Here is a 144,179-nt window from a genome sequence, read left to right on the forward strand (position 1 = left end):
CTTAATCTTTGGTCTTTGGGGTTTGTTGTTGTTGTTTGAGACAGAGTTTCACTCTGTCGCCCAGGCTGGAGTGCAGTGGCATGATCTCAACTCACTGCAACCTCTGCCTCCTGGGTTCCAAGTGATCCTCACACCTTAGCTTCCCAAGTAGCTGGGACCAGAGGCACTGAGCACCACACCTGGCTAGTTTTTTATTTTTTGTAGAGATAGTGTCTCACCATGTTGCCCAGGCTGGTCTTGAATTCCTGGACTCAAGCAATCCTTCCACCTCAGCCTCCCAAAGTGCTGGGATTACAGGCATGAGCCACTGTGCCTAGCCTCTCTTTGTTTTGTTTGTTTGTTTGGTTGGTTGGTTTTTTTGTTTTTTAGAGGGAGCCTCACTCTGTCACCCAGGCTGCAGTGCTATGGTACGATCTCAGCTCCACCACCTGGGTTCAAGCAATTCTCCTGCCTCAGCCTCCCAAGTAGTTGAGATTACAGGTGCCCGTCACCATGCCTGGCAATTTTTTGTATTTTAGTAGAGACAGGGTTTCACCATGTTGGTCAGGCTAGTCTTGAACTCCTGACCTCAGATGATCTGTCTGCCTCTGCCTCCCGAAGTGCTGGGATTACAGGCGTGAGCCATCACGCCTGGCCCTCTTTGGTCTTTTGATTGATCACTGTTGGCTTCCACTTTGGGGATGATCATGCTGACTTTTCCTCCATGAATGATCCTGGTAAATTTTTCTTTGAGGTCTTTAAAAACCCAGTTTCCCTATCCCACAGCATCTGTTTCAGGGAAGACTGCTGCCAGCCTATGGAGTGTGTAAATTCAAAAGGATACTTCTGTGTGGACACAGCTTCACCGGCACGTGACTTGGTGGGAGCTGTTGCCTTTGTGCAAAGAAAAGGCATTCCTTCCTGCAGGACGGGAGTTCAGCCCCACTTGCCATCTTGGCTGGGCACCTTTGCACAGCGTATAAACTCATGTCCTTACAGAGTGGCCTTCTATTCAAGTTCTTTCTTGTCACCATCTGTAAACATGAAATACCTACAGAGTAAAACCCTAAAACCAGCTGGGGCCAAAGGTGGATGTTGAATTGGGTTGTGCCAGAAGTTATAGGATGTATTTCTAGATTTCCAAAGCGAGAAGATGAGATTCACTCCTGAAGTAATTCTTGCTACAAAAAGGAGCCAGTTCCCAGCCCAGCCCACCAGCAGAGGCAACTGAGCAGAGGTAAGCAGATGCTGATGATGGAGCAGATTAGCACATTCCAAGTAGAGAAAGGAGCCATTTTTGGGTTATAAGTAACGGACAGCAGGCATTTTGCAGAGCACCTTGGACGAGGCAACCTTCCTAGATAGCAACTGATGTGGCCTTTGCTATTTAAAAAATTTGAACTTTGAGAAATTATAGATGTAGAGATTGAGAATTCTCTGCAATTAGTAACAAGATCCTTGATACAAAAAAAATCCATATGAACCCAGACCAATATGAGTCAATAATTAGGAAGAATGGAAAATACAGGTCAGCTAGACTTGGGTAACATAAAATCAACAGACCCATCAATTCCTTAGTTTGGAAGGCGTGGAGGTCAATATCAGAATTCAGCAGCAATTTTCCGAGTTAACAGTACAGTGGAGTTTAGCCAGTCGTCATTACATAATGTGAGACTCAGTCATTCTCAATTAACCTTTGCCTTATCTTTATTAAAGTCTAAATTAAAGAACAATTCTCAGTATTTTCATAAATGGAATCTGACTGGGAAAAGAGCCCCACCTAACTACTGCTGACAGGATCCCGGTGTCCAGAGTGGGCAGGGCAAATCTCACAGCCTCCCTTAGGGAATGCCGCCTCTGGCAGCCTTCTCCCAGGCCAGAAGGGCTGCACATGAACGTGATACTATGCATGGCTGCTGGCCAGGCTGGCTTTCTTGGGGCAATCTGTGTGACAGAGTTTCCACCAAGTTGTCTTTGTGTGTACCTCATGGCATCGATAATCCAGCACATCCCTCCTTGTATCTTGCAGCTTGCCTTGGGCAATCCCTGGGAGCCCCATTGCTGCTACTGAACCAGCTCCCCATGCAGGTTCATCTTTGCTTTGTCTCACCCCTCTACTGCCCATGGCAGTTGGGGTGGGAGGAAGGCAAGGACTAATAACATTTAAGTAAAAGCTATTTTAATTCTAAGAAGGGAGAAGGCAGAACAAATTGCAGCATGTTTTTTTTTCTAGTGGTAAAATTTGTCTTTGACTGTTTTCTCACCTCTTTTCACTGCCTTGCCCATACTTCCTCTAGTCCACCAGTAACAGTATCTTTTACTTCCATCTCCATGAACTTCCCTTTGACTACCCAAGATCCCTGGCTTTAGCCCATTTATCTTCATAAGATTCCATGCCTCCAAATTATATCTCATCTTCCTTCCATTTTCTTATGGTAGGTGTGGGGAAAGCAATCTGATTAAATCCAAAACCCTCACCATTGAGACTGGGGAGATCTTGTTTGAATAAGCCATAAGTTCTCTCTCTGTCTCTACCAGCAACATGAAGAGCTTTTGTGACTACTGTGGCACCATTTTTATACTCAGTACAATGTTGGCTATGGAATCTCTGCATTATTTTCTTTTTTGTGTATTATTGAAAATAATCATTTTTTAAGACTGTAATTTCAGCTTGCTGCTCACTCCCTCGCCTCTTCCTCTCCCCTCTTCCTACTTCTGCTGTTCCTTTTTTGAAAGAAATTACTCCAAGGAGACTTTTCTTTTGCCATTTATTCTATGAGAGAGGGGTTTTGAGTCGGGGAGAGAGACAGGTGAAAGAAAGCAGCCGTTTGTCATTACAGTGGGTATAACCATGGGAGATTTTTTTTCTTGCGTGTCCAACCTGGAAAAAGGCTTGATCATTACTGATTTAAAGGAGGACTTCTGCCCACAAATACCTCCTCAATACCACTTGCAATTTCACCAAGTAACTTTTGACTTCCAGACATTCCTAGAATTAGTTTCTGGGACTAGTTACTACCTCTCTGTTCTCTCCTTTTTTTTTTTTTTTTCTTTCATCTTAAATGACAATAATTCAGCTCTAGTTTTCTGGCCCTTTCTTTTTTTTTCTTTCCTTTTTTTTTTTTTTTTTTTTTTTTACATTTAAAAAATTTGTGGTAAAAAATGCATAACATAAAATTTCCAATCTTAACCATTTTAAGTGTACTGTTGTGCAGTGAATCGCTAGAGATTTTTCATCTTGCAAAACTGAAACTCTACAATCATGGAATGATGCTAATAATTCCTCTTTCCTCGCCACCCTCGGTCCCACCCTCTAGCAACCACCATTCTACTTGCTGTTCCTAAGAGTTTAATGACTTGAGATACCTCATATAAGTTGAATCATATCATATTTTTCTTTCTATAGCTGCATTATTTCACTTGATATAATGTCCTGAAGGTTCATTCACATTGGAGCACGTGTCAGAATTTCCTTCCTTTTCCAGGCTGAGTAGTATTTCATTGTATACATGCACCACATTTCTTTATTCTCCCATCGATGGACATGTGGGTTGCTTCTACCTCTTGGCTATTGTAAATATGCTGCAATGAATTTGGGTGTCCAATTAAAATATCCAGAAGGTAAAAAGAACTGAGGATAAAGCTCCACTTTGCCACAATGGAAGTAAAAAATCAGCTGCCTGCTCTGTCACTCACTTAGGAAGCTACTTGCTAGTATGAAAGTTATTTTGCATAAAATTATCTATTAACTCAAAAAGCTTTCAGCTCTATTTAAAGCTTCACTTTAAAGTTTGACTTTGTTTTTAGTCCTTCAGAAGTTTTTATTGTCTGAAAGTATTTTGAAATGTCTCCATTCATCTGAGGTTTCTAGAATACCTTATTCTTGAACAAGGGTATCCTATAATTCACACTAATATGTGAGTGACTGTTGAACACGCTGCCTACCCTGCATTAGCTTTTAAAAACCAATTTATTTTTTACTTGATGGAATTGGAAGTAGGTACTGAGGAGGTATTTGTGAGCAGAAGTCCTCCCTTAAATCAATAATACCCAGCCCTTTTTCCAGGTGGGAACTCAAAAAAGAAAATCTTCCATGGCTATGCCCAGGGTAATGACAAGTGCCTGCTTGCTTTAATTTTACCTCCCTCTCCCACTCCAAAAAGTATACAAAAGAATATAAGTGAACACAGTGTGTGTTGTTATAGGGATAACCTTGAATTTTCTCTTGCTTATTTTTATAACAAGATAAATCATTTGCAAACTCCAGTATTTTAACTATTAACAAAACAAATTACTTGCAACACACCTCACAGATGATTCACCACGCCACTGTGAGCACGCTGTGGCTGAGAACCTTTGTTTTAAATGGTGCCATTCAGCCTATTCCACATACCATTGTATCTAGACTTGGAAGAGGCAATGAGAGGCGTGATTATGGTTCTCCAACTCCTTCCTTCCAACTGGGGAAAGGCAGAAGAAGAGGAACAGAGCAGATCGGCAAGCTCCTTTGAGGATCCTAGGGTCTCGAATGCATTGTCAGGCTCCCTGCAACTTCAGTTATTTTGAGAACCCTAAATGACAAGCCCAAGTATTCAGAGTTGGAGTCATGGGGCTCTCGGGGATGCTGAGACAGTGGAGCTAGCAGAGTGCTATGGTCAAAACATGCACTTTTGTGTTGGACAAATGTGGCTTCAAGCCCAAGCTCTGTGACTTCCTAGTTTTGGAAGCCTTGGTGAGTTATTTAACCCATTTGATCCTCCATTTTCTCATCTGTATCATAGGCTTAAAGACATTCTATTTGAGGAAATCTGATGCTTCATCTTGTGGCATCCCTTCTCTACAACTTTTCCTGTAGGTAACCCATTCCTTGGGGTTCAAATGGAGCTGACCCCCACTTCATTCTCCCAGTAACAGGGGAAGCATGTGACCCAGGTACATCCAATCAGAGTATTTCATCCCCCGACCACCAAGGCTGATTCAGGAAGGAGCATATGACCCAAATGGGTCAGTCAGTTCTTGCTGGTGGGGTTATTGAGAAAGACAGATTCTTTTCTGACAGAGCTGCTAAAATAGGAGCATAGGAGTCAGGGGGTGCCATTAGCTATCTACTACATGAAACAGGCTGTCCAAAGAAGGGAGCCAAGCAGAAATAAGCAGAGGTTAATACAGAAAGAGAGAGCCCTAATAAAGTCATTTGATGTCCTGGTTCTTGCCATGTCTGAAAGCAGATACATTTCTGGATTTCCCAGCTTTCTGAGCCAATAAATCCCCCCTCCCTTTTTAAAAAGAGTTTCAGTTCCTGACATTTGTCACCTAAAGTCTTGACTAGCATACTCCCTCAAGGTTGTTGGGAGAATAATGCCAGTAAAGGGATTTAAGGTTGAGTCATAGTGTTACATCTCCCTTCCCTAAGACAAGGTTGGGGCAGGCTGGGCGTCAGGCATCCACGCTAAAGTCGGTAGAAGCCAGAAAGCTTCTCCTTCTGGGTGCTGGGCTGGGAGAGATGGAAAGGCAGAGCCACAGACTCTTTCCCCATCTCCCCTTGCTCCATCAATGTGCATTTCATCCCAGAAACACTTGTTCTGGAGGGCAAAGTACCACTAAGTACAGCTGTTTGAATATACAGGGTTAATTTACTTGCAAGTGTTACTTGATTTTTACATTAAACTCTGCTTATGGAACTATAGAATATTAGAGCTGGAGGTACCCTACAAGAGGAAATGTCTAGATTGAACCTTTCAGTTTCACCCCTTTATGGACAAAAGGAGCATTGGGTGAATAACCTACTCCAGGTCCTACAGCCAACTCGCCAAGGTAGGTCTGTATCTAGTCTCCTGATTTCCAGTTCACTTCACCATTCAGCTTCATGGTCAGACTTTGTATTTTTAGCTTAGTAATCTGTCTTACCCTAAGAAAAACCAGAGAAAATCTGGCCAAAATACTTAATCCCCTCCCTTCCTTCCTTCCTTCCTTCTTTCCTTCCTTCCTTCCTTCCTTCCTTCCTTCCTTCCTTCCTTCCTTCCTTCCTTCCTTCCTTCCCTCCCTCCCTCCCTCCCTCCCTCCCTCCCTCCTTCCTTCCTTCCTTCCTTCCTTCCTTCCTTCCTTCCTTCCTTCCTTCCTTCCTTCCTTCCTAAGCATCTCTCCCATTGTCTAGGCACAGCCTATGAAAATCTCACAATTAGAGATTGTTTCCTTGCTCTTTTCCCACCTTCTTATACTTTGGGGGAAGGGATAAAATATTAAGACACTTAGTAAGAATAGGTTTATTAGACATCTTCCCTGAAGATGCCTGAAAGGGAGGTGAGAGGAATGATTCCAAAGAAGGAGAAGGGCAGAGGCGGAGAGGGCTCACAGAAGGCACCCGTTGTCAACTTTGCCCCTTGGACAGGCAGAAATCCAGGCACCACCTGTCTGACATGCTCTGGGACTCAAGCACTGGTTGAACCTCTAGCTGTGGCTACTCTACTCTAGCTGGGGAGCTCCTCTGTTCCGCAGTGGAATGCCAGTCATCACACCGGAGTGCCTCTCTGAAAGGACTGCACCCTCAAAACAAGCTGGGACTCTTCTAAGCCTTGCATCCAGCCTTCTCCTCCCTCTCACAGAACACCTATATGGCACTGCAACCCCTAGATGTGCTTTACTCACAGGCCAGGCAGAGTGCTGCCCTGTCCATCTCCTGGGTGTTCTGAGCACATGGCCAAGTCCCCACCTGCTGCACGGTGGAGTCTCCCTCCCCTCCCTCTCCTCCAATCTCTCCCTCTCCTCTCTTCTCTGTCCCTTCCTCCCATGGTTCTCTGGCTCAATCTCTTTCTGCTCCTCTTACCTCCCTGGCTTTTTCCCTCTTCTTCTTGGTTTTTCCTTCACTCCTTTTCTTTCCCCTTTTCATTCTTTCTCCCTCTCCTACTCTCCCCTCCTGCTCTCTACCCCTCTTGCCTCTTGTCCTGCTTACCTGGCTAGTTGGCCCCATTATTCCTGAGAGGTTAAGTCACAGACATGGAGGCCAATGTTCTAAAGTTAGAATTCCCAAAAGGTGATCTAATGACCAAAATTCTAGTAATTGCTAATATAGGTTTCATGTGTTTAAAAGTTAACAAATGATGAATTATCAAATGTAATGGGTAAGAATTGAAACTCAAACTTGGATGTACAAAAACTGTCATATTGCCTTATTTTCTTAAAGTCAAATTGACTGAACCTGAACCTCCAACCCACTGGACTAATGGAAGATCCACCCTCAGCTGTCACTGAGAGTTCCTCTGATCCTGCCCTCCCCCTCCAGGGATATGACAATGTACTGAGGTATGATACAGAGTGGGACCCTCTGAGCTCAGGATAGAGTGGCGTCAACAATGGTCTCTTGGTCTAGGCCTGTGTGGCTGTGTGAAGGGGAATGGTTCTGCCGAGCTTGTGCCAGGCTTGGGTTTGGGGAACTTTGCTGAGGCCAGAGTCTCAGTACTTGGAGCCCAGCTTCTTCACATGCCCCATCAGGTCCTGACAGCTCCACAGGGGCCCTTTCTTGTGCCAACTTCTCCCAGAACCCCCCAACCTCTTCTCCCTTTTCATCTTGGAGAATTTCTAACTCCTCTGTCTGCTTTTGCCTTCCAACCCCACTCTCTACCAGGCAAAAGGACTTGCCTATTTACTACTCTGGGAGGTAGTAAATACAGGAACCAATTAAAGACAGGAAGAGTGTGTCAAAAAGTGACTACATAGATCTACAAAACAAATCTCTCAATCAAGAGGGTACCAAAAAAAGACTGGAAACTTTCTCAGAGATAAAATATTGGGGAACAAAACCTACAGTGGGAACAAAATGCAAAATATAATCTCAATAAATTTCCCAGTCATTATCAGAGCTGCTGTGCATTGTAAACCTCCAGGAGGGAGACAGAAAATAAAGTCTCTTTTGTGTGTATATGACCTGGGAACCACCTCTCTGACCAGCATCTCAAGGATTTGTTCTATAGAACATACCTTGGGAAATTCTGCATTAGAAGATGGCTGTTAATGGTTCCTAGCTCTGGCCTTTGCCTCTCAGTGTGGACCAGTGTGTGGCATTATCTAGACGACACTTGGAAGGAGAGAGAGATGCTGGAGTGTAGTGATGAGGACATGGGCTGAGGGTTCAAATCTGGCTGTGCCACTTCTACACTGTGATCTCAGGCAACTTAGCTTGTCTGAAGTTGAGTTTTCCCATCTACAAAATGGGGTTAGTAATAATACCTACTTAATAGGATTGTGTGAAAGTTATACAAGGTTATGTATAGGAAGCATCCAGAACAGTTTTGGAATGTAGTAGATAGTCAAAAGTTGTAGTTACAGGTGCCTTTGCAATCACTGCTATCAGTCAGCCTGAATCTGAGGGGTCTGTGAACATTGGTGTGGCCCATCAAAGTGGGCTTCAGAGACATTTATTTGGCAGGGTCAAGGAGTGTGAATGGGACACAGAACCTGGAAGCTGGGAGACAAGTTATTTGGAGGAAGGATGAGAGAGTAGGGGAGTGACATCTTTTCCCTGCAGAGCTCCTCAGTGTGGTGCTTTTTCACAATTTAAAGTACTCTGTTAAAATAAATCAAAAAAGTAATCCCATTTACAATAGCCACAAATAAAATTAAATAACTAGGAATTAACCAAAGAAGTGAAAGATCTCTATAATAAAAGCTATAAAACACTCATGAAAGAAATTGAAGAGAACACACAAAAAAACGAAAATATAGTGCATGTTCATGGATTGGAAGAATCAATATTGTTAAAATGTCCACAACACTCAGAGCAATCTACAAATTCAATGCAATCTCTATTAAAATCCCAATGACATTCTTCACAGAAATAGAAAAAACAATCCTAAAATTCATATTGGACCACAAAAGACCCGAATAGCTGAAGCTAGCCTGAGCAAAAAGAACAAAACTGGAGGAATCACATTACCTGAGTTCAAATTATGCTATAGAGCTATAGTAACCAAAACAGCATGGTACTGGCATAAAAACAGACACATAGACCAATAGAACAGAAAAGAGAACCCAGAAACAAATCCATACACCTACAGTAAACTTGTTTTCAACAAAGTTACCAAGAACATACATTGGGAGAAAAGACAGTCTCTTCAATAAATAGTGCTGGGAAAACTGGATATCCACATGCAGAAGAATGAAATTAGTTTACTATCTCTCACCATATACAAAAATAAAATCAAAATGGGCTAAAGACTTAAATCTAACACCTCAAACTATGAAACTACTACAAGAAAACACTGGTGAAACTCTTAAGGATATTGATATGGGCAAAAATTTCTTGAGTACTACCCGACAAGGACAGGCAACCAAAGCAAAAATGGACAACTGGGATCACATCAAGTTAAAAAGCTTCTGCACAGCAAAAGAAGCACTCAACAAAGTGAAGAGACAAAAACCCACAGAATGAGAGAAAATATGTGCAAACTACCCATCTGATACGGTTTAGCTCTGTGTCCCCACACAAATCTCATCTTGAATTGTAATTCCCATGTGGTGAGGGAGGGAGGTGATTTGATCATGGGACAGGTGTTCCCCCATGCTGTTCTCGTGATAGTGAGTGAGTTCTCACGAGATCTGATGGTTTTATAAGGTGGTTTTCCCTGCTCTTGCTTGCTGTCTCTCACCTGCCACCATGTAAGAGGTGCCTGCTTCCCCTTCTGCCATAATTGTAAGTTTCCTGCAGCCTCCTCAGCCATCCAGAACTGAGTCAATTAAACCTCTTTCCTTTACAAAATTACCCAGTCTCAGGGAAGTCCTTTACAGCAGTGTGAAAATGGGCTAATACACCATCTAATAAGGGATTAATAACCAGAATATATATGGAGCTCAAACAACTCTATAGGGAAAACTTCTAATTATCCAATTAAAAATGGGCAAAAGACTAGAATAGACATTTCTCAAAAGAAGACATACACATGGCAAACAGGCATATGAAAAGGTGCTCAACATCACTGATCATCAGAGAAATGCAAATCAAAACTACAATGGATATCATCTCATTCCGTTTACATGACTTTTATCCAAAAATCAGGCAATTACAAATGTTGGCAAGGATGTAGAGAAAAGGAAACCTTCGTTCACGGTTAGTGGAAATGTAAATTAGTACAACCACCATGGGGAACAGTTTGGAGGTTACTCAGAAAAATGAAAATTGAGCTATTAGATGATCCAGCAATCCCATTCCTGAAAGCAAATCAGTATATCGAGGAGATATCTGCACCCCTATGTTTGTTGCAGCATTGTTCACAATAGCCAAGACTTGGAAGGAACCTAAGTGTCCATCGACAGATGAATGAAGAAAATGTGATACTTATACACAATGGAGTACTAGTCAGCCATAAAAAAAAATAGAGCCTGTCATTTGCAACAACATGGATGGAACTGGAGGTCATTATGTTAAGTGAAATAATCCAGGCACAGAAAAAAACATCACATTTTCTCACTTAGTTGTGGGATCTAAAAATCAAAACAATTGAACTCATGGAGTAGGTGGATGGTTCTCAGAGGGTGGGAAGGGTAGTGGGGGCTGGCAAGGAGGTGAGGATGGTTAATGGGTATAAAAAATGTTAAAAATAATGAATAAGACCTAGTATTTGATAGCACAACAGGGTGACTATAGTTGATAATAATTTAATTGAAAATAACTAAAAGGATGCAATTGGATTGTTTGTAACACCAAGAATAAATGCTTGGGGGGATGGATACCCAATTTTCCATGATGTGATGATTATACATTGCATGCCTGTACCAAAATGTCTCATGTATCCCATAAATATATATACCTACTATGTATCCACACAAATTAAAAAAATAATAATAGTGTGTTAACAAGGCTGCTCATAAGACTGATTAAACAGAATAAAAATAGGTCTTGGAGTGAATGCAAGACCCTGAGACACCGACTCATGAACTTTTACCTTGTGTTAAAACATGGTTTCACTGCTGTGGAAGGCCACTGAGAGGTTTAGGTGACGGTTTTTAAGGATCTGAACCAGAAAAATTGGGGGAGCAGAGAGAGGTATCTCCAACATCATGGAATTAGAGCCTTGCCATCACCTTGCCCTGCCCACTGGCCTGCACTGCTCCTCTTCATCCAAGGAGGATTCAACCCAGCTTGGTTTCCTCCAGCTGGGCCATGCCGGCTGCTCCTGGTGGCAGGAATTGGACTGAGACATGGTTCAAGGCCGGCAACAGGTAGGAATGGAGATCTTATTTATTTCAGTATCCCTTACACTTATCATGGACCTTTTTCCTCCCTATGAGGACTTGGTAGGTCCATGCTGAATGGACAGGCACGAACCCCTGCTTCGTCATGTCTCTCGCTCCCCCGGCTGCAAGGCTGACAGACAAGGCTGGGGCAGATGTGGGCAGCTCTCACAGCACAGCTCCCACTGTCTCCTCCAACCCCTCCACAGTTGGCTAGGGAGCCTGAGAAAGGCAAGAACGCCGAACCAAAGTGAAATGGCTGCTCTTGTCCTCTTCCCACTCTCTCTCCACCCACACTGTCTCTGTCCCCTTGGTTTTTTTGCAGCTCAGATGAGTGGCAGTAGAAAGAGGATCTGGCTTCCTACATGAAACCATTTTCACAGACACAGCTGGTGCTGTGCTTTGCCCCCTCCTAATGTTGCTCCAGGAGCAAAGTGATTTCAGCTGTGGTATTAGAAACAGGCTGTTGAGTAGTAACAGCACATTATTCTTGAGCATGTGCAGAGGTACAAGTGGCAGTTGTGAGCTGAGACGTCTTATTTGTATAGAATTGAGGTTTGTGACAGCTTCCTCCCTCCATCACTCTTCGTTCACCTTTGACGTGTAGAGCAATGTGGGGCTGTCTTCAACAGCTTGGCCACTGTGACAGGCTCTATAAGATATAGGGTACTGCAGGGTGGGAGTGGTGTCTTAGAATCATCAAATCATAGACCCACAAGTCTATGATTTGATGAGGCTTTGGGTATGGGTCTATCCTGGAGATGCCTTTTATGGCGTGGCCCTGAAACCCAAAAGCAGAGAAACTCAGGAAAGGCATGGCACACACAGCCCCAGGGCAAGGAGAATCCAGGGTTTCTGACTCCCACCTGAGTGCTTCCCTCCACCACCACCACTAGAATTTCTTCCCAGCACCTGTTGTAGTCTAGAATCTTTTCACCTGAAATCTGTCTGCGGGAGGGATAGAGCCCAGTGAGTCAGCTCTTCCTGGGGCTGGGCTGCAATGAGTTTCCAGGAATCCAGGTCCAGAGGACTGGCCTGCTCTGAAGCATCTTGTGTGCAGCTTGTCCATGGGGCCTCACTTACTGGCTGGCAGGTCCCCTTCTGTCTATTAACCCTGCTCCCTCCTCACCTTTCCTCCAGCTCCCTCCCCTCCTCTCTGCCTTCAAGAAAGCACAGGGCTCCACTCCTAATGGGCAGGACCGGGGCCCTGCCTCAAAAAGCAACCACTCTTAGAGCTGGGGGAGGGAGCCCCAGAGATGATCCAGTCCAGTGATCTGGGAGGACACTGAGGCCCAGGGAGACCAGTCTAAAAGCCACACAGCTAGGGAGCATCCAGGCTGAAATCAGAACCCAGGACTACTGACTCAAGTCTTAGAGGCCTTCCCTCGCTACCCCACAACTTCATGGAGAAGACACAACCTACTCTAGGCAGGGTTCCTCAGAGCAGGGCTGATGGACCAGTTAGCTTCAGAATCCTCTGGGAAACTGTTTAGAATTCAGGTTTCTAAGGTCAATTTCAGACCAACTCAATAGGAATCAGTGAGGTGGGGGGCCCAGGAAACCGCTTCTTATCCACCACTTTCTTGGAGAACCATTGGGGCATATGTCACAAGTAGTGGTGTGTGGTGTTGCAAATAATTGGTTACTAATAATACTTAAAGCATCCAATTTGGGGAGCGATTTACTTTTTGAATAGAACAGATATAATAGCCTGGCTGTCCCGCACTTGAATAATGATTAGCTTGTTTGACCAGCAAAGAAAGTGAAGGAGCTACAGCTAACTCTCAGGGAACAGCACATGCCCTAAAGTCTGACTTTTCAGTGCACCTGCAAATGTGTCTTACAAGTGCCCTGATGCTTTATTTGTGTTTAGGCCTCCCTTAAGCGAATATTTAGTGGGAGAGACTTGAGTACACCAGCTTTGGAGACGGGCAAATCTGGGTTTGGATCCAAGCTCTACCATTCACAAGCTGTTGATCAAATCTCTTAACTTCTGTCAGTTTCAGTTTCCTTATGTAAACTGGAAAGAATAGATCTTACACCTTAGGTTTCTATGAAGGTTAAATTACAACATCCTATTGTATGTGTTTTGGAAAAAATTAATGTGTAGACGTCCACAGCTCTCCTGTGGCCTGCAACAGGGCATTTGGGCCTTGTTTTCCCCCTTTCCTTTCTGAGGAGAAAGATCCCACATGGCTGGATTCTGGAAAGGAAGAACTGCATTCCCAGGGGTCTGTGTTAACACAGTGCTTACTCCTCAGCAAGAGCTCAATAAACAGAAGTGACAACATTATTCCCAGCCACTGCAATCTTGACCACCTCTTATCTTTCCGCAGCAGCCTTCAGTGACATGGCTGAAGCTGGGGTCCTCTCTGCCCACCCCCAACCTTCCATCACAGAAGATTCCCCCCAGTCCTGAATCCACTTTAGTGAGAACACAGGTAGGGCAGGGTGTCAGGTGGAGGCTGGCCTCGGAATAGATGAGACACACCCCTGGCCCTCGAGAAGCTTATTTGCCAGGGGAGAAGGGCTGCTAGGCCCAAACACTCATGCATCATTACTTTAATGCAGTTCCACTTCACTCACTGGCACATTGCCCGCTCTTCTCTGGTATGGATGGCAAAGAGATAGCAATTCCAGCAGCATGTTTGTGGATTCCAGTGGGTTGACAAATTTGATTCCCACAAATACTTCTCTTCACATTCCCACCCCTCCAACCTCGTCTTACTCCAGAAGTGTGGCTACCTCCCGATCTAAGCCACTTAATGGGCAGCTCTTTGGCAGTTCCAATGTATCGATATAGGTGAGTGTTCACTGATAATGACTCACAGGGAGAAACAAATTTTCCTAATCACTGCACATGGGCCTGGTTAAGGCCTGTAGCGTCTGTGATATATCTAGAGAACACAAGCCGGGCTGGGGGCCTTTCTCAGTGTGTCAGCTCCTCATAAATAATGGGTGGAGGCCTAGTGGGGGCCACTGCCCTTATTAACCTACTCCCTGATGTCACTCATGGCACAATAAAGAAACATATTCCAAACTAAGAAATTGAAATAATGAGAGATCTAAATATGAGATCGATATTCCTCAAAGCACTTGGGAAGAGAGAGGCAACAGTGGCCCTATGATTGGACCAAGAGATTGGGGAGTGCCTTAGTCATATGTGAGCCCCCAGGTTTGGTTTCTGATTGCAGACTTCAGAGAGAAGCATTTTAAATAGCAGATGCCCCTTCTGCTCCCCGTATCTTGCAGACAGTGCCTTTGACTCCTATCTGCAGCCCTCCCTCCACCTGTCAGCAAAGGATCTCATTAGCACTTGCTTTCAAGACCCACATCAAAGATGACTCTAGCTGCAATTTGTAGGAATCAGGTTGCCTTTAATTATCCATGCCCTCAGGGTGGGTCCTTGGGACGTGGACAATTTTTTAAACTGCAGTTTATCTAGAAATTGCTGGATGACTACAGAAGACCCGTGAAAATATTAAAAACAGTTTTGGTGATGGAAGTAGTGTTGGGATGAGGTTAAAGAAGGGTTGGATTTCTAATCAGTCTTAGCTTATTTTTTTTAATCCCTTGGATGTACAGAGACTCATAAGTAGGGGCAACTCAGATATGCATCTGGTAATGGCAGGTAGTTGGATTTGGATTCACATCTTGCAGAACTGACTTGTGCATTTAACAGGAGAGAAGGCCACCCTACTTCCAAGCAGTAAAAAACCTTCACGCGGGGCTTAGATTAAGTTGTACTCCTTTTTTTTTTTTTGAGATGGAGTCTCACTCTGTCACCCAGGCTGGAGTGCAGTGGCGTGATCTCGGCTCACTGCAACCTCCACCTCCCAGGTTCAAGCAATGTGGTGGCTCAAGCCTGTAGGTTGTACATTTTTGTTGACATTTCCTCCTCCAAGAACTGACTACATGGCTAACCCGGCCCAGCCTGCCCCTGCTGTGTCTGGAGGAAGAGTTGGGGACACATTCCAGAGGAGCCAAAGCCCCCATCGCCTTACCCCCGCACCTTTTCTAATAACATGTCACAAATGCCCCCTGGAGAACTCGCCCTTCTGTCCTCAGCAGCCTCCACCAGATTAAAACTTCACAGACTCCAGGAAGCTTCCCTTCTGGTCCCCTAAGCCTTTGAAGTCTGGGTTAGGTACCTTTCCTTGGTGTTTCCTTAGCACACTGAGTTCACTTTTAATGGTTTTATTTAACAAACACTTGCACTGCATAACACTTGCTAAGCACTTTTAGAAATGTTTACTCATTGAATCTTCATAACAAACAATGAGGTAATTGCTATTATTATGACTTTTATAGATGAGAAAACAAAGTCACAGAGAAGCTAGGCAACTTGTCCAAGGTCACACAGCTTGTAAGTAGCAGGGCCAGAATTCCAACCCACCAATCTTGTCATAGATTCTGAGCTCTTAACCACTATGCCATACCATATCTACCATAGCACCTAATGTTTTATGAAATACTGCATTTATAAATTTTTCTCCCTCACAACCCTATGAGTTCTGTGAGGGCTGGATTCAGTACCAAGTGCACAGTAGATGCTCCAAAGCTTCTGGGAATAACATGCCCCATGTGAAGTCCTACCCCGAGTCAGGAAGGAGCACACACCAGCCAGTCATTTTCCCTTGGCACCAAGAAGGGAGCTGTTGTGGGTTGAACTGTACCTCCCCAAAATTCATGTGTTGAAATTCCAAGCCCTAGTACCTTAGAATGTGTCCTTACTTGCAGACAAGGCTTTTATAAAACTAATAAAGTTAACTGAGATCATGATTGTGAGCCCTAATCAAATATGATCTGTCTTTATAAAAAGGGAAAATTTGGACACAGACAGACACACATAGAGGAAAGTTGGTGTGAAGGCATACAGGGAGAAGATGGCCATCTACAAGCCAAAGAGAGAGGTCTAAAACAGATCATTCCTCACAGGCCCCAGAAGGAATCTCCCAACACCTCAGTGTTGGACATCTAGCCTTCAGAACTATGAAACAATACACCTCAGTTGTTTAAGCCACCAAATTAATGTGGTATTTTGTTACTGCAGCCTTATCAAACTAATACAAGGACTTAAAATGAGTAGAGGGGCGGTAGCCCCAGGTCAGGATCAGCAAGGTTGCCTGGTGGTGAGGACTGTCCTCCCTGTCTTGTGCTGACTTGCCTGACTCCTGCCTGCTGCCCCCTCCCCGCCCCCATCTGTAGACTCAGCTCCATTCCTGTCCTGGGAAGACGGAGCACAGGGACTCCTGAGCTGGCCTCTCAACGGTGCTGCTGCTGGGCTTTCTCTATCCATGTGCCTCCGTCACAGGCACTGGACTCTTACCAGATGATGTGTTGTCCTTCAAAGAGTACCAGCTTCTGACCACCCTGGGTTCAAACCCCAGGGCCAGCACTTACTATCTATGCAAACACGGGGCAAGTTTTCAGGTCAATCCGAGCCTCAGTTTCTTTTCTGATAAATGAGCGTAGCCCTACCTGCTCATAATGGTCAGGTGCTGTTTCTCAACTGCCCATTCCCATCAGCACTTTGAATTCCTCTGGGGACACCACCTCTTTCCTATTGGAAACATTTTTGACAGGGTTATAAATGAAGGTGACCTGTCCTCCCCCAGTCAAGGGGGCCATGAACCCTAAGTCAACTGGACTCCTTTTTCTTGGACTTTGAATCTGGACTAGAGTCGCACATGGATGGAGATGACCAATGGATGGTGGCCAGTGGGTGCGTGCCTGCCCCTTTTGCCTGGTCTGAGCCCTGCCTGGATGTGCAGACTCTGTGAACGCCTTTTTCTCCCTGCCCAGTCGTCACCTCTGGACTTTGACCCAAACCTACTTGGCACTGGGCCTCTTTGGTCTGGTTAGGTCTGACACCTTGACTCCCGTGAACTTGTACCACTTTTCATCCATACAACCAACCCCAAGGAGTAACCCTTACTGTGGGCCCCTCTGCTCCCTGACCTGCTCTTGCTCCAGACCTCCAACAGCTGGCATCCTGTTTTCTAGGCCTTCTCTATCCTCTCTTCCAGGAAGAGTGTCCTACTGTGTTCTCTGAGTCCGAGGATATATGCATCAAGGGGCCCAGGGATCAGGCGAGAGGCTGAACAGGGGAAAACTATTGGTGCCACTATTATCTGTCTTATACATTCAAAGAAAATATAACTTAAAAGGAAAAAAGCTCCCCTACATTAAAAAAAGTTTGAAACTGTCATCTTGGACCTTTTTGAAGCCATCATATTGTTCCTGTAGCCCTCTAGCATTCAAGAGTTCTGGTTTGTTCAGAAATCAGTTTAATTAATATTTCCTTAGTGCCTACTCTGGAAACTCTAAGCCCTAGTACCTTGCAATGTGGCGTTACTTGAAGATAAGTCTTCTGTGCCAGGATGTGTGGGGTGCTGGGGATTCCAGATAAGGAAACCGAGCCTCTGTCCTCAAAGTGCTCAGGAGCTAGCATATTGCTCCCCAAATTTAGTGTGCATACAAATCACCAGGGACCTTTTTAAAATGCAGATTTGTGTTTTGCAGATCTGAGTTATGGTCTGAAATTCTGCATTTCTAACAAGCTCTTAGATGACGCTATTGCAAGGTTTTATAGCATTGTTCTCAAATGGAATCAGGAGCCCCAGGCTATTTCTGCCCATGCTTTAAACAATCTCAGTGCCTAGGTCATGATGAAATCAGAGTCTCTCCTGGAAGGATCCAAGAATCTGTAATTTTAAAATCATCCTAATGATTCCAATTAAGAACAGATTCTCAATCTGTAGCCAAGATTAAGAACCACTGACCTATAGGAAGAGACAGACTATATTAGTTTTCCAGGGATGAAGTGGCAAATTGCCACATAGTGACTTAAAACACCACAAATGTATTATGTTATAGTTCTGGAGCTCAGCAGTTCAGAACGGGTCTCGATAATTCACCCTCATTAAAATCAAGGTGTGAGCAGGCCTGCATTCCCTTCTGAAGTCTCTATGGGAGAATCCATTTCCTTGCCTTTTTCAGCTTCTAGAGGCTACTGCATTCTTGGTTCACGGCCCCTTCCATCTACTCTGATGGAGCCTTTATCACATTGCATCACTGACTCTCCCACGTTTCTTTTTGATTTATAAGGACCCTGGTGATCACATTCGAGCCACCCAGATAATACAGGATAATCTGCGATCTGAAGTTCAGCTGGCCGGTAATGTAGCATAGCATGTTTACACATTCTGGGGATCAGGACTGGGACATCTTTGATGGGGGTGGGGGCTATTCTGCCTACCACACAGATATTGATTAAGTAGCACAATATGGTTCTGCCTTGAAGAAGATATACACAGGTGCTGTGGCTCTTCCCCAACAGTGGAAAAGGGAGAGGAAGAGCGATGAGGAAAGTCTTTCTGGAGGGCACATAGTGATAGACATACCGGCTCTAGAGAACTGGTTGTCAAATTTCCAGGAAAGCTACCTAAAATAACCATTTGTGGTTTGAAATCAGCCATAGGAGGAAGATTCATGGCATGGAAATTGACAAATGTGACAAATCAGGGTTTTTGGGTTTTTTTCTTTTCCCAGAGAGCCAGTTGTTAAAAATGTATCAGCACACCACTGATGAGGTGGCCCCGGAGCTGAGTCCTAAAAGAGTAGACATTAGCCAGGTGGATTCACCTCTGAAATATGTCTGCCAGCACCAAATATAATGTAAGCGGCCACTGGACAAATTCCAAATTTCGATATCTCTAACGCAGGGCTTTTCAGACCGTAATGGGCACATGGATTACCTGAAGATCTTGTTAAAATGCAGATCTGATTCAGGAGGTCTGGGGCAGGGCCTGGTAATCACAGACTCCAAGGTGATGCCCATGATGCTGGTCCAAATACCACACTTGCTTGGCTGTAGAGCACTGGTCTCTAAAAGTGATCATAAAACAATCCATTTGGATCAAGAGGAGAAGATTCTAAAATTTTTATTTACTATATTTTATCTACCAAAAATGCCACTAATTACGATTTTTTAATGTGCATTAGGAAAAATGTTTAAAAGCTCCCAATTAAACGATGGCATGCTGTGGTTGTAAAATGCATTCTAATTTCAGAGGTACGAAAACATGGAAAAAAGAATGTCTTTGAATCAATAAAATTCAACGTTTATATTTTTATAATTACAAAAAATAAGAAAGAAATTACATTTACCAATATTTAATATGTGGCCTGACACCTGAGCCCCTGCTTGTTCTATGTGTCAGATGGTTCCAAACCATGTATGATCTAGAGAGATACGGAGGCAAAAGTGGGAGGCCCACACCCAGAAGGGTTAACACGGTGCTCTTGTCTGTCAATGCATTTTTTCGTATTCCCATAATTTTTAATTTTTATTGAGTTAGAGATTATGTAATTTAACTCTAAACTATTCTTCATAAAATGGAAAAATAACTTAAAAGGATCCCTGTGGTTTGAGCTTAACACCAATAATAATAAGCCTGAGTGAACAATAGGAAAGAGATAGAACTGACATTTCTACCCTGATACGAGCTCAGCATTTGTCACATCATGCAGTAAAAAAACGACGATCCAATCAAATCTGACAAGACATTGGCCAAAAAAAGTTAGAAATTATCTGAAACACCTTTTGAAATGTGAGTTTGTTTATTTTTTTAGAGATGAATGTCACCCAAAGGACCTTGAAGAACGAGTGAATGATGGCAGTGCGGGTATGTAGTTGATAAATAAATAAACACACTTGGGGGAGCGAGTCTGCTCATCGTAGTCACCCTGGGACCCATGGTAAGATGCTCATGGAGCTGCCACCTGCTTAGTGCTCTGGAGGTTCCCACACCAGCAACTAAATGCTCCAGTCTGAAAGTGTCCCATGTTTTGTTTGTTTGTTTGTTTACAAGTTATTGGTCTAAACTAAATATATGGTCCCAAACACAAGAAGAACAGGAGTTGCCATCTCGGCAAACAGTATTAATAACCATGACTCCTGATTCTCACCAGGTCCCCTTTCTCCACCAATCGTGCTGTCTTCTGCCCCTTTGGGGTCATGATTGTTGCAAAGCACAGACAGCCCTTGATTCTCCATGCCAGAGGAAGCTGCCTGGGTAAGCCTGTTTGGCCCAGAAAAATCTTGTCCAGGCTTTGAAATGCATTAAAATATGAAGATGTCAAATATTCAGAGAAATTGCTGAGCTCTAACCAGATAATAAAGCCAAACTATGGAGAAATAATCTACAAGGGTTTAAAAAATTGCCTAACTCTCCCAGGTCAGCCCTATTCTGTGCTAGGAAATGTCAACATCCTCGCTAACCTTATGCCAAGAACCAAACTAAAGAGGTCTTTTCTCATCCTTGCCATTCTAGCTGTAGTGAGCGGGAAGAGTAAATAAAGCTGGTCATTATCGCATTGAAGGATTATGCCAAGGAGAACCTGGAAAACAAGAACCTGAAAGCAAGGCTCATTCAGAAAAACTTCCCAGTGCTGATCATGCATCTGAAGAGAATCCAGAGTTAGAGAACATTTTCCACCTACCAAGGTTATATATACATTTTGATTTTTTAAAGGAACACCAAGTGGTATAATAAGCACAATGAGAGACATGATTTCTCCGTGACTCCATACGAATGTGTCAGAGCTGACTTTTGCCTGATGCAAACCTCATTCACATCTAATACTGAATAAATGAGCGGAAAACAAAAGGCAGTGTTTAATTAGGGTGTAATTATTCATCCTTAGTGGGCTCCCAGCACCATGTCCTGTTTTCATTAGAGGAACATCATCTCTTCATTAGCAGCAGGAGCTGTGTCCCAATTTTACCTGCCTGGGGGCCAGTACAGTTTGGAAGGATCAGCAGCTGTGGGAAATCACTGCCATGTGTCCCAGGGAGGAGACAGCAGGATAGGCAAGGAGAGGTGAGTTCTTGGAGTATTTACAGCGAGGCTACAGGGTAGCAGCCTCTGCAGCAGACAAACAAGGAAGTCTTTGCTGTGAGGAGATGTGCTGTGCTGAGAATGCACCCAATTTGGCCTACTGAATTAGTACAACATCTGGTATTTTTAAATATTTTTAAAATCTAATATGAAACTTTTTCAGGGCTTAGCAACCTCCTCTGAAAAGTCCTCCCAGAAACCCCCAAGGCTGAGTTAGGTGTCTCATTCCCGCACATACTGTGTCCTTAACCCTATTATAACACTGTCATGGTAAGAGTGTTTGGGTAAGCATAGTTGCTCCTGCTGTCTGCCCTAGGCCCTGAGCTCCCTGAGAATGGAGGCTGTGTCTTGTTCAGTGCCATACCCTTGGTGTGTGAGCTGTATAACACATACCTTGTATATTTGATTGAAAGGATGGGTGAATTGAGTGAGTCATTTTAAGCCCTCAATCGAAAAACCCTTTGAAATACCATGGAGGACATAGTGCTGGGCTATGTAGGCTTTGTTTATAGCAGGGATTCTTAATGTGGATCCCTTGCACTCTGTGGAAGGGGAGTGCAGCTCATGAATGGGATTCAGAGTGGGATGTCTAAATTTAATGAAATCGAATACAATATTTTATGTGCATGTTCATATTTCTGACGAGGGCACCCATAGCTTTTATCAGCTTTTCAAAATGATTCATGATCCCCAAAGCATAAGAAATTCATATGCATGTGTAATGTTTGGCCTTGGCCCTGGTGGAAGAAAAGGGATGGGAGTAAATTCTCGTTTTGCAGGGCAGCATCAACCATCTGCTAGAGAGACTGGGTGGTAGACAGTCACTCCCAATCCCTTAGCCTCTGCAGATTATGTGTCACTCTGCTCAATGTTTCCTAAACACAATGAGATAAAAGTATGTCTGAATTTGAGTAACAGCCTTGAAGTACGAACATTTTGGATTTTAGAAGGCGATTTGGCTGGAAAAGAGAAATTTGAATGCAACAATTCCAAAGAAGCAATCAGGGATGTTGAACCCAAGGCAGACAGGAACATTGTCTTGTGATACATTAAGAATTGTGTGCAGGAGTCTCTGGAGGGTAGAACTGGGATCAATAGATGAATGTTTCCAGGAGTTAATTTCTACTCTTACAGAGAAGGAAATTTCTTCCAGCTAGACTGCTTTAAAATGGAATTGTGTATCTTAGGAAGTAGTGAGTTCCTTGTCACTAGGGAAATTCAAGCAAAGGCTAAATGAATAGATATCAGGGATACAGTGTGGGTAACAATTCTAAGGTTTTGAGTTTTCATTTCGGTTTCTGCTTTTCAAGTAATTCAGTTCATTTTGAAAGGCAGTTCGCATTTATTAATTTGGTCCTATAAGAGATCCCCTTTCACCAACCTCACCCATAGTTTCTACCCTTTTGTCTCCAAGCTGAAATCAAGGGCTTCTGTGGCAAGCGGACTCGAAACACACTGATGAGATTCTGAGCAAAATCCCTCTGGATAATGTAGTGAAATATATTCTTCTAAAATATAAAACAGATACGCAAAATAGCTTTTACTCTTTGTTTTCTTGAACATCCCAGAAGCAACTGGTCTTGAAGATTGAGCCGTCGGAGTCAAAGGCTCTGAAATTAATGGAATGCAATTTTCTGCCATTTGTGATCAATTTCTGGCCCTTTTATGCATATGAAAGTCAGGCATGAACAGAAGCAAAACTACTAAACAGGAGGTTATTTTGACAAGCTTCCTCCAGCCATCCCTCTATTGTCTTTTTCCGATCACAGCTTTTTGTTTTGCACTGAATAACAATAAAACAAAAAACGAGAACAAGTGAGAGAGGAAACCAATGATGCAATTTTAATGTTCAGCCAACATTGCAAACAGAATAAAAATGTTCTTCGATTTGAGACAAAGGAAGAATAATTTGGTTAAGGGCAAAAAGTATTGTAGCACTTTATAGAAAGCAGGCATTGGGAATACTGTAACTTTTCTAAGCCACACAAAGGGGTTCATCTAGAATGTTATTTTCATTTCCCATGCCTTCTTAGGCATTGTTGACTAACAAGTCTAGTTCAGATCCTAGTTTCTTGGAGGCTTTGTTGAGCGAATTTCTCTTTCAGACTCGGAGCGCTGTCCCTTAAGCCTAGAGGAATCCTGTTCTCGCTTTTGAACTTCCTTTGTACTTCATTTTCCCTCTGCCTGGGACTTCTGACTCCCACGGCCATCTTGTTCAGACCACCTGAACGAAAGCAGCCCACCCCCACTCTCATGGCCAGATACCATCAAGAACATCACTTTTTCATTTTCTTCATAATACTTTTCATTATCTGATACTATCTTGTGTACTTATTTATTTACTTCCTTAATTGAAATGTAATCTCCATAAAATCAGGGTCCTTGTCTGTCCAGTTCATAACTCAATCCCAGCACTAGGAATCACACACTACTTACCTCTCCCTGGACCTGGAGCTAGGGTCAGTGCCTTCATGCCTCTTTGCCACTCTCAGCCTATTTTTCTCCTCCTGCCCTGTAAGAATTGTTCAACTGCTTTGAAGCACAGGCTATCAAATTAGACACCTGGTGTCCTCCCTTTTTGCGATTATCTACAATCCTCCCAGACACTCCCCCACTCGCCGATTATTTCATCACCTGGTTTACCTGTCATGGATCTTGGTGACTTCGTTGGTCATCTAAACATCCCTGGCCTTTCAGTCCCTTGGCCTGCTCATTGTCCAGTCCTGTCCTCTCCTCCTTAGCTGTTGGCTCCTATTCAGCATTGCCTATGGTGTCATTATGCCTATAATCAGCACCTCCAAGCCACTCACTGTTACCCATTCACTCTCCATTCCTCTGCTCATGCCCACCTCCCTCTTTACCCAGCATAGGCTCCCACATCCATTAATATAATCGCTGCCCTGTATCATTATCATCAACTCTGTTGCCCCTGTCTCATTCTTGGCAAAATTCCAATCCTGTAACTCTATAACTTTCTCTGCCTGCTCTTCACCTACAATCATGGCTGGAAAAAATACACACCCACATTGATTTGTCTCATTTTAAATTCATGACCACAAACCTCAAGTGAGCCCTTGGTGCTGTCGGGCAGTGCTCCTACATTCACCCAGTTAATTCACTCTCCTGCTCTCCAAGAGGACTATCGCTTACTTTCTCCTCTCTCCTTAAACCCCCTGTACCTGTGATGCTCTCCTCACTCTCAGCTGATGGTCTAGCATATTATTTCACTGAGAAAATAGAAACTCCCACTGCCATATCCATCAACCTGCTGATACACTGAATCCACACAGGCTGCCTTCCTCTCGTTGCAAGGAACAAAGTGCCCATGTCTCCATCAAAGGCCAAATCCTTCACCTGGGCAACGGATCTCTCCCCTCTCCTATTCAAGGCCAGCAATCCTGAACTAACTCCTCTTTCTTTCGCCTCATTACTTTGCCCTTCCTGTTGGATCATCCTTATCAGCATGCAAACATGCTGTATCATCTGCCATATTAAAAACAAAGTTATCCCTAGACCCCATAGTTCTCTCCAGTAACTGCCTGGCAGCACTGAGAGCTGCCCCTTTATAGCAAAACTCCTTGAAAAACTTGACCTTATACTTGCTATCTCTACAACCTCGCCTACCGTTCCCTCTTGCATGCTCTCTAGTCACATTTTTCTCCCCATCTCTCTGTGGATAGAGTCACCGTCAAGGTTCCCCATGATCTCTATGTTGCCATATTCAGTTGTTAGCTCTCAGGTCCCCTGTTACTAAACCTCTTAGCTGCTTTGGGTGTGGCTGGTCCTTCTTGCAACAATCATTCCACTTGGCTACCAGACACCACACTCTCCTGCTCTCCCACCTAATGGGCTGCTCCTTCATAGTTATTTTGTAGATCCTCTTCTCCAGCATCTAAATGGTGCCGCTGCCAGGCTCAGTTTATAGACTTTTTCTTCTCTCTTCTCTTTCTCTTTCTGTGTCTGTGTGTGTGTGTGTGTGTGTCTTAGTCTTTTTGAGCTACTATAACAGAACATCATTAACTAGATAGCTTATAATCAATAATAATTTTTTTCTCATAGTTCTAAAGGCTGGGAAGTCCAAGATCATGGGCTGGCAGATTCCGTGCTGGATGAGGGCTGATTTCTCTTAGCTGGCACCTTCTTGCTACATCCTAATATGATAAAAAGGGGGACCTTTTCTATAAGGGACATTTTCTATAAGGGCACTAATTCCATTCATGAAACTGAAGCCCTTATGACCTCATCACCTCTCAAAGGCCCCACCTCCTCACCTTGGGGTTAGGATTTCAACACATGAATTTGGTGCGTGGTGGGAGGAGACATAAACATTCAGACCATAGCGTCCTGGATGACCTCATTCAGTCTTACAGATTTAAAGATCACCTCCCAGATTTTTAGCTTCAGCCCTGATCTCTCCCCTGAATTCCAAACTTGAATATAACTTGTATCTCTGTATGGATGTCGAACAGACATCTCACACTTGACACACACAAACTGAATGCATGATTTCCATGCCATCCTCACTCCCACCAAAACCTCTCTTCCCCAGCAATCTCTAGCTCAGTGATTGGTGCCACACAATTCATCCAGTTTCTCAGATCAAAAACCTGTGAGTCATTGTTGATTCCTCTGTCTCACATAAACCCCACATCTGACCTATTGGCAAATTCTTTTCAGTTCTGTCTTTAAAATATACCCTCAAATCCACTAAATCTCACCACCTCTACCACCACCATCTGATCCTGGCCACTATCATCTGTCTTGGATTATTGTGGCAGTCTCCTAGTTGGTTTCTTCGCTTCCACCCTTGACCCCCTAAAAAGTATTCTCCACGCAGCCAGAATGATCCTTTAAAATGTAAATCAGACCCCTCCCAGAGTTTTCCATCATGCTTAGAATAAAATCCTAAGTCCTCACTGAGGTCTACAAGGCTCTATACCAACTCTGTCCGGTAGAGCTTTCTGCAGTGGCATCCAATATCTGTGCTGTCCAATATGGTAGCCACTGGCCATGTGTGGCTATGAGCACTTGAAAGGAGGCTACACCAACTGAGAAATTAAATTTCAAATTGTATCCCATTCTAATTAATTTAAACTTAAATAGTCACATGTGGCAACTCCCACACTGGACAACACAGCCTACATAACCTCTCTGACTTTGCCTTCTACCCCTTTCCTTTCTGTCACTTGGCTCAAGCCACATTGGTCGTTCAGAATCTCCTTGCACATTTTAAGCACATTCTCATCTCATAGCCTTTGCATTTGTTCTTCTCTCTATCTAGAATTCACTTCCTCTAGATATTCAAATGTCTCACTCCTTCACTTTATTCTGGTCAAGGGCCAAAAATTTTGCCCTGTCTCGATCTCAGGGAGTGTTACCAATGACACCAATAAGGGCATCACCTGTTACTTTCTCTTTTCTTTCCTCTGCTTATGTTTTTGTTGTTGTTGACAGTTATTGCTACCTGACTGATATGGTTTGGCTCCGTGTCCCCACCCAAATCTCATCTTGAATTGTAATCCCTACGTGTCAAGGGAGGAACCTGTAATCCCCATGTGTTGAGGGAGAGTGGTGATTGGATCATGGGGGGGCAATTTCTCCCATGCTGTTCTTGTGATAGTGAGTGGTTCTCACGAGATCTGATGGTTTTACAAGGGATTGACAGTTCCTCCTTCACACATTCACCCTCTCTCGCCACGTTGTGGAGAAGGTGCCTGCTTCCCCTTCCGCTGTGATTGTAAGTTTGCTGAGGCCTCTAAAGCCATGTGGAACTGTGAGTCAATTAAACCTCCTTTGTTTATCAATTACCCATTCTTGGGTAATATCTTTATAGCAGTGTGAAAATGAACTAATACACTGACATCATATTATACACTTGTGTATTTGTTCATTATCCACCTCTCTCATTGGTTTATAAGCTTCATGAGGACAGGGAGTCTGTTTTTGCTCAGTGCTATATCTCCTGTGCTTAGTTGGTGATTTAGTTATTAGATGAATGAATGAATTAATGAGACAGGCTCTGGCCAAGGGTAAACACCTTTGCAAAGCACTGTGGGGATACAAAAGAAATCCCAGGGCAGGGACAGCCATCCAGAAGTTCACGAGAGATGACTTAACATTAGCAACAAGAATTTATGTCTTGTGAAAGGGTCTGTATGAAAGGCTAGGGGCTCAATGCCAGGAGATCAAGTGTGTGGTCAGGGGGTAGACTTTGAGAGTGGTGTGGATAGCAGGTCTGCAAAGGTTGACATTGGAGAACAAGAGGTAATGAAAGAGAAGACTTCCTGAAGAAGAGCATGCGAAGGACATGATTTGGCTGAAGAGATTTGAGCAGGGTACCCAGGCCAGGAAAACACCTTGAGCAAGGACATGGGAGGCCACAGACTGAACAGGAAGCCTTCTTCTCTACATCCATGAGGCCTCCCTGAACAGACCCACAGATTCTCCTGGTCTACTTCGCATCAATCTCCAGCGTCCACACTAGTGAAGATTTGACCTGTTCACATCACATTTTACAAATGGTGTGGTATTTATTTAACGTTTCTTGTGGACCAGGCGCATTGGCTCATACACGTAATCTCAGCACTTTGGGAGACAGAGGCAGGCAGATCACCTGAGGTCAGGAGTTTGAGACCAGCCTGGCCAACATGGCGAAACCCCATCTCTACTAAAAATATAAAAATTAGCTGGGCGTGGTGGCATGCATCTGTAATCCCAACTACTCGGGAGGCTGAAGCAGGAGAATTCATTGAACCTGCGAGGCAGAGGTTGCAGTGAACTGAGATCGCACCACTGCACTCCACTGTGGGTGACAGAGCGAGAATCTGTCTCAAAATAAATAAATAAATGAATAAATAAATAAAGTTCCATCGTTTTGGCTGCATCCACATCCCTTCTCCCATGGCTTGTAATTTAAAATCACCCCTGACTGATGAGAAGCAGGGAGCTCTTTTGGGCCTCGGATCCAAGTTGTTTTCCCCAATTTAGCAGATGTTTTATCTCATTTTTATTTCTGTGTCTGTTTCTGCTTTAGATTCGGGAGATGTGACTCATTGGCCCCCTCGGCAACCTCAACACCCCCAGAATCAGTTCAAAATGTCACCTTTCCTGAAGCCTTCCTTGATTCTCAGCATATTCGTGGGTTCTTCCTCCAGCTCTTGCAGCTCTTTGCACACACTTGACATGGGTTTCAGACACTGTCTCTGGACTATCACGGTACCAGACAGGAAACTTGTAGCATCTGACCTGTCTGTTCATTGCTGGCTCCCTCAACTCTCAGCACAGAACAGGTGCCTAATAAGCATTTAGTCAATCCGTAAGGAACAGATAGCCACAGCTACTGAGACAGGGGCAACAGAAAGGCGTTGGCAGAGACCCAAGCCAGTTTGGTAGTGATCATGAGAGGTCTATCCCATAGGATGGCTGTTATAATATCCCAAAGGGATATCTCTGTACCCAAGACTCCAGGCCACATCTCCAAGAAGCCCGAGCTTAAAACAGAATTTTCTGGGGCCCAGGCCCTATCTTGGGAAAATGTTGGTTTTTCCCTCATATCCGCAACCCCACTCTAATGACTGCCCATGCCTGGCTGCTGTCTGGGTTATCCCTTTCTGTTATCAACTTTGGAGAGCGGAAGTCAGAAACCGCTATTAAAAACTAACCACTTTGGATCCTAATAAAAAATGCACCAACTATAAAAAGACATTCTCAAATAACTGCACAGTTTCAGTGTGGACAGGGTAATATCAGAGAATTATTGTTTTGTTGGTTTTGTCAGGGGTGATGAGTACTTGTATATAGGTAAGGCCATGTGTATTTAGAGTCATACAGATTTACAGTTTTTATCAGAAGTATGTGCAGCAGAATAGACAAGTGAAATGATATAATGTCTGGAATTTGTTTTAAAATACTTTAGGAAAATAAAGAGGTGAGAAAGACTTGAAACAAGATTGGGATAATGTTGACAGTTTTTGAATCTAAGTGACAGGTATGTGGGATTTCATTTTATTATTCTCTCTGTGCATATTTGAAAATATTTTATTTAAAAAAAAGTCAACGTCTTGGTCTCTCCCATCTTGAGGCTGTAAACAAACAGCAGCCTCTCAGGCCTCAGAGGCTCACCCCCTCATGGAGCGCCCTGTGTTCTTTTAGTCTGAAGTGATTGTTTCTGTGTATCAGTTCAATTAGAACCCACAGATCTACTAGTGTGACAGCTTTATTAATACAGGTGGCTTCAGCTTTAAAAACAAAAAACAGGAAAAAAAGCTGGATGATGTCAATAAGCTTAGAAGAATAATAAGGTGGTTCTACAAAGGTCAAAGGGATTAGGGGAGCCCAAAGTGGGCCTGCCCCTAGACTAGAGCATGACCTTCATCACAGTGAGAAAATTTTCCTGCCACAGAAATAGCCACACGAACCAGGGGCGATGAAAGCAAAAGCACCAGGCCCTGGGCTTTGCTGGCTGTGAGCAGAATTTGCCCCCCACTGGTGCTAGTGCCAGAGCACAGACCACCCAGCAGTGGGAGTAATTAAACTAAGGAAAGGTCACTGATTCATAATTTATGTCCCAAGGGCTCAGTTTAACCATCACTAGATGGTTAAACCGCCCACTAGAGCCCACCTCATCTTCAAAGAGAAGGGGACCATCTGAAGGTTTCTAGGTCACAACAACACCTGTTTACCTTACCTGGCGGCAGACTGCTCTCTGGAGCTGAGGGCAATTTCTGTTCTCTTGTGGTTAAGGCATTCAATTGGTGACCCTTAACAGGGGATTTTATCAAGGTCATACTTTTAGATTAGAGGCCACTCAGTAAGGACTTATCAAGTTCAAATAATAATCACAGAGCTATCAGTTATTGAGCATTTACTGTATGTTAGGCCCTTTACAAGTACCATCACATTCAATTCTCCTGGCAATCCTAATAGGTGCTTGTATTATCCCCATTTTACTGTTGACGAAATGGAGGTTTGGAAATATTATATACAGAGGGAGAATAAATCACACAGCCACGATTTACGTCCACCTTTTTTTAACTCCAAGACCCATGCTTTTAACCTCCTCTGTGTCTCGCCAATTGGAATTGTGTCAGGCTAAAAATGAGGGTCATCCAACTCTCTGAGTGACAGTTGACTGTGGTCTTCTCTTAAGTTTAAAGACTAGCTGTGCCTAGAAAGAAGGGAAGCTCTCTCTGCGTTGCCCCCAAATCCTTTACTCTTGCTCAAGCCACTCAGCCACAGAGTACACCAGAAACATCCCCCTAAAGGTAAGCTCTGAATATCCGCAAGTGTCTGTGGTGTTTGCCCTGGGACCTGACCAGCTTTGTGTTGACCCCACCCCTAGCTGTCCCTGACATTCTGGGTCGGCAGGTGGAACCTCAGCTCCTGTCTCTGGTGCGGGTGGCCTTTAGCTTTTGTTTCTCTGGTATTGCACAAGTGACCTCTTGGCGGCTGCTGCAGAGCTTGTGGTAAATGTCAGGATGCCTCGTTCCTGCTGCTCAGTTGGGGACCTCTGAGAACCAGCCCCAGCCCCCGCCCGACCGGGCCAGCACCCAGGCAAGATGCCTGCGATGCGGCACCTGCTCTTTCTGTCTAGAGTGTGATGACTCTTGGATATCCAAAAACTATTTATACGAATGGTAATTCCTTCCTCAGTCATTCTTAAGGTTCTTTTTCAATTGCCAACCTGCCGTGGCATGCTGAGGAGAAACGAGGAAGGGGACTTTGTCTTCACTTGGGTGGGAGCAGCAAGAGAGGGAGCAATGCCCTGGAAGAACATGAAGGAGGCAGCAGGAGTAGTCAGCTGCTCCCCGGTGAAGGGGAGGGAGTGAGGCCCCTGGTTCAAGGAAGAAGGTTTCCAGAGCATGGAGTCAATGAGGCAGCACGTGCCGGGAGGTTCTCTGGAGGTGCCGAGTACCAGCACCGCGGAGGTCAGAGAAAGGAGAGCAAGAGGTCAGAGAAAGGAAAGCAAGGCCTCCCAGAAGGGTGACCCCTGGTCCAGGAGATTGAGCTCTATGGGAAGATCTTGAAGCTTTACCTGGTAGATCTTTTCAGCAGTTGTTCTAGCCCTGCGGTTCAGGTTTTAGGAATTCCAGGTGAGAAGGGAGACATGCCCCTCTCCTCCTCTGTGGTCAGCAAACCTTCTCTTTGCTTTTAGACACTTTGTGGTTTTCCCTCCTCTCCCTGGCAAGCAGGAATTGATCTACCTAAAAATGACTCCCCGACTCCTAAACTTTGAAACTCCTATCTCAGCTAATTCACCGAGTTAAACGTTCTTGAGCACCTACTAGGTAACAGACAACATAGCAAGGGCTGGGAACACCAAAGTGAACAAAACAGAGACAGAACTTGTGGTCTAGTCCCTGATATATCTGTCTAGGAGATGGATAAGTAAATTAGCAATTACCATAAAGTCTGAGGGCAGTGACAACAGCAGAAATGGAGGGCTCAGGGGGCATCTAACCCGGATTAGGAAGATGGGACCCTCCTCCCAAAGGAGATGCTAAAAACAAGGCAAGGCTTAGTGTTGGTGTCTCTGGGCCTAGCCTGTGGGGGAATGAGAGGCTCTTCAGAATTGAGGGAGGCTCACCAAGGTACTTTCTTGTCTGCCTGAGGGTGACAGAGGAAAGCATTACCAAAGTTCTGCTCACAAACTCGAAGGCAGAGTGAAGCCACCGTGAGCCTCCCAGGACATCTCACTCACCAGCTCAGTTAACAATTAGAATGGCTTTCAGAGACAACAGTGGACTTCCATTTGTTGTGCTGTTTGTCTCTAACAGTTTAATCCAATGAATAGTAAAAAGCCTTTGCCGTCCTCCCTACCGTCCCCACCCTAGGTTAGCACAGCTGTGAGGAAAGTGATTGGTTTTTGTCAATTTTCATGTGCAAGAATCATAAAGAACTGGATGACAGGCAAGCCAGGCCATCCAATCCACTCCCTACTGGGGCCGAGGCATTCGTGCTCTGTGCTGTCCATGGCTTCCCTGAACCGTGGAGCTGGGACCCTACGGTCATCCCCACGCCTGTTCTCCTTGCAAGCATCCTCTGCATCCAAGCCTGGCTTCAGCAACTTCCTACCCCTGAACCCTCCTCCTGAAGCCACAGACTTCACTATTGCCCCTCCTTCCTTGTCCTGCTTCCCTCATGGGCCTCTTCTGCCCACCCTCTTCCCCAGGCAGGGAAGGCTGGGCTCCATCGGCCACAGCTGACTTCTGCTCACCAGGTCTGTGGGCGACTCTACAGCCTACCATGGAAATGCCTACTCAGGAACAGAGGCCTCAGTGAGTTCCCGGCCTCCCCTACAAAATCTTCTTGGCAGTTTTAAACTCTCCATCTTACAAAGGCTACTGAGGTTTCCCAAAAGCTCAACAGCCACCTGGGAGGAGAGCCTGTCAGAGAACCTGTCAGGTGCTTCCAGGAGCAAGGCTGAAAAATCCCCCTGGGCGTGTGTGTCTGAATATGGTCTATGTATGTGTGTCTAAGAGTGTGTGTGTAGGGAAAATAATTACTCAGAATGAAACAAAATATGTTCCCATCAAGCTTAGCTGCTGTTCCCACCAGCAACCTAAACAAACACAGTATCACCCACCCACAGCTCTGTTACCTAGCCCTGGCACTGGGCTGTCTCCCCACTGCTGGAGAAAATTCCACTATTACCAGGGCATTAGACAAAGTCTGTAGGGTGACAGATCACTGCCGCATACCCTGAAGGGTCAGTTGCCGTCCCCCACCTCCCCAGGCTACTGCTGCCACCCTTATTTAACTTTTTTCTTCTTATTTTTTAGAGACAGGTCTTGCTCTGTCACTCAGGCTAGAGTACAGTGGTGTGATCATAGCTGATTGCAACCTTGAACTCCTGACCTCGGGTGATCCTCCTGTCTTAGCCTCTGAAAGCGCTGGGATTACAGGCAGGAGCAACTGCTCCCAGCCCCTTGTTAACTTTCTGGTGCCCAGGTCAAGGCCAGCCTCTCCGTCCTCTTCATGGGCACCCCTTGGTTCTCTGCCCTCTCCCAGCTACCTGGACACTTTGCTAATTTGGGAGGCTTGAGAGTCAAAATCCAATGTCTGACAGCTTCAGCTGGGGCCCTCCCGTCTCCCACTACCAGCTCTGTGGTTGAGAGGGAGGGGTGTGAGAAGAATGTGTGTGAATCGGGGAGAAAAGAGCAGAGAGGTAGAAAGGGCGGGGGAAGGAGTGGGAAGCAAACTTTGCATTCCTCATTAGCAGCACTAATTGTGCAGTAATGACTTGGTGTTATTATCAGAAATTTATCCTGGAAAACAGTCAGCTGCCCCAGCAGACACATGCGTGCTTCACAGCGAAGGCTTGACATGAGAAAAATGAGCAATTTCTTTTAAAAAATTATTTTTGAATTTATTTTTCTCCTCAATCAACCCTTTGGTAAGCAATTTCTTCGAAAAAAGAAAATTTTCATGACCCTAACTCTGGAGTGTTTGCAGAGGAGTATTGACTGGGTGCCTCCCAGCTTCCTGTGGCTTCACTGGAATCTCCTTGAAGGCTAGGGTTGGGCCTCCCTCTGCCTTGGCCTCTGATGCCGGAACAAGCCCAGCTCTTGATAACAACCCAGCTGAGTAAGATGAGCATCAGAGCAGTGAACTGGGATTCCTGAGGGTCCAGGGTCCTCTCTCGCCCCTTGTCCTTGACTCACTCCTTCCTGTGAAATGCTTATTTTTGCCTGAGCTCCCTGTGTCACAGGTGTCCTGCAGCCTGGAATGAATGTGCTCCCCCATTCCTTCCAGTTCCAGACAAACTACTCTAATCACAACTCTACTCTTCCAAGAAGCCTTCCCTGACTTGGCCTGTGGAACTGTCCTCTGGGATTCCTCCTGCACTCACACACTCACTTTGTGTTGCATTACACTCACACATTCAGCCTTCTTCAAAGTGACAGATATTTGCTGTGTGTGGATCAGGTGTGAGGCCCTGTGGGTATAAAGATCAATGAGAGACATACGCAGCTCAGCAGCTCATGGCCTAGTAATAGTCAACAGGATAGTTTGTTAAACTCTGTGACAAAGAAAAGCATTGGGTGCCATGGGCTGTCAAGAAAGGGAATATCTGAGTGAGCTCTGGAAGTCAGAGAATGGGATATTCTGAGTGCTTCGTTCATATCAACTCATTTAAACCTCCTAGTAAACTAATGAGAGAGGTACTACTATTATCATCTCCATTTTATGGACAAGAAAACAGAGGCACAGAGAGGTTTAGTAACTTGCCCAAGGTCACACAGCTACTATGTCATTCATTCAATTGGATGGCAGATCCAATATTTGTACCAAGCAATCTAGCTGCAAAGCCTATACATTTTTTTTTCCTCCAACTTTTGTTTTAGGTTCAAGGTGAACATGTGCAGGTTTGTTGCATGGGTAAATTGAGTGTCTCAAGAGTTTGGTGTACAGATGATTTTATCACCCAGTTAATCGGCATAATACCCGATGGGTTGTTTTTCAATTGTCACCCTCCTCCCACTCTTTACCCTCAAATAGACCCCAGTGTCTATTGCTCCCTTCTTTGTGTCCATGTGTACTCAATGTTCAGCTTCCACTTATAAGTGAGAACACATGGTATTTGGTTTTCTGTTCCTGTGTTAATTCCCTTAGGATTATGGCCTCCAGTTCCATCCAAGTTGCTGCAAAGGCCATGATCTCATTTTGTACAGCTGTGTAGTATTCCATGGTATGCATGTTCCATATTTTCTTTATCCAGTCCACTATTGATGGGTATCTAGGTCGATTCCATGTCTTTGCTATTGTGGATAGTGCATACATATGCATGTGTCTTTATGGTACAACAATTTATATTTCTTTGGGTATATACTCAGTAATGGAATTGCTGGGTCAAATGGCAGTTCTATTTTAAGTTCTTTGAGAAATCTCCTGACTGCTTTCCACAGTGGCTAAAGTAATTTAAAGTCCAACCAGCAGTGTATAAATGTTCCCTTTTTTCTGCAACCTCACCAGAACCTGTTATTTTTTGACTTTTTAATGATAGCTAGCCATTCTGACTCTCATGAGATGGTATCTCATTGTGGTTTTTATTTGCATTTCCCTAATGATTAGTAATACTGAGTACTTTTTTTTCATATGTTTGTTGGCCACCTGTATGTCTTTTGAGAAGTGTCTGTTCATATTCTTTGCCCATTTTTTAATGAGGTTGTTTTTTGCTTGTTGATTCATTTGAGTTCCTTATAAATTCTGGATACTAGACCTTTGTCAGTATAGTCAGATGCATAATTTGTGAATATTTTCTCCCGTTCTCTAGGTTGTCTGTTTATTCTATTGATAGTTTCTTTTACTGTGCAGAAGCTCTTTAGTTTAATTAGGGTCCCAGTTGCCAAGTTTTTTGTTGGGATTGCTTTTGGAGTATTTGTCATGAAATGTTTGCCAGGGCCAATGTCTAGAATGGGTATTGCCTAGACTGTCTTTTGGGTCTTTACAGTTTTAGGTTTTATATTTAACTCTTTAATCTACCTTGAGTTAATTTTTGTATATGGTGAAAGAGAAGGGTCCAGTTTCAATCTTCTGCATACAGCTAGCCAGTTATCCCAGTACCATTTATTGAATAGGGAGTCCTTTCCCCGTTGCTTGTTTATCTTGGCTTTGTCAAAGATCAGATGGTTGTAGGTGTACAGCTTTATTTCTGGGTTCTCTAACCTGATCCATTGGTCTTTGTGTCTGTTTCCATACCAGTACCATGCTGTTTTAGTTACTGTGGCCTTGTAGTATAGTTTCAAGTTGGGCAGTGTGATGCCTCCAGCTTTGTACTTTTTGCTTATGATTGCTCTGGCTACTCAGGCTCTTTTTTTGGTTCCAAATGAATTATATATATATTTTTAATTCTGTGAGAAATGTCATTAGTAGTTTGATAGGAATAGCATTGAATCTGTAAATGGCTTTAGGCAGTGTGACCATTTTAACAATATTAAGTCTTCCTATCCAAGAGAATGAAATGTTTTTCCATTTGTTTGTATCAACTCTGATTTCTTTGTGCAGTATTTTGTAATTCTCCTTGTAAAGATCTTTCACCTCCCTGGTTAGCTGTATTCCTAGGTATTTTACTATTTTTCTGGCTCTTGTGAATGTGATTGTATTCCTGATTTGACTCTCTGGTTAGATGTTATTGGTGTATAGACATGCTACTAATTTTTGTACATTGATTTTGTATCTTGAAACTTTGCTAAAATTGTTTATCAGATCTAGGTGCCTTTGGGCAGAGACTATGAGGTTTTCTAGGTATCGTATCATATTGTCTGTGAAGAGAGATAGTTTGACTTCCCGTCTTTTTATTTTGATGCCTTTTATTTCACTCTCTTGCCTGATTGTTCTGGCTAGGACTTCCAGTACTATGTAGAATAAGAATGATGTGCATGGGCATCCTTGTCTTGTTCTGGTTCTCAACAGGAATGCTTCCATCTTTTGCCCATTCAGTATAATGTTCAAAGTCTACAGTCTTATCCTGCATGTGCCACTGCATCCAGTAGGAACAAGCTGGGTGATGAGGAAAAGAGGGAAGGTGTTTGGGGCAGAAGGACAAGCAGTCACAAAGTTCTAGACTCTAAAATGGAAGATAAGAGGAACTGCAGGAACAAAGTGAGCAAAAGTGCAGAAGGCGGGGTGGACAGTGAGGACAAGGGACAGGAATTACCACTCTGTGACCACAGCATAGATGGCCCACAGGGGATACCCAGGAGTGTCTAGAGAGAAGGCTACCTAGGTGGACAAAGGCCAGATCTGGAAGGGCTTTGTTTGCTGTACTGGAGGGTTTCAACTTCATCTCAAAGGTCCCAAGAGTGCTATGAAAGATTTAATGGAGAGGGTGACGTAATCATATTATCCCATAACATAACTGCCATGATCTGGAAGAAGGATGTTGGGTGCTGGAGCTAGGGCAAGGACAGTGAATCCAAGGATGAGGGGGCAAGGGTTCAAAACACTTGAGAAATAGAAACAACAGAATTCAGTCATGGACAAATGCAGGTGAATAAGGGAGAGGGAAGCATCAAAGAAGGCTCTGAGATTTTTAGTTTGAGCCACTAATTTGGTTTGGTTATAGCCTTCTTTAAGAAGGTAGAGCAGGTTTGCAAAGGAAAATATGATTTCTGTCTTTTATGTATTGGATTCAGAAGGTCTAGGGTCAAGTTGTTCAGAACATGAATTTATAAATGCACATGGAGAAGCAAGGAAAGATAGATGAGTCAGAGATACAGAATTGGAAATCCTTAGGGTGGGCGCTGGAGTGAGACTGCATGGCTTGAAATTCTGGCTCTATCATTTGGTACCTGCAAATTGCAGGCAATAGTAAGATTGTTGTGAGGATTAAATTATGCAATCCATATTAAGCAAGCAACATGGAGCCTGGAAAAGAGTAAGTGCTCAGTAAATGTTTACCATTACTATTAATGTTGGCATTGTTTAGTATTTGAAGCCCTATAAGTGGATAAGACCATTCAGAGAGAAGGTGCTGAGATAGAAGAAAGAAAAGCTGAGAGCTGAACCCTGGAGAAAGCAGAGGGTTGACAGGAGGCAAAGGAGAGAGTGAAAGAGAGAATCATGTCAGAAGAGAATTTCACAGTTCATGTGGGTTGTGCAACTGTGTATCAAGGAGGTAGAAGAACTCATTTTCAATCAATTTCACACACAGCCTCTTTACACAACTGGTGATGTGCACTCCCTCAGGACAGAACCCATATGCTCAGGGCTCTGTATGCGGTGTGGCTGAAGGCCAGTGTATACAGGAAACAGCACAGGACTGCATCCCATGTGCCTGGCACAGACTGGGTCTTAGTAGGACCCTAATAAATGTTGAATGAGTGAACGAGTGACATGAAAAGACAAACTCGAGCTCTGGCTCGGCCACTTGCTAGCTGTGAATCCTGAGCCAGTTATTTCTAGCCTCTCTGAGACCTCACCGGTGAAATGAGAATAATAATGTCCACTCTCGGGGTTGTGTGAAAGGAGATAACATATGTAAGACTGTTGTGTAAACTGTGCCACACTTTACTAAGGTACAGAAGTATTAATAAAGGTTGGGGGCTGACTCATTAAAACCATTTACTGTAGTTCTAGCAAACAGCAGAAATATATATAAGGGTGGGGGCTGGGGTAGAAAAGGGTTTTTATTCTACCAATTGGATGGAAGCTGGAATTTGGTAAACAGATTTGTTCTCTCCAGGGACTCCAGCATCTCAGTTCCACAGGGGGCTTCAGTCCACTGACCCAAAGCATGCTCTGTTGATTCTTCCTACCTGAATTCTGTTGAAATCAAGAATTAAGACTTCCTAGTTTTGACAGGGCCTTTTCGGGTTTGTCATTTTAATTAGTTTTGGCATTTTATCTGGTTTCCTTTCATTAGTGGAATAGCCAGAGACCTAAGATTGCAAACTTTCTCCAGGCTCCTTGGGGAGACCTCCAGTCTTTGAGGTCCCGGTCTTACAAGAATCTTGACTTGGCCCTTTCCTGGAAGCAGGACTCTGACCACAGGACACAGTCCAGGCACAGAGACACCTCCAGCTGCTCTCTGAAGAGTCCTACCTCTGTCAAGAATGAAGCAACCAAGCACGTCTGGAGCCATGAAGCTGGCTGGCCCCAGCCCCATATTTTATCAATGACACCATCTTTCCTCTAGACCAGTAACTGGGTCCAAGAGGCAACTGAAATGGCTAGGGTCAAAGAGCCAAGAGCATTGCAAAGAGGCACAGGAAAAAAAATCTTTCACTGCATTGCAATTTATTTCTAAATTTTTATTTATTATAAAGGCAATTTTAAAATATTGTAACCTTTTGTAAGAAAATAAGAAAAAGTATTCACATCCCCACCATCTTTCTGCAGCATGGTAAAGAAGGAAGGAGGGCTGATCTGCTGTCTGAAGGCCTGAATTCCAGTTATCTGCCGTCTCCTTGCTTGTGGACTAGGAACTAGGCACTTAATCTCCTCTACTAGATGGACCATTAGGATCCACCCATTCTGCCTTTCAGTGTTTTTGTAAGAATTAAATGAGATAAATTCCTTCTGGAAAATTTGCAGAGACTTGCCCCATGGAAGAATACAGGTTAACCTCCGAATAGTACACCTGCTAAATTTTCCTCTACATTCTGAAAAAAGGAAGGAAGGGGACAGGAACCGTCTTTTGTTTAACACTTGCCACAGATCAGTCACAGTACCTTCGCCATTTAACCCAACTCATGTAATCCTTTCCTTGTACACTGTGAAGCAGGCCCTATATGTCCCATTTTACAAATGAGGAAGCTGAAGTTCAGAGAGCTAAAGTACAGGACCTAAAGCAAGCCAGTTGGTAAATAACAGACCCAGGATTTGAACGCAGATCTGTCCAACTCCAAAGCCCGTGCTGTTTCTTCTGTACAAGGTCAGTGAGAAGAGGACTATTTGGCTCCCTTCCTAGCCCTTCCCCTCTGACATCATCTTCACTTCTCAATAATGAAGACAGACCCCAACCCACCATGGTTAGGCCTAGCTCTAAAGTTGTTTGAAGGATGATACTGCCTTCTGACCTTCAACCTGTCTCTGTTTCCCCAAACTCCAGCCTGCTTTTGTCCACAAAGCCAGGCTGGATGCAGAAAACATTGTCCAGTCTTCCCAAGTCTGATGTGGAACATTGTGTGCTTGAACAGAGAGCACAGGACAGAGATGAGACCACTGAAATGGGGGAGGAATGGGAGAGAGGCAAATATACCCTGGTTCAGGATGTTTGAACTGCCAAGCAGATTTCTTGGAATAAAAGCAAGAATGGACTCTTTCAAAAAGCACCTAGGCATTGACCCTGAGCTCTGCAATGTCTTCTGCATCTTCTCAGGTAAGGAGGAATCCCTGAAAACTCTGATGATGGCTTGGAACAGCATGATTTGCAGAAGTCACCCAGCTTTGGCTAGATTTGCTATCTTGGTATGGGGTCTTGGGGAGAGAGTGGAATCTGTAGGAAATACTGATAAAGCTGTTCTAGCTGAAACCCCATAGGGAATCCATAGTACAGTTTATTCCAAATAATGATATAAAGTTACACCCTCAAATACAGGACCTCAACTTGATTCTCCATTGGCAGTAGATTAAGTTCAACTGATGCCTGTTTCCTTGAGTAAATTAACACTTCTTCAGAAGGCAGCTACAAGCCTCAGTAAGCAGAGGATGGGGGAGGTGGGGGAGAAGAGACAAGGGGCCCTCAGGGTTGGGTCAGAGCCTCCTTGGCGTCTGTCCACATGGCAAAGCTGTAGGTGTGCTTGTGTGTCTATTCCTCCGTGTCTCTCCCTGCACGTCAGGCAATCCAGCTTCAATCGTCAGACTGCTCCCTTTACATTTCTGCTGGGGACTTGGAGGGAGGAGGGAATGGGGAAAGGGCTCCCTATTTAGAAATTGCATTGAGATGAAAAGACAATATGACACATCGGCTCATGTCAAAGGAGCTCATTCTTTCCGCCTACAGCATTAGCAATTTCCTACCAAGGTTCAATTTTTTGAAAGAAATTATTATTTGGTTTTAATTTATTTTATTTGCAACATAACTCAACAAGACATTCCTGCTCAGAGCAGAGTGGGAGCCTGCCCAAGGGCAGAGACTTAAGTTGGGGGGGATGGGCACATTGGCTATTTCCGAAGAGAGGAGGGCATAGGAGTGGGAGCCCTCTGATTTCTGTCTCAAACCTCCTCTTATTCTGCCTCCCATCCACCCCAGCTCCTTTTCCTGCATCTGAGCAGTCTGGCCTGGGGTGTACCCAAACTCAGGATGCTCCATCCATGGCTGTAGATGCAATGAGAAGAATGGGGGAGGGGGAGCTGAAAGTGAGTTGGCCTCTGTAAAACCACCCTCAGCTTCAGAGCCAGGAAAGGCTGCCTCCCTCCTTCCCTCACCCCAGCCTCCTCCTTTCTCCCTCATGTAAAATCCTAGAGTGCTGTTGCCGGAGGGAGCCTCAAAGAGCTCCTAATCCAACTTCAGATAGGCACACTAAGCCCCAGATAGAGGATATGACAGCCTCATGGCTGCTTTGGTGCACCAATCCTGAATCCCAGCCATCCCAGGCCCTGTCCAATGTACTTATTTGCCACCACTCCATGCTTACTATCTCTGTTCCTGCTTCTCTCCTCCCCACCCCTACACCCAAACTCAGAATGAATGGGGTTTCTCTGCGAGATAGAATTGAAGGGCAACAATTCTACTTCTTTCCACCTCTTTCCCTCTCGGGGTTTGAGTGGGACCCCGGATCCTCCCTCCCAGGTCTTGGTGGGACCCTGGGACTCTGAATTTGATCTCTTCATATAGGAAGAAGCAAAAGTGTGTTTTGGGGTTGGGTTTGCAGGGCAAAGGGGTTTGAGAGACAAAAAAGTTTCCATCATTACATGAAGAATTTTTTCTGCTTTGTGGCTATGTGACCACAATGGTACCAACAATTGACCTGGGGGCAGGGGGAGGTGGCAGGCTAAAGAGGACAACTGGGGTGAGGCTTTATTTTAATGTTAAAAATACTTTTTAAATGTCTCCTTCTGAATGTGTGTTTCTTTATCTGTACAGCTGTCTCTCTGTCTGTTTCTCTGTTCTCTATCTCTTATAACTGTCTCTCTGTATCTCTATCTCATCCTCTGTCTCTCTCATTTTTATCTGTCTCTTGCCTCTATCTCTGTCTCTGTTTCTTTCTCTTTGTCTCTCTCACACACCCTAACTTCTACACTTCAACTTCAGTAGCTAATGACTGACCCGGGGCCCTAACTTGTTTCTGCAGCCCTGTCAGGGCAGCAGCTCCTTCACAGTGTTAGATTGAGAAATGCCAGGTCCAGAGCTGCTGCCGGGGCGCCAGAGACGCTGCAGAACCGCCTGCCGAGTGTGAAGGCTGAATCCGGGAACAATGAGAAATTATCTGTTAATTCTCGGCTCCCGCCACCTGCTCTGCTCCAAACGAGCTCCTTTACCTTCGGTTTAGATGCAAATTCCCCCACTCGATATAAGCAAAATATTGATTTCCCTGCATCACAGGTCTGGGCCCTTGGAACGGTCCTGTATTTTTTCATTCCCTGCAAAGGCAAAACAAGGCGCTTTGTTCTGTGAATTTCCCCAGGAACTCGCGAGGGGGAGGGAGAAATAGCAGCGGAGTGACAGAGTTGCCATAAACACGGGCAAAGAGCAGTTCTCCATTTGTATTTTACATAAACACAAACCTGCCACTTGGGGAACTGCTAATAAGCATGTAGCCAGAGGCTCTCCTGGGTGCTGAGATCTGCATCGGGTGATGGAAAATAAGTTAATGGGGCCTCTGGGCTCCTCAGGTGGGTTTTCAGAAGCATCAGGAAGGCGAATGGGGATGCCAGAGTCCCACTTGTTCTTGGAACAGCAACCAAACACCTCCAGCAGGAAGGCAGCCCGGATTGCACAGTATCGCCTGCGTCGTGTCTGCCTGGTCCCTGCCTGAGTTCCTAACCTTCTCCTATCACAGGCACAGGGGTCAAGGTGGAAGCTGCGAACCTTCCACAATTGCCTCTCCCTTGTCCCCTAAACCTAGGCCCACGCTATGGTAGCACCAACTGGGTCTTCAGCACCGTGGACAGAGCCAGGGAGCGCCTCAAGGTGGAAAAGCCGCCTGGCTGGGCCAGGGTTCTCACAGGCCTCGCCTTAGCCCTTGGTGCCCAAGGCACTAGCTGCTAGAGGATAGCAAGTCTAAGGGCCGGCTGGCACAGATGGCGCGCAGTGGAGACCGCCAGTAGCTAGGGCTCCGAATCTCCTCCCTCCGGAACGTGAGTCACTGCTCGAGTCACTTCCTACAAGCGTGTTAATGAAAAGGCAAGACCCTCTTCCCTCGTCAGCCACTCGGGCATACACCAACCCAGCGGTTTCCAGGGGCTTCAGCTAAAGTTTCCTTCCCAGCTCCGGGAGAGCAAATGGACCGGAGTCTGGGGCTTCAGGCGAGCCCCTCACAGAAGGGGCCCCACCGCCGACAGGTGGAGATCAAGAGACTCCCGTGATAGGCCCCCCAGCAGGGCGCTGGTCCCCCGGCCTCCCTGACCATGGCTCATAGACTTCCAGCGCTGAGTGAGGAGCCTCGAAGCCCCTCAGCCAATCTGTTCCTGGGCCTCACTCCACAGTTTCTGAGGGGATCTCTGCTTTAAGTCTAGCCTCAATCCTCCCGTTTAGCTTTCTGTCTTTCTTGTTATGTTTGGCAGAAAGATACATGATCTCTGGGGCTATTTCACAGAAGCAGGGAAGTGGGTCGGCGGAACTGAGCGCCCTACGCCCTCTTGAAATGGCCCCCCATTCCCATTCGCCAGAAACTTTCCCCTCCCGTTGCCATGGAGAGAGACCGCCGCTGCCTCCCGTCGCCATAGCAACATGCGGGTACCGCTGACCGCAGGATTGCGGAGCTCGGAAAGTCTTGCAGTTCGCATCGCCCGCCTGTCTTGGGGTCTTCTACCTCCGAAGCTGGGACTCGGGGACCAGTCTAACTTCTCCCGTCAGGAACCTCTGCCAAGGTCCCCCCAGACCCAGCTTGACCGTCGCTCTTTCTGTTACGGGGTTATCTATTTCCCTGTCATTCGTGCGGCATGTGGCAGTTTCCCCAGTGTTTTCACAAACACGATCTTTCTGTCCCCAGGGAGCCCGTGAAGTACTTAAAATCATTACACCACCTTTACGGAGAGGAAAATTGAGGCTCAGAGACGCCCAAGGTCACACCAGACAGTGAATGCGGAGCGGGAACCCGGACTCCTTCCTGGCCTTGCAGCCTCTGAGATTCGGGACAGCCCGGCTCCCCGCCTCGAACCCCCTACTACCCGGACTCAGACCAGTCCCTGAGTGTAGAGGGGGCGGCCGCGAGGCGCCAGACTTGCCAGCTGCCGCGGGATGCCACGTGAGGGGCGGGGACCCTGCGGGGAAGTGATTAAAAGCAGAGCGGAGCCGCAGGGGGCCGCTACAGGGAGGGTCTTCTTGGGGCCGTCGTGCCCCGCCCCAGTCCGGCCGCGGCGCGGGTTCGAGCTGCTGCTCGGCAGGCCTGGGTGTCTGGGGCATGAGCGGGGTGTGGGGGGCCGGCGGGCCTCGGTGCCAGGAGGCGCTCGCGGTCCTCACCTCGCTGTGCCGAGCCCGGCCGCCCCCTCTCGGGCTGGACGTGGAGACTTGTCGGAGCTTCGAGCTGCAGCCCCCAGAACGGAGTCCCAGCGCGGCAGGCGCAGGTAACGGGAGACCCAGGGCCCCTTCCCTTCCTGGATATCCGTCCTGAGGTCTCCCTTCCCCAAAGTCCCGGTCCCAGGAGCCCCAGAACCTAGAGAGAACTCTCCAGCTAGGGATTCTGGATTGGGAGCCAGCCTCGTCCAGCCCCCCGACCCATCGCTTGTACAGCCAGGACAGACCCGAAGGGGACCGGGAGTGGGGGTAGAACCCCCCTGGCCCTCCCGTATTACTACTGCGGACTGCGGGGGACCCCGCAGACAGCCAGGCTCCCAGGACCGGGCACCCTCGGGGCTTCAGTTTCCCTCGCATCTCCAAGCTCGCTCTGCGGGCAATCTGCCAGGAGAGGGGTCCATGGAGAGCGGGAGACGAGGGGCGCCCGGCTAAGGAAGAGAGCTCGCCTCCTAGCAAGTGTCGAGGTCCGGGGGTCCGTGCGTCGGTCTGTCCGTCCGTGTGCATGTTCTTGCGGTGAACGCGGGCGGACCCCCAGTCTCTCCGGGAGAAACTTGGGTCTGCGGCTGGCACGAGGTCTTTGTGTCCGGGTGTCTCTCCAGCTGCGAGTGGTTTTCCGCGTCTCCGCTGGGGGGCGGGGGACGGGGGGCGGGGTGGGGGAGGGTATGAGGGTGTTGCGGCGTCCTTCCCCCACCCCCCTCGCCCCTATAACTCGCTCCCTCCGTCCCTCTCGGACTCGGACTCGGGGCGGGTGCGCGACTGAGCGGGCGCCTTTCGCCGACTTTGCCAAGAGGGCGCCTCCTGCCCAAGCCGCGCGGACCCTGCGCCGGACGCAGCCCCAGGCGGCCGCCTAGCCGAGGCGGGAGCCCGAGCCGAGTCGAGCTCGCCGGAGCGGGTGAGTCCCGAGCCCGATCCCCGCCGGGCTGGACCCCGGCGCGCAGCTGCGGTGTCTCCGGGGAGTCGCGACAGCGGGAATGGCGTGTCGCGCCCTGGCGGCGGGAGCTGCGGGAGGGTCGGCGGCGTGGCGGCCGGCCCCGGGTATTTACCTGCTGCACCAGTGCCCTGCAGTCACGCTCGCCGGCTGCCGCGGGGTTTCTTTGTCCCGACGTCTGGAGGGTCCCGGGCGGGAGGGAGTACGGGGTCGCGTCCCCTCCCTGGGGGAGGGGCTGGGGGGGTGAGAGGCCTGGAGAGAATGCGGAGTGGGGGTGGGGAGATCCTGCAGGGACCAGGGCGCCGGGGTTCCAGGAGGCTCTGCGGGCTCCATTCCTCCTTGTTCCCCGACCCCGACTCCAGTAGGGCTGGGCCTAGGAGTACTCGGGGGTTGCCCAGTGGCTCCGCATCGCTGGCGCGGGAAGGGAAGAAAGGGGCTGCCAGAGGCGGGAATTTGGTCCCCACGCCCTGCTCCAGGGACGAGATGCCAGGGACCGGCGGTTCCAGGAGCAGGTACAGGTGGGGTAAACTCCCCAGCGGCTGCAGGTCCCAGGGTCCTTTCACTTGAGGTTAAAGGTCGTATATAGAGGTAGATACCCGTGAGGAACAGTTCAGGGGAGGGGGCAGCAGGCCAAGGGGAGCCTTGGGTGTGTGAGGGGGCTGTATCCAGCCTTGGGGTGACTGGAGCCCACCTGAGCCCCGTGAGGGTCGTAGGAGGCGCTGCTCTCCCTAGTTGTGGCAATGTGTAGTCAATGGCTTGATCACTGCAGCAGAAGGGACTGAGGTTAGACATAAAGAAGAACTTTTAGAGGGTAGTACGGAGATGGAGGTTGGGGAAGTTGATTCCCTGCCTTGGAGATTCGCAGAACACATTAGGCCTAACAAGTTATTATTATAAGACTCTGGTTCTCTGGTGCCATCCCCTCCCACACCACCCATTTCCCCATACCCACCAGACACAGAATTTTCCCTATCAGGGAGTCTCTTCCTGCCTCTCCCTACTCCCCAGCTCCCTTCCATCTTTTCCACCAAGGATCCATCTCCAGCGGGGCCTTAATGCTGGTCCTGACCCTCAGAGCCTACAGGGCCAGAACATACCTGTGGAGTTCCACCTGGGATGGAAGCTGCCTCTCCTGTCTGTTCAGAGCAGAAATGCCAGGGGTGAGGGTGGAAGTTGCTGGCAGTGGGGCAGGGCTGTATGTATGCAGCACATCTTGGTAGGGGGAGGCACTGGTGTTCTGACTCCAGAGGGATACCCATCATCTGGAATGACAGGTGCCTGGATGGCCAGGCTGAGGGTGAGAAAAGCCTGAGGGGTGAGAGTCAGCAGGCCCAGATGAATTACTATGCCTTCCCTGCAGGCTGTATCAGAAGATGAGTTCGAGTTAGCTCAGGAAAACTTTAACTTTGGCTGCTGAGTCACAAGTCCCGGGAAGCCCAGGGTCCAAGTTGGGAGGCTGAAAGGGATGTGGGGAGGCAGGAGCAGACCCTTTGATCATAGCAAGAGAAAGATAGTGGTTGAGAGTGGCCTTGGGATCTTGAGAATTTAGGTGACCAGAGGGTCTGGGGAGATGCCATGGAGTTCAGGACCAGGCCCCAACTGTTCCACCTCCCAGCCTGCTCCCTGCATCCCAGAGCCACTACCTGGGTCCAGATTCTCCAGCCAGCAGAATGCTAGAGTTTTTCATTTGTTGTAGTTTTATGAAAAATGCAAGTGGCTAGAGCATGCCCAGCTCTCTTTACCATTTTATGTTTTTCCTTGACTTTCTCCTGTTATAAGTCTCTAGCTTACAGATTTCTAGTAACACCCTGGGATTCGACAATTGAGATTCAGACTCCACTGTCATTTGCTGAGACTCCTCTATAGGCCAGAGTCTGTGCTAGGAATTGCACAGGAAGTCTCAGTTAATCAGACCCTGACTTGGAAACACCTGTACACAAACTGTTCCAACTAAAAGCAATTTTTCCCTTTTTCTTTAAAAACTCTGGAGCCACAGCCCTGCTATTCTCCTTAATACATCCCAAGTGAACTAACAAACAGTTCTCCACCTTTCATTGTGTCATTTGCCTTGTGGAAATGAATGAATTTTTTCCATAAGCCAAGTTGCAGAGGTTTAGGTATGGTTAGCATGGGTTCCGTACTTAAGGTAGCAAGCAGAGGTCCAGAAGTGCTTCAGAAAATGCAGAAACCTGACAGTAGACCTCAAGCTTCCCTGCTTTTCTTAGGCTGGCAGCTGGGAGTGGTTAACTCCAGTTTTCTTGTGGCCATGAGATTTATGTGATGTTTGTCCTTCTCACTGGAAGGATGGAATTCTGCAGATTTTGCCGTTTTTGAGGAAAGGTACAATGCACAATCTTTTAGAACCCAAGGAGATGATATTCTTATTAGTGTGTTTTGAGCTTTAGAGTTCTGGAAGCAGGGTCCAGTATCTAGGAGTTGTAGAGCCCTTAGATTTACAGTTCTAGAAGTTCTCTTCTCTCTCTGACTTTGATGAGAACGTCAAGTAGGGATGGTGGTTTCAGTAGGTGTCATCCCTCTAAGCTCTGTACAAAAGACATGTTCTCTTCTAACTGTCTGAAGCTTATCTTCCCTGTCCACAGAGTTAGGGATATAACATGTGACTGCAAATAGTGAGGAGTGGCATTGAGGCATCTGGATCAAGCCAGGTTTCTTTATGGTCTGTATAGGGTTATCTGGAGTAGGGAAAGCATGCTAAGACTAAGTCCCGACTAAACTAGGTGGCATCCTTTCTAGTCTTGCTTAGGAAAGGAAGCCTGTAAGGACAGAGTCACACTTAGGAACTGAAATCAGAGGAGTCTCTGAAAGTAGAAATAAATAGGGGCATCCGAATCTGGGCACTCCAAGTATAATGACACAACCTCATCCCTCCCTTCTTTCTTCTAGGAGCACTGAACTCTTTCTTGCTCCCCGAGGACCCAGGCAGACCCCTCCTCTCACTAGTTGCAGGTACAAACAGGGAGAGGAGCATAGAGGGAAAAGAATTTCTGACTGTCTGCCCCCAACCTCCATCACTCCAGCCTTGATCCCACATTCAGAAGGCCCACATGCCCTGACCCCTCAGGCAGAAAGGTACAGTTACCATCCGCCAAAATAATAATATTAGTAATTGCTAAATTAGTGCCAATGCTCTGTTAGCTATAACACTCCACATTCGTCTCCAATTTAGCTCTGAATCCCCTAATGATGGTGGAAGCGAGCGCCCAGTCATAAAGCTTGGTGCGGCCGTAATTAGCTTGGCATTGTCTCTCCTCATCACAGCTTTTTCAGGAGCATTAATTCCTTCTCTGTTTGGACTCTGCTAATTATCCCCATTGGTAGCTCAGGCTGGATCTCTGAAAGAAGGAAAGGAAGCAAAAGCCCTCTGCTCCCCTCCCCCCAGCCCTGAATTTTAATTACACCGGGTTCTCCTAATAAACTTACAAGCCCTGGCAGAGCTTATTATTAATGGGCCACATATGAGCCTCAGTACAGAATAGCTCTGTTCTCCTAACACAAACTCTCTCTCTCTCTCTCTCTCTCTCTCTATCTCTCAGATATTCCTCAGGGACACCTTTTCCAGATGCCACTGGTTACTTGCCTGGTGGCTGGTGGGCAACCTGAAGTGTCAGCTTTCCAGGGAAGAAGTAAGATGGGGCAGGTGGTGACCAGGCTGGTCATAATCTGAGTCTCTGGGGCTCTGTCCAGGTTCACAGGGTCAGGCCAAAAAGTGGGAGTATCCCTGCCATCCTCTCCTGAGTACAACTAAGAAATGCCTGCCCCCTCCACCCCTTGCCAACTTCTCTGTCCAACCTGGGACTCTACAGCTCAATCTGTAGTCCTCCCAGATATCTGGTTCAAGAGCCCAGATTTGGGCATCAGAAAGTCCTAGGTTCAAATCCCAGCTCTTCTCCTTAATGCACTGTACCCTTGAACAAGTTACCTGGTTAACATCTCTACACTTAGCTTATTTATCTTTAAGCGTGAATACCAATTTCTTAGGGAGGGTAAAAATGTTAAATCAGATAATGTAAAGGGCGTAATGCTTACTATGTAGAAATAAATAAATAATATTATTAGTATTTTATGAGTGGTTCTGCCAGAATCTCTTCTCTCCCCAGGCTAAACACTGTTCTTCCAAGCTCCTGGGCCTCTGCGTCACTTGCTCCCTGGCCTCTGGCCTGTGCTTTGTCCATGTCTCTATCTGTGTCTGCACGAGAGCTCCTTGGCAGAGGCAGCTCCTGCTCTCCCCAGCCTGAGCGCTGACCATTTCTGAGGGTCCACCACCAATTCCAGGCCCTGAAACCAGCCTTCTCTGGCTTTGGGATGAGCAGGGAAAATGGTTCTTTCTTTTTGCTTCCTCTTCCCAGTTTATCTCTTCAATTACAATCGGTTAGGAAGAATGCCTGTTACTGTTACAAAATGGATTTTTCTGACATGAGAGCCCATTAGAAAAATGGGAACAATAGCAAGCGATAAGAATTGCTGATGAATTCTAACACTATGGGTGGAGAAGAGGAGAGGGGGCACTAGGGCTGTCTTTGGAGAAAGAAGTGTCAGTGGGGGAAGATAAGAAAGCCCTGAGCTGCTAATTAATAACCCAGCGTTTTCTGGAAGAGGAGACCATGGGCCATCACCCCAACAAGACAGTCTCATTTAAGGTGGCAAGCAGATTCTACCCTGATGGCCTTGAAGGGGATCTCAACTTCCCAGGAGAGAAGAGGGGCCTGACATCCCTCGAATGCTTTGTTCTCTGATCTGGTGTCTCCCTTCCCTGCCTCAAAGACTTAGCTTTGTGTCTGTTCTGTATACACAGTCAATTATTATCCTCCACCAAAAAAACAAAACATGAAGAATAACAGCAGCTTACATTTTGGGGACATTCACCTTATACCAGAGCCTGTGCTCAAGTCTTAGCTTATTTAATATTCACAATGATTCTGAAAGGTAGGAATAATTCGAATCCTGACTAAATAAAAGAGAAAACTAAGATTTGGACAGGTTAAATAACTTGCTCAAGTTCATGCAATTAGAAAGCAATGAGGATGGTACACGCTGTGCTGTCATTCATTCTGGCACTGCCACCCACCTGAGATGTCCATCCTGTGTCTGAGCAACTGTGAGTCCAGTTTCACAGCCAGGGCTAGGAGCCATGTGCCCCTGTACAAGGCTATGTCACTCGGGTGATCCCAAAGCCTAGTTCCATAGCTCTTTTCTCTCCCATAGGGCTGCTGGATAGCTGGCTACTATGGTTTACCAAATCAGGTGCCCATGAAATACTAGAGCTCTTCTGATGCCTGAATGAAAACATTTCACAATGAATATTGGCTTCTTTTCCCCAAATTTCAAGAAATTTTTCAAGAACATAGGATGTTCTCAATTACAGGTTTTTCTTCCATGATCTTCTTACTCCTTTGGAATTCATTCCTGTTCACCAGCTGGCTGGTGATGGTAACAACAAAACAACTGAGGAGGCAGCAAGCAAATGAGTATTAGCAGGAAAGCCTGGAGATGTGTGATCTGAACCATGGTTTTGTTACGTCTCAAGATACAGACAGACCTGGCTACATCCGAAACTGTTATATTATTTCCGCTAGTAAGATTGTTCTTGGTTTGTGAAGACAAGGTTAAAACTATCTCTATTGATTAATATTCATGGTTTGCAGGTGTTCTGCCCACTAAACAAATTTCAAAACTAAGGACTGTTTCAAATTGGGCTGGGCATAACTAATTCTAATAAAAATAGGTAATATTTATTTTATTGCTTATTACATCTTAGGCACTATCCTCAACACTTTTGGTCTCATTTAAACCTCACAATGACCCCATAAGGTAGACACTATTATTACCCCCAATTTATAGATGAGGAAACTGAGGCTGAGAAATGTTACCTAGTTTGCCAAAGGCACACAGTTTAAAACTAGTGGAGGTAGACTGCCAGTGAGCCCAGTCTGACTTCAGGGCAATGCTTCCTTCTCTCTAAGCTGAAGAGGAAGTAAAGAAGAAGACAGGGAAGAAGAATCCAAATACTTAGGAAGTACTTTCTCTTTTTCAGGGCTGGGCTGAGCCCTCTCTCCCTTACTGGAGGCTTACTTCTCACTTTTCCTGAAGTGAACGCGTGGTGTAAATTGGAAGAGCACTGGATCAGGACTCAGAAACTGGTGGAGTTGCCCATCAAAGTTCTAGCTGCCTCAAGGGGTCAAAGTTCAAACAAGATGTGAATGGGGAAAGGATTTTGAAGTCTCTTTGTGCACCTGTGATTTCCTAGGGGACATGTCCCAGTGGGTTGGCCCCAGCAAACCCAGAGTGGGAAGGCACACAGCTTAGGTTATCTGGGCAGCCCTTTCTAACCTCCATGTACCTTAAACTAGGAGATGAGGGCTGTCTGAGTTCGACGACACATATAGCGATTTTAAAGGGGGTAAATCCTCTACAACCACCTCCTCCCCGCTGCTTGCTTCTGGTCTTACCAGCCTTGCTCACCAACCTTGCATCTCCTGTGAAGATGAACCCACTCAGTGTTTGAGACCTAATTCTCCTTGCACTGCCTGCCAGTGAGATGTCAAAAGCCCGGGCTCCTCTAGTCCTGGAAGAAGATTCTTCAGGCACAGGATGAGCCTCCTGGTCTCATATAACCACTATTGGGCACTGGGTGCTGATTCCAATAAGCCATGCTCTCTGCCTTCCCCAATCACAGCTCTGAGGGAAGAGCAGGTGGGGGTCATGTGGTGAAGCAATCTAAATAGCAACCACACGGAGGAAAACCTCATTCTCCTGCCCCACCCCCTTCTCCTACCTCTCTTTTCATTTACAAATTCAATTTTTTGTCAGGCTGAACATTTAAATGCACTCTATGCTCTCTAGATTCCCCCTACCCCCTTCTCATTAAAATTCTAATTATCACCAGGACAAGTAAGATGTATGATCAAAGGAAAGCAAAGCCCTAGAAACACCTTTTGTTTTGAGGTGAGTCATATTGCAGAGAATGCATCCAGAACAGCTGTAACAAAGAACAGATGTGAAGGGCTAGAGATGGCCGGATAGGTAGAATAAGGACACATATAGCTGTGGTGACTTTCCTGCTGAGCCTACTAGGATAAAGGCCTGAAGAAACAGTCTCCAAATTATTTAGATCATGAACTCATAACAGGTTAAAAAAAAAACTTAGTGCCTCCAATATATGTTTTTTTGGTTCCCAAGTTACATACACGTTTCACAGAGGTGATACTTCAGAACCAGACTGGCTGAATTGTAGCCCTGTTTCACCACTCACTAGTTGTGTGAACTGGGTAATCTATTTAACCTTCTGTGCCTCAGTTTCCACATCTGTACAATGAGGATAATATATCTTTTTCATTGGAGAGAATTAAATAAGTGAATAGATATAAAGCTCTTTGAACCTTAGACATAGTAATGTTGAATACATTGCCTAAATCTAATAATAACATGCTATTATTCCTATCAACCTGTATATTAAAATTTTTATTTCTTTTAAAGATTATAAATATTAAAATGGCTTGGTTTTTTTTCTCTTGTGTCCCCCCTGCCCTGAGGTTCACCCCCATTGGAGACACCACCACATTGGAGACCTTTAGTATAGAAGTTGACTTAGAATGAGCTTTCCTGGTGTCTAGCAGTCTCAGGTGAAGAACTAGCTCCAGTTCCTTTGGCCAGGAAAAGGCTCTAATGTCTCTGTGCAGGGAGCCAGGCGTTGGGAAGGCTTGGGAAGGGGGTGGTGGTAGGTGGCTCAGGACTTGAGGATTCTCTGCTATTATTCTCTATTCTCAGAGGTGACAGCTGATCTAGGCAAGTAACTTGCAGCAAAGGAGTCAAAAGGCAGTGCTGGCTTCCCAGAGAGAGTGGCTGATATCCTCACCTCCTTCTTGGCCCCTCTGATGTGGGATCTCTTTCCCTGGAGCCTATGTGCTGTGGGAGTACCTGGATCCCCTTAGGAGGGGCCTGGGCATCTTTGTATCCCAAGCCTAGCTCAGAACTCAGCACATGGCAAGTACTCAGTAAACGTTGCTTGAACTTAATTGAAATGAGAGCTAATTACAGCCTCCTCATATATCATTCTTTCATTCACTCATTCATTCCATGTACCAGTTTCTATGCGAGGCCCTGAGTCAGACAAAGAGGCAAAACATGTGTCAAAGTAGCCTACAGTTTAACCAGAGACAGACAGGCCAGAGGAAAGAGTGCCAGGCTGAGTGGTGGACATCTGGACCCTAGTCCAGGTTCTGTGTCTGACCAACTTGTGACTCCAAGCAAGTCCCTTCTGTGGACCACTGCTCCCATCTTTAAAGGCACAGCCTGGACTCAGTACTTGTGGGGTCATTTCTCACCTTAAATAGTAATATTTTTAAGGCATTTGGACAGGCTAAGACAGAGGCTGCAAACTTACAGGCTTTCACAGGCCAGACAGGGAGCAGGGAGTGGAGGGTTGAACTGGTGAGGACATATCCTTACAGAGAGAGTCACCAGTTCCCACTATGTGGGAGCCCGTGTCAATTACCAAGTCATTCGTCTTTTCCAGTGAAGTCAGAAGTCTGGGGTGATGATGATGGTGGAATTTCTTAACATTTCAATCATTAAGCAAGCCAAACAAAACTCCTCTGCTAGCTTGTCCACAGTAACATTTTTGCAAACCCTGCAAGGTCTGCCCTTGGTTCGGAGCCTTCTGACTTCTCTACTCCGAGCAAGAAGAGGCCTTGGACTCAAAGGTTCATTCCCAAATTTGGAGAGGGAAGTGGGATGGGAGGTTTGCTTAATGATTTCTCACAAAGAGGGGCATCCCTCATAGGGGCATACCCCTTTCTTGGGATAATGGGCATCCCTGGGGTTAGGGGTGGGCTGGGGGTGGGGCAGTGAGTGCCCACCTCCAAACCAATCACAACATTTAAAACACCATTTTTATAGTAAAGCTCTTGAATAGCCACAGGAATGGAAGAGGACAGCTCTAGGAATCATTTGTATATGAATACCTTGGAGATATTGTAGGTTCAGTTACAGACCGCTGCAATAAAGCATATATCAAAATAAAGCAAGTCACACAAATTTTTCGGTTTCCCAGTGCCTATAAAAGTTATATATATATATTTATATATATACACACACACATATATACACACACGTGTATATATACATATAAGTTTATATATACTTATATGTGTATATATACATATAAGTTTATATAACTTATACATATATACATATGTATGTATATAGAGATATATATAACTTTTATACTATACTACCTTATACTATATATGTATATATGTATATATACACATATAACTTTATACTATACTACTTTTATACTATATATACATATATGTATATAGAACTTTTATACATATAAGTATATGTAATTTATATATATGCATATGTAAACATATATATAACTGTGTAATTCTATTGTGCACTTAATAGACTACAGTATATTTTATAAAAATATTTTCTAAAAATAAATAGAATTATTAGAATAGCATAATAGAATTAAATAAAATATATACAGTATAAAATACGCATATATACAGTATAAAATATACTGTAGTCTATTAAGTGTTTACAGTATATACATCTATGTGAATATGTACATATATGTATATATACATATATGTGAATATGTACATATACATATATGTGAATATGTACATATATACAGTATAAAATATACTGTAATATACTGTAAATATAATGGCATCAAGAATGGTGAATCCTATTCAGATGGTTTTCTTTTTTTTTCTTTCTTTCTTTCTTTCTTTCTTTATTATTATTATACTTTAAGTTCTAGGGTACATGTACATAACGTGCAGGTTTGTTACATATGTATACTTGTGCCATGTTGGTGTGCAGCACCCATCAACTCGTCAGCACCCATCAACTCTTCATTTACATCAGGTATAACTCCCAATGCAATCCCTCCCCCCTCCCCTCTCCCCATGATAGGCCCCGGTATGTGATGTTCCCCTTCCCAAGTCCAAGTGATCTCATTGTTCAGTTCCCACCTATGAGTGAGAACATGCGGTGTTTGGTTTTCTGTTCTTGTGATAGTTTGCTAAGAATGATGGTTTCCAGCTGCATCCATGTCCCTACAAAGGACACAAACTCATCCTTTTTTATGGCTGCATAGTATTCCATGGTGTATATGTGCCACATTTTCTTAATCCAGTCTGTCACTGATGGACATTTGGGTTGATTCCAAGTCTTTGCTATTGTGAATAGTGCTGCAATAAACATACGTGTACATGTGTCTTTATAGCAGCATGATTTATAATTCTTTGGGTATATACCCAGTAATGGGATGGCTGGGTCATATGGTACATCTAGTTGTAGATCCTTGAGGAATCACCATACTGTTTTCCATAATGGTTGAACTAGTTTACAATCCCACCAACAGTGTAAAAGTGTTCCTATTTCTCCACATCCTCTCCAGCACCTGTTGTTTCCTGACTTTTTAATGATTGCCATTCTAACTGGTGTGAGATGGTATCTCATTGTGGTTTTGATTTGCATTTCTCTGATGGCCAGTGATGATGAGCATTTTTTCATGTATCTGTTGGCTGTATGAATGTCTTCTTTTGAGAAATGTCTGTTCATATCCTTTGCCCACTTTTGGATGGGGTTGTTTGTTTTTTTCTTGTAAATTTGTTTGAGTTCTTTGTAGGTTCTGGATATTAGCCCTTTGTCAGATGAGTAGATTGCAAAAATTTTCTCCCATTCTGTAGGTTGCCTGTTCACTCTGGTGGTAGTTTCTTTTGCTGTACAGAAGCTCTTTAGTTTAATTAGATCCCATTTGTCAATTTTGGCTTTTGCTGCCATTGCTTTTGGTGTTTTAGACATGAAGTCTTTGCCCATGCCTATGTCCTGAATGGTACTATCTAGGTTTTCTTCTAGGGTTTTTATGGTATTAGGTCTAACATTTAAGTCTCTAATCCATCTTGAATTAATTTTCGTATAAGGAGTAAGGAAAGGATCCAGTTTCAGCTTTCTACTTATGGCTAGCCAATTTTCCCAGCACCATTTATTAAATAGGGAATCCTTTCCCCATTTCTTGTTTTTGTCAGGTTTGTCAAAGATCAGATGGCTGTAGATGTGTGGTATTATTTCTGAGGACTCTGTTCTGTTCCATTGGTCTATATCTCTGTTTTGGTACCAGTACCATGCTGTTTTGGTTACTGTAGCCTTGTAGTATAGTTTGAAGTCAGGTAGCGTGATGCCTCCAGCTTTGTTCTTTTGACTTAGGATTGTCTTGGCAATGCGGGCTCTTTTTTGGTTCCATATGAACTTTAAAGCAGTTTTTTCCAATTCTGTGAAGAAACTCATTGGTAGCTTGATGGGGATGGCATTGAATCTATAAATAACCTTGGGCAGTATGGCCATTTTCATGATATTGATTTCTTCCTATCCATGAGCATGGTATGTTCTTCCATTTGTTTGTGTCCTCTTTGATTTCACTGAGCAGTGGTTTGTAGTTCTCCTTGAAAAGGTCCTTTACATCCCTTGTAAGTTGGATTCCTAGGTATTTTATTCTCTTTGAAGCAATTGTGAATGGAAGTTCATTCATGACTGGGCTCTCTATTTGTCTGTTACTGGTGTATAAGAATGCTTGTGATTTTTGCACATTAATTTTGTATCCTGAGACTTTGCTGAAGTTTCTAATCAGCTTAAGGAGATTTTGGGCTGAGACAGTGGGGTTTTCTAAATATACAATCATGTCATCTGCAAAGAGGGACAATTTGACTTCTTCTTTTCCTCACTGAATACCCTTGATTTCTTTCTCTTGCCTGATTGCCCTAGCCAGAACTTCCAACACTATGTTGAATAGGAGTGGTGAGAGAGGGCATCCCTGTCTTGTGCCAGTTTTCAAAGGGAATTTTTCCAGTTTTTGCCCATTCAGTATGATATTGGCTGTGGGTTTGTCATAAATAGCTCTTATTATTTTGAGGTACGTTCCATCAATACCGAATTTATTGAGCGTTTTTAGCATGAAGGGCTGTTGAATTTTGTCAAAAGCCTTTTCTGCATCTATTGAGATAATCATGTGGTTCTTGTCTTTGGTTCTGTTTATATGCTGGATTACGTTTATTGATTTGCGAATGTTGAACCAGCCTTGCATCCCAGGGATGAAGCCCACTTGATCATGGTGGATAAGCTTTTTGATGTGCTGCTGAATCCGGTTTGCCAGTATTTTATTGAGGATTTTTGCATCAATGTTCATCAGGGATATTGGTCTAAAATTCTCTTTTTTTGTTGTATCTCTGCCAGGCTTTGGTATCAGGATGATGTTGGCCTCATAAAATGAGTTAGGGAGGATTCCCTCTTTTTCTATTGATTTGAATAGTTTCAGAAGGAATGGTACCAGCTCCTCCTTGTACCTCTGGTAGAATTCAGCTGTGAATCCATCTGGTCCTGGACTTTTTTTGGTTGGTAGGCTATTAATTATTGCCTCAATTTCAGAGCCTGCTTTTGGTCTATTCAGGGATTCAACTTCTTCCTGGTTTAGTCTTGGAAGAGTGTAAGTGTCCAGGAAATTATCCATTTCTTCTAGATTTTCTAGTTTATTTGCTTAGAGGTGTTTATAGTATTCTCTGATGGTAGTTTGCATTTCTGTGGGGTCCGTGGTGATATCCCCTTTATCATTTTTTATTGTGTCTATTTGATTCTTCTCTCTTTTCTTCTTTATTAGTCTTGCTAGCGGTCTGTCAATTTTGTTGATCTTTTCAAAAAACCAACTCCTGGATTCATTGATTTTTTGGAGGGTTTTTTGTGTCTCTATCTCCTTCAGTTCTTCTCTGATCTTAGTTATTTCTTGCCTTCTGCTAGCTTTTGAATGTGTTTGCTCTTGCTTTTCTAGTTCTTTTAATTGTGATGTTAGAGTGTCAATTTTAGATCTTTCCAGCTTTCTCTTCTGGGCATTTAGTGCTATAAATTTCCCTCTACACACTGCTTTAAATGTGTCCCAGAGATTCTGGTATGTTGTATCTTTGTTCTCATTGGTTTCAAAGAACATCTTTATTTCTGCCTTCATTTCGTTATGTACCCAGTAGTCATTCAGGAGCAGGTTGTTCAGTTTCCATGTAGTTGAGCGGTTTTGATTGAGTTTCTTAGTCCTGAGTTCTAGTTTGATTGCACTGTGGTCTGAGAGAGAGTTTGTTATAATTTCTGTTCTTGTACATTTGCTGAGGAGTGCTTTACTTCCAATTATGTGGTCAATTTTGGAATAAGTGCGATGTGGTGCTGAGAAGAATGTATATTGTGTTGATTTGGGGTGGAGAGTTCTATAGATGTCTATTAGGTCTGCTTGCTGCAGAGATGAGTTCAATTCCTGGATATCCTTGTTAACTTTCTGTCTCGTTGATCTGTCTAATGTTGACAGTGGAGTGTTGAAGTCTCCCATTATTATTGTATGGGAGTCTAAGTCTCTTTGTAAGTCTCTAAGGACTTGCTTTATGAATCTGGGTGCTCCTGTATTGGGTGCATATATATTTAGGATAGTTAGCTCTTCCTGTTGAATTGATCCCTTTACCATTATGTAATGGCCTTCTTTGCCTCTTTTGATCTTTGACGGTTTAAAGTCTGTTTTATCAGAGACTAGTATTGCAACCCCTGCTTTTTTTTGTTCTCCATTTGCTTGGTAGATCTTCCTCCACCCCTTTATTTTGAGCCTATGTATGTCTCTGCCTGTGAGATGGGTCTCCTGAATATAGCAGACTGATGGGTCTTGACTCTTTATCCAGTTTGCCAGTCTGTGTCTTTTAGTTGGAGCATTTAGTCCATTTACATTTAAGGTTAATATTGTTATGTGTGAACTTGATCCTGCCATTATGATATTAACTGGTTATTTTGCTCGTTAGTTTACACAGTTTCTTCCTAGCCTCGATGGTCTTTACATTTTGGCATGTTTTTGCAATGGCTGGTACCGGTAGTTCCTTTCCATGTTTAGTGCTTCCTTCAGGGTCTCTTGTAAGGCAGGCCTGGTGGTGAGAAAATCTCTAAGCATTTGCTTATCTGTAAAGGATTTTATTTCTCCTTCACTTATGAAACTTAGTTTGGCTGGATATGAAATTCTGGGTTTAAAATTCTTTTCTTTAAGAATGTTGAATATTGGCCCCCACTCTCTTCTGGCTTGTAGAGTTTCTGCCAAGAGATCTGCTGTTAGTCTGATGGGCTTCCCTTTGTGGGTAACCTGACCTTTCTCTCTGGCTGCCCTTAAGATTTTTTCCTTCATTACAACTTTGGTGAATCTGGCAATTGTGTGTCTTGGAGTTGCTCTTCTGGAGGAGTATCTTTGTGGCGTTCTCTGTATTTCCTGGATTTGAATGTTGGCCTGCCCTACTAGGTTGGGGAAGTTCTCCTGGATGATATCCTGAAGAGTGTTTTCCAACTTGTCCATTTTCCCCCTCACTTTCAGGCACCTCAATCAGACGTGGATTTGGTCTTTTTACATAATCCCATACTTCTTGCAGGCTTTGTTCATTTCTTTTTCTTCTTTTTTCTTTTGGTTTCTCTTCTCGCTTCATTTCATTCATTTGATCCTCGATCGCTGATACTCTTTCTTCCAGTTGATCGAGTCGGTTACTGAAGCTTGTGCATTTGTCATGTATTTCTCATGTCATGGTTTTCATCTCTGTCATTTCGTTTATGACCTTCTCTGCATTAATTATTCTAGCTATCAATTCTTCCACTCTTTTTTCAAGATTTTTAGTTTCTTTGCATTGGGTATGTAATTCCTCCTTTAGCTCTGAGAAGTTTGATGGACTGAAGCCTTCTTCTCTCGTCTCGTCAAAGTCATTCTCCATCCAGCTTTGATCCGTTGCTGGCGATGAGCTGCGCTCCTTTGCAGGGGGAGATGTGCTCTTATTTTTTGAACTTCCAGCTTTTCTGCCCTGCTTTTTCCCCATCTTTGTGGTTTTATCTGCCTCTGGTCTTTGATGATGGTGACGTACTGATGGGGTTTTGGTGTAGGTGTCCTTCCTGTTTGATAGTTTTCCTTCTAACAGTCAGGACCCTCAGCTGTAGGTCTGTTGGAGATTGCTTGAGGTCCACTCCAGACCCTGTTTGCCTGGGTATCAGCAGCAGAGGCTGCAGAAGGTAGAATATTGCTGAACAGCGAGTGTACCTGTCTGATTCTTACTTTGGAAGCTTCCTCTCAGGGGTGTACTCCACCCTGTAAGGTGTGGGGTGTCAGACTGCCCCTAGTGGGGGATGTCTCCCAGTTAGGCTACTCAGGGGTCAGGGACCCACTTGAGCAGGCAGTCTGTCCCTTCTCAGATCTCAACCTCCGTGTTGGGAGATCCACTGCTCTCTTCAAAGTTGTCATACAGAGTTGTTTGCATCTGCAGAGGTTTCTGCTGCTTTTTGTTGTTGTTGTTTAGCTGTGCCCTGTCCCCAGAGGTGGAGTCTAGAGACAGGCAGGTTTCCTTGAGCTGCTGTGAGCTCCACCCAGTTGGAGCTTCCCAGAGGCTTTGTTTACCTACTTAAGCCTAAGCAATGGTGGGCGCCCCTCCCCCAGCCTCGCTGCTGCCTTGCGGTTAGATCACAGACTGCTGTGTTAGCAATGAGGGAGGCTCCGTGGGCGTGGGACCCTCCCGGCCAGGTGTGGGATATAATCTCCTGGTGTGCCGGTTTGCTTAAAGCGCAGTATAGGGGTGGGAGTTACCCGATTTTCCAGGTGTTGTGTGTCTCAGTTCCCCTGGCTAGGAAAAGGGATTCCCTTCCCCCTTGCACTTCCCAGGTGAGGTGATGCCTCGCCCTGCTTCAGCTCTCGCTGGTCGGGCTGCAGCAGCTGACCAGCACCGATTGTCTGGCACTCCCTAGTGAGATGAACCTAGTACCTCAGTTGAAAATGCAGAAATCACCGGTCTTCTATGTTGCTTGCGCTGGGAGTTGGAGACTGGAGCTGTTCCTATTCGGCCATCTTGCTCCGCCCCCAGATGGTTTTCAATTTACTTTGCCCAGATCCATCAGAGGAATCACTATCCGTGGCAGCTAAAGCCTAACAAAGCATATACAATGTAATATATATACCTATACATATATATATATGTATACAGTGTAAAATATACTGTAGCCCCTTAAGTGTGCAATAGAATTACACCCAAAAACAACATATATCTTAATTTTAAAAACTTTATTGCTAAAAAATGCTAACAATCTGAGCCTTCAGTGAGTCTTAATCTCTTCTTGATGGTGGAGGGTCTTGCTTCGATGTTGATGACTGCTGACTGATCAGTTTGGTGGTTGCTGGTAACTGGAGTGGCTGTGTTAATTTCTTAAAATAAAAAAACAGAGTTTGCTGCGTCAATGGACTTTTCCTTTCACTAAAGATCTCTCTGTAGCATGCACCGCTGTCTGAAAGCATTTCATCCACAGTAGAACTTCTTTCAAAATGGGAGTCAATCCTCTCAACCCCTGCCACTGCTTTATGAACTCAGGTTATATAATATTCTAAGTCCTTTGTGGTCATTTCAACAATGTTCACAGCATCTTTACCAGGAGTAGATTTTATCTCAAGAAACTACTTTATTTACTTATCCACAAGAAGCAACTCCTCATCCATTCTTCAGGCTCCACTTCTAATTCTGGTTCTCTTGCTATTTCCACCACATCTGCAGTTACTTCCTTCACTGAGGTCTTGAACCCCTCAAAGCCATTGACGATGTTTGGAATCAACGTCTTTTACATTTCTGTTAATGTTGATATTTTTACCTTTTCCCCTGAATTATGAATGTTCTTAATGGCATGAAGAATGGTGAATCCTATTCAGACGGTTTTCAATTTACTTTGCCCAGATCCATCAGAGGAATCACTATCTATGACAGCTGAAGCCTGAGATTTGAAAGTTGAAGTTACTCCTTGATCCATGGGCTGCAGAATGGATGTTGTGTTAACCGGCATGAAAACAACATTAATCTCCTTGCACACCTCCATCAGAGCCCTTGGGTGACTAGGTGCATAGTCAATGAGCAGTAATATTTTGAGAGGAATCATTTCTTCTGAGCAGTAAGTCTCAACAGTGGGCTTAAAATATTCAGTAAACCATTCTTAAACAGATGTGCTATTATCCAGGTTTTGTTGTTCCATTTTTAGAGCATAGGCAGAGTAGACTGAGCATTATTCTTAAGGACCGTAGGATTTTTGGAATGGTAAATAAGCATTGTTTTCATCTTAAAGTCATCAGCTGTGTTAGCCCCTAAAAAGGGAGTCAGTCTGTCCTTTGACACTTTGAAGCCAGGCATTGACTTCCCCCTTCTAGCTGTGAAAGTCCTAGATGGCATCTTCTTCCAATATAAGGCTATTTCTTATACACTGAAAATCTGTTTTTCAGTGTAGTCACCTTCATCAATTATCTTAGCTAGATCTTCTGAATCACTTACTGCAGTTTTTACATCAGCACTTGCTGCTGCTGCTTTGAACTTTTACATTGTGGAGAGGACTTCTTTCCTTAAACCTCAAGAACCAACCTCTGCTAGAATCAAACTTTTCTTCTGCAGCTTCCTCTCCTCTTTCAGTCTTCATAGAATGAAAGAAAGGTACTGTCTTGCTCTAGATTAGGCTTTGGCTTAAGGGAATGTTGGGGCTGGTTTGATCTTCTATCCAGATCACTAAAGCTTTCTCCACATCAGCAATAAGACTGTTTTGCTTTCTTATCATTTGTGTGTTTACTGGAGTAGCACTTCTGATTACCTTTAAGAACTTTTTCTTTGCATTCACAACTTGGCTGTGGGGCACAAAATGCCTCACTTTTGGTCTGACTTGGCTTTTGATATGCCATCCTTACTAAGTTTAATTATTTCTAGCTTTTGATTTAAAATGAGAGTCATGTGACACTTTCTTTGACCTGAACACTTACAAGTCAAAGTAAGGTTATTAATTGGTCTAATTTCAATATTGTTGTGTCTCAGCAAATAGAGAGGCCCAAGGAGAGGAATGGCCAGCCAGGGGAGCGGTCAGAACACACACAATATTTATCAATTAGGTTGGCCATCTTATGTGGGTGCAGCTCAGGACGTCTCAAAACAATGACAATAGGAATATCCAAGATCACTGATCACAGATCATAGATCACCATAACAACTGTAATAGTAATTTAAAAGTTTGAAATAATGTGAGAATTACCAAAACGTGACACACAGACACAAAATGTGCACATGCTGTTGGAAAATAGCAAAAGACTTGTTCAAGGCAGGGTTGCCACAAAGCTTCAGTTCATAAAAAACACAGTATCTGTGAAGCACAATAAAGTGAAGCATAGTAAAATGAACTGTGCCTGTATTTAGCTTTGACGTGCTCTGTGTAGATCAGATTCCAACTTAATAGAAGTATTTATTGAGCCTACTATGCACAGACTTCTGGGAGTACAGAAGAACATAATCCTTGCCCTTAAAGAGACTATGCTGACTCTCATTCACTTGAAGTCAACTCAGTGTTTATTGAGTTTCTGTCTTGGGCTCAGTGGGGATGGGATAAAGAAGAAAAGAGGATGAGTTAGCCAGTGTCTGCCCCCCAAGGTATCACAGCCTGTTAAGGAAGTAGGCTGTAGACAAAAATGACTCTAGGTCTGGCCATAGTAGCAGCTTTAATAGAAATTCAAACAGCGTCTGAACATGCATGCTTCACGAATTTGCACATTTGCTTAGGCTACTATTTAAATTACTTTCCTTTCCCTGTGCACATGCCAATAGGCAGTAGAGAAGACAGCCCAGGTGCTCCCCAAGCTGGCTGGGGGGAGGGGATGGGGGCAGGAAAGAGGATGCTGGAAGAATCAGATTGAGGTGAACACAAGGCTGCAGATATTCCACGAAGTGGACAATCAAGAGTCAACCCTGAAACCACCTCTCCCTCTGACCTGGCAGCTTTCTCATGACCATTCTTCTCTCTTCTTCCGTCTTTGTCCCTTCTGTGTGCCCCCTCCTCCAACACCCTCACCCGCTTCTCCCCACCTCTGTCTGTCTGTCCCTTCCTGCCTGGCTCATGCCGAGGGCAGGCACCTCTGTCAGCCTCCTCGCAGTTGTAGTTATTGTGTGTGGCGTGGCCCTGGTGGCAGTTTTTCTCTTTCTCTTTTGGAAGCTGTGCTGGATGCCCTGGAGGAACAAGGAGGCCTCCAGTCCCTCTTCTGCTAATCAGCCCTTGGAAGCCCTCCAGAGCCCCAGCTTCAGAGGCAACATGGCGGACAAGCTGAAGGACCCCAGCACCCTGGGCTTCCTGGAGGCGGCCGTGAAGATCAGCCACACATCCCCAGATATCCCAGCTGAGGTGCAGATGTCGGTCAAGGAGCACATCATGCGTCACACGCGGCTGCAGCGGCAAACTACAGAGCCAGCCTCATCCACCAGGTGAGGAGTGGACCGCTCCCTTCCCTGATCCCACACCTCCACACTCCCTTAATACGTCTATGGGATTCCAGCCTGTGAGGATCAGAGATCAGAAATAATAACACATATCCTTTGATGGAGAAATATGTCAGAAGATGTGATCCACGATGGGTGATCAACGAGGAGGAAAGACTTCACGAAAGGGAAACCTTTGAGGCTGGTTGCTGTACATGTGGTGTGCACTTGGGGTACGTGTGGATATGAGGGAAATGGAATAGTGGAATTGGGGAGTGTTGGATGTTTGGAAGGAAAGGCTTCAGGCAGAAGGAAGAGAACGGCAAAGGCCTAGAGAGGTAAGAGTTCATGGTGTGTTTAGGGATATGTCAGTAAAGCCCGATAGCTACAGTCTGCAGTGCATGGCAGATAAGGCAAGAGAGTCTTAATAGTTTGAGAATGAGGATTCCTTTAAAGCCTTTCAGAGTTCCCTGTATGACAATAATTGTAAATACATACAGCATCCTTTAACTGAAAATAGCAACAAGAAAAATGTAACGACAAAAACCTACCCCAAATTCAGAAACACTTTCAAAAGATGTGGCACAAGCATGCGTAAGGCGTTGTATTTACTCAAAACTTAGGGCTCTGATGGATTCCTAGGTCCCTGCAATGGCTCTCCAGGCCCTCAGGGGACCAACCAAAGAGAAAGAGTACTGATCTTCAGACTAGAGGCCAGGAATGAACATACTGGGGGTCACATTGACAGTTTGTCATATGGCCTTGGGCAAGTTCCTCACCTTCCCTTAGCCTCGCTTTTTCCAACTGTAAAATAAGGCTGACGACTTTTATATGGCAGTTGTGAGGAGCCAATGGAAGAATCAACATAATCGATAAGGAGAGCTAACACATATATTGCTTATGATTATGCTTGGCTCTGTTCTAAGCACTTCATATGTAATCAATTCATTTTACTCTCACAGCAATCCTATGTAGTTGTTACTTTTATTATCCTTGTTTTTATGGCACAGAGAGGTTAAATAACGTTCCCAAGATCTCAGCTAGAAAGTGACAGAGCCAAGACTGACCTATGCAGTCTAACTCCAAAGCCCATGCTTTTACCACTCCGCTGCCTGCTGTATAGCAAATGCTCAACAAATGGAGATGCTGATGACGGTGATGAAGGGAGTGCCACATTGAGGATAAGAAGGGATGGTCCTTCTCTTAAGGGATCTCATGATTTAATAAGGAAACCAGAGTCTTGTCTACTAGGAAGTAAACCTAAAAAGCAGGTAACAGAAAAGCAGGAAAAACTGATTATGATAGCAATGGCTAACATTTATTGAGCTTACTATGTATCAGGCGCCATTCCAACTACTTTGCATATATTAAGACATGTAATGCTCACCACAACCTTGTACACCAAGTGTGTGCAGAGGAAAAGTAGGGTCAAGAAGAGGAAGGAAAAGGGGGCTCAACAAGGGATACAATGAGCCAGGGCTTCCAGGCTCGTGTCTGCCTTCATCCCCCTTCCCCTGAGCCCTGACCACACTCCCTCTGCCCCCTCCTGCCCTCTACCAGGCACACGTCCTTCAAGCGCCACCTGCCAAGGCAGATGCACGTCTCCAGTGTAGACTATGGCAACGAGCTTCCACCAGCAGCAGAGCAGCCCACCAGCATTGGCCGCATCAAGCCTGAGCTCTACAAGCAGAAGTCAGTGGATGGGGACGATGCCAAGTCTGAGGCCACCAAAAGCTGCGGGAAGATCAACTTCAGCCTACGTTATGATTACGAGACCGAGACCCTGATTGTGCGTATCCTGAAGGCTTTTGACCTCCCTGCCAAGGACTTTTGCGGAAGCTCTGACCCTTATGTCAAGATCTACCTCCTGCCTGACCGCAAATGCAAGCTGCAGACCCGGGTGCACCGCAAGACCCTGAACCCCACCTTTGATGAGAACTTCCACTTCCCTGTGCCCTATGAGGAGCTGGCTGACCGCAAGCTGCATCTCAGTGTCTTTGACTTCGACCGCTTCTCCCGCCATGACATGATTGGTGAGGTCATCATGGACAACCTCTTTGAGGCCTCTGATCTGTCTCGGGAAACCTCCATCTGGAAGGACATCCAATATGCCACAAGTGTGAGTACAGCCCTGTTCCTTGGCTTCTTGAGGATTTGTGGTTCTGGGTTGGGTTGGACATGTCCCCAACCCCTCACTTCTTAGAGACAAATGGGCCTTTTCCCTTTGGGATATGAAGAGGGACTCTGGAAACTGCCCAGTGGCCCAGCCTGCCCTTGCACTCTGTCCCAGGTTGGAATGGCAGACAGCAGAGTCCCCATGTAGCTAGGAAGGGGAGAGATTTTTTATCTGTGGCTTCTGGTTGCACGTTCTGGGATGGTTCTTTCTACTGAGAGTACTGATATAGATACAGAAACCTGGCATAGGCAATCGAAACAGGCCATATCAGTTAGGCTGAACCAGGCTATGCTGCAGCAGCAAACGGTCTGAGGATTTTGTGGCTTTAGACAACCAAAGTTTAGGCCTTGTTCATGTTTCGTGTGCTTTGCATCTGGGCTGGGGACTCTACTCCACCTTGTTACCTGGGGACCCAAGCCAACAGACGCTGCATTTAGACACGGGCCTCCACAGTTAAACATCAGGAGGAAGAGGACGTGGCAAATCATGCACTGTTTATTAAAGCTTCCACGCAGAAGTGACACATGTCACTTCCACTCCCATTAGAACAAGACACATGGTAACTCCTAATATCAAGAGAGAAGGGGCAAATTAATCCTACCGAGTGCCCAGAAGGAGAGCTGGACATACCTAATGAACAGCACGAATGACGACACAGAGCAGAGTCCCTTCGCTTGGGCATTGTTTTCCCAGTCATGTATGGGAGATGGGGGAGGCCAGCCCAAAAGGAGACCTGACTAACCCCTACACAGGAGGTGGGTTCTGGGCTGTTTGCAATCAGCTGGAATTAACCAGGGAAGGTTTCAAGGAGCTGGGGCTCAAGTTGGCTTTTAAGAGAAGAGAGCACAGGTTTGGCACAGAGAACTGGAGAGGGCACATCTGGAGCCCTTCGGTCTGGCATAGCCCTTCGCTCCAGTCCCGAGTTGAGGAAACTGTATAGCTGCGTCCTGCAGGTATAGCTAGTGTCCTCTCTCTAAGCCACCCACCACCCCCAGGCAGCTGAGAGCTCAGTGGGGGCGTTCCCTCCAAGCTCCAGTGGCCTTGCATCTGCTGTCTTGAGTGCTAACAGGTTGAACAGCAACCTGGATATTTCCTTCACTGTATCTCTGAGGAGGGACGACCCCACTCTGTCTGCAGACTCCTGCTCAGATAGTCAATACTGTATCTCTGTGTTGAGCCTGTGAAGAGAGGGGCTGGGAAAATCAGCCCTGCTCTGGTGTGCAAAAGGTATAAATCTTGATTTGTTCAAAGTGAGAAAGTTTGGTGGGCTCTGCTTACACTCCAGGAAGAGTCTGGGGGACACCCCATTCTCATAGCTTGTGCTGACTTTGACCAGTCCAGCCCAATGGCTCAGTGCCTCCCCCACCTTTGCTTTCCTGAAATGTCATCCCTAAGAAGAACATAAGTAGCCGGCTGGCTAGCAGGCAGACGGGGCGGGCAGACGGGGCGGATCAGAACAGCAGCTGTGCGGCAGCCCCAGGCCCGAGCGCTCCACCCCATAAATCACTCTGAAGTTTACATCTGGTGCAGCTCTTCCCTGTGGTCTCCTTAGGCTGTGGTTTCATTATGGTAACTGGGCAGGTAGAGAAAAGCAACTCAGCCCTCCTCAGAGTGAGGCTGCCACCCAGGGAAGGGCGTGAGGGCCAGTGGCTGCAGGAAGCAGAGCTCAGCTCAGCCCTTCTAGGAGCCTCCTTTGCTCCTTGCCAGAGTCCACCATCTGGTGTCTTTGGCTCTAGGCATGACTGGAAGCCTCATGCCTGGGGTAAGCAGTCTGTGCCCAAGCACACTCCTCACCTGGATGCACCTTTCCATATCCAAGAACCCCGTGGCTGTCCTGCCCTTGTCCCATCACCACTTCCCCAGCCTGGCTTCTGAAAAGGGCAGATCAACCAAAGAGCATGGAACAAATCACCACCATCCTCATCATCCTCAACTATTACCATTATAGCCCCCTCCCTCTCCTCCTCCTAAGAACACTGTGCCAGGCATGGGGGTGAGGGTGGGGCTGGGGTAGAAAACAGCCTCTTTGACCCACAGAAACTTGTCATCTAATTACAGAGACAGGAAAAGTCCCTGCAGTAGCTGGCAGTGCAAAGCAGCAAATACGATCCGCTGTGTACGGTTGTAGGAGCCTTACAGTTAGGACAGCTGGTGAAGATCTCCTGGATAAGGAGAACTAAATCAGGTGGGGAAGGACAGTCATGAATAAGTCAACAGCCCAAGAGGAAGGGGCAGCATTCCAGCCAGCTGCAGAGGGAGTCCAGGTGCAGAGCGAGTCCAGGTGCAGAGGGAGTCCAGCTGCAGAGTGAGTCCAGCTGCAGAGGGAGTCCAGCTGCAGGAGTTTCCCAAGCTGCAGAGCCGCACCCATGCTCAGCCAGTCTGTCTTACTGTCTGTCTGAGCTGGATGTTTCTTCTCAAGTGAGTCCCCAGCCACCCTCCAACCCACAGCCCCACCAGCAGATAGAATTCTCAGGAGCAGGTTCATCACCCTGCCAGGCAAGGACTCAAGCAAAAAGAGGGGGAAGAGGTACAAGAAGGCTGGTGCTTGTACCTATTTGTGGTGCTGTCAAATTTTAATTATTTGGGAGCCAGAGAGGCCTAAGTCATCACAGTCAGTAGGAATGACAGAGCACTGGGTGTATATGAATTTCCACAGCCAGCACAATGAGGAGCAATACTGACGAGCTGAGTGCAGCCAACAGCCAGCTCCCATCTCTCCCGTGTGTCTGATTCCATTCCCAGAGCTGCCCTTTGGACCTGAGCTCAGGAATCCAGCAGCTTCAGAAAAACACCTGACATTTCTGCCTCTTGCCTTTGCCAACAAGTTCTCCATGTCAGGCAGGCCTGTTCCCACGTCTCTGCCTGGTGCAAACCAATCCACCTTTCAGAGCCTAACTGCCGTCATCCTCCATGTGGCCTCCCGGTCTCACAGCAGCTGCCTGTCCAGTGTGTTCTCTGTATCCCCAAGTTATATCCTGAGCCATATTCTACGTTGTAAAGTCCTCCCAATGGCTCAGGAATGGCTTGTGACCCACATTTGACTTTCTCTTGTGTTTTCCCTCAGGGTTGAGTGTAAGAAACCAGTACTTTCTTGTTAAATGACCGGTGGCTTACTTAATTCAATTAAAACTATATATGGGTGCCCAAGGAAAAGACTATTAAAGAAGCAGTTGGAATTGAATGGAGTTCACCTGGGAAGGCTTCTTGGAGGAGAAGCAGCTCAAGTAGTATTTAGAAAATGGGTTAGAGCCAGGCTTGGTTGGGAGAGACCCAGCCTGTGCTCTTGTTCAGAGGTGAATGGGATGGTTTGTGTCTGGGGTAACCAGTCAGATCAGGTAGTCTGGACCAAGGCAGAGGGTCCGTGACCCACACGCTGAGCAGAAGGAAAGGTGCCATGAGAAAGGGGACTTGGAGGCTGCTCTGTGCTCACCAAAGTGATGTGAATGCTGCCTGTGTTGCTCCTTGAGTTTGTGCAGGAGAGTCAGATTCAGCCCTGGCAGGTGGCACCAGGCAGGTCCCTTGTTCCCGCCCCCGCCCTTGTGCTTGACTTGAAGTACCAAAGCCTGAAACATTTGCATTGTTTTCTCACAAACACAGAACCCTGAGCTCAAGGCTAGTGAAGGGGAGGTACACATCGGGGGAGTCTAGCTCTTTGTTATTTGCAGATCTTAAGCCTCAAGGGACACTCACCTCCCTACCCTAGATTGTTCCAGAGGGAAGTCTGGGTAGCACAGCAGCTCATATGTCCCACTGGCTGGAGAGCCAGAGCAAACCGGGCCTGCAGGACAGTCAGAGGCCTCTTGCATTGCGTGGAATTAAGAAACTCAGGCCTGGGATGGAAATTTTGGGAGTTCACTACACCCATTCCAGCCCTGGGAAGCGCTGACCTTCTGCTTCCGCCATCTCTCCTCCTGCCTGGCTTGCCCAAGGGCCCCTGATGGTCTCTTGGGCATACCCAGAGCTTTGCCACTCTCTCCAACCAGAGCTTCAATTGGCTAAAATCACCATGCTCTTCCCTCCTAGCATCTTCTGCCCCCAGTCTCATTATTTCTAAATAAAGCTGTAGATTTATCATTATAATAGAGCTGCCATCACCCGGGTTTGCTAACATCTCTAATCTTGTAGTTATTGCTACAGAGGACTCAGACCCCACCGCACACAACTATTCCTGTGGCTATTCCCTCTCCTTCACTGTAGTGGGAGATGAAGGCTGTAATTGGGGCCATAAATATGTGCTGTGCTTGGTGGTGCTAATGGATTCAGCCATCTTCCTGCCTTACCAGGTCCCTACTAGTTTAGAGTGTGCATGTGTGTGTGTGTGCATGTGTGTTGTTTTTGGACTAGGCTAGAGTGTGTGTGCACGCATGTGTATGTGTATGTTTGTGAGTGTGCATTTGTGTGTGTGTGTGTTTTTTAGGGGTGATGAAGTGTTCCATATACTTCCAGAGAACCTGGACTGAGGGTATGCAGGGAGGAAGGGAGACCTTAAATGGTAGAATAGCCTCTGGCCTGGAAATGAGCAGAGCTGTGCAGAAGGAGTGCAGGCTTTATTGTCAACCCAACCTGAGTTGCATTCTAACTTCCTCACTTTCTAGCTTTAAAACCTTGGGATATTATCTAAACTGCACCTCAGGTTTGACATCAGCAAGACAGGGATAATAATGGCTTCTAGTCCTATTGGTATTACATGTAGTAAATGAAACAGAGTACACAGCCACCCAGGACAGCACTGTCACAGAGCAATTGCTGAGCCCTATTCCTCTGGTGCCTTCCTGCTATAACACTCCCAGGCCTGACCTTCCCCTTCAGTCCAGGTCACCTGTTCTGACTGGTTGTTGGATATTATGATTCCTTTTTTATTTCTTGTCTTGGCTATGCCGTGTGTTTTCTGTGTGACCTTGAAAAAGTGACTTTCCATCTCTGGGCTGCATTTTCCTCAGTATTAAACCATCTCTAGAGGCCTGTGATTCTCAGCTCCTCCCCCCAGGAAGTTCTTGGCTCTCATGCTTTCACAGAACAGAGCTACCTATTCTCCGGAGTGTGGTCTCCATAGCAGAGGCCTAAACCGCACAGTGATAAGCCACCGGGCAGAATTTCCAGACATCCTCACTCTTCCCTTAAATGTCACTAAGAGTCAGGCCTCTCTTCAAGCCCTTGGGGAATGTCCTCTAGGAGGTTTCTGCCACAGGGGAGGCCCCATCAGCAACCCGTCCTCCTCCTTTTCCCATGAGCCACCTTCCTATGCCGGCACTCAGCTCCCTCCCTCCCGTCTCCTTCCCAATCCCCATTTACTGGAATCTGCCAGTCATTACTTATTGAGCTCCTGCTAGCTACCAAGGGCACAACCTGCTTTGCCATGTTTCATCCTCACCACAATGCTTATGGTGACCCCCTATATGTAAATAAACAAATGAAGTTTGTTTAAGTGACTTACCCATTGTCACCCAAACAGAAATAATAAAGCCAAGATTTGAACTCATGATCCTTACACCACCAGAGGGAAGCATGGTTACATTGTTTCTTGGGACAGAAAATAAACACCGAAATTGTGCAGCTCATCAGGGGATCCAGAAGAGTGTTTTGTTCTGTTTTTTCTTTGTGGGCTGCTTAGGTTCTCTCGCTCATCTCAAAATCTGGTCATTTTGGAGAGTGGGTTTGGTGCTGACATTGGATTCCTTTACCTTTTCCCCCATTTCCTTTCTGTGAGCACTAGGCTCGACATCCTTTCTCTTTAGTTGAATAGCTCTTCATTGAATGCCGACTATGTGCTGGTCAGTGCATCATTGGTCACTTGTTGAATGCAGAGCCATGGGCTGGGCTATGGAAAGGAAGGCAGAGCAAGAGCCCTCCACATCAGGGTGCCCAGGCTGATGGGAACTGTAGGAGATGCCTGTGCCCCCCAGTCCCCAAACCCCTCATACACAAGGCACACACCTGGCAACAGACCAGTTCAGGATGCTTACAACACAATTATGCAAGCTGCTGCACTGCAAGCCATGTGCAGAGGTGTTAGGAGACGTGAAGAAAAGAAATCGGAGTCAGATGAGATTGCTCTAGAAAAGCTGCTTCTAGAAAAGAAAAGTTTTAGGCCAGGTTATGTTGATGACAGTGAAGGACAGAGCATGAAAAAAGAGGAAGTCAGAGGAAGGCGAGTATGTTTCTTTGTTCTCTTTGGACTTAGGGAAGGATCTAGAGAGAACTTCTCTCTCATAAGATTGGGTTTCTTTTCTTTGTATAATAACTACTTGCAGAGTAATTACTATGTAGCAGGCACCAGGCTGGGAATATGACTTCAACTCCAGTCCTGCCCTCAAGACCTCGCAGTCTGATGGGGGAGGCAGCAAACCAGTTCTGTCGTCTTGGGGACATGCAGGTCCCTCACTGGCCCAGCATGTTGGGGGAAGACAGGCCTCCTGAAATGAAATTGCCTTGCTTGCCTGAAAAAATTTTCTGTTGCATCCTCTTCTCACGCCCACACACTCAAGTCAAATGAGATCCCAGTGTGGCCACAAAAGGCTTTTTCAAGTAGAGCCAAAGAATCAGCTAATTGATCCACTGTGACTCATTGAATCACCTGGGGATGAAGCCTCCCAAAGCTTCATTGACCGGCAGTTCGATACAATGCCTTCAAAGTGTCCACCTTGGATCTCAGGTTTCTAGGTCTGTCCTGGGCAGGAGACGGGCAGGAGTAAGAGGTAAGCGTATTGAATCTTCATCCACTAAACAGGTCTTCAACGAGCCCTCAAAGAACATAGTTGGGTCCTAGAAAAACTAACTGAGTATTGAAGGGACGAACATAGTCCTTGCTTTCAAGGAACTCACAGTTCAACAGAGGTTTCAGAGCAAGTAAAATCTAATGAAAGGAACACAATTATTTACATTACATTAAAAGGAAAAAGGGGGAGATTGAGGTGAGTATTGAAGCGAGAAGAGTGAGTGAGTGGGATGAGGGATACAGATGGCTGAAGGAGAATTCAGGAACAAGAACTGAGCTTTGGGAACGCCCACAGCCAGGATGAAGGAGAAAGAGCGGCAGGCAGCAAAGAGCACCGAGCAGGAGGAGATCAAGAGAAAGGGAACAGAGGAAGTCAAAGGAGGAATCACTTGGGAATTATTCATTCAGCAATGACCTGTTTAAACATCTGCTAAGTACCAAGCATGGTCCTAGATGCTGAGGATGCAGCAGTCAACAAAGTTCCTGCTCTCATGGAGCTTATGCTCTAGTGGAGGAAGGCAAATGACTAAGATAAATAGTATGTCTGAGAGTCATAAATGACATGGAGAAAACGAAGCAGGAAGTGTGATAGGAGAGTTGGGCTGGGGAGGGTGGGTTGGGGAGGGTGGGCAGGGGAGACCTCCCTGAGAGGGTGCCCTTTGCGTAGACCTGAAATATGGGAGAGAACTCTACAGATATTTGCAGGAAGAGAGGCCCAGGCAGAGAGAAAAGACCCTACAGTGGGATGGCATCTGGCATGATCAAAGAACAAGAAAGAGGCCAGGCACATTGGCTCACACCTGTATTCCTAGCACTTTGGGAGGCTGAGGCAGGAGGATCGTGTGAGGCCAGGATTTTGAGACCAGCTGCTGGCAAAACAAGGAGACCTCGTCTCTACAAAAATTAAAAAAAAAAAAAAAAAGCCAGGTGTGGTGGTGCATGCCTATAATCCCAGCAACTCGGAGGCTGAGGTGGGACAATCACTTGAGACTGGGAGATGGAGGCTGCAGTGAGCCATGATCACAGCACTGTGCTGTGATTCATCAGACTGGGCAACAGAGCAAGACTCTGTCTATAAAAAAGAGAGGGAGAGGAAGAAGGAAGGAAGGAAGGAAGGAAGGAAGGAAGGAAGGAAGGAAGGAAGGAAGGAAGGAAGGAAGGAAGGAAGGAAGGGAAAAAAAGAGAAAAAGAACAGCAAGAGGACCAATGTGGCAGAAGCAGAAACAGGGCTGGGGAGGGGAAAGAGTGAAAGATAAAGTGGGAGAGGTAAGAGGCCTGAGAGGTTAATATGGGTCCACAACCAAAAGTTCAAAAGGATCACTGCAGCTGATGGGCTGGGACTAGACTACTATACACAGTCAGAGCAAAGGCAGGAAAGTCAGTGGGGATGTGATTGTCCTGAAAAAGAGATGACAGTAGCTTGAACAAGGATGGTGGTAGATGTGTAAGATGTGGCTAGTCTCTGAATGTATTTTGAAAGTACAGCCAGCAGTATTTGATGACAGATTGGGTGGAGGGTCTAGGGTGTAGAGAAAGAGAAGAATCAAGATTTTCAGTCCGAACAACTCGGGATGCTGAGTTGAGAAATCTTGGAGGAAGAACCCATCTGGGGAGGAAGATTAGGAGCTCAGATTTGGACATGTCATATTTGAGATACCTTTTGGACATCCAAGTGGTGATGCTACGTAGGAAGCTGGATATAAAGTCTGGAGTCCAGGAGTGAGGTCTTGGTTAAAGAAACAGATCTAGGAGATGTTAGCACATAAATGGTGTCAAGAGCCATGAGACTGATTGAAATCCCAGTGGAATAAATTTAGCTAGAAAAGAGGAAAGAAACAGGATTTAACCATGAGGTACTCTAACAATTGATGTGGGGCTATGAAGAAAACCCAGCAAAGGAGACTAGCAGCAGGGGAAAAGAAGGAAAGCCATGAGGGTACAGTGTCTCAGGAAACAAAGGAAGTGTTTCCAGAAGGACAGGGGTAAGGCTCAGTTGTATTAGATGCTGTGACCAATCAAGTAAGATGCCGACTGAGACCTGGCCATTTTGTTCAGCATCAAGGAGCTTATCATCGTCCTTGACAAGGGCCACTTTGGTGGAACCTGAGTGGGGAAGATCAACTGTGGAACGGGGACTTGGGTCGCGTTATTCTGGGGAAATTTTCTGGAGGGTGCAGTTCTTGAAATGGGTTTTTAAAGGTCTAGGAGTGTTGGTTTGGCAGTGTGCCAAGAGGCTGGTTCCATGTATGGGCCATAGCTTAGGAAAAAGCTGGGGCTGGGACAGGGAGGTAGAGTGAGCAGCCCTGGCTGAGAGCAACACAGAACAATTCAGGCCAAGACCACCTTTTCCATCAGAAATTTGCAGAAAGGCTCGGTATCCCTAGAATTCTGCCTTAAATTCCTGAGTGTCTGGACTGCTGCATGCAGGTCCAAGCCAGGATAGAAGCAGAGAGGGAGAGTTTTCTGAAAGAGGTCAGCAGGGCAAATCAGGGTTACATGGAAGCCCCAGTAGGTGTAAAGGTATGCCTGAGCCTGGGGAACTGGGTGGCCTGCCCAAACCCATGAAGACTGCTCCCTAGGCCGAACCCTGCAGCCGGAGCACTCTGAATAATGCATAAAGATGGCCAGGCTTGCGCCCCTCTTTGAGCAGTCCAAGTGAGCCCAGCAGTGGCTCTCCCAGCTGCCTGGCCCCCACCCACCTGGATCAGAAGCCACCAGGTCCTTGGTAGGGCTGCAGGGCTCCCTTGTGTGTTTGCTGCTGTGCAGCTTCCCGGTTGTCTTTGCTGGATGTTCATTTGCCCCCACGCTCTCCTGGGCCTGGTCTCATCATCCTTGTTATTCTCTGACACCCCCTCCCTTAGACCAATGGCTGGAAATGTCCAGTGCATCCTACTCACAGTTTATTCCTTCCACCCCTGCCAATGCAGAGATGGGTGGGTCCTCTCCTTTGTACCTCTCACCAAAGAGGGGAGGCGGTGAAGAGCCTGGCTGCCTACCTGGAAGGATTTCTTGGTCAGATGGGAACATCAAGCAAGGAGCAGCTTTTCCTGCTCCAGAATAGTAACAGCAGCCCTAACCTCAGACCTCATGTCCTGTAGTGACTAGGAGGAAATTGGAGGTTGGAGGGTGCAGGGAGGGGTCCCTCCAGGCTCAAAGCTCAGATCCTGAGAATGTGCCTCACTGTGTCCAGTCCCAGGTTCCAAAGCCAACAGGACCTTGACTTTTCTGGGACTGCCCAAGGGGCCAAGGCTCCTCTAGAGAAGGATTGCTGAAAATCCACCAAGAGCCCAGAAAGGAAAGAGGAGAGGTGTGCCCTCCCACGGGCAGCCTTCACTAGGACCTCCATGGTCAATCCGGGAGTCGGGTCACACACTCCCACAGCTGAGCAGCAGCAGGTCCCTTCCACCACAGGTGAGGACTCCAAGTCCACAAACGGTTCCTGCTGCAGAGGTGACGGATGTGCCCCTACCCTTCCACACACTCTCACTTGAGCCAAAATTAGGACCTGCAGCTGTTCTTGGTTCCAGGGGGCTAAAGGTTTCCATGTGATGCTGGAAAACAAAGCTAATGGTCCAGACAGGGCTCTGACCTGCAGTAAGCAGAGCTGCTCAGCTCTGCTGGCCTTGGGTGTTCTTATTTAAGTTGTTTCTAAACTTGGCCTTTCACAATAGGTCCTTCTCTGCTGCTTCAGAAGAAATGGCTTACAAAGCTGCCGGAGGCCCAGACAGTGGAGACAGTTCCATGTTCACTCTTGATGAGTTCCCTAGCCTCCAGACAGCCCCATTGCCCACTCAGGCCAGCTTCCTGTAGGGCACGGCTCCCACTGGCAACCAGACCACAACCCTGTCTTCCCTCCCTCCCTCTGCTCACAGCCTGCTTCAGCACAGAGCTGGTGGGCAAGCCGACCCTGCCCCCAGCCCAATGTGCCCCTCATTAGTATGCTGTGCCTCTGGATGGAATAAATATCTAATCTTTCCTTTACAAGAGGATGAATGGGAAATCATTAGGCAACGAGCTCATGCATCAACAAAAAGTGATTTCTCCAACACAGATGTACTTCCCATGCTTCCCCCGACCTTGCTCCCAGAACATATGCACTTGCTTAGTGCTTCCACCGCCTAATAACACACAATGACATTTTCTCCTGGAGAGAGACTATTTGGTCGCAAGGAAAGCAGCAGCCAAACATCCCCTCTGGGCACTGTCACAGACTTTCGAACTCCAGGATTCATCCAGGAGGAAGGGAATGCAGTTTTCTAGATCAGCAGCAATTCAGAGAGACTAGGGTCATGGGGTGTAACTATGACCAGAATAGCAACCAACTCGGGAGAATTGGAGCAGTCCCTGAGGGGCTTCACATTTTCCTGCGGACCACAGTGTTATGACTCCATATTTTCATGGACTTGGGGGTGGTCAGAGCTAGAAAGAGCCTCGGAGATTACCTGGCTCAACCTCCTCCTGCCATAGATGAGTAATCTCAGACCAGAGAAGTCTCACACCTTGCTTGGGGTGGTTGGGAGTCAATGCAAATCTGGGCTCCAAAGCAGGTCTCATGAGACCCAGCCCATGCCCTTCCTACTGCCTTCCTAGTCTCTGGATTTTTATAGGAAATTCTCTTGCCTTGTTTTTACTCTTTCCTTCCCAGGCGCCTGCCCACTCTCTGCCTTCATCCTGTGCCCATGAGCCTCTCTCTCCTGTAGGGAAGAGGTGAAAGAGAGAATTTGGAGTTAAAGGCATGAAATGTCAAAGGGCACAAATCCCCTCCCCTATCCCAAAAGTTAGTCCTTTCCATGCAAGGAAGATCTAAGACCAGAAATAGGCAAACCAACAAGCAACATCAGCAGGAAAACCAAGGAAAAAAGAGGCCATTTATCAAAGTGTTTTGACCCTGAGCCAATTAACTCCCACCCAAAATCTCCCCATGGTACATAAATATTTCTGTCTTACAGGAGGAAGGAGACAAGGTGAGCCGTAGAGTATAGGTCAGCCTTGTCCAGTTGCTAGCATATTTTATAGTGTTTTAGTGTCAGCAGCAATACAGAAAAATGTGGTCTCTACAGCAGCCATCCTCCCCCTCCCTCCAGCCCCCACGCCCCTGCCAACCCTGAGCCCATCTGGCCCTCATTCATCCTCATCAGCCATCCACTGTAGCCACATTTTCCTGTCATGTCTGAATTGACACCTACTCATTCTCCATGAATATTTAATATCTTCCTTTCTGGACAAAGTCTGTAAGACCTTGAGGGCCTCTCTAGGGCTGCACTGCAATCTGGGTAGAAAGCTTTCCATGGAGTCCACTTGGCCTTGGGATGAGGGAATTAGGGTAGAGAGACAGCCCCCGGACAGGATGAGCCACAGCACGATGTTCACCCATGTCTGGCCAGCACAGGCTGGCACTGCCCTCTGTCTTGATGGACTGAAAAGCACCAGTGATTGCCTCAAAAGACTGTCATGTAGAGCCCTACCTGGCTGATTGTCTGGACGTGACACAATGTGGAGTTCACCAACATCCTTGACCATGGGTCGGGTTTCCCTAGGAGCTATTTTATGTTTTCTTCCCAAAACCTGTGTCTGATATACTTGAAGTGGGAGGGAATGCAGGTGAGATCAGCAATGGGTGCGAAAACAAGCCTCAGATGACAATTTATGTGCAGAATTCCAACTGCAGGTTAAGGAGGGTGTCCGCCAGAGCTTCTTGACCTCCTGTGTGCCAGGCTCTAAGTGCCATGGTTTATTCATTCCTCACCCCTGCCTTGCAGGGTCGGTACTGGTGTTATCCCCAGTCTCCAGATGAAGCAACTCAGGCAATCTGCTCAAGGTCACCAGGCCGGTGAGCGGCAGGGGTCCACCTGGCCAGCCGGCTGCATGTGCTCCAAGCCCTCCCCCATCTTGCCTTCTCAGGAACTGGCTAACAGGGGCTCCCTCCATGTGTCCTGCCTCTTTCTGGGGTGGGGAAAGCATATATGAGCATAGTCTCTTCTGGCACTAACGTTCCACCTCTTCCTAAATGTCATCCTCCTCTTGGTCTCTGATGGCTCTTCCTTCATTGACCCAGTCACGGAACACGGGCCTAGCACCAGCACACCCCAAGCAACACAAAGTGAGGAGCAGCACTTAACTGCAGGTCTGTTGTGATGGAGAGTACCACTTCCCAGCGGCACAGCAGACTGCTGGTGGGCACCTGCCCCCAGCTCCCCACCGCTCCCATCATTCTATTGTCTTCCCTCTCCATTCCCCGAAAGTTCCAGGCCTCACATCCAAACAACCACACATCCCTCTTTCAATTGCCTGACTTCTCTCCAGCCCCAGCCCCAGCTGCGGCTCAGTTGCAGCCCCATCTTCTCACACTTAAAACCCAACAAGGTTGCTAATTGAATAACTGGCCATCATTTCCAGAAGCAGTGGGGACCCTAAGATTGTTATATTGCCTTTACCAGGCTCCACCCTCCATAGAAGGCTTTTATGGTTTCAAATGGCATTTGCTTTCTCTGTTTCCTAAGAATTTCTATGGCCATTGGCATTTCTGTGGGGCTTATAAAGCCATTTTCCTATATATGCCAAGAGAGGCCCCTCCTTAGGGCTTGGCTGGAGTTGCCACCTGAGATAGGAAGGCGGAAGCCACTTCCATCTCAACCCTCCCAGTTCTGCAAGTCTCCTGAGAATGAACCAGTCCTTCCGTCCAAAATGAAGCCTGAGAAGAAGGCCCCAGCCAGGTGGAAGAATTGGATGGGGTCTCAGCCAGAAAAGAGAGTGTTAGAGATAAATGTCCATAAAAGAGGGGATGCCACTCCACGGGGACAGGCAGAGAGCTGCCAGGGAAAGACGTGGGGAGGGGCCTGTGCAAGTGTCCTGGCCACCTGGGGCTGGAGACCCTGAGGCAGCGTCGTTTGCTTTGTCTGTGGCTATTTCCTTTTGTTCACCCTTAGTATTTGAAGTTCTTTTTTATACTACCAGCCTCTTTCAGGGTTGTGATGGGAACCAGGAGTGGGGTTTGGCTCTACACTTGGGTTGGAGCTTTAAAGAGAATTCAGGGACAGAATATGAAGGAGCACCTAGAACCAGAAAGAAAACCCAAAAGGAAAGAAGGGGAATGTCCAGGGGGAGAGACAGAGGGTCTTTCTTCAGCCACCCTCGCCCCCTGCCAGCCTTCTCCAGAGCTCCTCTCTGCTGCCCCCAAAAGGCTTTGCACCTTGTTTGAATAAAAGAGGTCATCGCTCTGTAGAAGGAGAGGGGAGAGGACAGCCTCTCACGCCACCCCTGCACCCACGGGAACAGCACTGGCGTGGGGCTCTTTCCCAGGGTGAATCGGTCCCTCCTCGAGCCTTTGGTTGACTCACATCTCTGTAGTGACACATTGGACCATGTGCTAGGAAGAGTCCAACTTCCAGAGAGAAAAAAACAGCTCTGGTGGTGTGTCCTGACAACATGATAAGCACTTCCCTTCTTGAGAAGTTGGGGACAGGGCTAGCTTTGTGACTTGAGGCACCTGCTTGAAAATGCCTCCTCCACATTGTCAGAGTCATCTCCAGCTGAGTCACTCCTGCAGGGCCCTGTGAGAGCGACACTGCTGGGAGCCCTGCCCAGCCCCTCCCAGGATCGATACATCAGAGGAACTAGCTGAAAGTCAGCTGGAAGCAAAAAGGCAGGAAGGAGGGCACACGGAACAGCCAAGCTCAGAGTGCCTCACAGGCCCTGGAGAAAAGAAGGTGTGAGTCAGGATTCTAACGCTCACAAGCTGTGCTGGGCGGGCAGGCCCTGGACAGGCATTTTGAAAGTGGGGGATTAGGGCTCAAGGTGACTCTTATGGGGGAAATTACGAGAACCAATATTTCTTTGTGCTGCTGGGCCTTTTTGGTAGGTTTGTGGAGAACAAGAGGCCGGGGGAAAGGCTGGCAGTGAAGGCCTTTGTAACTCCCACTCCTGCTGGCAGGGTGTTTTTAGCGAATCCTATCCAAGTGCAGGCAGCCACCCAGCTCTTTTTAGGGAGTGGGCGTTCCCTAGGAAAGTATTCCCCCAACCCTATTTGGAGAATTTTTACCAGAGAAACTCTGGCTGCGCTCCTGTCTGCGTCCTGCAAGAGATAGGGAAGCAGAATCTGAGCAGAGCCCTCCGCCACCCACCCTGAGTCTGGCCAGACCCCAGGCAGCCCCATGCGTGTGTGTACATATGCTCATGTACACACACACACACACATGCACACGCTGTGTCCACCACATGCCAGGGAAGCAGCAAGGGGCTTGTTCCATCTTGTTTGATTGGCTTTCTGTCACTCCTCCTCCCCGCAGAGGACTCCAGTCCCAGCGACATTTTTTTAGTTCCCCTAAGAAATTCTGTTTGGAAAAGAATTTCGAGGAGACCTCACAGCCTGAAGATGATGTGCCTTATGAATACCCTTAAGGGTGATAATAATAAAACCCAAACCACTTCCATGTCAGTTTGCGTCTCTCACGTGTTGAGAAAGGAGGACAAAGATTCTCTCTTCATTTCACTGACAGGGAAGCTGAGGCCCTGATAATGGTATAGAGCCTTCAAGGCCATGCAGTCAGCTCTGGGCTCTCAGTCAGGATCCATGAGACCCTGCAAGGGGCATGGATCCAAGGGCAGACTCGGTGCCAGGCCCCAAGAGCCTGCAGGTAAGCAAGAGTTGGAGTCAGGAGGCTGGGGCTTGAAGCTGGCCTCTGCTGTGTGGCCTGTCAAACCACTTCACCTCTCTCTTTCCTCCTTAGCCAAATGTGGACAAGGATCTCTACCACAGGGCTGTGACTAGGGTGCAATATGATTTCCATGAGAAGAGGGCCTTCCTGGGTTCTTGCCATGGTTTATGGCTCTTGAATCTAACAACAACAATAACTAATGTGTTTATAAATAAATTTCCTAGGATATATTTTTATTTAACCTCAATACAGGAAGGTATCAGTATTTCCATTTTACAGATGGGGAAAACTAAGGAAATTCCCTGAAGTTACACAGTTTTAAAATGATAGAGCAGAGAACCAAAACTGAGATCATTTGCTTTGAATGCTCTATAACTCATATATTTTACCATTCTTTGCCTCAAGGTAAAGTATTACATTCTTATTTTCGATATTTTAGAAAATACAGAAAAACACCAAAAATACATTTCACTAGAAGCCCATTCTCCCAAGAATACTGCAACTCACATTTTGATGAGCCCCCGAGTCCCCCTGTTGCTTAGAAAATGATGTGAATGCAGTGAAGGGCAGGGACTACCCTGCAGACTGTGACAGGTTGATGCACTGGCTGGGTTGGGACGGCAAATGTCTAGGATTAAGGAATTTTGGAGGAATGCTGGAAAGAAGAGAAGATGTGGAGTGGAGAACAAGAGGGAGGAGAGTGCGAGGTGTGCAGGGCCAAGGCTCCGAGGAGGGATAGTGAGGACAGGCCTGAAGATCTGGCAGGCCCCAAGCCAGCCTTCTCACCAAAGACCAAGGCCACTGCCCATCTCATATCAGCAAGTCCTTGAGCACTCTGAGATGTTAGGAGTAGGAGGGGCCATGGTCTTCTCAGATGATGTTGAGATCCTAGAAGACACTCTGGAGAGTCCTACAACCTCACAGGGACTGCCAACCTCCCCCTGGGGGGGTTGGGGGTTATGCAGACATCGCCTGTCCCTCTCTGGCCAGTTAGCTGCCCAATGGACAGGGCAGTAGGGACAGCTTCAACTAAGGCCCTGACTCTAGGCATGGACAGCGTGAGGTTTGATGCAGCTCTGTTCTCCAGCCAGGACAGCATCAGTAGCTCCTTCAAGCCACACAACCCTGGGTGTCTTCCCAGTGACGTAGGAGTAGGTCCCAGACAGCCATGCCCTCTTTACCAATCCCTGAGTGCAGGTGCCCCAGGGGCAGGGACCCCATCTCGTAACTAATAACAACAATATTAGTAACAAGTCACCTTGCCTTTATATAGCACTATTGAATTTATGGAGCCTTTTTGCACACATTGTCTCATTTAATCCTCAGCAGGTAGAAGGAATTATCCTAATTCTGTAGATAGAGAAAATTAAGCTAAGAGAGGCTAAGTGAATTATCTGAGGTTGCACAGCATGTAATAAAAACCTTTCTTTATTTTGCTTGTCACTTTGTGTTGCTCCAGAAAAGATTTAGCTAGCTCATAGGACATACGACAAGATTAAAAATAAGTTTAAAATGAGAGCACCCTACACAATGTGCACGCCCTGCCATCTAAACCTGCCCAGAGGCAGGCCACACGAGTGACTTGAAGCATTCTGGCAGATAATACAAAAAGGGAAAGGTAGTCACAGAATTCAGTGTCCATTAAGTAAAGACAAACCAGAGGCCTAGGAAACACAAAGCTATTCCTGGTTCTAGGACAGGAAGAGATTTTCTACCGAGGACATCACATGGTGAACACCATCACGGGGGCGGATCATAGCGTGGTCTTTGAATTCTGAGACCTCCTGAACACCTCTATGCCTTGGGTTCTTCAACTGCAAAGTGGGGGTAATTATAAAACCTAGCTCACAAATTTGTTGTAACAAATACATGAGAATCTTTAAAAGAGTTTTGCTTTTTTGTTGTTTTGCTTTGTTTTGTTTTTTAAACAGAGTTTGGTTCTGTCGCCCAGGCTGGAGTGCAGTGGCGCGATCTCGGCTCACTGCAAGCTCCGCCTCCCGGGTTCACGCCATTCTCCTGCCTCAGCCTCCTGAGTAGCTGGGACTACAGGTGCCCGCCACCACACCCGGCTAATTGTTTGTATTCTTAGTAAAGACGGGGTTTCACCGTGTTAGCCAGGATGGTCTTGATCTCCTGACCTGGTGATCCGCCCGCCTCAGCCTCCCAAAGTGCTGGGATTACAGGTGTAAGCCCGGCCTAAAAGAGATTTTTAAAAACAAGTTACTGAGAGAGTGTGTAAAGCTCCGTTAAACCCTACTCAGTCAGAGGTCCAGAAGCATTGGGTGAATAATTCTCAGGGACAACCTTTTAGAAAACCAAACTGACTTGGCATGGTGGCTGAGGTAGACCCTGGGGTCTGGCTGCCTTTGTTTAAGCCGTATCTCCACACTCTTTAACAGAACATCTCTATGCTTGTTCTCTCATCTGTAAAATGTGGGTAAAACTTACCCTTTTCCATAAGGTTGTTGTGAGGATTAAAGAAGAGAATTCACACAAATCTCAGCCAAGTGCCCATCGGCACACAGCAGCAGCTCAATGAATGCCAGCTATGTGTAGTACCTTTAAAGTATTTCTTTGTCATCATCCAGTGTTAGAGGTAGGCAGTCCCTGGAATTTGGGACTTTCCAAATTACTGGAGCCCTGAACCCTGGCCTTGTATCCAGTAAGTACTCAATTTATACTTGTGGGATGGAATTGGAAAGTAAGAGAAAGGGATTCTAGCTTAGTCTAGGAGCTGGAAAACTCCAAGTAGAATCACCAGGGATGCACAGCCCTTCCAAGCCTCTGTTTTCTGATATGTGAAACGAGAAGGAGCCTTTGTACTCTCTGGGGGCCCTTGAGCTCTCACACGGATCCCCAGAGAGGTCTTTACACTTCAACTACTAACTGCAGAGGGGGATTGGTTGGGAATTCTTTAAAGAGAGGCATCAGGCCGACTTGATTCCCACCTTTATCTCTAGGAAGGACTGGGCTGGGACTGAGTTGCTGGATGCTCTGCAGAACCGTGGTGTGCGTGGAGGGCAGTGATCACAGAGACATAGGAGCCACCCCAGGTCCAGGAATCTGTGATTTCCCGCTGCTGGGCCTGGCAGAAAGGGGCTTGGGTATATGCCTGGGAATGGGCTATTTCCACTCCCGTTTGGGACCCTGCCCCCTTGAGGAAGCGTTGCCTCAGCTGACACCGACAGGAGATGGCTCTGTCTGGTGTGAGAGGAGAGGCAGATGGGGGTGGGGGAGGATGGAAGAGGTGAGAGAGGAAATGCTGACTGCTGTGTGGGAAGCCAAAGAAAGCTGGGCATTGCCTGGGGGAAGGAACCCGAGCCGTGGGGACAGCTGGGGAGCAGCAGGCCCCTCTGCAGCAGCAGCAGGAGCCCCAGGGACACCCCACCTGAGGGCCCGGCATGGCCTGTGGGCTGTGGCCTCCCCTGGAGGCCAGGCAGCGCCATTCCTGAGCAGGGAGGTCTCCAGGTTCACACAGTACAAAGAGACAGTTTCTCTAAGTGAAAGGGAGATCTGCAAACTTCTGTTGTGGCGCTCAGGCGACCCCTGGCATCAGGACCGTCCAGTGCCTCGGCTTCTCCCTGGGCCTCTCTCCTCCCAGCCTGAGCCTCACTCTGTTTCTGCCACTCTGCACTTGGTGCCTGGAAGGGAGGAAATAACTATTAGTGTCACCTGCTTACCAATGGGAGACATTAGCTGGCTCTGGCAGAACATGCGGCCTCTAATTTTTGGAGGAGTTACAATAATGGAGCTCATTTGGTGCTTCATCGTGGTACTCCTTCCTGGGTGAGCAGGGGGAAGGGAGGCCTGGGGCCTGGTTTAGAGGAACCTCCCAGCAAAGAACTCTGTACTTCCTGGGGAATCTCTGGGATCCTGGCCCCATGTTCCCTCCATCCCGTCCCCCTCTCCCACACCGCTTGCTTCTCCTTCCAGTGAGGCATTGTCAGGATGCAATTTGGAGATGGCTGAAGCCAACCCACCAGCGGCCAGAGGCAGCTCCGCAGTGGGATGGAGCAGGAAGGGGCCCGAAAGTGTCTGAGGAGTTTGCTCTGCACTAGATCCCTGCGAGGTGTCTTCAGTGCATACACTCATTGGGCTTCACAGTTCACCCTATTTCTCTAATGAGGAGGCGAGGTCATCTGGTACAATGCTCTCATTTTACAGCTGAGGATGCACAGCTCAGGGAGGCACAGTGACTTGCTCCATATCATTCTACGGATTCGCAGCAGAACCAGGATTTGAACCCAGGCCTCCGAGAGCCAGCTTAATTTTTCCCTTAAGTTCCCTTACTGGGAACATCTGAACTGGAGCCTGAGAAGACACAGGATGCCCTCCCCAATCCTACTGATTGAAGGTGCTGCTGGGTAGGGAAGCCCAGGGCTGGGAGGGAAGAAAAAGCCAGCAAATCAACTCAGCTTCCATGGGGTCCTGCAGGCAGGAGCTGGCACCTCTGAAATCCAGGCTAGAAGATGTCTCATGCCCACCCTCTACCCAGGAACAACTCCAAGGCAGCTGCCTCTTCCTCCAACTCTTGCTGATTTAGACATCCATGGGGCATACCTGGCCCCTCAGCCCACCAGGCAGGCAGGGGGGACAGCACACCCAGTGGGCTCAGTGCCACCACCTGCCTCCATGTGGTGGGAGAATGACAGGCTTACAAACAGATTGCATTCTTGCTACATGCACGTCTTGGTTTTCCTACTAGCAGCTGGCCACGCCCTCCCCATGGTTTCCTCTTATGCCTCTGAATCAGGGCAAAAGACACCTGCCTCACAGGAGCCACCTCAATCATGACAATACTGCCCATCGTCAGAAAGAGTCAGAGACGTTCAGTGAGTTTTACAGTCACACGGCTGGAAAGCAGCAGGGCAGGGATTTGAACCCCAGGTTCTGCGCCCAACTCCATGCATCGCTCCTTGGATCTGTTTATACTAAAACTCCTGTAGCTGACTCATGGTTCTTCCCTTCTGGATCATGAGTCAGGTTCTTCATCGATGATTAGTTGTGGGTCTAGATGAAGGCCACCAAAATGCCTAAAACATTATGAGACCAAGGGAAGGTTCTTGGTTTTGGTGAAGAGAAGGTAGAGTCAAAACTCATACAGTCTTAGAAGGCATAACCTCTAAATTATGATGTAATAGTAGGTAGGAACTAGGAGGGAAGACACAGATGCCCCAGGCACTGGGTCAGTTCCGGGAGCGGGTGGAACACTGAAAAAGAGGCATTGATTGTTAAGCTGAATGTGGTCTTGCTGGGGAGCTGGGACTGGATAAGCTGGCTGATCTCTTGGGGCCTCTTGCTTCCTAGTGACATATGATTGGAGTTGCTTTGCTCTGATCCTTAAATATCCCACACCAAGGGAATGAATTTTGAGATCTCACACCTTCAGCTCTCCTAAGAAGCCTGTAGGGACTACAGACCATCTCCTCACCCCTCCTCAAGACCTATGGAAGCAAGGAAATAACAGTGAGGAATATAACTACAACTTTACAGGAGACAGGGGAAACACTTCACCAGCTCAAAACTTTTTCATATATGGATTTCCTCCTCCTAGTCCTGGTGGCTGCTCCCCAGAGAACTCAGGTACAAAGATCTATGCAGAGAGGGCCCAGGGTTCTTCCAATGAGCTGCCACGTTGGGGACAAGAGCTTTGGCCCAGGTGTTCTGCCCCTGTTGGCCTAGCTTCTCCCCCTCCCTCCTTCCCCTGAGGCAGTGTCTGCTGCAGCAGTTTGGCACTTGGTGAGACAATGACATAACAGGTGATTTTCGTGAGAAATGACGGGCTGAGGCCAGGGTGCTGCACTAGCAGGTTTAAGTGAGCGGGATGGATCCTATCATAGTCTGTAATGCAGGGTGACACCATCCATTTGTCTTCTTTCAAGAGGGGCAGGTGGGGGCAGGCAGAAGGGAGGTAAATATTCTAAGTCTCCGAGCTTCCTCTCTTGTCCTTCTTGCTTCAAGAACACCAAGAAATTTCACCTTCAAAACCTACATGGTCCTCGGCAGCCCTAACCCTCAATAACCAGGGACAGAAGATGGGGTGGAGTGGGGTGGAGCATGGACAGTCCCAGAGGAGGCTGGGTGGGATGGAAGAGAAGAGCAACGCCTTCAGAGTCAACAAAGCCAAGTTTGGCACACAAGACCCTAGGCAAGTTATTTAACCTCTATGATTTTCAGTACAATGTAGAGATAATTATGTGTTCCTGCCAGGCATACAGTATGAGTAAAATGAATTTAGTATGTGTTAAGGGCTGGGCGCGGTGGCTCATGCCTGTAATCCCAGCACTTTGGGAGGCCAAGGGCAGAAGATCACGAGGTCAGAAGTTTCAGACCAGCCTGGACAACATGGTGAAACCCCATCTCTACTAAAAATACAAAAATTAGCCAGGCATGGTGACATGCACCTGTAATCCCAGCCACTCAGGAGGCTGAGGCAGGAGAATTGCTTGAACCCAGGAGGCCAAGGTTGCAGTGAGCCAAAATCCTGTGCCACTCCACTCCAGCCTAGACAACACAGCAAAACTCTCAAAAAAAAAAAAAAAAAACAAAAAACAAAAAAAAAACAAGTGTTAAGTACCCAACATAGTCCCTACGAACTAGTAGATGATCCATGACTGTTAGTCTCCTCCTCTCTTGACTTTGGCTTTAATCGCCAAAATAAGTAGATTCAAAGAAGTGGAAGACTCTTCAAAATCCTGGCCAGAATATGTGTGTTCAATTGGTTCTTCCAACTAGATAAAAGCAATGGTTGTCAGTTCCTGAGACTTCCCTGGGGCTTGTTAAACACAGAAGTCCCTGCCTTCTGGTGAGGGTAGCATCCAAGAATTTGTGTTTCTGATTATTTCCAAGTGATGCTGACCTTATTGGTCAGGAACACATCCTTGGAGATCTATTGCAATAAGGAATATTTACAGAATGGTGTCAGATATCTTTGAAACACTGTCTTTGCTTAATACCTAATTTTCTTAAACCCTGTAAATTTGGATGAGTCAGCTTCTTGCTAAAATATAGCTACCCAGTGTGCCTTGTGGTGCACAGGAAAAAGGCAAAGGGAAGTGGTGAGGGCCAGGACCAGTCCAGCAACCCACATGGCTTCAATCCTTCGGAACCCTTGCTTGTGCCTAATAAAAGAGAAGAGACCCTTTCATTCCTTAACTTTTGCTTGGTAGCCCTGATATTTAATGACTTCGGTTGCATTAGGATGTGTTCCATGTCACAGAGATTCTAATAGGGTCTGACCTGGGGCAACCTCAGAATCTCCCGTCTTATATCACGAACTAAAGGCTATGTAGCACTCACCTGGGAAGCCTATCAATAATGCACACATCCAGGCACCCCCTCCAGAGATGATGACTCAGTAGATCTTGGGTGCAGCTCAGGAATCAAGTCCCCACCACCCAAGCTTCTAATGCAGGGAATATTCAGCCCACCCCCTGAGAAATACTTATGAGTCTCCCCCCGAAACCATCTCAATAACCACAGCAACCCTCCTGGGGAGACCAGAGGCTGAGGTTAAGCAAAGGCCTACTCTTGTCAGCCATTCATTTTGCCACTTTAACCAGGTGAACCCCACAAAGCTGAATTGCTCATTAATTCGACAAATACTTGTCAGCATCTGTTATACACCAGGCACTGTGCTCAGTACTGAGAATACAGTGAAATAAGTAAAACATGGGGTTGAGATTAGGGTGAGGCAAGTGAAGTACCCAGGAGGCAGAATGGAAGGGGGCACTCACTCTTGGATACATGCATGAACCTGACAGTGAGCACCTCCTTCACTTTTGTACCTGGGCACCTGCTTTGCCTCACCCTCGTCCTGGCCCTGGCAAAACAGACCCAGACCTGTCCTTCGGGAACACAGTTGGCAGCAGAGGGAGGAGCTGGAGGAAGTGGCCTGAGATGAGTGGGTCTCTGTCATGTGAAGAGCTGGGGAAAGAACGGTCAATCAGAGGAAGAGAAAGTGCAAAGTCACGGGGCAGGAATAACCTGGGGCATTTAAGGAAGCCTGTGAGGAGGGCCCTGGCACAGGGGAGGCTGAAGAGTCAGCCCTGTTGTGGAGGGCCCTGTAGATCTTGGTAAGTGCTTTTGTTTTTATTCCAATTGCAAGGGGATGCCGTTGGAGGTTTTAAACAAGGAGTGGTACAATCCATTTTCCATCTGGGGAAGAGCACTCTGGCTGCTGCGTGGAGAATGGGGCGGGAGAGCAAGGGAAGCAGGGAGGGCAGATAGGAGGCAGCTATATGCGGGCGTGGGTAGGCTTTGGCCTCCGTGTGGCACTGGAGATGGAGATAGGTGGACTTGAGATGGAATTTGGAGTTAGGATTATCAGGGCTTGATGATGATCTAAATCCAAAAGTGGAAGGCAGATATCCACATAGATGTCTCATTTCTGGCTTGAGCAACTGGGTGGATGGAAGGGCCACTTATAGGTTGGGGAAAATTAGAGGAGAATGTAAACAGAAGATGAAAAGGGCAGCTTTGAGCCTCTGAGAAATTCTAGATTTCCAGCCACATGGCCATGTCATTTTGGATATATGAGTCTGGAGTCTAGAAGAGATGTCTGCGGAGGGGCCATAAACTCGGGAACCATTAGTGTGGAGACGGATATTGACATTATGGCTGAGTGAGGAGAGGAGAGGAGAGGCTTGACAAACCCCACTGTTTAGAGGCAGGGATGGGAGAAGAGGCTGGCACAGGAGACCTGAAAGAGGCAGCCAGAGAGGTGGGAGAAGAATCCGAAGGAAGTGTAGTTTTCAAGAGCAGGGCAGTCAACTCTGTGAAAGGCTGGAAAGAGCTTCTCTACGGAACACCTTGCCATGGCAAGACCCAGAGATTCTGAAGTGTGGGGAGCAGGAGGTGGGGAAAGACGTTAATCTTCAGGGTGACTGTCCCCAAAGAGATGGTGAAGCTAAAGCCACTGTCACACAGTGCAGGCATGTGCCTTTGGCTGAGACCAAAGCCCTGCCTATTTGGCACGCCCCTCAGGGCACTTGTTTGCAAGAAACATTCCTCAGCTGCCCCAGGAGACTCCTCCGGAAACCAGGACCAAGGCATCTCCCCTCCTGCAGAGAGTCCCAGCCCCCACAGCCCTGCAAGGGGCAGAGAGCAGATCTCTCATCACTGAGATGCCTGCCCTCTCCCCAGGAGAAACTGGGAGCTGTTTGACAGCCACGTGGCAGGACAACTTGTGGCAAGAAATTAAGATGGATTTTCATCATTAACTTCATTAATGTACCATTTACTACCCCCACCGCCCCTGAGGTTAAGGAAGATGACAGTGGAAGGACCAGATCTGAAGTCAGGTCCTCGGCTCTGGGCTGTCATACACAAGCACCCTATGGCACAGACTTCCTGGCTTGACCAGGCACTGCCGCCATCTCTTCTAAAACTTCTCCAAACTCCACTCCCCTCAAGCTCCTTTCCAACCTCTCATAGCCCCTCTTTTTCTCCACCCACCTTTTAAAAAGTCATTAGGAAGAGATCTGCACCTCCCAGTGTGATTCTGACTCACGGATATTTGCCCAAAAGTAATGGTGCATGTGAAATACTAAGCCTCTTTTCAAGGGCAGGTTCACGAAGGAGAGGCTGAGGAAAAGTTTCCTAAACAAGACCATCTGTTTCTCTGAAGATGCTCAGATGCAGAAACATTTGCTTCCCGCTGGTGTGCTTTAGTCTCAGTGGGTCCCTAAGACAAACCCAGACTCAAGGATCTCACCCACATCCTCTGTGCACTGCTGCTCCACACCGGCTTGGGGGTGCCTTCTCCTCCATGGGGCAGTCCTTAGCCCTGTGTCCACACTGCAGGGTGAAGTTGGAGTATACTGAGTTCATTTAAGGAGCCTCAATTCTGGTTGATCATTTATTCATAATGCTGCAAGGCCCTTGGGGCAGAGAAGCACTTGAGAGTAAAAGCAGTCACGGAACTCAGAACAACCAGAACCTGCCCCAGCACCCAGCAGGAAGCCCTGAGCGTCACAACAGACACATCCCGCCCTTCCACCCCAGCCACCCCCAGCATTCTTGCTGAAACCCTAGGAGCCCAGGCCTGAGGAGGAGCAGGGAATCAACTCACGTCACCCAGGCTGGTGTTCACAGCAGGAGCCCCCTCTCGGCACCCTGGGAAGGAGTGCCCACTCCCACAGCTCCTCTCTCCCAGGCGAGAGCTGAGCCAGTCATGGGGACATGGGGCAGGCAGAGCGTCAGTCTCCACTCTCCTCCTGCAGCCCCTCACCCAGCAGTTCAGCACATCCTGCCGGGTTCCTCTCGGAAGTCCGGACTTTGCCTTGGGGTAGTTGTGAGATTTCTCCCTTGGCCTTTACCACCCAAGAGCAATGGGAGCACAACCCCAGGCCAGACCAAGGGAGTCAGAGGAGGTGACCCAAGAGGAGGTGACAGGACAGCTGGCCTGGAAGATAAGAGTTGTCCAGAATGGTCAGGGGGATAGAGAGGTTATTTCAGGCAGTGACCCAAGAGGAGGTGACAGGACAGCTGGCCTGGAAAGATAAGAGTTGTCCAGGATGGTCAGGGGGATGGAGAGGTTATTTCAGGCGGTAGAAAGAACAAGACGAAGGCATGAAGGTGGGAAAGATCTTGGAGCGTTTAGTGGGGAGGTGTCATCAAGAGGCAGGATGGTGTAGTGGCTGAGAGTGGGGACTCTCAAGCTTCTGTCCACATCTTGGCTGTGCCACTTAGTAGCTGTGTGCCCTTGGGCCAGTTGCATAACCTCTCCGTCCTTCAGTGTCCCCAGGTAAAAAGTGGGGATAACAATAGTAGCCATCTCGTAAGGCTTGTGTGAAGATTATATGACATCATACATAGAAGCACTTAGGGCAGGACGGTGCATAGTAAACACTCAATGTTATGGTTATTATGGCTGGAGTGTAGGGCACCTGGGGCAGAACAGTGGAAGGTGAGGCTGGCTAGAAAGGTGAGGGAGGGCCACCCCGTGAAGAAGCTTGAATGCCATGTGATTCTGCGAATTAGTGGTTTTTCATGCCGACTCCTGAAAGTTCCGAGGAGGTAGCCCGAGGGGTTGAAGGTACTCTGGGTGCCCTGTCTCTGAGCCGCTCTTCAGCTGCTGCATGTGATTGGGCTTTTGGATGATACTTCATTTGAAGAAGAGGCTTTCCAACTACAAAACAAGTGTGAAATGAGAAGCCACTGAAGAATTCTGAGCAGGAGAGCAACCTCTTGGTTACAGCAAGGACGATGGATTGGAGGGGGTGGGCAGGGGGAGTTAGAAAACTGCAGGGATCTGGCAAAGGTGGTGCAGGCCAGAGCTGAGGTAGTGCAGGGGGGATGGGAGGAGAGGGCCTCAGAGTTTGGGGACACTCAGAAGCGAGAAGCTGTGCAGCTCGGGCACTGAGTAGCCGTGGAGGGCGTAGAGCATCTGAGCTCATGCTCACTTTCACCCTGCCCCTGCCACCCATTCTTTACAAGCTGCTGAAGTGCCAAACTACTGCAAGTCCTCCAAGGGCTCTGCTTTTCACAGGAAGCAAAATCCAATCACTTCCAAGTCCTCCCTTGACCTCCCTCTTACCCTTTGCTTACTCTGGTACTACAGCCACCATGTGCTTCCCCCAGCCAGACCTGCAGCACTCTTTGCTAGCCCCTCTGCTGAGAGCTCTCCTTCCACTCTTGGCTGCTCCTCCCCATCTTTCGGGACCACTCTGAGTAAAGTGGCCCCACACCCACTCACTACCCTTGGTCAGGTCCCTGGCTCCCTTGCTGCCCTTGGGTACCATCTTGCTGAGTGTACTTTTGTCTCCCTCCCTTAGATATGAGTTCCTGGAGGGCCTGGACTTTGTCTTATCATTACTGTCTCTTGAGAACCTCCAACATTTAGTGGTTGTGTGACAAATGAATGACACACATGAAAATGGTCTCTGGTGTGGGTGTCTGGGTTGAAAGTGACACAGTGGACAGAGTAGGAAGTAGAGAAGGAAGGGCAGGGGTAGACCCAGGCTCCCATCATCTGCAGAATCATGGACAAACTCCCAAGTATGGGCTACTAGGCAAGCAAGGCTGGCCTTGCCTGGGGCCCTGTTTCTAGCCTCATCTGGGAGCTCTCCGCCCCTGTTATCACCATGCTCTCAGCCACAGGGAACCTCTCATGCGCCCTGAACACTCCCTGCCCTTTCCATGTCTTTAGGCACTGCTGATCCCTCTCCAAAGAAAAAAAGCAAAAGCCCTTGCTTGTTTTTTTCTGACAGAAATCTACTTTTACTCACCTTTCTAGATCCTACCAAATATCACCCTCTTTGGGAAGCCTAGCTTGAAATCTGGGACTGAGTTCCTTGTTCCTTGCTCTGCATGCCCCCATCTTGTCCACACCTCTGTTACTGCACCGATCAAACCAAACAGTACTACCTACTGATATGCCTTTCTCTCCCCTGCCCCTGTTCCAAGACCATGAGCACTTTATAATAGTAGTAATAATTATAATAGTAGCCAATACTTACTAAGCACCTATTCTGTGCCAGCCACTGTGCTAAGTAAGCACTTTGCACAAATTACCTCATTTAATCTCTAGGGCAACCCTAAGAGGTGAGTCCTATATTCATCCCACTGTACAGGTTAGGAAGCCAAGATTATGAAAGGTTAAATAAGCCATGCTACTCTCTTAGGAGTACTTAACCTCTCATAGTCTTGAGAGCTGGAAGCTGGATCTGACTGACCCCGAATCCACATTCTCAACCATTTGTTCATTAACCAGTATTTGCTGAGCACTTACTACACATCAGGCACTGGGCTACACATGAGAGGTATAAGGATGGATAAAACCAGACCCCATTCGTGCCTTCAAAGAGCATACAATCTGGTGAGAAACACAGGCATTCATCATGTAATCCCCAGATCAACATAAAAGTTTTAGTTGTAGTGTGCGCTTCAGAGAGGAGGCCTGTGTTGCTATGGGAGGAGATATTACGGGGGCTGGCTCAGCTCCACGTATCTGGCTTCCACATCTGACTCATCTCTGTACCCCCAGTACAGAGCCCCAGGCCCATAATGCGGGGTTGCTCAGTGAATATTTCTTTAGCCATTGGAGTCCAGTTGGCTTCCACCCCATCTCTCTTCCAGCCCCCCTACCCTCCCACAACCCCTGGGGAACTTAACAGCACTTCCTGCCCAGTGCTTCTGAGATCTTTTTAGGTCTCCTATGGCTTTCCTGAAAGTGTAGCGGATGCTTCTCTGCTGATGATGAGAGATTCAGACAAGCCACTTAATGACTAAGAGACTAGAAGTGTTCTGTAAGAAATGGGGAAGCATTGTTCTTGCTTTGCTTAGCCTGCATTCCCAGGATGGACTCAGAGGCACTGACGCCACTCGCTGCTTATTCAGGAGGAAACATGGTTGGCCTTGGAGAAGAACAAAACGTTTGAGGGGCAATGGGGACTAAAAAAAAATGGGAGCATTTGGATTTCAGAGTGAAATTGCTAGATTCCTTGAGACAGGCAATAGACACCACTTAAGCATCCTTGGGTCATCTCAGTTGGTGATGGCTGATAGATTTTCCAGTTGGAATCTTGGGTTCTCATGGCTGGCAGGGACCTTGAGGATAGAGCATCTCATCTAGAACAACCCCTACATTTTATAGCCCGAGGACCAGGGATGGGAAATGATTTGCTCAAGGTCTCACAGCTAACTGGGGGCAGAGGGTCTAAAGTCCAGGTCTCCTGATTCATGGTTCACTGCCCTTTCATGGGCAGCCCACAAATAGAATATCTTTTTCTATGCCCTGGACTAGGTGACTGCATCAAGGAGAGAGAAGTGCTTTAATCAGTTGTTGCAGAGGGGCCTCTGGGAAACCAGGGAGTGCAGTATTGGGCTATAGATAGGTGAGCCTTTAAGAATCTTACTGTCCAGACACCCTGGGCACTGCAGCCAAGGAGAATGCTACTGTTATGGGCAGCAACATCAGGTATACAGGTTGCACTGAAGGACAGATTTCTCCAGAAGCCAACATCCTGGCTCCCTCCCTTCAGCAGGTCCACCTCCTGCAAGCACTAGCCAAGACTTTCAGCCAGCTGCTGCTGAGCTCTGATCTACCCTATCAGCTTCTAGGTTAGCAGTCTAGAGGGCTATGCTGGTTTCTACTGCTTTCTGGATAGCAGTGACCTCTCCTGCACCAGAGAGCTCATTACCAGTCAGGGGCCCTAAGGCAGCCTCTCCTGACAGCAGGTGAAGATGAAAGCAATAAGGCGCTAGCTGTTCTGAAGCCCCTGGTCACCCATGGTTTTATTGAAGTCCAAAGTCTCAAACACCTCTAATGAGGATAAAAGGCTGGTAAGCCATGTGGGATCTGACTGAAACCTCCTGAGAGAGGGTAGTTCAGAGAGAGGACCTGGTGAGGGCTGAGCTGGGGCCTGGCTTTCCAGAGAGAGAGAGAGTGACTACCAGGAGTTGCTGACCCTCTCTGTTTGCTTAGCTGTCATCTCTTATTTACTCAAAATTAACCTGTTTATTTTCCCTTATTAAATAATCCAGTCCTCTGCTGCTTGTGTGTGCAGGAGAACAGTGAACCAAGAGCTGCTAACTTGCCACCAGGCACCGTGAGGGCCAGCCACTCCCCAGGGCCACTCCCCAGACAAAACCAGGGCTTTTGTCTTCTGGCCCTGGTTTCCTCACTGCCTCCAGGTCATAATGGGATCTTGGGCCAGTCCTTTTACCTGGCTGTGCCCATGGATGGAGAGTGCAGTTCACTTTTGGGTGCAGGGGCCACACCACACTGCAGACTCAGCACTTGCATGTCGCCGGCTGCCACAGTCCTGTGAGAAAGAGCAGGGGTCCTGCAAAAACCAGGAGGTCTGCGGTTCACTGCTCCCCTGGAGGGAGCCATCCTTGACAGCAGTTCATAGAGCCTGGGGCGATGCTATTTACCCTGAGGGACCTCTCATACCCCCAGGCAAGCCTCCCAGGTCCATAACGAATAAACTCAGACTCCCCAAAAAGAGACAGCCTGTGAAAGCGCAGGCAACTCCGCATCTGTAGGACATGGTGGTGGGGAAAAGGGGACAGCAACCTTTTGTTCGCTCCCTCTCAGAGGGGCCATAGGAGCTTCCAGAGTTCTTCCCAGGGCCCTGACTCGATCATAACACTGCACGAAGCACCACTCCTTCCAGAGTTCTTTTACTAACATGTAAGCGCCCCTTTCTGCGAGCATTTCTGTAGCTGCTTTTGTGTCCTTCTGGGCACGCTGAAGCACAAGCAGGTGCAAGGCAAGGGCCCTGTCACAAAAGGAGCTCTTGTCACTAGATGCTGGGGGACACAGCTACAGGGAAAAGGAGACTTGGTGACTCCTGTGAGCTGTTCGAGGACAGGAAGCCCTGCAGGGGTGTTAAGGAGAGATGCTCACTGTGGCCTGGACCCTGGGTGAGGGTCCATGGGGGTGTGGTGTGGGGGCGTGATGTAAGTATAGGAGTATCCAAGCCAAGAGGAGAAGGGGAGGCTTTTTGGCAAAAAGGACCAAAGATATACCAGCCATGTGGAGCGGAGGGTTGGCATAGAGAAGGGAGAGAGCAGCAGGTGAGGAGGTAAGACAGGGCCCAGTTGCTGAAAGCCCCAAGTGCAAGAAGATGAGCCTTGACCCCAGAAGCCAAACAAGAGGAGCCACTGAAGGTGTTTGAGCAGTGGCACTGATATATGAAAATCTCACACCAAAGCGCTCATTAGTCACTCAGCCTTGGGCCAGTTATTTAACTTCACCAAACATGAATTTTCTCCTGTGTGCAATAGGGATGATGAGAGAGAGAGCACCTACTTCACAGGGCTGAGGTAAGACTCACCAAGATAGTCTAGCCAAGTACTTAGCAGAGGCCTGGCACACAGTCCATGTGCAATGGGTTGGTTCCTAGTACTGTGCTCACTGAATCTAAAGGGTTTCAGTAACTTGGGGCTTGAGAGGTTATTAAGGGAAATAAAGGGGCTTCTCTTTATACCTCGGTGCCTCTGTGAGACATGGAATATTTAGCCAGATGTGATGCTGATCTGCCCACTGCCGCAGGACCCATGCCAGAGCACAGGGCACTTGCTGTGTGTGTCTCTTTTGACTAGGGGTCTAGGGAGCCAGGAGATGCACCTGAGCGAGATGGGGACTCCAGCACCTTCTTTTAACCGGTTACGCCCCACTAGACCAGCTGCATTTCGAGAGTGGGGACTGCATACTCTCCACAAAGCATGGTGCCTCTGGGAGGCACTCTGTAAATGCGAATGGAAATGCAAATGAACAAGTGGATGGAGTGTACGCCAAGGTGCAGAAGGGTGAGGGTTCCCTTGAGCAGCTTCCTAGGTGAGCTGGAAGGGCATTGCTCAAAAGTGGAGTGCAAGGACCACTCTCCCGAGAGTCACGAGTCCAGGCAGCTGGCAAGGTTTATAAACCTGAGCAAGTTCTTCGTCTGTGAAATGGAGGGGAAAATGCCAACAGGCCTGCCTCACAGAGTTGCTGAGAGCCTCACAGCTGGAAGTGATCTTCATGGAGGCGCTCCACAGGGGCTGGTGTGGGATGGCTGGCTCTGTGTGCAGGAGGGGTGGCTGTCTCCGCAGTGTGCCCAGCCCTGGCCCCAGCCAGGCCCTTCCTGGGAAGCTGGGGGTATTCACCTTCTGCTGTTCCTAGAATTTGGTTTTGGGGGGTGACTTTATTTCGGGGATGTGGACAAAAAGACAAATCTAGGGCTAGAAAAGCGGGGGCGGGGGGGGGGCGGTGTCAGGGCCGCCCAGAGGAGAGTGTGGTGAGCGCAGGCTCTGGAGATACGGGGAGACAGGGCCTTGGCTTATTCTCCAGGGGGGACCAGGCTGTCGGAGTCTCCATGAGAGGGTGGCTTTTTGCAAGGAGAATGGACCAAAACCCTGGTGTCACCCTCAACTCTTCTCTTTCCCAGAAGTCATTACCTCCTTAGAGAGGCCTTCTCTGGCTAAAAATTCAACAACTATAGCCTCCTGCTGGTCATTTTATATTCCCCTTCTCTGCCTTTTGTTCTCCTTGATACTTTTGACTAACTTATGTACTTACCTCTTTTATTGTCCTTTGCCCTAATAAAATGTAAGCTCCACTCGTAAAGATGACAACAATAGACACTGGGGACTACTAGAGTCGGGAGGGATGGAGGGGCAAGGTTTGAAAAACTAACTGTTGGGTGCTATGCTCACTACCTGGGTGGCAGGATCATCTGTACCCCAAACCTCAGCATCACGCAGTATACCCATGTTACAAACCTGTACATGTACCCTCTGAATCTGAATCTAAAATAAAAGTTGAAATTATTTTTTTAAGTTGAAATGTATTTTTTAAGTTCCAGGAAGGCAGGGATTTTTGTCTGTTTTGTTCTCTCCTCTATCCTTAGCACTCAGATCAACACTTAGCACATAGCAGGTGACCAATAAATATTTGTTGACTGACTGAATTACTGGATGGATGGATGGATGGATGGATGGATGGATGGATGGATGGGTGGATGAGTGGATGGATGGATGGGTGGATGGATGGGTGGATGGGTGGGTGGAGGGTGGATGGGTGGGTGGATGTGTGGGTGGGTGGGTGGGTGGGTAGATGGATGGATGGGTGGGTGGATGGATGGATGGATGGATGGCCTCATCTGAAATCACCCCAAACCCTGATCTCTTCCTCCTCAAACCTGACTCTGAGAGCCCTGTGAGAGACAACATCTCCGTATCTTGGAGCTCCTCCTCAAACCTGCGGGAGGAGGCTTCACCATGACAGCGCCCTCCTTCATCAAATGGAGGAAGCAACCTGGCAAGGCACTGTTTAATGCCACACATGGGTGTGCTTACTGTCTTTGAGGTTTTCCTATTCTCTCAGAAACTCCCAGGAATCCCTGGCCATGATGATTCTGGGGGCAGGAGAGGCAGCAGAGCGTGTGCTCTGTAGCTGGGTTTATTTTTAAAGGATGACTACATTTAAGGAGAAAACAGAAAGTGGACCTGAGGCCTAGCATCAAACACTTGCCATCAGATGGGGTGCCAGGTGTTTGTCTCCTTGGTTGGCTGTGATTGACAAAGAATTACTGCACTGAGGGGCAGAAGCAGAAAAGAATCATGGACCTGCTGGGAGAGGGGACACCTGAAGGCTAGAGCATGTGTCTCGTCCAGGACACTGTCATGACCACATGCCTGGATGGGCAGGAAGTCAAGGGGGTCAGTGACTGAGAAGGGTGAGCTGGAGGAGAACAGGAAGAGGCCACAAAGGGGCTGGTGGTTGGAGGCTGAAGCCAAGGGGCATATGGAGAGCAAGTCAGGCCAAAGGCAGAACGGCAAGGACCAGGGTCAGAATGTGGTTGACATTGAGAGGGAATGTTGGAAGGGGCAAATTGTACTGAAGAGGCAATATTGTTTCCATTGCCTTTTATACCCGGTTATTCGCAGCAAGGAGGTCAGTCCCTTAGTCTTAAAAACAGAGCACTGTGTCTCCAAGAGCCTCCTCCTGACCCCAGAGAGCCCCAACAGATGCTGCACAGGACATGAGGCCCGTGGTCTGCAAGCCCCTCATCTTCCCTCTTGTCTGCTTCTTTGCAGGAAAGCGTGGACTTGGGAGAGATCATGTTCTCCCTTTGCTACCTGCCCACAGCGGGCAGGCTCACCCTCACGGTGATTAAGTGTCGGAACCTCAAGGCCATGGACATCACAGGCTATTCAGGTACTTCTCTTAACCTGAGTGGCCTGCCGGCAGCCCAAACATTAGGATTTGGAAGGATATTCAGGGAGAAGGGGAAAGAATTGTCAGCATTCTTAGAATAGAAGCACCAGCTCTGGACGCAAACTGCCTGGATTCGAACTCCAGTTCTGCCACTTCTTTGCTGTGTAAATGCTTTGGTTTTCTAGTCTGAAAAGTGGGAATAATAATATCTTATATGGGTTGCTTTCAGGAGAAATGAGTTAATTCATGTAAATGTTCAGAATGGTGTCTTACACATATAAGCACTCAGTAGATATCATCTATTGCTGTCATTCTTTCTCTTAGGAGAGGGAGATAATAAGAATTAAATATACAGGATTTAAAACTTAAGGATAAGTTTTCTTATTTATATGAGGCCCCAGGACTTCCGGAAGGGTTATGTCAAGTTTGAGCGTGTAAATGTTTGCCGGTCTGTGCAGGCTTATGGCAGCAATTCTGTGCACTGAGCCAAGGAAACAAATCTACTGAAAAGCAAAATGCATTTGTATCTGAGGCTTTACTGCAGGCCTCCTGGCCTCAGCCTCAGCACCAAGAAAGCTGCTAGGTACAGCAGGAACATAGAAATATAGTCCTATTCTAGTGACAGAGGAAATGCTTGTTTGGGGGCGGCTGCACAGCAACCTGCAGGATGGACGTAGTGTCAGAGGTTTGAGTCTTCCCCTACAATTCTGCAAGTTGTGGAAGGAGGTATTTGAGTTTGGAAATAACAGAGGAGTAACTTGAGTCTTGGGAGCCTCCTTCCCTCAGCAGCTCAGACTGCTCTGAGGAGTGAAATGGGGTGAAGCCTCTCAGTCTGGGCTGCACTCAGAATTGCAAATGTGGAAAAAAGCTCAGTTTGTTTCTCTAGATCCCCTGCCCTCCTGCTCAAGAGACTCTCGATGATTCAGATTACCAACGTAAAACCACTCAGGAAGTGCTTCTGAACTTAGCTGGGAATATATTAAAGAGTTTTCCTCATATTTGCTTTGTATTCTTTATTTATTTGCTGGAAAACCCCTAAGTTGTGGAAGAAGGTATTTGAGTTTGGAAATAACAGAGGAGTAGCTTGAGTCTTGGGTATAATCAGTTGCTGGAAAGAAGTGATGGCTGAGCCAGAAACACCTGGGCTCAGGTGTAACCTGGTGCAGCTGGAAGAAGAAGAGGTATCAGGCCTTGAAAACTGAAGTTTCAGGACAAGGTGGTCAGGAAACCCTAGAGTAACAAGTGTTTGTTGCAGCTCTGAGTCCCTCAGAGCTTCCCACACACATCAGGACGTGGGGAAAAGATTAACGGACCTCTTCTGGCCTGGGAAAAGCTTAGGCAGCAGCAAGTCAGCTTCCCCTAAAGTACAGCCAATGTAGATTTCATTTTAATACCAAAATAAGTGCATAACAGGGAAGAAAATTCACTGAAGACTCTCAAGGCTGCTGAGGGAAATAGGATTTTGCTGCCTAAGTCCCCACACTCTCTTCTCTGGTGTAATTAAATTGATGTGCTGGAGAGAAAGCCTATGGTGAAGCTGCTGAGGTCATCACAAAAGCTGCTCTGAATCAGAGAGTTTGGGGTGTGAGATTTTTTTCATGCTAATTTCTAACCTACCTTTCACAATTGCCCCTCTTTTTGACCTGGGTTTGGAACCTGTTATTAAACCTTGGCTTGATTCTGAAGATCCAGGGGTCCTCTTTTCATTACAGGTTTCTGTCTATTTTGTTCATTGATGTAAGCAAGTATCTGGAACAGTGGATAAAACACAGTAAGCATTCAATAAATAGATATCGAAAGAATGGATGGTTGGATTTACAGCATGAGGAACCTGGTCCAAGGGTGAAGCAGTGGGGGTGTACTGGCTAGGAGCCTCTCGAACTAGATCTCGTGTTCTTCAGGATGAGTTTGAGGTTGCCCTCAGCCCAGACTTATTTGATGTTGAACTAAGCTGGGGAGTGAATGGAGCTTATTAATTGCCTATTCTTGAATTGTGTGGCATTGACGTCTAAAACCCAGGATCTTCCTGTTCTCCATGATCTAAACTAGCCCTGAATCAATTCTCAAAGCCTATCTGCTAGAACCATGACACTAAAAATAGCACAAAATAATAATAAGGACCAGTATGCTACAAAGGGGTGGTGAGTGCATTCCAAATGCTGAATTTTGATGGCTCCCATGACAATGAGGCTGAAATACACTGCTGGTCTTTGTGTCCCCTCCCTCAGCTGCATAGAGCATCATAGGCTGTTAGAGAGGAAAGGACCTCCAAGATCATCTGGGGCCAGCGTTCCACTAGAAACCACGGATTTTTGCCCCAGAAAAGCCTAGGGAACAGTCATCTGTCTGCTTGGCTTCATGGATGCTGGTGAAAGTGTGGGTTCCTGCAAGGGAAATATGTATGCTGAATTTTATAAATTTCATATCAGCCAGGCACAGTGGCTCATGCCTGTAATCCCAGCTACTCAGGAGGCTTAGGTGGAAGAATCACTTGAGCCCAGGAGTTCAAGACCAGACTGGGCAAAACAGCAAGACCCTGTCTCTTAAAAAAATGCATATGCCTTGTAGGGGTGAACAGAGTTGGGGAAGTTTGCTAAGGCATTTGCTCAGTGGCTCATGGGACAAGTGGCTCTGCCTCTATTTTTCCAAGCCTCACAATATGGAAATCTGCTCTGATGTGGGAATGTATGGAAACAGGTAGAGCAGGGGAATGAGGCAGCACCTGAGCAACCTCAAGTCTGGAGCCACTTTGCAAGGCAAGATACATCCTTATGGATCTTGCAAGCTGCTGTGTTAAAGACAGATCTTGGGGCTAGCTCTGCCCATCTGTCTACCTGAACCTGAATAATGTCCTGGGGCATATCCACAGAGAATGGAATCTGTGGAAAGCAGAGCCTCATGCCAGTTCTCAAAACTCTCACTTCCTTTTTACTGAAAATCCCTGAGAGAGGATCCTTTCAAATGTATAGTTAGAGAAGCAGGTTGATGAAACACCTCATGGTCGCCCCATCAACCCAACCTCACGTCCCCACAGTTAAGGCATAGCTACTGCTGCCACATGAATTAGTTGGCAGCTCATTTAAGTGTCTATAGAAATGCCTTTCAGGCTTGGGGTTTCTGATCAGGTGTCACAATTCTTCCTCGTTTCCACCATGGATGTGTGCCTCATCTGAATGATGCCAGGGAGTACAGGGCCCTAGTGGGTGCTCAGTGTCCAGGAGATAGAACCACATGCCTATGAATCACAGAGCTGGGAAGCAGCTGCTTGGCTGGCACCTCCTGACAGATTCACAGGAGCCCTGGCTTCTGGGCAACAAGGTGTCTCAGCACATCAGTGTCTCGAAAGCTATTATTACCTGTGAGCCACCCTCCCATTTCCTGAGCTGTGCAGCATAAATAACAATTATGATGGTGACCGAGACACCTGCGCTATGAGATACAATAGGTATTACTTCACTTGGGTGAGTAGAAAATTTCAGGGTAGAAAGATGGCCATGAAATACCCATTCAGAAAACTAAAGAAAACAAAAAGATGGGAGGCACATGGAAGTTCAATAAAAGCATCTCTTTGCAGGATGGAGAGAATCCAAGATCCCACTGAGAAAGGAAATGTCAACCAGCTGCCCTGAGTCTCCCCGGGCCACAGCTCCCTCCTCCTCTACTGCCCAGAAGTGGGCAGGAAACGGCTTCCAGGGAAGCAGAGAGCAGGGCCACTTCCCGCCTTCTAGATGCCAAATGGAAATGAGATTATTGAGACAATGGGACCCAAAATTATGTTCTCAGGTGGGGAGGACATGAACAGCATCATGATTGTTGCTGTTCATTTCACTCTGACACATTGTGTCTCCTTGGCCGTTGTTGAGTCCTATTTTTACCCCACCCCAAAACCTTTATCCTTTGGTTTATGATTCTGAAAAAACAAAAAAGTCACTCAAGGAAAAGCACTCCTCATAGGTGAAAGAAATAGTGTCATTGTTCAGCCTCATCACCCTTTTGAGTCAGCCAGTGATTGACGAGCTGAGATTTAGGGCTGTGAACTGCATACCCGTCGGCAGGTGCCGTGTCTGATTTGGGGCCAGCTTCCCCATTAGTAAAAGTCCATTAGGCGCTCTCCCAAGAATACTGAGGTAGCTAAAGACTCTGCATTTATTAAGCACAGAGCGTCCTCAGAGACAGGTGTGCTACATAAATACAAGGTGGTTTAATTATTTTAACAACCCACTGATACCATCTGATGAGCAGCAGTAGGTCTAGGGCTTCAGTCCCTTTGCTGCAAATGATGTTTGCAGACGTCTGTTAACACACTCCATTCCCTTTCCTCTGTCCCCATTGGCACAGATCCCTATGTCAAAGTGTCCCTGCTTTGTGATGGGCGGAGGCTGAAGAAGAAGAAAACAACCATAAAGAAAAACACACTCAATCCTGTCTACAATGAGGCCATCATCTTTGACATTCCCCCGGAAAACATGGATCAAGTCAGCCTGCTCATCTCAGTCATGGACTATGATCGGTAGGTGGGCGTCCCAGAAGGATGTGATTCCACCCCTCACTCCCACTCCAGCACCAGCACAGGGCTCCTTGACCTTAGACCTTGTGATTCAGGGCTCAGCTTCGGGGTTCAGGCCTCAGCTCTATCTGTACCCAAGAAGGGTACAGGAGTTTGAGGAAGAGCATGGATTCTCCCTTAGCAAAGGTTCAAAGTTCTTTTCCCAACTGGCCTATTTCCATCAGGGGCAGCTCTATCCATCAGTTTCCCTGAATTCACCCCTTGCTATTCCCATTCTTCCATCTGGCACCAATCCTATTATCTGGCCTTTGAAATGCCCCTCTATCCTCTCTATTTCTGCTGTTGCTACTACTGTCACCCTGGGATGGCTGTGCAGCCTCCTAGCTGACCCCTGCCTCCAACGATTCCTGCCCCAATTCAGTCAACATACTAGGGACACATCTTCCTAAATGACAGCTTTCTTCCTGGACCCGCCCTTCTCAAGAACCATCAGTGGCTCCTGTGATCCAGGCTTTTCCCTTGGACTCTCACAGCCTTCCCTAATCTGGAACCAGCATATCCATCCAGTCAGATCTCCCCCCTCTCAGATATTTTTCTTCTCTTCCACACCTCCGGCTTTTCCCATCTAGGCTGGCTCAGAAACATTTCTCAACTACTCCATCCCCTATAACTCCTTCTCTCCAGTTGTCACTTTAGCTAAAGAAGAAAGAAACCATGCAATAAAGCCTCAATACAGGACTTTTAGCCCAAGTTCTCAGGCATAGTATTGACAAACATACTTAAGGGATAATTGATGTTCTTACCTAGTGAATAAATCACATTCCAGCCACGGGGGTTTTGGAGAAATGGTGCTCAGAGACTGTCGATTTATTTGCAAATACTGATGTCTCAGTGAGGTTGTAATGTGTTGGCGGGGTCAAATAAGTGAAGAGACTTAGACTCTCTCACCTCCCAAACTCAGGCTATCTGCCCACCATTTCTTGAGATTCCAAACAGGTTTATAACCTTTGCTTATCTGCCTGTGTCCACTGTCCACTGAAGGGGACTAGGCAAAGGCTTCACTGCCACTGACACCCAGAAGCCCTGCCAAGCATCTGTTTCCAGAGCTCAGGGTTCTAAGTTAGACCCATTGGGCGGAGTCCTACCATGGCCCCTCCCCCGCCCACCCGCGCTGGACCTCCTTATCTGAGGGCATGTCTGGTAGCCAATGCTGGGACTTTTGTTTCTCCCTCAGAGTGGGCCACAATGAGATCATAGGAGTCTGCCGTGTAGGGATCAATGCCGAAGGCCTGGGTAGGGACCACTGGAACGAGATGCTGGCATACCCCCGGAAGCCCATCGCACACTGGCACTCCTTGGTGGAGGTAAAGAAATCCTTCAAAGAGGTGGGTGAGGTCGCCTGGCCCTTGGCATGTTTGCTGCATGGCAGTGTGGGCTGGAGAATGGCAGTCGGCTGCAGTGACACCTTCAGCCTTTTGTGGAAAGGTGGGCATGGGGGCCACAGGCTTCTTACCCAGTGTGTAATAGGCCGAAAGGAAACAGAGGAGAAAGGTGGAAGCCACCGACACAAAGCCTCTGGTGTTGGGCATTTTGAAAGCAACACTGAGTTCTTAATGGAAAGCAAGAACTTTGAAGAAGACTTCCCAGCAGACCACTGTGCCAGGCCTGAAATGCTTTCACAAAGACCTTGGCCAAGTTGGTCCTTTAGGAGAAAGCCCCAAGCGGGTGAGATCACAGCTTGGCAAGACATTCTACCCCTGTCAGAACAGTAAGTTCCCTGAGGCTCAAGCGAGGCAGTCACTTGGCAGTTTTCACTGCTTGGATGGAGATGCCGAAGAGCAGATTCCTCCTCTTATGAATGTTGGTTCTCGCCCTTGTTGGGGAAGGGAGCATGACCTCAAGGTGTCAGGCTTTCTGGCTAAAGCTGTGGAGCTGGGTTGCGTTGGGTTCTAACAGAGACGTAATGGAGAGAGCACTGGGCTGGGAGTCCCGAGACTTGGGCTCCAATCTTGGCCCCTCCTGACTTACTGTATAATCTTGACCCTGTCACTTCTCCCTCAACTGCAAAGAAAATATCCCTTTGAGTGATATCTGCAAACTTCTCCACCCTCCACTGAATCCCACTGACTTAGGATCCTGTATTCTACCACCCTGGTGGTCCCCAGGCCTGCTTTTTCTCAAATGGATTGGAAGTGTGGGTGACCAAACAAGGCTTAAACCTCACTCACAGTATCTCGTGCCTTGGTCTGTATCCTAGAAAGCTGGGTGAATATTCTGTCATCTTAACAGGCTTCAAACCTAACAAGTCTAGAGAGCTGTATAAATTGGAAGTTCTACTAATACAAAATAAGGCTTTATCCTTTTCACTGCATGGCCCCTCAGCTTAAAATCGGAGTCACCTTCAAAACAGAGTCATCCCCTCCCCACACTCTATGATGCAGAGAAGTCAGGTCGGCAAACCCAGAGAACCCACCGGCTCCCTGCCCTGTCATGGAGGACAAGCCCATTTCCAGCTGTTTCTGGCAGGGTGAGGTGTCTCAGGAGAGCCTGAGAGCCAAGGGGATTGGTACCCGTGGAAACACGGGTGATAGGGACCACGGTTGGTGAGGGGGCAGGCTAATTGATTCACCTCCCCAGACAGGTGGCGTGTGCTCTGTGCAGCTCCTGCCCTGTGACCTTTGAGGCAGCATCAAGGGGTATAAAGAAGCCAAGTTTCTGGCAGTTGAGACCTTATATTTCTATCTTGTGGGCGACTTGATTTTCCCACAGCTGTGGACCTTTAATGAGTGAGGCCAGTTCCTCGGCTCTCAGCTCCCCCAGAGGAGCCCCTGCCCCTCTTTTCCAGAAAGCCCTTTCTGCAGAGTGTGGGTGAGGAACCCACAATACAGGAGGCGTTGCTGGGCAGAACGCTAGACAACCTGCAGACAGCATCCAGCACCTCACTGAAGGCTGTGCTGGTTCAAAGCAGGCAGAGGTCATGACAGCCCCATCCACCACATCACTCCTGCCCCGCTTATCATCCTTTGGAGATATTTAAGAATAGAACAAGTCTACTAAACTGTTTAGGGTGGCTTAGGGGGAGGGCATGGAATGAGAGCTAAGAGGTCTCTGGTCGGCTGTAGGGCCTTAGAAAACTCACTGCCCCACTCTGGTCTTGCGGTTCCTTGGTAAAATGAGGGGATAAGCCCTTCCCATCTTGCTTTTCTAGGAAACTCTGACCCTAAACTATGGCTGGGCCCATGAGCCCCCATCTTGTACTGTGACTGCCTTTCTAATCTTGCGTCTGCAATAACCCATCCCTGTTACCAGGCTGAGCCTGCCTGTGGAAAATGGAAAGTGACAGAGCAGCGGCTACAGCTGGGGGTGGGGTGTTGAGTACCACGGAGGAGCTAGGACTTGGCTCCAGAATCACTCTCCTTCATGATGAATACAACCTAATTAAGCCAAATAATTGATTCCAAGTCCCTATTTCTTTGAGAACTCCGACTCACTGGTTCAGACTACAAAAGAAAGATAAAGTAGAATCAAGCCCTTGAAAATGAATATTTGATGAGACAGTAAAGGGAAAGTAACAGTATATGGAAAACAAAAAGAGAATAAATTGATATGCTTTGGGTTTACTTTTTGCTTGACCTCGCAGGCCAAGCTCCCAGGAATGCCCCCTCCCCCATGCATGATCCCACCATTTTCTGCTCAACTGATCATTCTCTGTATCAAGAAGCTGAAAATGACACTCGTCTCGGCAACCTGAGATTTCAATAGTTCGCATTTATTTGAAATTGTTGCCGACACATTTAGCGCCCACATTTGAAATATCTTTATTAAAATGCATGCAAACCCCCACAGGGCTGACATTAAGTAAGCACCTTGTGTCCACTGGTGCGATGCATTGTGCTTGGAGGCAATTCTCCCGCTCATCCTCAGAGCTCACATCCTGCCTTCTTTTCATTCCTGTTCTGGATGTTGAGCAAGAGCTTTGCTCCTGAAACTTGTATCTCCCATTTGTATAATCATAAAGAAATCTCCTCCAGCTCCCGGGAAGATAAATGGCATCATATCTGCAAAGCGTTCTGTATTTATCTTGCACCTTTCTTAAGGGATTTTCAAGTGCTGTGATCGTTTCTTTTTTATTAATGAGAACAGAGGGCATCATACTTGCTCACTTGTTTGGGGCTCAAAATAAGGCTGAGGGGAACAAGTTAACTGAAAAGGTGTCTTTCCCTGCTGGGATTCTTTCATGAATAAAAATTCATTGAGCCATCACAAGTGGCCTTTCCCAGCTGCAGCACCCGCCCCCTTCCCTCTCAGCCCAGAGCCACGTGTCATCATTGTTACCACACACAGGGCTGACCAGCACTCTTCACCAAGGCATTTGATTATGGAGGGCCAGGTTGAGATCATCTGCCAGAGATGTTAAATCTCCATTGGAACGTGACCCATTTCAGAGCAAAAAAAGACCTTACTGGGACACAGGCCTTCTGAAATAACAATCTGCCTGTGTGCTGGGGACAGGTATGCTGCTATTTCAGAGCCACTGTAAGCCTCCTGGAACCATTCGCCTTCCCGTTGTCCACGAACCCCGTCTCCTCCCTTTGTTTATCTTTGTAGGAAAACTCGGACTAGCAGGGGAGCCAGTGTTCCTTCTTCATTTGTTCTGGATAAACAGTTCTGCTCCCTGCGACTACTCTTTGGGCTGCTACATAAAGGAAGAAAGACACTCTATGAAGCCCTTTTATGTTTTCTCCTCTGACCTGGCCTATCAGTCAGGTTGTGTAAGTGGCATGCTTTCCCAGGGAAGAAGCCAGTGATTATAATGTACCTTTCACCAACAGTAAAGGTTGTAACAGAAAAGTAGAACTCCTAAAATGAAGGTCTGTTAAATGAGAGCATTAGTAATCATCTGTTGTCACCTTCTGGTTAAGAAACACTTGAGTGAGAGGCCACAGTGGGCTCAACAACCAGGCATTTATTTATCTAAAATATTTCACCAGGGAAACCCTCGGTTGTGATTTCATTCAAGTGGATGCTGCAAGCAGAGAGACTGCCACCTGGAGTTAGGAGTAAGTACCTGGTGTGGACCCAAAGACGTTAGGTTGCTTATTACCCTTTGTCTCCTTCTTCCCCTAGTGTGGCCAAATGCTGAGATAGCAGCAGGATGGAGTGGAAACAACACTTAGTTGGGTGTTAGGAGACCTGGTTTCGGGTCCTGGCTCTGCCCCTAGCCAGCTGTGTCTTGACTTCTCTGTCTTCGTTTTCTTATTTGCAAGAACAAGGTTAGACTGGATCAGCTTCCAAGACTGCCTCCAGCGCTGACATGCTAAGATTGCTTAGGTCTAGGTCACATAATGGTAGTCATCGGTACCTGATTGTCTGGCCCTTGGTTAGTCATAAAGATCTTCAGTTGGCCTGCACAGGGAGTCCTAAGAAGCCCATGAAGAACCGAGCCCAGAGAATGGTAACAGAAGCTTTCCTTAGAACTGAAAGCATTAAGGTAGTTTAGTAGGTCTGAATCCTTCCTCAACTTCGTGGGTTTCCCATCTACTCCATAGGTGATGCTGGATAGAAAGTGATCTGTTCCTCAGGTGGCTCGGCCCTTCTAGAAAAGACTGTATTGAGGGAGAATCACATCCTCCCCTGACCCCAAACCTCCATGTGTGCACAGATGCATAGTTGCAGCTTCTGCTCAGCCCCGTTACTCCACAGTGGAGACCCTCAACACTCATGAGAAGCAGAAGGGGGGGCTGCACTTCCAGGTCAGGAAGGCCATCTTGACCACCTACCTACCTCTTATCTCTGGAGCTCTGTCCTGCAGACACCCAGGAGAGTACTGGGTCTCTGCAACCCACTCCAAGGATGGGTGAGCAGTGGACACTGACTCACTTTGAAGTTATTAATATACAGCCCCCAGGCAGGTCCAGAGTATTCATGGGGTCAGATCCTTGCTCAGTAAACATTGCAGCGGTTATGACTGCTGCAACAATGACTGGTTAAAGAAGGATCGAATGGCTCAAGTCCAGCCAGCCTCAGCCCTCTCCTTCACTCCATTACGCCTCATTACATCACCCCTTTCACAGAAGGGTTAGAGTCTGGCTGATAGAAGACAGTCTTTGAGCTAGGAGAGCTGGGGAGGAGAAAGGGGTTACAGAAGTCCAGAAGGGTCTGCTCATGCCTCTACCTCTCCACAAGTCAGGTGCAAATGCCCATAGGAAGAATAAAGACCAAAGGAGACAGCTCAAAGCTAAAGCAGTATCAGATTTTTAGCTGTACTATCAGCTCCCAGACAAATTGCTAATAATGCATGACCATCGGTTCTTGGCAGTAAGGACATATTCTGCACACTGCCTCTTTCGCTGCTAACATAATATGATTTTCGGTGTGAAAAATGGCTGAAGCGCACAGAAATGGTCCAGTCAGAGCACCTCATTCACACACACACACACACACACACACACACACACACACACACACACAGTTAAGAAAGCTTTAATTATCTCTGCAGTAGGTCTTTTTGAAAATCAGGTATTCCAAACCAGAAGCTCTAAGCTGTTTCCCTTATGTTTTTGCATGGCTGACAGCAAAATTCAAGAAAGCTTATGAGAAGCTGGGAAAGGTGAATTCAGTGCATTGGGCCAGTTCAGTTTTGCAAGTTGAAATGTAAATTTCTTTAGCAATTAATAACCAGACTTTTCTCCTCTTTACAGTGGCAGGGCCGAGCTGCTAGCTTCGACAGTGAGAGCTCGTGCCCATCGCCGAAGCCACCTCCGACACCATGAGTTGTGCGGCCAAATAACACAAATGGGACTCAGCAATGTTCTCTTTGCACTTGTTCAACCGTCTAAACAGTGTTGTGCAGTCGCAGTGGCGGCAGCAGTGGCAGCCGTCCGTCACTCCAGAGTCTTACCTGCTCCTGTGTAGGTCAAGGCTGAGACACTTGTCGTGTGGTCAGATCTGTCTTAGTCTTTTCTGTCTCCCAAGGTGATGTTTTTGTGGTTTTTCACTTTTTATGGGTCTCCTGTTAAGAAAAAAAAAAAAAAAAAAAAAGAGTAGGAAAAGACAAAGGGTGGAAAGCCCAGAAGTTGGTTCTAGAAAATACAATGTACAGTTTTTTGGAAAGAGGTGGATTGAGTTTCTGAAATGCTGTGTCTCCAGCAAGCTCCACAACCCTGGAAAAGGAGGACGCTCAGTGGGACTGCGGTTGCATTTTCAGTGCCCTGCAGGAATGAGGTGAATCCATGGAAGAGCCTTTGTGAGGCGAATTACTAGTCTTTGAAGCTCTTCGCTGGAGGGACAGAAACCACGTTGGGACCATCAGTCCCATGTTGAAATCACAAGACCTCTGAGGTGCTTGTGAGCCTTCAGCTGAAGTGCAGGATTCCTTGCTGGTTTTCCCCATGAATTGAAAACGTCTTGATTCTTCATGGGAACTTAATCACTTTCTTTAGGAATGATTCCGCCGAAACTAAACACGCCATACGTTTTCTGATGCGCCACAGTTAGTGATCCTATTTGTTTGAAAACAGGATCTTTGTTCTCAGAAATAACCTTCCTTGTAAAGTAGGAGAGACACATACGTTCTGGAATGATTTCTGCATTATACATAGCTTTATAATTCCATGAGGTATCAAGTCGCTGTTTAAAATGCCTAAACAGATTAAAGAATAACCTAGATTAAATGTTCTTTTCCAGATGGGGAGTTTTGAAATCCAAGTAGCAGTTTGAGTCCATCTTTCCATGAAGAGTATCTTTTTGATTGAAATTGAGTGAGCGTAAGCCTATTTCAGCCCCTTTGGCTCTGGGACAATATTCATCTTAAACTTTAGTTCTATAAATTACTAAGTACTTCAGTGTTGTTTGTTTCAGTGGTTGTGAGGGTTTCTTGTTTCCTTTAGATCTCTACCTTAGGCCAAACTCAATTTAGGAAAAAAAAATGGTTTGAACTATTCTGCGTTGTAATAGCACATTTCTGTTGAGTTAATAGTGTTCTTCGCACCAACGCCTAAAACCAGGCTGATTTGCTCAATCTCAGTTTGTGCAACCCCAGTAAGCGCGTGGAGGTGAGTTTCTACATTGACTTGTGGCAGCACAATGCCAGTTTCCAGAGCTGTGTGTACTACTTGCGAGAAGCAAGTCTGCTGAAGAACCCCTTCTTTTAACAGTGGAAAATCAAGAACAGAAAATCTGTTCACACATCCGTGTCTTATTCTTTATATACGTTACATGGTAGAGGAGCAGCGACCAATAAAGCATCCCTCACTTTAAACCAAGTTGTCAGATTTCTCTGCTGATAGAACTCTGCATAGTGTCTTCTAGCCCTAAAAATGACCAGGTTGGGCATGAGTTAACAGGATATTGTGGCAAAAGGAGTTTTCTGCTTAGAAAAGTAAATGTAGATAAATCTAAACTCCACCCTGTACTGAACCTTAGGCTAGGGACTCATGTGTAAAGATGACTTTTCTCCCCAGATATCTTGTGATTGACAGGCCTTCCTAGTCCGGCAGTCCTGCATTTGGGTGTTCTCTTGAGAGTGAGAAAAAAACCCAAGGTCATGACAAGATTCCTAGCAGGCGACAAACTTCATTGTGATTCTGACTCTAGACTGACCCCATCAAGATAGTCGTTTCCATCAGTGAACAGATGCTGTAGACCTTGCAATTACAAAGGGACAACTGAGTTTCCTGGGTCATAAGGAGTCCAGAAATTAGTGTGAGAAGGCCCTTCTGGAAGTGAACTCAAAATGCATGTCCAGCTGTCATCATTAAACCCTTAGGCAGGTGAGGATAACCCATTCTAACCTCTTGGAGAAGGGAGTGTGATCAATGTGAATTGCAATAGTATGGCTCATCTGAGACATTCCTCTTATATACAAGCAGCTATCTCCCATGAGTGAACATCCCAATGGTTTCAGAAAATCATCTTCTGAATACATTCTAGCCAGACCCCACACCACCCTGGCCAACTGCAACCGCTGCTGCTCTGGCAGTCTGGGTCAATTCCTACAGGCCTGGGAGCCCACCCCAGGGAGGCTTTTAGCTCCTGCAGCCTCACCCCCAGTACCCTCAAGGTAGACTAGTCTTCAACCTGAATCATGAATGAGACCTGAACATCTGCCAACTTCATTATCTAGCCCAGTATCTCTTCCCTCACAGAGGAGAAAAAAATGAAATACAAAGTTGATACATTTGTTGGCTTTCTCTGGCCTGAGAAACCTCTCGGGTTGTTGCTGTGAGTTTTGAAAAAGTTGTGATAACAAGGGCCATTTGCACATAGCTTTTTAAAAAAAATATGGAAAGTTCCCTTCTCCTTTATTTAGCAGTGTTTCTGGGCTGAAAGATGCCCTCCTCCCCCTCTGCACTTACCCAGGACGTTAATTAATTGCATCGTCATTTAAAATATTATGTTGTTAATTACTGCTTCGTGTCTTCCCACCCCTGTCACAGCCTGGAGTTTTTATTCAATTAAATCTCTGTCTCTTGCCCATTTCTCTTGTCATTTTATGTTCCTGGGGTTTAGCAGTCAGCACACGCACAGGACATAGCAAAGCTTTTCTTTTCCATCTTTGCTTCACATAGATAACCACTTCCCTTCTAACAGAGGTAGAGCAGAAGGGCTTGTTTGTTCTTTGTTCTGGCCGAGGAATACCTGTGTACCCCATCAGGCTGGAATCCACCTGTGTTTTGTCAGGCTTGTGGCTCGGAGATCATTTGGCACACAGGGCTCCGCTGTTCCCTCAGCTGTTCAGCTCAATAAGCAGCCCCTGCAGATGCTGAAGCTCCCCTAGGGAAGTGGCCACACACTCACATCTGGGAAGTACGATGCTGTCACCCACCAGCAGAGGAATTCTGCTAACCATTGTAAAACACAATTTGGCAAAGCCATGGGAAAATACTATTGCAACCTCAAAAACAAACAAACAAACAAAAAAAAGAACATTCTAATATAATAGAATATCTCTCTGCTCGCCCACACCTTTTAATTAATTTAGAGAGCAGTCTGTAGATTGGGGAGTGGAAGGGACCATCCATTCCTGCACGTCTGCATCTAAATAAGGGGTGCTCCACCATGAGAGGCCCAGTGAGCTGAACTGCTGAGAGCAGCACTCCCCTGCCTGAAGACGCAGCCTCCCCTTGTCAGTGGCTTCCCATCAGGTCACCCAGCAGCCAGAAGGATGAGGCAATGTGCTGGTCACATCTAGAGCTGATAAACCAAAGGGGTCATTGTGTCTGTTAGTATGGGCTGGGCTATGCTGCAATTACAACCTGCAGTAACTGAAAACAGCAAAGGCCTATTTCTCATCCATGATAGGCGCCCATCACAGGTCAGTTAGGAGCTTTGCTCATCTTTCACAGGTCATCTAGGAGCTTTTCTCATCGTATTTATTCAGGGGGACTCAGGAGGACAGAGTAACTGAAATCTCAAACACTGCTAGTTGCCACCCATGAGGGAAAAGAGTCCTTGGAAGGGTCTCCTACTGGCCTAAATGCTCTAGTAACACATCACTTTTCTTCACAGTCCATTGCCAGAACTGCTGATAGTGTCTCACAAAACATAAGAGGCTCGAGTTCCCCAGGGAAAGAAGAACTGGAAATACTGAGTTAGCAGCACCTGGGAAGACCACAGTGAATGTGAACAGGCCTGTGGAGGCTGACAGCTACTGAACGATGGATTCAGAAACACTAACACAGGCATCCATGTGTTCTATTCATTGTCAAACGACTTGCCCACAGAAAGCTTTTAGTCTAGTACAATGGCACTGAGTAATGATAGTTCAAGGTAGAAAACGGAAGTACAGTTACGGAGGTGAAGTAAAAGGCTATCGAGGTCCAAGAAAGAACATCCAAGCTCAGCAGAATGAGTGGCAGCTTCAGGTGCAAAGTGGCTCTGAGCTAGGCGTTGAGGCTGAGTGGGATTTGGAAGTGTGGAAGTTGTGGGGAGGAGGCATATTGCAAACTGAGGGCCCACACAAGTGAAGGGCCAGAGCTGGAATTCCTAGGGCTGCCACTACCCTGAATCTAGGGGAGACAGTGAACCCCCTGAGTTCAAGTGCTACCCTGCTTGCACTGGTCAGCCCAGGCAGAGTGCAGGACTTCTGCCCATGGAGCCCTGCTATCCCTGGTCCTGAGCCCCACCCCACCAGACTCTAGACCTGGCCCCTGTGTAGCTCTTGCCAACTGCCTCCACTAGGACCTGGACCTGCTGCCCCACCCTCCATTGGTGGCTTGGCAACTGCTCCTCTGACTTTAAGACTCAGTCTAGCAGCCTCATCCCATCCACTTAACCAGCCTTTCCTCCTTGGGCTATTATTTCTCAGCCAGAAGCCACTTGGGACTTCATGATCTGTGTCATGTCCTGCTGTCCTGCAGGGTGAGCCCTATCCAGAGGTCTGATTCCTTAGTAGAGGGAACAGGATCTGCCTCTCCCCAGCTTTCCCTCGGCTGTTCATAGCAGCAAGCCCATGTGGAGAGACTGGAGGTGAAGAGACGGGCAGGCAATTGTGGCTGTCCACTCAAGAGGGAGTGTAGGGCTGACCCAGACATAGGCAGGGCACCTGTACAACATGTGGTGGTTACAGACAGATGTGGCGGCTCACACCTGTAATCCCAGCGCTTTGGGAGGCTGAGGTGGGAGGATTGCTTGAGCCCAGGAGTTTTAGACCAGCCTGGGCAACAGAGCAAGACCCCATCTCTATTTTTCAAAAATTTGATAGTCACAGAGGGAAAATGCAACACCGGTGACAGCTGAGCTCATCTGGAAGACAGAGAGAGGAAAGGGTGTTTCCCAAGTGTTGTATGTTTTTATGCCTTGGAAACTAAGTGTTCTATGCCTTCCACAGAAACCAGAAATTCAGCAGAGCAAGAAAAAGTGATGAGTCCAGTTTGGGCCAAACTGAGTTTGAGATGCTGGAGGGATGTCTAGCAGACAGCTGCAGTTCAAGACGCATCCTGGCAGCAAGGTCAGGTGTGAGATGTTAGTTTCTGGAAACCTTACACCGCAAAGTGATGTGAAGACAGGAGGCTGACGCTGTTAAGTACAAGTAGACGAGGGAGCCTAAAAAGAGGTTCTTCGGGAACCATCAGCATTTAGACATCAAGGGAAAAGAAAGTGACGTGAATCATCATGGAGAGGTGCCCAAGCAAGGCTGACTGATGCAAATGCTGATGAACAAAAACAGATCAATCAAGGGCTTCCTAAAATGATTCCTCATAACAAGCAAATCCAAGTTGCTTCAATATAACTCGATTCACGAAAGTCCATTTTCACCTATGTTTGCAGGGCTCCAACTCTTTTTTCGTCTCCCATTAGCTTGGCCCTTGATGTTTCAAAAAGAACTGTGTAAAATACACATAACATAAAATTTACCATTTTTAATTGTATGGTTCAGAGGCATTAAGTACATTCACACTGTTGTGCTAACATCAACACCATCCATCCACAAACGTCTTTTCATCTTGAAAAACTAAAACTCTACCAATTAAACACTAACACCCCATTCCTTCCTTCCCCCAGTCCCTGGCCACCACCATCCTACTTTCTGTCTTTGTGAATTTGACTACTCTAAGTACTTCATATGAGTAGAATACACAGGCTTTTTCTTTTGTGGCTGGCTTATTTCACTTAGCATCATGTCCTCAACAGATGTTGTAGTATATGTCAGAATTTCCTTCTGTTCTAAGGCGAAATAATATTCCATTGTATGGATATGCTACATGTTGTTTATCCATTTACTCACCAGTGGCTACTTGGGTGGGTTCTGTGTTTTAGCTATTATGAATGATGCTACTATTGTATGCTATAGGTGCACAAACATCTCTTTGAGACCCTGCTTTCAATTCTTTTACATGTATACCCAGAAACAATTGCTGGACTATACAGCAATTCTGTTTGTAATTTTTTTGAGGAACCACCATACTGTTTTCCATAGCAGCTGCACTATTTTATTACATTCCCATCAGCACTGCACAAGAATTCCAGTTCTCCACATCTTCACTAACCCTTGCTTTTATGATAGTAGCCATCCTAATGGGTGTGAAGTAGTATCTCATTGTGGTTTTGATTTGCCTTTTCCTAATGGTTAGTGATGTTGACCATCTTTTCATGTGCTTAGTGGCCATTTGTGTGTTTTCTTTGGAAAAAAGTCTACTTAAGTCCTTTGCCCATTTTGAACTGGGTTGTTTTTGTTGTTATTGTTGACTTGTAGGAGTTCTCTATACATTCTGGACATTAATCTTTTATCAGATATGTGATTTGAAAACATTATCTCCTATTCCATGGGCTGCATTTTAATACTGTTGACTATGTCCTTTGATGCACAAAAGTTTTTAATTCTGATGAAGTCCAATTCGTCTTTTTTCTTCTGTTACTTGTGCCTTTGTATCCAGTAAATAATCACCAAATTCCATGTCATGAAGATTTCCTCTGTTTTTTTCCAAGAGTTTTACAGGCTTAGATCTTTACATTTAGGACTTTGATCCATTTTCAGTTAATTTTTCCATATACTGTAAGGTAAGGGTCCAACTTTATTCTTTTGCTTGTGGGTATACAGCTTTCCCATCATCATTTGTTGAAAAGACTGTCCTTTCCCCCACTGAATGGTCCTGATACTCTTGTCAAAAATCGTTTGATCATATACGCAAAGGTTTATTACTAAGATCTCTGTTCTAATTATTTGGTCTATATGTTTGTCTTTATGCCAGTTCCATACTGTTTGGATTACTGTAGCTTTGAAGTAAGCTTTGAAAACAGGAAGGGTGAGTCCTTCAACTCTGTTCTTTTTCAAAATTGTTTTGGCTATATAGGGTTCCCTGAGATTCCATATGAATTTTAGGATGAATTTTTCAATTTCTTCAAAAAACATCATTGGGATTTTAATAGAAATTGCCTTGAATATGTGGGTTACTTTGGGTAATATTGGCAGGAACTCAACTCTTGAAGACACTATAATCACTCCACAAGGTGCCATTTGCTGACATTCTGTCCGTAAATCCACCTCTGCTCTGAGAACCCTACTGATATACACATGTTGTGATCCTTGGTAAAAACCCAAGTACATATGGAGGTCAAAACTAGCTAACCAGACCTTTTACACCAAACTCAACTCTTACCAATTCCCTGTGAAAGTCATCTCCCACAACTGCAAATGTCCTGGCCCAATTCCCAACTGAACAACAGAACTGATTCCTAAAGCCCAGCTTCTCTCTCCTGCCCTACCTCAGCCCCAGAATGCTCAAGAACTTCAACTGGGCTTACTCACATTATGGCAGGCTCACCTCTTTTGCTACATACACATGGGTATTTACTCATCTATTCACTCAAAACACATGTGTTGAGCATCTAATGTATATCAGGTATCATGTCAGAGATGAGGACATGCAAATTTAATAATAATAATAACATACACTAAGTAGTGACTATATGCCAGGCATTGTTCTAAGTGCTTTACATGCAAAATCTCACCTAATTCTCCCTCCAGCCCTAAGAGGGTAAAGAGCTTGCCCAAGATCATGAAACTGAACCCAGATAATTAAATCCCAGAGTTCACATGCTTAAGCATGATGCTAAGCTGCCTTCTAATAAAACATAGCTCTTTAAGGAGCTCACAATTCAGAGGACGAGACAAACGAAGAAATAGAAAATTACTCTGTAATACAGTAAGAGCAAAGCTTGAGAAATGCCAGAGATTTAAGACATCCTAGAGAAAGATTACCTAACCCAGACAACTATGCATATCCCTTCATGGTATACCCCTAAACGTACCTTCTGAAACTCCAGCCTCATCCCTTCCAGGAGAGGGCCCCGTGATGGACTCTTTGAGAACCATCAGTCATGCATACTAATTTGATCCCCCACATCAGTTGCTCCTCCAGGAGCAGCTAAAGAGTTGTGGGATCTGCGTATCAAACCCAACCCCAGCCAGTAACCCTACAATGACAATGATGCAAATGACAGACAATGCAAGAAAGAATTTAGTCGGTATAACTTCACAGCTCTATTGAAAAGCAGTGTTGAGCTTCAAAAAGGCAGGAGAACTCATCACGCTGTTGCAATATGCAGCTCCAGACAAAACATGAGCCATGAGACTTGACAAAAAGGGAAATTTGGTGATGAGCTGATGAGCTGCCACAGAAGAGGGCAGACAGAATACGGAGGGTTCAGAGGAACCCTGCAAACTCAGGCACTCCCACAGGCTAGCTCAGCTCTCCTGCCTCCTTGCATCTCTTTCCTTTCGGTACCAGAGTTGTGAATCACCTCCTGCAGCAATCTCAGCTGAGGACGACCAACTCACAGTGAATCAGTACTGGGGGAAGGAATGGAGGAGATGTGACTCTTTTCCCTGAGGTGACTCTTTTTTCCACACAGTTTGGGGAAGTTTGGTGACACATCAGAGATTATCCAGAGAGACACAGAGCGCCAATGTGGGCAGATGCCCCAGGCTTTCCTGAGCCATGTAGCATTTCTGCTTTTCTCTGTGGCTTCAGCTTGCGGTCTGTACCTAGGCTAGGTCTGTGGGAACATTTCAGGCTGCAGCAATAAGGAATGAAAACCTGGGGCTAGAAATTCTGTTTGTGGAAATGTTAGTCCCTGAGATGACAGAGGACTTGCTAATCACAGTTGAAAGGGCTATGGCCCTTTATACCATGGTCTTTCATCTCTCTGGAAAAATTACCAACAATGACACACAGCAGTAAAGCTGGATTGTGAAATCAAAGAGCCAGACAAACTTCACACGTTGTCTTCCTTAAATTGCTAAGAACTTTCGTTGCTGAATGATCCAAATATACCTAACTTACTGTGCAGAGAGATTCCTCATGTGCCTCCTGGATGTTAACCTGTAACTGCCCTCCTGCTCCTGGCTCTCCCGCTCCCTGACAAGGAAGTAGGGGTGAGAGAGGAGTGTGAAATTGTATTCTCCAGTTTATTTAATCCCCGTGGCTACCTAGCATGTGAAGATAGATTTGTCTCTTTGACACCAATACATTTGGTAAGCTCAAGAGCCTAGAGCCAGAAGACCTGGGTTAAATTCTGGCTCCTCGAGCCTCCCCAGTCTGCCCCAGATGGATCACTCGCCCTCTCTGAGCCTCACTTCCCTGTAAAACAGGGGGATGACAACTTTCATGGCAATGGTCAGGCTCGGCTTCTGACCCCATTGTAAGAACATCCTGCAGCCTAGCTGCCTGGACAGTCTCCCTTTTCTCTGAAGGCCCCTGCTCAGCCTTTACAACTGGGTAACTTGTGCTGCTGTTAAGCCTGGAGAAGGTGGCAGGGAGCAGAGAGGGGGGTGTAAGGAATAAATCAAGTGGTTGGGTAATTAATTTAGAATAACTTAAGCACTGAACGTGGAAGAGAAACAAAAGTGATGACATTTAATGAATGTGTCAGTTGATATCTCACTCACTCCAGCTGTCTTTTAAAATGTCAAATATCCCATTCCTTTTCCTTGCAGCTGGAAGGTACATGCTAAAAACAACAATTCTGTCCCAGTAGGTTAGCACAGGCACATAATTCAGAAGCAGGAGGTCCTAGAGGCTGCAGGAGCAGGAGACAATGCCCATCACCCTAGAGAGCTGGACGCTGCAGCTGCTCCTCGTGCCCCGCACCGGGCCATTCTCCTAGCTCTTCAGCTACCTTCTTGCTATCAACCATAAAAAACATACAAGACGTCGATGCCAAGAGAAAGACAGTCAGTGTGCTTTATGGTCCTTTCCCCAGTTTGTGGGTCTTCAAACTGATTCTCAGGGCTTGAAAGTTTTCGAGAGAAAACCTTAGCTGAACTCCAGGGAGAGAGAAAGCCAGGAGACGGTTGCTCCAGAGAACTCCAGGCTCAGGCATTTCCATTCTGAGCTGATTGGCCCTTGGCTCAGTCTTCTATAAATACCAGATACTGCTTCAGAGACAAACCAGGGGAACAAACCAGCTGGATTTTCACTTTGGGGGAAAATGTGAAGCCAAGCGGTATCAAACAGTTTTCCTCTCAAACTCCAACCCTTACCCCCTAAAGAGAGCTTCTTCACTTTCAGCCACAGCTGAGCAGCCGCCTCTTCAACCTCACAGGGTGCTGAGCTACAAGGAGGAGGAGCCGCTAAAGAGCAAGCAGAAAACTGGCGAGTGGTCAGACAACCCGGGAGCGGAAGTGGCCTCCGCAGTCCAAAAAGTTCCAGCAACCTCAGCTTATTGACCGGAGTGCAGCTTCTGGCTTGAGGAGCAGAGAGGGCCGTGGTCTTCTAGGCAATCTGGGGAGAAGTGTAGAGTGAGCCAGTGTGGGACAACTATGAACAGCTCAGCTTTGGCCAAGCACAGACGTTCAGGGAAGACACAGTGACAGGTCAGAGCAGAGGCTACCCTTCCACTGTCCAGTTTAGAGCCAGGTTGTGCAGGGAGTCCATGCCAGCCCCTCAGGTGAAGCTGGACCTCTACTGCCTCAGTGCTCCCTTAGTGAAGGAGCAGAGCCCAACCACAGGGATGCTCACCCCTGCTGACCTGCTCACCAATGCTCAAAGCCAATGGCTTATTAAAGGACGTGTTTCCAACCCATGTTCTCCTTGGCTGCCGAAGTGCCTCCTGCAACCAATCAGCCCCTCCCTCCTGTAGGTTCTCTCCTTATCTGACTTTGGGCTCCTGCATGAGATCCAGCTTTGCTGCCATCCCAACTCTTCTGCACACCTCCTCCCAGTGAGAAGGCTCCCCCAGCCCTCCACCCTCTCCCTGCACACTCTTACCCACCTCACCTCCACCTCCATTTCACCTACCGCCTCCATGCCAGGCTGATCTGCGTCCCCAGCTACCATTATTCTTCTGAGCACCAGGCCCAACTTGTCACCTGCCATTAGACAAGGCCCTGAGATATCCTGCCACAACCTAAACCCAACATATCCTTCAGAGCCGCTCCTCAGCCTCTGCAGACTTCAGCAACATTGTCCCATCAGTTTAACCCTTGACTCCCCTCACTCCCTCAATCCGCCAGCATGTCCTATTTACTTCTTTTGTGTTGTTTCCTTCTTTCTTATCTCACTGCCCCACTCTTTCTGGGCCCTCACTACTTCCCACTACTGTCATCTCTCCTACTGGAATTTCAACTTTTCACCCTCCTCAGTGCCAGCTGAGAGATTAAAAACTCTAATACCTTCTGGGGCTAAGCAGGTGTAAATGTATGAGGCTGTAAAACAAATGGAGAGTTGTAGGTTGTGGGAACTGGAAGGTGAAAGCTCTATCTAAAGACATTCAAATTCAAATTAAAAAAAAAAAAAGGCCAGGCACGGTGGCTCATGCCTATAATCCCAGTACTTTGGGAGGCCAAGGCCGGTGGATCACTTGAGGTCAGAAGTTCGAGATCAGCCTGACCAACATGGTGAAACCACGTCTCTGCTAAAAATACAAAAAAAAAAAAAAAAAAAAAATAGCGGGGTGTGGTGGTGGGCACCTGTAATCCCAGCTACTTGGGAGGCTGAGGCAGGAGAATCGCTTGAACCTGGGAGGCAGAGGTTACAATGAGCCGAGATTTCGCCATTACCCTCCAGCCTGGGCAACAAGAGCAAAACTCCATCTGAAAAAAAAAATTTTTTAAAAGCTAACACTGTTGGGCAAACTAATCAGATTCAGCCCCTGGACAACTACTTCTGAACCCCTAAAAAGTTGTTCTCCACTTCCCTAGTAGTTTATTCATCCTAAAACCTTTGCCAGGCATCCCACCATTATTCATAAATTTTTACTGACTCCCTTTTTGCCCACAGAAGGAGAAACAAATGATTAATGTTTGCATAGAGCTTTTAAAATTACCAAGCACTTTGCTTTACATGAAACTGACAATGCATTCATCTGGTGTTCAAAATACTTCATGGGTCTTCAGCACCCGTTTCTATGGCCAAATGCAATGCCCTCCTCTCACCGTGCTTTGTTTATACTCTGTATCCTCAGGATGCCCTCCCTAGCCCCAGGAAACCTAATCCCACTTATTCTTGGGGCCTAACTCCAGCCTCTCCAGAAAAGCCTTCCTAGAGCCCTGCTGGGGGCCGTGCTTTTCCCTCCCATACCTTGAGCTGGTGCTGGGCACACTCCCTTATTAGAAGCTGGTGTCCTATTTCTTTCGTGCCCTTTCTCGCCTGCTCCCTCCCGCCCCCCTGCACATCCAGGGGCCCCATCATGGGGAGCCTGTCAGAGAGGAGGCACCTACAGCCAAGAGGGGAGGACACATGAGCCAAAACCAGAGTCAAGTACCCAGATTCAGAATACCCAGCATGGGATTCAGGAAACAGTTAACACAGTAACTCCACAAACATGGTCTATGATGGACGATGCACGGAAGAAGTCTTGGTGTGATTTAACAGAGGATGCTCTCCATCAGCGACTCAAACTTTACTGTGCATTTGAGCCACCTAGAAAGCTTGTTAAAAATGTAAATTGCTACCCACAGATGTTCTGATGCACTAGATTGGAGCCTAGGAATCTGCACTTGGACAAGCTGGCTGGTGATTCTGATGCATAACAAAGTCCAGGCACGTGCATCAAGGAACATTAAGCCCAGAATTAGAGATTTGGCTTTACCTGGCATGGGATGGTTGTTCCTAAGTCAAGAAGACCCTGACCCAGACACAGCTCACAGGGGATTGTGTTCTAAATTCCACCTGATGGGACTTGTGTGTTTACTTAGGTGTGTTCATTAACAGTTTGGGGGTGTGACTGTTTCCCCCTCAGGCATCTGGCTGGCAGCCCCATGGGCAACACACTGCCCGACTTGCACAGGAGGGGGTGTTAGCAAAGGCACCCACTCTGCAAGCCTTGCCCAGTGCCCTGAAGGTCACCCCACACAATGCTACTGCAATTCAGTCCCCACTACAGCAGCGTGAACCATCTGCTTCCCATGACCACAGAGCAAAAGCAGAAGCAGACAGGTTGATCACGACTGAGAGCATCTGTTTTAAATCAGACTAACTGCTGGTTGGGCACAAGCAGGGCAGGAGGCAGTGGTGGAGCACTGCCCTGGCCTGGGCACCTCTTCACACCCCACTCCCTAACCCAATCTTTTCTTTCCTATAGTCAGCAATGCTTTCCAGAGCACTGAAGGACAGATACAGGAGAATGTTAGGAAGTAGACTCCAGATTATTGGGGTCTGATCAAGGTAAGAGTAAAGGTGAGTGTCTCAGGGGGCAATAGTGCTAGCCATTGGGTCTGAGGATGGAAGATTAAGGGAGCCTTAGTTTCTCTGCCCATGAGAAAATGTCTTGAGTTGCCCCAAAGCAGTGACCTTTCTCCCAAGCTCCCGACTTCCTGCTGAAGAACTCCATGCAGAAGACTGCAGCGAGCTCACACTCAGTGCATCTGCTATCAACTGACACTCCTTCCTCCCAGCCACCAGTCCCCTCTGGGTCCCCTCTTGTTAATATTCTTATCCCCAGGCCCAGAGGCTCTGACTCATCTTTTCTACCTTCCTTCTGTCCTTCTTCGTTTCCTTTCCTTTCCTTTCCTTCCCTTCCCTTCCCTTCTCTTTTCTTTTTTTTTTTTTTTTTATTTTTTTGAGACAGGATCTGGCTCTGTTGCCCAGTCTGGAGTGCAGTGGCAAGGACATGGCCCACTGCAGCCTCTACCTCCTGGGCTCAAGTTATCCTGCCACCTCAGCCTCCTGAGTAGCTGGGATCACAGATGCACACCACTGTGCCCAGTTAATTTTTTAAAACAATTTTGTTGAGATGGGGGTCTCACTTTGTTACCCAAGCTGGTCCTGAACTCCCCTGCTCAAGCGATCCTCCCACCTTGGCCTCCCAAAGTGCTGGGATTACAGGCATGAGCCACCATGTCCAACCTTGACTCATTTTTCTATTCCTCCCTCACTTCAGCCCCAATCACTCTCCAAATTCTATCCATTTCTCCCACAGAGTATCTCATACCTGTCCCCACCTTTCAGAAACCACACTTGCCTTAGTTCAGGCCTTCTTAACTTCTGTCCCGCGCATACAGGAGTTTACTAAGGGGTCTTCAGACATCTGCTCTTCTACCTCCCGAGCCCTTTGGTTCCCAGCCTGGCACTCTTAAATATCTAGGGGTCTTCAGTATTTAAAAGAACTACTAGAAACTATACATTTACCCCAATAAAGCATCACAGACTATTGATACATGTAATGTGTTAAATGTCCAAAATCAAACTGCCAGATCTTTGGGGGTAAATTAACAAAAGGGGTTTCCTGGTAATGAAAGGTTGGGACCCACTGCCAATCTACTTCACACAGTCCCAGTTAGCTGTCTCTCTGAAACAAAGGTCTAATGTCACTTCTCTTAAGATCTCAGTTCCTTCAGATTCCCTACTGTGGCATTTGAGTCCAGCCATCATTGGGTCCTACATGGTCACTTTCTGTCTCTACCCAGGCTACATTTTCCAAATACCCATGCACTTTCACTTCTCCATGACTTCGCTAATGCCTCTCCTTCATCCTAGAATGTTCTTCCCTCCCTCCTTTGCTCCTTGCTTCTTATCCTTCACGTTCTTGCTCAAACATCCCTCCTGTATCTTTCCTGAGTTCTGCATCTCTCAGGTCATAACTATGAGCTCATTCTTGTTTGTCTTTGTAAGTCCAGTGTTTGTATCTTCTTTCTAGTACATATTTTATTCCGATGTGTGTTATAGTAGGATCTCCCTCATCAGAGTAGAGGCTGCCTGAGAGCTGACGCCCCATGGGTGGCCTCACTTTGTCCACACTTTGCATTGTCCCTGACACATAGTAAGCGCTTGATATTGTTTGTTGGATAAACAGACATGTGAGTGAATGAGTAGACAAGTTCTTTTACAGGATAAAATCCACATCATCACAATGACCCACAATGTTCCCACTGCCCCTGTGGTCTCAAGTGGCCACATAGGACCAGAATGGTCACTATCTTCCAATAATACTAATACTAATCACAGCAGCTGTCATCTGTTACATGATTATGATGTGCCAGTCACCATGCTAAGTTCTTTACATACATTATCTGATTTAATTCTGTCATCAACCTTTTGAGGTAGGTAATATTGGTATGACCTCATTATATGGAAGAGGACACAAAGAAGAGAAGTAAAGTAACTTGCCCAAGGCCAAGGGGAGGAACTGAGAGTCAAGCCTAGATGAGTCTGGTGTTACTTGCTTTATTTTGCCCATGAAGGGCATGGGCGCCAGCTCAGCCTGTGCCCACTGACTAAGCCAACAGCACAGATGACAGGATTCTCTCTTGCCAGGGAGACTGTGATTTCCACAGGGCAGATTGGGCCCAGGCCACAAAGGACAGACCACTGACTGGGCTTGCCCTGCCCTGGCCAAAGTGCAGGTGCTACCTGGGCCTGTGCCACTGACTGTCCCCAGGCCACAAGTGCTTCCTCTGCCCTACACCAGCCTTCCTTCCTCTATGAGGCAGTACCTGGTGTTGAGCACCTCTGATGATGGATACTTTCAATATTTTGGTCAGTCCTACTAAGAAGGTTTGAATATAAACTGGGCCAGCAGGAAAAGGTAATTAGGCAGCACTTTCCCGATGAGGGAAGAGGATCAGCAGGTGTCAGATCAGGGATCAGAGTCCTGGTGTGCATTTAATCAAGTATCGCTGTTCTGTTCACACGTTGGATGGCAAAGCTTGAAAAAGTCCTAACCCACCTCTTTCTTCCTGACTCCTGGTAGAGGTGAAAGAAGGATCCCAACAGTGCCCTCCCCCCAATATCAGCAAAACAAAACAAAACTGAAACACAAAACAGAGCCGTCAGCATCCCACGCCTCCTTCTTCTGCATTCTCAGCCCTTGATTATGAAAAAAATAACCAAAAAAGAACAGAGAGAACCCTGGGGACAAGGCTCTAGACAGACCCATGGCAGACAAAAGGATTGGAGGAAAGGGAAGGAATGCTTAAAAAGCAGTTAGGCAGTAGCTTGGAGTCATCTTATTTAAATTCTAAACAAGACCAGTATTCTGAGATAACAAAAGCCACTGTGCTTAATTAAGGGCATAAATGGTAGAAATATGAGACAGGAGCTTTTACAAACTGTTAATGAGGTGGATGGGAAACCTCTAAAAATAAACCACAGCAAGTTTAAAGGGTAATTAGGGGATCAAAAATAAACAGAGGGTGTCAATTTAAGAGAAGTTCCCTGCAAGGGCTCCTCCAACCAGTCCTCAGTAGGTAGGGCAGGCCAAAAAGAGAGCCCGCCAAGGAGTCAGGAGGCAGGTATCTTCTTCTAACTTGGCCTTTGCTCTTTCCTAAACTTTTAAGAATCCTAATGAGCTCCCCAGCCCCACCACCACCCACAACAAGCAAATAAAGCCACTGTGAGGCAGGCTATGCCTTATTTAACACGTAGTCCCCAAAGAGGCCTGAGCAAATATTAGGGGATGAGAAACCTTAAGAGCAAAGTTATAAAAATCAGTCCAGTTCCTGCATTTGAGTTGATAGCCAAGATTCGTGCCTACGTGTGTAGGTGCATGGACACACAAACCACACACCTGCACACACAAACAAACCCCCCACTTATCAATTGAGAGCTCCACTCAAGGCCATTGCTCATGAATAGGGAATAGGTGTTTGCTAACCCTTCAGGTGAAGTTCTTGTGCGCCTCCCACCTCCTGCCTCCCACCTCCACAATCTTTTTCCCCTTCCCCATTACTGCTTAAAATGCTAGCACATTAGGAAGCTGTTCTATGGTCGGGTAAGTTGGGGAAGTTCTTCCCATAATATGCCCTTCTAGGAGATGCATGTTTACACATTTAACGCTCTAAGAACTGTGATCAGGAAATCTCTTTTTGTTTGTTTAACTCAGCGTTTCCCAAATCCTTTGCCTATGTAACCCTTTTCCCACAAAAGGGTTCTGGATATATTCAGGTTATATCCATTCCTCTTCTAGTTCTGTGAGACCCTGTCCAAAGGTGACGTCTCATCTTCCTACAATCTATGAACTAAATGGTAAACTTAACCTCTGCCATACCCCAATATTCAACAATGGAACAAAAATGGGAAGATAGCAGAAAACAATCATTTACTTAGAAAAATGGAGGAAAGAAAGAGATCTCTAGGCAAGAACCATACAGTGGCTACTTGTCTAAGCAAATATTTAATCCTGAAGCTATAGGGAACCATTACCATCCCTCCCCACTACCTACCCCCAAGTGGCAAAATTTGGGGGCATTAAACACTCCCCCAAAGGACCAGGAATTGGCTATATGGAGGGATAACTGCAGCACAGGCCTCTTGCTTCTCCATGGATGGGGCAGGTCGGTGGTCTCCCTCAAACGGGCTAGAGAGCAGCAGGGCTAGTCATGGGGTGGGAGAAGAGGAGACACACAAAGAGAAATAAGGAACTCTGGGATAAGCATACTTCCTTTAATTCACTTACTCTCCTGCCAACTTCTCTGCAAATATGAGGTAATACTGGTCTTTATGATTACAAAGTGGTGCCCACCCCTGGAGAGAATTCTGGTCCAGATTCTGGTCCAGTGCATATAGCTCTGCCCTGCAAATTCTGAGTCCTTTCTGCTCCTAATGGAAGCTGAAAAGTGAACTCAGTCAGAAGACCTGTGCAACCCAGGCAAAGTATTAATAACTGAACCCATTTTTATCACCTTTGTTCATTTGTAAAATTATGACATTACAGATACTTTACAAAGTTGTTTAGAAGGGTAAATTATATATGCAAACATTTAATATCTTGTGGTACACTGTAATGATCAGAATACATTATTTTCTCTTTCCCTCTACACCCTCCTTGGGTGATTTCCTCCACTCCCAGGTCGTGATTCCATGGAAATGCAGATGGATCTGAAAAACATATTTCCATCTAGATCTGTCTCCTGAATGCTAGATTTCTGCCACAGATTGGGATTTATTGTAAGAAAGCAGAAATCCAATGAAATCCAAGAACAGAAAAGTAAAATATTGCCAGATATGAGAGGTTCCAAAATTAGGAGAAACCCATTAAGAACAGAAGCAGCAACTCTCTCTCTCCCTCTCAGAAGTCACCAGTCTCCAGGTGTCTGCTCCATTCTCCCCTGGCACCCCACCTCATTCCTGTCTACTCATCATGTCCCCAGTGTATAGGACCCAACTGAAGAGCTCGCTCCAAGTGACAATAGACCCAATGTCTCCTTGTTCAAAATTCAGGAGAAAGAGTCTGCTTTGATGAGCCTATCCATTCAACCCTGACAATGTAAGTCACAGGATTTGCTGCCCTGGGTAAGGTGTCCATCCCGTATAATGCTGTCCCTTCCAGCATCACTGAACAAGACAAATAATGAAAGTCTGTCAGTTTCATTCTATTGCTTGTCCTTATTCGGACATTTTCAAAGGTGCTTTCGTCTAATTGATCACATTTACAACTATAAATCATACATCCTCTCCCCATAGGAAATAACTTGAAGTCATATTCTGCTTCTCATTCAGAGGCAGTGAGTGTCTCAAGGCCATCTCAAAGGTTGCCTGCCTGCCTCAGAATCCACAATATTCAGTTTATATCCATTCCTCTTCTAGTTCTGTGAGACCCTGTCCAAAGGTGACATCTCATCTTCCTACAATCTATGAACTAAATGGTAAACTTAACCTCTGCCATACCCCAATATTCAACAATGGAACAAAAATGGGAAGATAGCAGAAAACAATCATTTACTTAGAAAAATGGAGGAAAGAAAGATATCTCTAGGCAAGAACCATACAGTGGCTACTTGTCTAAGCAAATATTTAATCCTGAAGCTACAGGGAACTCTGACTGACACTGTAAGGCCAATGTCCTTGGAAGCCTGCATATTCTTAATTATTGAAATAAGTCCTGAGGACCAGGCCCACCAATTTTCTGTTGCTCAGAACCCAGGATTAGGTTCTTCAATCTGACTCTCCTTCTCTTAATGGCTGATGCCACTTAGTACAAAAAGCATGTAGGCAAAAAGTGCTAGCTATTTCTCTCCTAATTTGTCTTTCCTTATCCATACTTCAATCCTAGCTGTTAGACTTGCCTCCCAGTGGGAAGAGATCTTCTTGTTTTGTAGGGAAGGCAGAGTAAAAAAATGCCTTGGAGGAGCTTGTGGGAGTGTCATGTTCCCCAGCAACTCCTTCTAGATAATCCTTTTCCAATGGCCTAATATCCATCTTTGTCAATCACACCTTTAGCTTTGGCACCAGAAACTCAATGAGACAGAAAATTAGGACTAGACCACAGTTTTGCAAGGCCCATTAATTTCTGGATTTGAATCTAAGTAATCAGAGAGCTCCAGCTACAGACAAAATGGGCTTCCTGTCCCAGGATTACATAATCACCTTGCTTTTCTTATTTGCTGATAGACGGGCATTTTGGATAGAAACATGTCTCTTTGCTGATGGCTTTAATCTAAGATTCTAAGCAACAAATAATCTGCTTCATTATTCTTACAATCAGTCATCAAGCCTCCCAGAGCTCCACCTTTTGTATGGTTATGTCCTGGGTCTCAAGGGATTGCAGGTGACACTTAACTAGTTTTTCATCAAAAATCACAGGCTGCAAAATTCTCATCTTGTCATTTATTTTTAGATTATATCTCCTCCCAATGATGCCATAACTGTCCCACATGTTAAGGCTCTGTCACTTGAAACCCCACTCCTGGTACCAATTTCTATTCTAATTACAGGCTTTCTGGTCATATACTAAAGAAGATTAAAATTTAAATATTTAATATTTAAACACACACACACATAGAAAGAGAGAGAATGCACAAGAAACAAGAACAGCCAGGCTCAAGGAAATTAGAACTGAAAGTTAGAATATATACCAGACATATTCTCTTTCTCTGTCTCTTTCTCTCTCAGGGGCAGTACCATATTCTCTCAGTTCTTCATCAATTTGTGTCTGTTCCATTATTTTCTCTTTTCAGGTCTTTTAGGAAGACAATGGCCCTTTCAGCAACTTACATATGGGCCCAATGGCTATCACAGCCCCTGAGTTTGTAAGACCTTCCAATACCAATGTCCATCAGTTACTGGCAGTAGTCAGTGGCTTGGTTGGTTGAAACTCTCCAAAGACAAAATCTGATTGACATAACTCATTTGTTTGAGCCACATGTGATGGTTAATAATGAGTGTCAACTTGATTGGATTGAAGAATACAAAGTATTGGTCTTGGGTGTATCTGTGAGGGTGTTGCCAAAAGAGATTAACATTTGAGTCGCTGGGCTGGGGAAGGCAGATCCACCCTTGATCTGGTGAGCACAATCTAATCAGCTGCCAGCGAATATAAAGCAGGCAGGAAACCATGAAAAGGAGAGACTGGCCTAGCCTCCCAGCCTACATCTTTCTCCTATACTGGATGCCTCCTGCCCTCAAACATCAGACTCCAAGTTCTTTGGTTTTGGGACTCAGACTTGCTCTCCTTGTTTCTCAGCTTACAGACAGCCTATTGTGGGACCTTGTGATCATGTAAGTTAATACTTAATAAACTCCCACATATATATGTCATATGTATCATATATATCCTATTAGTTTATATTTATATATATAAACTGATTTTATATATATCCTATTAGTTCTGTCCCTCTAAGAGAACCGTGACTAATACAGATTTTGGTACTGGGAATGGTTCTAGAGGAACAGAATATTAAGGATGGAGTTCTTTCATTGACTTTGGGGTTTCTGGAGTGAGCTGCTTAATATGATTAGACCCAAAAATGCTAAGGACTCTACTTCTAATAGTATGGAAAACACTGATAGTCCTTGGCATGAACTATTTAGAGAGTTATACAAAATAAATGCATTTGACACTCCTGATTCACTGCTCATGAGAGGCAAGTTTAGTAACTCTATACATAATACCTATGACCATATGTGGAGAACCAAGGGACACAATGAAGCTGGTTGGTTGCTTCTAAGTTCAGCGGGCACGATGATGAAAGAAAATGATGAACTCAGGGATTCTGTCTCCCGGATTCAGAAGCAGATACTGAGCCTCAAATCTGCTAAGATTGCCCTTAGTGAGAGTCTTATATCCTATAGAGAAAGAGCTGAAATTGTGGAAAAACAGACACAAGCTCTTATCATGCGAGTGGCTGACCTGCAATGAAAGGTGCATGCACAGCCTCACCAGGTGTCTACTGTTAAAGTGAGGGCGTTGATTGGAAAAGAATGGGACCTTGCAACTTGGAATGGGGATGTGCAGGAGGACCCTGATGAAACTGGGGACACTGAGTTTGTAAACTCTGATGAAACTTTTTTGCCAGAAGGAACAGCTTCCCCATCCCCAGTAGTGGCAACATACCCTCCCCGACCCATGCTACCATCAGCCTTTCCACCTCTGTCTGAGGAGATAAACCCTGTGCTGCCTGAGGCAACAGTGATGGCCTCCCCTGAGGAAGTTGCCAGGCAAGATAATGTTGATCCTCCTCAGGAGCCACCCCCAACACCCCTGTTTCCTTCTAGACCTATAACTAAAGTCTCAGTGGGCTGCTAGAGGTGAAGTTGATAGTGTGACCCATGAGGAGGTGCACTACACTTGAAAAGAACTGCTTCAGTTCTCTAATCTCTATAAACAGAAATCTGGAGAACAGGCATGAGAATGGATATTAAGGGTGTGGGACAATGATGGAAGGAACATAGAGTTGGATCAGGCTGCATTTATTGATTTGGGCCCACTAAGTAGGGACTCAGCTTTTAATGTTGCAGCTTGGGGAGTTAAAAAAGATTCTAATAGTTTATTTGCTTGGTTAGCTGAAATAAGGATTAAATGATGGCCCACTGTGTGTGAGCTGGAAATGCCTGGTCTTTCTTGGTTTAATGTATAGGGAGGGATCCCAAGGCTTAGTGACATTGGGATGGTGGAGTGGATTAGCCACTTTAGACCTACTCATCCCAGGTGGGAGGGTCCACAAGATATACCCTTGGCCAATGCCTTGTGAAATAGATTTGTGAGGGTAGCACCTGGATCTTTGAAGAGCCCTGTAATTGCTGTTCTCTGTATATCAGATTGAATCGTGGGAACTGCAGTTACCCAACTACAAAATGTAAATACAATGGGAATAATTGGATCTTGAGGTGGCCGGAGCCAAGTGGCAGCACTCAATCATAAAAGGCAAGGTGGGCATAGCTACCATAATGGACAGCAGAGGCAAAGTGGCAATCAGAATAGTCTGACTCATGTAGAACTCTGGCATTGGCTAATTAACAACTGTGTTCCTAGATCTGAAATTGATAGGAAGCCTATTGCATTCCTACTTAATTTATACAAGCAGGAAACTTCTAGGTCAAATAGATAAAAGACTAACATGAATTATAAAAACAGAATCACAGTCCCTCAATCAATTTCCAGACTTTCCAGCCAGTTTACAGACCCAGAACCCCTTGAATGAAAGGGAGGCCAGGTCCCCTTGAGGAAAGGCCACATTACCGACAATTTATACAATGAATCTCTCTCCCATCCTTCCCCAAGGGGACCTCCAGCCTTTTACCAGGATAACTGTGCAATGGGGAAAGAGAAATTATTAGACATTTCAGGGACTGCTGGACACTGGCTCTGAGTTGGTGTTGATTCCAGGGGACCGAAAATGTCATTGTGGTCCTCCCGTTAAAGTAGGGGCTTACGAAGGTCAGGTAATTAATGGAGTTTTAGCTCGTGTCCAACTTACAGTGTGTCCAGTGGGTCCCTGGATTCATCCTGTGGTCATTTCCCCAGTGCCAGAATGCATAATTGACATAGACATACTTAGCAACTGGCAGAACTCCCACATTGGCTCCCTGACTGGTAGGGTAAGGGCTATTATGGTGAGAAAGATCAAATGGAAGCCACTAAAGCTGCCTCTACCTAGAAAAATAGTAAATCAAAAACAATATCACATCCCTGGAGGGATTGCAGAGATCAGTGCCACCATCAAGGACTTGAAAGATGCACAGGTGGTGATTCCCATTACATCCTTGTTCATCTCTCCCATTTGGCCTGTGCAGAAGACAGATGACAGTAGATTATTATAAGCTTAGCCAAGTGGTGACTCCAACTGCAGCTGCTGTACTAGATGTACACATCTCCTGGTACCTGGTATACAGCCATTGACTTGGCAAATGCCTTTTTCTCCATTCCTGCCCATAAGGCCCACCAGAAGCAATTTGCCTTCAGCTGGCAAGGCCAGCAATACACCTTCACTGACCTACCTCAGGAATATGTCAACTCTCCAGCTTTGTGTCATAATCTTATTCAGAGAGACCTTGATTGCTTTTTACTTCCACAAGATATCATACTGGCCCATTACATTGATGACATTATGCTGATTGGATCCAGTGAGCAAGAAGTGGCAAACACACTGGACTTATTTGTGAGACATTTGCATGCCAGAGGATGGGATAAATATGAGGTAGAAAGTCCTAAAATTCAGGGACTTTCTACCTCAGTAAAATTTCTAGGACTCCAGTGGTGTGGGGCCTGTAGAGATATTCCTTCTAAGGTGAAAAATAAGTTGCCGCATTCGGCCCCTCCTACAACCAAGAAAGAGGTATAACGCCTAGTGGGCCTATTTAGATTTTGGAGGCAACACATTCCTCATTGGGGTGTGTTACTCTGACCCATTTATCAAGTGACCCAAAAGGCTGCCTGTTTTGAGTGGGGTCCAGAACAGGAGAAGGCTCTGCAATAAGTCCAGGCTGCTGTCCAAGTTGCTCTGCCACTTGGGCATATGATCCAGTAGATCCAATGGTGCTTGAGGTGTCAGTGGCAGATAGGGATGCTGTTTGGAGCCTTTCACAGACCCCCATAGGTGAATCACAGCAGAGGCCTCTAGGATTTTGGAGCAAGGCCTGGCCATCTTCTGCAGATAACTACTCTCCTTTTGAGAGACAGCTCTTAGCCTGTTACTGGGCTTTGGTGGAAACTGAACATTTGACTATGGGTCAAGTCACCATGCGACCTCAACTTCCTATCATGAACTGGGTGCTTTCTGACCCATCTAACCATAAAATGGGTCGTGCACAGCCGCATTCCATCATCAAATGGAAGTGGTTTATACATGATCAGGTTTAAGCAGGTCCTGAAGGCACAAGTAGGTTACATGAGGAAGCGGCTCAAATGCCCGTGGTCTCCACTCCTGCCACCCTGCCTTCTCTCCCCCGGCCTGCACCAATGGCCTCATGGGGAGTTCCCTATGATCAGTGGACAGAGGAAGAGAACATTAGGGCCTGGTTCACAGATGGTTCTTCACGATATGCAGGTACCACCCGGAAGTGGACAGCTGCAGCACTACGGCCCCTTTCTAGGACATCCTTGAAGCACAGCAGTGAAGGGAAATCTTCCCAGTGGGCAGAACTTCAATCAGTGCACCTGGTTGTGCACATTGCAAGGAAGGAGAAATGGCCAGATGTGCCATTATATACGGATTCACAGGTTGTAGCCAATGGTTTGGCTGGATGGTCAGGGACTTGGAAGAAGCATAATTGGAAAATTGGTGACAAAGAAATTTGGGGGAGAGATATGTGGATGGACTTCTTTGAATGGTCAAAAACCATGAAGATATTTGTATCCCATGTGAGTGCTCACCAACGGGTGACCTTAGCAGAGGAGGATTTTAAGAACCAAGTAGATAGGATGACCCATTCTGTGGACACCACTCAGCCTCTTTCTCCAGCCACCCCTGTCATTGCCCAATGGGCCCATGAACAAAGTGGCCACGGTGGCAGGGATGGAGGTTATGCATGGGCTCAGCAGCATGGACTTCCACTCACCAAAGCTGACCTGGCTACAGCCACTGCTGAGTGCCCAATTTGCCAGCAGCAAAGACCAACACTGAGCCTCAATATGGCACCATTTCTTGGGGTGATCAGCCAGCTGCCGGATGGCAGGTTATGTTGGACCTCTTCTATCATGGAAAGGGCAAAGGTTTGTCCTCACTGGAAGAGATACTCTGGATATGGGTTTGCCTATCCTGCACACAATGCTTCTGCCAAGACTATCATCCATGGAAGCACAGAATGCCTTATCCACCATCGTGTTATTCCACGCAGCATTGCCTCTGACCAAGGCACTCACTTTATGGCTAAAGAAGTGCAGCAGTGGGCTCATGCTCATGGAATTCACTGTTCATACCATGTTCCCCATCATCCTGAAGCAGCTGGGTTGATAGAATGGTGGAATGGCCTTTTGAAGTCACAATTACAATGCCAACTAGGTGACAATACTTTTCAGGGCTGGGGCAAAGTTCTGTAGAAGGCCGTGTATGCTCTGAATCAGCATCCAATATATGGTACTCTTTCTCCCATAGCCAGGATTCACAGGTCCAGGAATCAAGGGTTGGAAGTGGAAGTGGCACCACTCACCATCACCCCTAGTGATCCAATGGCAAAATTCTTGCTTCGTGTTCCCACAACATTTAGTTCTGCTGGCCTAGAGCTCTTAGTTCCAGAGGGAGGAATGCTGCCACAAGAAGACACAACAATTCCATTAAACTAGAAGTTAAGATTGCCACCTGAGGCCAGGTGCAGTGGCTCATGCTTGAAATCCTAGCACTTTGGGAGGCCAAGGCGGGCAGATCATGAGGTCAGGATATCGAGACCATTCTGGCTAACATGGTGAAACCCTGTCCCTACTAAAAATACAAAAAAATTATCCAGGCATGATGGCATGCACTTTTAGTCCCAGCTACTCAGGAGGCTGAGGCAGGAGAATGGCGTGAACCCGGGAGGCAGAGCTTGCAGTGAGCCGAGATCGTGCCACTGCACTCCACCCTGGGTGACAGAGCAAGACTCCATCAAAAAAAAAAAAAAAAAAAGATTGCCACCTGAACACTTTGGGCTCCTCCTACCTTTAAGTCAACAGGCTAAGAAGGGAGTTACAGTGTTGACTGGGGTAATTGACCCAGACTATCAAGATGAAATCAGTCTACTACTCTACAACAGAGGTAAGGAAGAATATGAATGGAATACAGCAGATCCATTAGGGCATCTCTTAGTATTACCATGCCCTGTGATTAAGGTCAATGGGAAACTAAACAGCCCAATCCAGACAGGACTACAAATGGCCCAGACCTCTCAGTAATGAAGGTTTGGGTCACTCCACCAGGAAAAAAACTGTGACCCGCCAAGGTGCTTGCTGAAGGCAAAGGGAATACAGAATGGGTAGTAGAAGAAGGTAGTCAGTAATACCAGCTATGACCACGTGACCAGCTGCAGAACTAGGGACTGTAATTGTCATGAGTATTTCCTCCTTCTTTTGCTAAAAACATGTTTGTGCATGTATATACTTGTGCTAAGAAAATATCTTTATTTTATTTCCTTTTGCTTTTTCATGTGACATAAGATTTATTGACTTCATATCAGCATTTAAGTATTGTTAACTTTATGTAATAGTATTTGGGTTGGGGATTGGTGCATTTCTGGTTGTAAAAAGGATAGTTGTATTAAGTTAGATGCAATTATGACATTATTGTCTTTATTTGCAGATTATGAACGATCTCAGGAGATGTGTATGGGTTCAAGTTGACAAGAGGTGAGCTTGTGATGGTTAATACTGAGTGTCAACTTGATTGAATTGGAGGATACAAAGTATTGGTCCTGGGTGTATCTGTGAGGGTGTTGCCAAAGGAGATTAACATTTGAGTCCCTGGGCTAGGGAAGGCAGACCCACCCTCAATCTGGTGGACACAATCTAATCAGCTGCCAGCAAATATAAAGCAGGCAGAAAACCATGAAAAGGAGAGACTGGTCTAGCCTCCCAGCCTACATCTTTCTCCTGTGCTGGATGTTTCCTGCCCTCGAACATCGGACTCCAAGTTCTTCGGTTTTGGGACTTGGACTGGCTCTCCTTGTTTCTCAGCTTACAGACAGTCTATTGTGGGACCTTGTGATCATGTAAGTTAATACTTAATAAACTCCTATATATATCCTACTAATTCTGTCTCTCTAGAGAACCGTGACTAATACACCATATCATATGTGAAAAATTACTGGCTAGCTAGTGTGTTCAGTGCCATTGTGTCTGACATTGATTCCATGTCCAGTCAGCATCCGCGGACATGTAAGAAACATACAGTCTGTAATTCTGTCCCTTCCTAGAGTTATGAGCAGCCAAGCATCCTGAAACATACATAGCAGAATATCCATATATTATACATATCTCTAGTTGGAATCCGTAGTCCCTGAAAAAGAGTCACAACCCAAACTGAGATTGTAATCTTTCCATACCCCAACTCTTCTCCTTCCATGATTCCAATCTCAGTGAATGGCATCACCATCCATATGGTTCTCCAAACTAGAAATGAGGGTGCTACCCTCCACTATCTTTTCTACTCTATTCCCCACATCTAAACATCCAAGTTTATTGATTTTACCACCAAATATCTCTTGAATTCATCCACCTCTCTTGAAATCACCAGAGTTATCTTAGATTATGCTATTATTATCTCATCGCTAGTTAATCCCAGTAGCCTTCTAACTGATCTCCCTCATTCCATCTTTCCTCCTCCCAAAGCATTCCCCGTATGGTATTAAGACACATCTGATCATGTCTTTCTCTGCTTAAAACCTTTCAATAGTGTTCCAATGTTCAAAACCCTCCATAATTTAGCCTTCACTTACCTCTCCAGTCTTTCCACTTGACTTCACTCTGAGATAGAGCTAGGCTGAGTAATTTACAGTTCCCAGAACCCACATTTTCCAGTTTTTCTTTCAGCTCACTTTGTTCATGCTCTGCACCTCTCAGGAAGCCTTCCCTGACCTCTCTTAGTCTACATTGTATGTGTTTTCCGTGCAATCTCATAAGGGATTTAGCATTATCACCATTCTTATCATCTGTATTGTAAGTGCCTATTTCTTCATCTGTATATAACCCAAGACGTTAAATTTATTAAAGGCAAGGACTGAGTCTTTTTGATCATTGTACTTGACACGTATTCAATACAGGTTTGTTGAATAAAAGAGACACATTTATCTGTAGGCACTTCTTTGTTATTACAATAATTGCTAGCTTTTGTGCAGGGTCTTCTGTTTTGTAAAGGATATTCACAAGTCGTGTCTCATTGGATCATCCCAGTAAACCTGACATAAAGTCTTCCCAGCCCAGGCACAATGCCAAGAAAGAAAGAAAAGAGGAATGTCACTCTTATTTACCTAAGAAGGAAATGTAACTCAAATATATTAAGTAACTTGCCTGTTGGCAAGTGTCTAGTACTGACTCCTATTGGGGAAATCCATAAGCAACACAGCTGGGGAGCAAGTATCTATCTCTGTCAGAAGAGAAATCACAAGAATGAGCATGTTCTAAAGAAAAATGTGCTATGGGTAGTGACATTTGAGGCAGGAGATGCTGAAACTGATAGGAAGACAATGAGGAATCTATTCCAGGAGTTTGCAACCGCCACTTAGACACAAGGGAGTGGGTGACTTGGTGCTCTGGCAAGTAGCGTGGATATGGTCCTTAAATGATGATTTATGATGTTCCCTAATGGCAGTGCACATGGCTGGACTAAGCAAGGATTAGATGCAACACAACAGGCTCAGTAAGCTGCTAAATATCGGCCAGGGAAAAGTTAGGTACAGGGTGACCTGACTTTCCATAGAACGACATGATGAGGTAGGCCAAGTAGAAATCAAGGGTCAGGGAGGGTGTGGAATACAGAATGGGCTTAGCTGCTGCTGCCTATGAGGGATGAGGTCTGCCACTCCATACAGCTCTGTTCCAGCGGTATTCCAATTACCATTCAGAGCCTACTCTCTTGACGATCGATAAGAGCACTATTTGTTATTGTTGTCATTTTTATTATTATTTTAGTACTAGGACATTAGAGCACTTTAACAACAACAACAAAATGCTTCACATGTAGGGAAAAAACTTAGGAAAAAAAGACCTGGCTCCATTAAATAAGATTATGTCCAGAAAACCTAAGCCATTGACAGATCCACAGTGACAGATGCACATCTCCATTTGTATTACCAGTCATACAGAAAGGAAAAGAAAAAAGTGACACCAAAAACAAATAGCTACAATAAACAGCTTTGCCTCTGGGCAGATCTCAGACAGTCAGGAGTTCCTTTGCTGGATCCAGTACTTGTAGTTGAATTAAAGCTCCCTAAATGCTGACAAAGTCATTCTAGCAGCTAAACACGTGTTTGCATAATTGATCTAACCAAAAGTAAATTAAGGATCTGTGTTTCTGGGATCCACTGTTGAAATGCACTGTGGTGTGGCCTAGTGTGAAAAAAAAATCATTAATCCCAGGAGCTGATAAGGCAAGGGTTTTACCTGATGACTGAGAAATACAATTTTTAACAGGAAGTAATTTCTTCCAGCTGTCTGCTTTGTAGAGTTACAGAATTTCCAGCTATTTCAACGTCTTAGCCCTTGCCCTGCTAAATTGAGCTCAGCCCAGCCCCAATTCCAAGAATGTAAATTTAATTTAAGACATACATAATTTGAAGACAGCTGGGTGCAGTGGTACATGTCTGGAATCCCAGCACTTTGGGAGGCAGAGGCAGACAGATCGCTTGAGCTCAGAAGTTTGAGACCAACCTGGACAACATGGCGAAACCCTGGCTCTACAAAAAGTTAATTGGGTGGGTGTGGTGGCATGCACCTGTAGTCCCAGCTACTCTGGAGTCTAAGGTGGGAGGATCAACTTGAACCCTGGAAGTGGAGGTTGCAGTGAGCTGAGATCGTACCACTGCACTGCAGCCTGGGCAACAGAGCAAGGCAACCCATCATCCTTTAATCTGGTGGGGATTAATTTGAGAATGCAAGCCCTAGTATGGAAAAATGGGCCTTACATTGTGCTCAAAGTCACTTTCATTTTAGTCTTACCTGGGCCACTATTACATCCCTCACATCCAGTCTACAAGCTCTGTTGGCTCTATCGCTACACTCTCTCCATTTCCAGCTCCAACCCAACTCCTACCATTGCAGGTTACTTGGGGTGTCACTCTTCTGGCCAGAAACCTCTGTGGCCAGTGTTACCTTTGCCCAGGTTTTGCTTAGGCCCACTGGACTCATTCCACCCACTCAGTTGGGCACACTATACTCAGCTCGTGCTACCAGCCTGGATCCCACACCTGCCAAGGGTGAACCAGGCATGGAGTGGGGAGGAGTATGTAAGCAAGCAAGAATGGGGTCTGGCACTGCACACAATCAGGCATGCCAACTGTTAAGGGGGACAGGCAGCTCCAGGTGCTAGTATGGGTGCAGACTCTCTGCAGGGCTGCAACTGGATCAGGTACACAGCAAGCAGCTTCCACAACTGCCACCGGGGACCACAGTGGCACCCAGAAGCTTGGGGAATTCCAGGAACCACAGGGCCCCAAAGAGTGAGTCACAGCCCTGGTTTGGGGAGCTCCCATGTCTGGGCTCCCCAAAGGGCTGCAGCTCTTCTCTCCTTCTCTTTACCTGCAATGTGGTGAGCAAGGGGCATATTTCAGCCCTTTCAGTCTTGCCGTGTAGCAGGTCCCGAGTTCTTGTCTTAAGACCGGGAAGAATAAGGTACATGGACAAGTGGAGGGTGAGCAAGGCAAAGAGAAGCTTTGTTGAGTAACAGAATAGTTCAGAGGAGGCCCTGGAGTGGTAGCTCCTCTCTGCAGCTGGTCATCCTGACATCTGCTCAGCTTTGGCTGAGCCTAGGGCTTTTATGGGCCTCATTGGGGAGGAAGTGCATGCTGATTGGTTCCTGGGCAGCCATGGGCAGGCCCAGAAGAGGCACCACAAGCTCCCACTCTGATCTGTGGGACTGGTAGCCTGGTCCCCCAGCCTTCAGGCCAGAGGGCCTGAAGGGGCAGGGCTCCAACTTGTCCCAAGTTCCTGCTGGCTCCATGGAGTGGGCAACCTGAGCCATACCTCCCTGCTGCAGCTGGCATGATGGCAGTGGCAACTCCAGACAGGCTGCCACTGCCATGACTACCACTGTAAGTCACCATCATCTCTTCCCTCTCTTTGGCTTACTGTAAGGGCTCCTAACTGGTCTCTGCTTCCACTCTTTCCCCCTGCAGTGCATTCTCCATACAACAGACAGATCCTCTCCTTTGTAATTTTTAATATGCATTTTAAAAATATACATAAAAGTATAGTATAATAAAGCCCCAATTATTTAATTATTTTCTGAAATAAAGCAAATCCTAGGCATCATAACACATTACCCGTTGCCACTTCCACATTATCCATCCCAAACTAATACACACTTTCTTATTTCTTATTTATCTTTTTGTCACTCTCAGGATATGCTTAACAGACTTTCTTTTAGCCCCAAAGCATGCTATTATCACACTTAACAAAATAAATAATAATCATATAATATAATCTATCTAATACCAAGCCTGTATTCAAATTTCCAAGGTTGTCTCAAAGATCTCTTTTTACAATTAGTTTGTTTGATCTAAACAAAATACAATTAGTTTGTTTGATCTAAACTAGATCTAAACATAGTGTTTACTTATGTCCATTAAGTCTCTTTCATTCCACGGTAGTCTTCCCTTCTTTCTTTTCATGTCATTGATTATCCACTTTAAAATATAAATCGATCAGGTCATTCCTTGCTTTAACCCTCCTGCCCCCTAACAGCTTGCCTTTGCAGTTAGAATAAAACCCAAAACTCTTACCATGCTGATATGATTTGGCTCTGTGTCCCACCCAAATCTTATCTTGAATTGTAATCCCCAGGTGTTGAGGGGAGACCTGGTGGGAGATATTGGGTCATGGGGGCAGTTCCCCCCATGCTGTTCTTATGATAGTGAGTGAGTTCTTACACCATCTGATGGTTTTATAAGTGTTTGGTACTTCCTCTCTTGCTCGCTTCTTCTCTCTCCTGCTGCCCTGTGAAGGGGTCCCTTCCACCATGAAGAAATTTATGAAGAAAAGTTTAATTGACTAACAGTTTCACAGGCTATACAGGTAGCATGGCTGGGGAGACCTCAGGAAACTTACAATCATGGCAGAAGGCCAAGGGGAAGCAAGCAAGTCTCACATGGCCACCAGGAGAAAGAGAGAGCAAAGAGAGAAGTGCTACACACTTTTAAGCAACCAGATCTCATGGGAACTTACTCACTATCACAAGAAGAGCAAGGAAGAAATCTGCACCCATGATCAAA

The 144,179-nt window shown here is 46.4% G+C and overlaps 1 protein-coding gene across 4 annotated transcripts; it reads left to right on the forward strand.

Annotated features, from left to right (window-relative positions):
• The first annotated feature begins 42,992 nt into the window (after positions 1-42,992).
• On the forward strand, positions 42,993-112,064 carry SYT6 (synaptotagmin 6). 4 transcript variants are annotated; one of them, XR_012089974.1, is made up of 8 exons: positions 42,993-44,279; positions 64,229-64,494; positions 66,049-66,607; positions 100,562-100,682; positions 105,021-105,192; positions 106,424-106,574; positions 110,181-110,249; positions 111,891-111,998. XR_012089974.1 is itself a non-coding variant. In XM_007977487.3 (7 exons), exons 1-7 carry the CDS (start codon positions 44,117-44,119, stop codon positions 111,960-111,962), a joined length of 1,587 nt encoding a protein of 528 aa, XP_007975678.1. In that variant the 5' UTR covers positions 42,993-44,116; the 3' UTR covers positions 111,963-112,064. The 4 variants fall into 4 exon arrangements, 1 of the variants encoding a protein (XP_007975678.1); XM_007977487.3 differs by lacking the exon at positions 110,181-110,249 and having other exon boundaries at positions 64,146-64,494; positions 111,891-112,064; XR_494011.3 differs by lacking the exon at positions 42,993-44,279 and having other exon boundaries at positions 63,940-64,494.
• The last annotated feature ends 32,115 nt before the right edge of the window (positions 112,065-144,179 follow it).

The sequence above is a fragment of the Chlorocebus sabaeus genome, chromosome 20 (genome assembly GCF_047675955.1).
Source record: "Chlorocebus sabaeus isolate Y175 chromosome 20, mChlSab1.0.hap1, whole genome shotgun sequence".
Taxonomy (NCBI): Eukaryota; Metazoa; Chordata; class Mammalia; order Primates; family Cercopithecidae; genus Chlorocebus; species Chlorocebus sabaeus.

Coding starts and splice junctions, on each gene's coding strand:
- SYT6 (XM_007977487.3), top strand. CDS start 44,117: ATGAGCGGGGTGTGGGGGGCCGGCGGGCCTCGGTGCCAGGAGGCGCTC. Junction 44,280..64,145: donor TCCCAGCGCGGCAGGCGCAG/GTAACGGGAGAC, acceptor TGCCGAGGGCAG/GCACCTCTGTCAGCCTCCTC. Junction 66,608..100,561: donor ACATCCAATATGCCACAAGT/GTGAGTACAGCC, acceptor GCTTCTTTGCAG/GAAAGCGTGGACTTGGGAGA.